We start from the raw sequence: 141,833 nt of genomic DNA, 5'->3' as shown, positions 1-141,833 counted from the left end.
CGTAGCGGTGACACTGCCTCAAATCGCCGCCTTTCCACGTCTGCTGCCCCGGCTGTTATGCTAACACCCGACGCCTCTAAGCTAGGTTGCCTCGTTGGCTAACAGGAACACTGTGCTTCATGCGACAAGACACAGAAAATACAGCCGACCTGAAAGAGACAAAGGGCTGTCGCTGTCTGACACGGACAGACTGTTGACATGTTCAACTTGGAGCGCTTTCGTTATGACAAGAAGGGAGCGACGACGACAAACAAAGAGCAGGAGAGCGGGTCCAAAAGTCCAGAGTCTGAGAAGGAGAACAAGCCAGGTAACTAACGTTAGCAGATGTTAGCTAGCTTATGGTGCTGTTAGCCAGATGGCAAGTATGCTATCGTTAGCAGTAGTTAAGTAACATGGTTATTATCATCATGCGGGCTTTTGCTGCAGGTTAGACGGACTATTTTCCACAGTAATAGTATGGTACATTTCTATGGAGCCGAAACTGTCATAGTTTCTGATGTGCAACTGCAACATCTTTATCATTGCAGTGAGATTATGTGCATGTGTTGCAGTTACAGTGCGTTTCTAAAATTAAAAAAGATACTGTCTCTGTATATCACAATATTATGATGAGATTTCAGATGTCAGTATGTCATTCTCACGTCACTCTGCTTGCAACATGGACAGTTGCATTAAAATCGTAAGGAAGTCTTAAGTCTGCAGTATCTTAACATCATGATGAAGATATGTATTCATATGAGAGGGAAGCAGTAGAACATCAGCATGCACCACAAAACCAAAGTCACTTTGCAAATGACTAAGACAGCACACTTTAGTTGCGTCCTCCTTATCTTGCATCTTTTACTGCACCGAATGCATCAGCTAACTTGTTTTTTGCATTTTGCTGTCCAGCTAAGATGAAACCTGTGAAAACCCCATCAAAGTCCCATGCCCGAGGAGTGGTGTTCGAGGAAGTCATCTCAATCGACTTGGAGGAGGATGAGCGACTCCCTGAAGTAAAGTCCAAAACACCACACAGCAGGAAGTCCAAGTAAGTGTAAACCGAAATGACAACATTCTCACATTCATGCTGATTCATATTGCTTTTACAGGCTTGTTGTTTGTCTTCTGTAGGAGTCCCAAAGGGAAGTCATCGAACAATGTGGCATCATATCACACAGATGACGAGGACAATGAATTGGAGGAGAAAATGAACAGAATACTGGAGATATTTCCTCATTTGCCAAGGACAGAGCTGCTTGAGGTGAGCTGAGCAGAGGCTTTGCTACTTCTCAGTATCGAACACATAAGTTTGACTCCAGGGACGTCCCGAGCCAATTTGCACGATCTGTATCTTGTAATTGATGACGTTACAGTACACCAACTGTAGGTTTAATTTGTTGACATGACAACATATTTAATTTGTGTAACAAGCAGCTGGAAACAGTCTATTTAAATGTTTTTTTTTTTCAGTTAAAAGCACCTTGTTATGTTCCATTTCCAGATCATTGGGAGCACAAGCACATTGGACGGGGCTGTAGCTGCATGCCTTTTAAAGTTTGGGGATAAAGAAGGTAATGAATTACTTTCTCACAAACACATGATGACAGTCTGTGCTCAGTTTCACATGAACACCTTTCTGTGAGGTGTTTTAGCATTAAGATGGCTTAGTTTGTAGTTGGAGATTAAATCATCAGCATCCCACACAAAACATAAAATAAGTAAGGGGAAAATTGGTCAATTTACTTTTTAAGAAGTTGTTGCTAAGCCTGATGGATAGATGAATAAAAGTAAGACATAAATACAAATATGGGGAAATGTTGCAGTAAAAACAGACGGTCACACAAACATCACTTGGCTACTTTTGAGAACACAAGCTGTTTTGTCTTCCCAGCTCCACACCAAGGCAGGAAGAGAAAGCAGGATGGATCCAGCAGTTCTCAGGACAGTGGTGACATTCAACCCAGCAAGAAGAGTAAGCCATCAGAAGAACTGGTAAGATTACTAATCATAATTTCATTATTTAAAATAGTTACATCACAGGTACACATAACCTGTCATTTTGATTTAAAGTACAACAAATGCAACTGTATGATACACTGCAGAGAAACAGAACTGTTGATTTGTTGTTCCTTATTTCCAAAAGGTTGTTGGAAAAACGTCTTTTCTGTTTTTTTACACAGACAGATTAACGTTTGCAAATATTGATGAGAGAAATACAAATGATTTCTTAATGAAGGCTGAGTCACGTCAGACAAACAACACATTCCACATAAGGCTTTTAAAATTAATCTTTTGTTGAAGATGATGATGTAAATCTGTCTGACTGTTTTAGCTTTCCCATCACTGTTCATGCAAATCTCTGTTGTTTTTTATTTAATTTAAATGGTAAGGGTTTCCTCTCAGTTTTGTAATCACCTTTCTTGTGTTTAAACCAAAAGACTTCTGATGATGAGGATGATGACGACAAAGAGCCAAACTGGGAGAAGCAGGAAGCCATGGTCAGAAAACTGCAGAAAAAGTTTCCTGATCAGGACAAGGAGGTGAGGACACACAGACACTTGTCCCTGTCCCTGTCCATGAAGTCATATTTAAATACATTTTTCCAATTTGATTCAACCCTCTCAAACTGTTTATTCTCTACATAACATGATAACACCACACTGTGTCTGTGACTAAGCATATGAGTATGTGATGTCACATGATACAGGACAATACAAGTCCAGTTCCCAAATTCCTGCAGCTTAAAAAAAAACTCTGGTACATTCAGCTCTTAATGACGACTCACGCACCACTTAAAGGGATATTTCTTAACTTTTTAAAGTGGGGTTGTGTCAGGTCCGTAGTCAGTGTACGTATTACTTACAGTAGTTGTCAGTCGGCATTTTGGAGAAGCAGACAGGAGGACCAACACAGGAGCTAAGCAATTCACTGCTGTGGATGGGCGTTAGCAGCAAAACATATTTTAGCCACTTGACAAACCTAACTTCCCTAAATTCAACAGAATTGTTTTGGAGCAAAAATCTGTCATGTCCAAGGTAATTTGTTTGTTCAATGATGCCTAAGCAAACAGGAATACTTGTCTATCATCTGTTTTACAGCTACACAATAAGAAAAGAAAAAAGTTGTAGATTTTGCAAGGCTGTTTTGTTGAAATGGTGGATCTCAAGTTTTAGTTCTGACCCTTGCTGATGTCCGTCTTGTAGGAGCTGCGGATGGTGCTGCAGGAACACGACTGGAATGTTGAGGATGCTCTGCAGGTTCTACAGATGTTCTCAGACCCAGGTACCCAGACCCAGGCCTCCTTTTCACTGACCTGCTGTTCTTAACTGATCCTGATACAGATTCAGGCTCAAGCCATTTTTTTCTGTCTCTTGTCAGATAATACCAGTTACAGCTCACCTGATACAGAAGAAAAGAAATCCAGTAAAGAAAAGAGCAAAGACAAGACAAGCAAGAACCACAGGAATCTGAAACACCACAAAGTCAGTAAAAGTAGGAGAGGTCAAAAGGACTCTAAATACCACAGAAATGTTAGTGAATCAGAGGAGGACAGTAAAGATGATACAGATGCTACAAAGGACAGCGAAGAAGAGTCAGACTCAGACAACAGTGATGGCCCTGAAAAAAGGAGTAGCACTTCCACTTTGTCCTCATGGCTCAAGAAATGCTCTGATTTCGTACCTTCATCCTCCTCTGTCAAGAAAACAACTACCTCAGCCCCCCCGAAGCCATCCTCTTCTTCCTCTACTGCCCAGATGTTGTCCAGATTTGCCAGTGGGACCAGTATAGCTAAGAAGCAAGCGGCAGAGAGAAAGAGGAAGGCGCGTGCCTCAAACGAACATGTCAGTTCTGAGGGGGAAAATGACGATGAAGAGGACACTGTTAGCACTGAGTTTGAGGACTCTGACGATGAGCTGGACACTGAAAGTGGCATGACAGACCTGAAGAAGGAAATACTGAAGTTCTTCCAGGATGCATCGATCGACGAGCTGACGCTGATTGCGGGGTGCTCTGTTAAAAAGGCCCAGAAGATTGTGGAACTGAGGCCCTTTGACAGTTGGAAGAGTCTGGTGAGTGTGTGTGGTGTGTTTCTAAACAAATGAGACAAGTAAGTAACCTCAAATAGACATCATGCAGTTGATTCTTTTGTGTAAAATAAAACAGTTTGAACACGTTGGCAGTGGCTAAAGTTGTAAAAACAAAGAGCTACAGTCAGTCATAGTCTGAAATCTTCCTGCCGCACACCTGGAACATGACTTTGTGACCTGTAAAGATGTAGACAGACATTCCTTACAAGCTATTGAAAAGTAGAAGTCTTCACCTCCTGACATTTCAACTCAAGCTGCATTTATCAAACATGCCTTTTCATATTCCAAACATCTGTCAACAGAGAGTAAATATTAGCAGTATAGTAAGTATAATAATTATCTCATGTTGCAACAATAGGATGGTGAAATATTTCATATCTTTGTACACACCATACTCAACGATGAGTTAGTGTTGTTGGCACCTTTTTGTTACGTGAGTTTGGCTTTTTGAGGTGTTTTACAAGATGGTCTTAAAACTACACTGCAGATGTGTTTGCCCTGATCGTAGATATATGAGACTTGACAAGGCAGGATAGTCTGATTTTTAAAGCAGTGTCACCAGTGATTTAAGTCAGTGATACCCAAACATTTGGTCCCTTTTCACTGTCAGGTAATTTATTAAATGCTTACTAAAGCCGCGTTTCCGCCAAACACTTTCGGGGTGTTACCAGAAGGTAATAGCCGCGTCACTGCTCCATCCTACTCTCTCTGTATTTCGTCCTCACCTATAATGTACAACTTGCCGATTGTCCATGAAACAGGGTTGTATGACATTTTTAGAGCAAAAAAAAGATCAGGCCGAAGTGTTTAGAGCAGTGGTTTGGTGATGCTGGAGCCATCAGAACGACGCTCCAGGAGGTATATTTTTTTCCATGAGTGAGGGAATCTTCAAGAGCTTTAAGATCCAGTCATCACTGTACAGTCCACTGTACGCATTGTTGAGTAAGAGTTTTGATCCTGTATTAAACCAATCAATGGACTGCAGTGTTTCTAGCTCCACCTTGTAGGGTCAGACCAGTGTGCTAGGTACCTCAACAGAGGAGTGACAAAAAACAGGACAAAATGTAACGTTTCTATTGGTACCATCCAACTTATGACAATGAAAATCGATCTAACAAACTGAATTGAACTGAGCCAGACTGCTTGGTGGAAACAAGGCCCAATAGACTGTGTAATAGTAGTCAATAGGTACTTTTCTAGATGCTCAATACATTGTGTGAATTGTTACAGAATGTTCTGTCCTCTTCAGGTTGACGTCTTCCACAAGGACAATGGACTGTCGGAGAACTTACTGCTGGGCTGCAGAGTCGTCCTCAAAGAGCGGAACATTGTCCTGGGGCTGATGTCCAAATGTGAGACCATTGCATCAAAAATGGTCAAACAGGTTACTCAGCTGACGGACAGGGGCACAGGAGCCACTAAACAGCCCACCCTGCTTAACAGTCAGTAAGTAAAACGCACATTAACACATACTGTAACTAATGGATAGTCCACGAAATGGTTAAACTAGTAAGTCATAAAAAATGAGGACCAGTAATGTATTCAGCCGGCCCGGCCCACGCCATTGTAAGCATTTATACTTGTGCGGTGGTGTGTCTGTGTCACTCTGCAGTTACACCTCCAAAACACTAGCCAGCAGCTGGGTTTCTGTGAAGTGCTGTAAAATTTAGTTGATTCAAAACACACATTAAACATGGCTTAACAGCAACAATTTCAAACACAACAACACAAATCAGCTTCACTATAACTCGCAGCATTCACAGACAAAGTACTTGTCTTTTGCTGGACACATTTTCCCCACAAATACAACATGCTAATGTTTTAAGCATGAGCCTATGGCATTTTACATTGTATAGATTAGCCTAGAGGCTAGCTGACTTTTCCTCTACTCATATAAAGCTGGGGACAACAGCAACATTTAGCAAAGATAATGATACAAAATTCTGCTCCATTACAACTCACAGGGTTCACTGACAAAACAACTGTCTTAAACTAATCACGTTTTCTAAACAAATATTACATGCTTACATTAATAGCACAAGCCTATGGCATTTTACATTGGATAGGTTAGCCTAGCGACAAGCGGAGATTTTTCCTACTCATATGAAGCCAGGATTAATCACACATGAGACTTAAAATACTGTTTTGTGGAGGCTTTATTGTCTTCACAGTTTATTGTTTCTTAGCTGTGAAATTTAAGTAAATAAAAGCCTTGTTTCCACTGAAGGAAATGGTTTCAGCTTACAAAAATAGACAGGAGGACTGCGTCGCTCACTGTGATGTGGAGTTACATTTCTTGGGAGGTGCATGTCAGGCTACGGCGTGGGCTCTGCGTGAATGTAGAGCCTACGCCGTAGGTACGCTGTCAATTCGACGCAGAAGTATAAATCCCACAGTACTCGGCAGCATTCTTGGGTTAAGTAGAAGCTCCCCAGTGCTTGCGTTGAGTGCCAGTTTGCTACTGTACTCATAAACATATATGGTCAGATATAGACATGGTTAAAGGATGCGTTGTTTTTGAATGATAGATAGTTTGCTCAGTTGCAAAACCTGGTTACACAATTAGGAGGTAGCTGCCTTGTTCTGGGCAAACATCTGCCTTTCTGAAGGATTACCTATTGGCCACCTCTTTGTGTTGGTGGGCCTCTCTGAACCACACGAAGAATCCAATCAGCTGTTGAATACCACTGTTAACAGTAACTGAGGCCCATTCAGGTGACAAAATGGTTGCATGATTAAAAATGATATATTTCTGTGTAAAACTATATTTTACAGCAGATCACAAAGTATTCTGTCGGGGGAAGCTATGCTTCAAATATGTGTTTTTTCTTTGTGTGCATTTTTATTTATTTATTTATTTATGGAGGGTCAAGACATAACCCAGTTACAGTTTATCTGATGTTACAACAGTTAAAGTTGTGCTGTTTTGTTTTTATAAGTGATGCATCTGTGTCTTTCTAAAAATGGAGGTCCAGTTCTCGTTCTTAGTCTGTTACTTGTTGTTTTTCAGGTTCCAGTTGAAACCCTACCAGGTGATTGGTCTAAAGTGGCTGCTGCTTCTGCATGAGCACAAACTGAGTGCTATCCTCGCTGATGAAATGGTAAGGCAACCAGCCGAGGGCCTGTGTGAAGTGATAAGGTGCACTACCAACATTTGTGAGGTGTTGATGAAGCCTAAAGTCAAAAACAAAGGAAGTGTAAACATTTAATAAGCTGAGCAGGACAGTGGGTGCTTGCAGCAACTCGATGAGTTACCCTACTGTGCCACTATCAAAGGGTGCTTTGTGCGGATATGTAGCCATCCTGCAGGTGGATAAACATTAAAGTACAGTAAAGAAAAAACAGAACAAGCTGCAGAGAATTAAATTTGTTGATTCAGCCCGAAGATGGTGAGAGAAGTGAGACCTGTGATTTGTATGGTTTAGTAAAGCTGCAGTGCTGTTGAAGTCTGTCAGTATTCTTGCAGTTTATACTGGTAGCATGGGGTCAGAAACACAGATGTTCAAATATCTTTTTTGTGTCTTTCCACCTGGTTCTTTCTTCATCTCTTTGTCTTTGATATCTGACTGACTCTGCACCTCTTCATCACTCATCCTTTTTCACTCTCAGGGTTTGGGGAAAACAATCCAGGCTATTGCATTTCTGGCCCAGCTATATCAGAATGGAATAGAGGGTCCTCACCTCATCATTGTGCCAGCCTCTACATTGGGTAAAGATCTCCAAAAATCACATACTTTGCTACCAAGCTTTATGTCATGTAATTTAACAGACATCTAAATAATCATTGTTAGCACGACAACATGTTTTTAAGGTCATGGTTACATATAGCATTACATTTCGCTGTATTAAATTCTGTATTTTCTCCGACTTTAAAAGAAACGGTCATTCATTTGTTATTTATGCTGATTTCATTCTCTGTGTTGTAGATAACTGGGTCAGAGAGCTGAAGCTTTGGTGTCCAAGCCTCAAAGTGCTCGTCTACTGCGGTACGGCTCTTCTTTCATCTTTTCACATTGAAACAGGGTTTCAATGGGGGAGTGTGACCCACCAGTTGAGAACCACTGCCCTATGGGATAAGGCAATGAGTTCTCTCCTTTGCATTTTGTCCTTGACAACATGCTGCACCTCTACCCATGACAGATGCGTCTTATCCAGGAGACACACCAGCTAGCAGAGCCATTTCTAGCTTTTGGGGGCCCAATGCCTCTTGGCCAAATCTGCTTCATATTCTGTTTGCACATAAGACCAAATGCTACTTTTTATACATAAAAAACAATTTTAATTCAGCGAAAGATATGTGCTACCTGTTCTAAAAACGTTACTCATGTAGTCTTCTTTATGTGAACCCTGCAATTGATCTGGGAACCTTAACTGTTCAGTGGGTGTTCAGTGTACACATAGACAGCTGAAGAGGACTCACTATAATGTTTGTGCAGAACAATGTTTGAGCTAAAGTTCAGACCAACAGCAGCACAATAACAAACCCAGCAAGAGGCTGCGTTGGTATTGGGTGCAGGTAGAACATCAAACATTAACCAGAAAGTCCAGCTGAAGAATACGTATATAAACCCTCAAACACCGCAGTGCAGTTTCTGTTTCTTTGAGGCAAGGCATTCCTCTCTGAAAAGTTATGGTTTTTTTCTCTGTATCAGGTATACTGCCTGGTGTTCATGGCTGGAACTCTCTGACACTATAAATCCTCTTTTAACTGTAATGAGAGAGCATGTGTATCTGATGCTGTGCTGCTGCCTTTACTCTATACATGACCATAGTCTGCGTCTTTACACAGTTTTGAGCAGTGTATACCCATATGTTCCATACAGGATCTGTGGAGGACCGCCGCTACCTCAGACACGACCTCCTCAATGAAGATGTTGAGTGCAACGTCATTGTGACCACGTGAGCAAACGCACGCACACCTTCCATTACATGTTACCTCAGGGCCATGAAGAGCCTGAAGCAACTTGTAAACGAGTACTTTTGTTTTATTCTGTTTTGCTTGTTTATGTTACAGGTATAACATGGCCATAGGTAATGACAGCGACCGTGGCCTTTTCCGTAAGCTGCCTCTGAAGTATGCAGTGTTTGACGAAGGTCACATGCTGAAGAACATGAACTCTCTGCGCTACCGCCACCTTATGGCTATAAACGTTAGTTCACTGAGTGAAATTTTTTTTATGTACTTTCTACCACCGCCACCACCTGCCTATGTCTGTCCATGTCTGTCATCAGAATTATTTGTATTTCTGTCCAAAGATATTGAACCCAACAGTGAAGGATGTTTCTTTCTGTGTCTCTCGTATTCCCTGTAGGCAGAGCATCGCTTGCTGCTGACAGGAACGCCTTTACAGAACAACCTCTTAGAGCTGATGTCTCTCCTGAACTTCATCATGCCTTCTATGTTCTCTAGCTCCCATTCACAGCTCTCCAAAATGTTTTCTATGGTAAATAATGTGTTAGATGTCCATGCTATTTGAAGCTGGATGTCACCATATAACACACTGAGAGATGGTCATAAGTGATGATTGTCAGTGTTAACTTCTGTATTAGTTTTTCGATTGTTGTTGTATTTTTAGGAAGGTCCTGCATAGCATACCTTTAACATTGTATGTTATTTGCCAGAAATCCCATGAGGAGCAGAGCCGCTTCGAGAGGGATCGTATTTCTCAGGCCAAACTCATCATGAAACCTTTTATCCTGCGAAGAGTCAAGAACGAGGTGAGTTGATGGAGTTAATGTGACAGATTTGCAATGTTTAAATATAGTGTAAGTAGAGATTGTTTTCTGTTTGGAAATCTAGCATCAAAATAATTTTCTCAGTCTCCTAGTTTGGATTATTTAACAATTAGTTTTGCTCCAACAACCTAAAAAAAGAATCAGGAAAAAATTCATTTGGGACTTTTAAATGGTTCACCTGCATCCAACTACGTTAAAACTTTGATAGTAAAGAATCAAATTAACATTTTGATTTATTCTTTTAATTAGAGAAGAACCAGGAATCTCCATTTGACACACAAACTTATTTATGTTATTTATTTCAGTATTCTGCTATAGCACACTTGCAGCATCACACAGATTTTCTCGGCCATTACCATAAATGAAGGGCACAATGAAAGTAACCATAGTTCAAACCCTGTGTTTGGATCGTCAGTAACTAGAGGTTGTGTCATTTTTCCAGGTCCTCAAGCAGCTGCCAGCCAAGGAGGAGAAGGTTGAGTTCTGTCCAATGAGTGAGAAACAGCAGGTTCTTTACCAGACTCTGTTTAAAAAACTCAAGGCCTCCATCAATGGCGAGAGTAAGCCTGATTCACTGCTCCCTGGTTTATATCTTGATATTATTTTGTGCAATTAACAGAAATAAATGTGTTGTTAACAAGTTCCCCCTGTGCATTTTCTCTGCAGAGCGTGAGTTGTGTAATGTGATGATGCAGCTGAGGAAGATGGCCAACCATCCTATGCTTCATAGACAGTACTACACCACAGAAAAGCTCAAAGCCATGAGCAAACTCATGCTCAAGGTCAGTCCTACTCTCGTTTGGTCTTTTGTTTTTGCATGTAAAGTCTTTTGCCAAGAATCTTGTCTGACTTGTACTAACAGGCTTAGCTGACTGGTGACACCAGGTATTTAAATGACTGTCATTTTAAAGAAGCTGTATGAAACATTCAGCACATTCAACCCGAGGCAGACTGATGTCAAAAAGCCTGATGGGTCGATCTGGGTCTGTGCTGAAAAGGTGTGCTGATTGGACAGGTTGGGTAGCACTTGGGCTATGGAAAAAAATCTCTACAAAATATTGAAAGTGCAGGCAGGGAGAAAAGGAAAGGGAGCAGCTAGGCTCCATGCCAAGCTCTCTGTCCTTCCTCCCTGCTGCTACGGGGAGCTTCTCTAGCAGGGAAAAACAGTGTGGAGAGTCAGAGATCCACCAAGCTGGTCGATTTTCACTGCACATGGCTTGTGCCGCCACATGGCCAGTGTGTCCCCAGCATAAGAAGCTGACAAGTCCTTGGTTGGGCACAGTATTTTTTGTGGTAATCTGGGATGGGGCGAGTTCGGGCTTCAGCTCAAATGGGCCGGTTTGGGTTGTAATTTTTTTGGCCTGTTGAGAACTCAATATAGCAGCTAACAGCTATGTGCTATGTGAAGATATATGTGAATATATAGTGGAGTAATGGTGCCCTGAGCAGAGAATGACGTCACACTCTGTGTGTGTGTGTTGTAATCAGAGTTTCTCTGTACTTTTTTGTGGTAGATGTTACGGCTGCATGTGCATGTTGGTGCATGAGCCCCTTGTATATCCCATTGGTCAGCTAATAGCAGCTGCTCTGTACTGCACTCCTACGCAGTTACTGTTGAGAATACTGTCCTGAGTCTCGGTGGTTGAGAGCCATGTGCAGGCAATTCTGGCTCAGACTCTGAATCAAAGATGCTCTGAATGTTGCATACAGCTCTTTCAAAGTATTTGAAAGTGGTGAACTGTATTTTCAGAACATGTCAAATAACATAAATCAACATGGAATTTATTCCACCACACTCCCACCACAGGAGCCAACCCACTTTGACGCAGATGCTGCTCTGATCCAGGAGGACATGGAAGTGATGTCAGACTTTGAGCTGCATCGTCTGTGCCAGCAATACTCCTCCATCAGCTCCTACCAGCTTGAAAACAATGTCCTGCTTGACTCTGGGAAATTCCACCACCTCACAGAGCTGATGGCCTCACTTAAAAACAAGGTAAATACACCAAACATATCTGTGGTACACGCAAGAAGAGCACAGGCTAGATGTACTAAGGAGTTCAACTTTTCTTCCATCCTACAGGGAGACCGAGTGGTATTATTCAGTCAGTTCACCATGATGCTGGACATTGTGGAGGTGCTGCTGAAACATCTTAAGCATCGTTACGTCAGACTGGATGGATCCACCCCCATAGCAGAAAGGTCAGTATTGTGCAGTACATTGAAGACACATCAGTTGTAGCCAACCAAGCAGGATCATGAAGCAAAATCTTATTAATTCAAATTCTATTTAGTCATCCAAGCTGCAAACAGCATTGTTGCTCTAACTACACTGCATCCTTTGCACATAAGTAGGTTGTGCTCAGCTTATTCTTTGAGTCTAGCACATCTATTATTCTATGTGTTAAGTCGAGGTGAAAGATTATTTCAAATGTAGGAAAACAAAAGCACCGTTTTCAACTTCCTCAACATAATTTGTGCCACATCTAATGGCTAAAATGATTTCTTTTTCTTGCAGGATTGTGTTGATCGATGAGTTCAACACAGATCCTGACATATTTGTGTTCCTGTTGTCAACACGTGCTGGCGGCCTGGGCATCAACCTCACCTCAGCCAATGTTGTCATCCTACACGACATCGACTGCAATCCTTACAACGACAAGCAGGCAGAAGACAGGTGTCACCGCGTCGGCCAGACCAAGTAAGATGAAATCCAAAAATGATCATATATGGGATGAATTTTACCCGATTAGGTCTCGTAATTGGAAATGTGAGCAACTGGACAGAAAATACTTGCGCTGTATGTATCAGATTCTGATGGATGTCTCAGAATAATGCTGCAGGTATTCACTGCAATTACAGGACCTCGTCAGGTAAAAATGTTCCCTTTCAGAACAAGGCTTAATGTATTGATTTCCTGTTGTGACTGTGTCAGGACTGTAAAGGTGATTAAGCTGATCAGTAAGGACAGCATAGAGGACTGCATGCTGCAGCTGAGCCAGAAGAAACTAAAGCTGGAGCAGGACATGACGGCTGTTGACGGTAAGGATACCTACACACACATACATACTCTTTCTTGACTGCATGCGCATAATCTCTGAAATAAATACATTGAATTGATTTGAATGTTACTATGCAATCTAAATAATCAAACCAGCGCTACAACAGTGGTGATTTGATTAAACAAATCAATAATAACAAAGATTCAGTATGGAGGTCAAGCAGAGCTGTGTCCAGTTCTGTTTGTGATAGTCCACTGTGTCTAATGCCAATGAAGAGAATTCCCATGAACGTCCTAAACCCTGCAGAGATGACCTTAAATATTTGTTTTTGAAAGCTAAATAATATATCTAGGTCAAAAGTATAGAAAAAATCCAACAATCACACTAGTTGACTCATCAGTAAGACCTGATGAAAGTCCCAGGAATCGTCCTGTGTAAATGCAGTTTGAACAAAGTTGTAACATTCCTGGGTTAAATGCATAAGAACAACACAAACCAGTTTAAGAAAAGCAAGAGAGGAGAAGCCAATCTTCTTCCTTTCAAGACAGACATGCACTGGATGTTGTGTATACAAAAGTAACTATAGTAGAATTACAATATGGAGAAACAACTCAGAATATTTGGTAAGGAAAGTACAGTTATGTATGAGGAATAAGGATCAGAGGAGATGTAAAGCAACTTCCAGCTGCCAGACACTGGTGTAGAACTTCACGAAGTATATCTGCTGTTTAACGCCAGGTTCACACTGGATGTGGAAGCGCCCCGATATGTATTTTGTCTCGTGGGCTTACGCCTAGAAGTACATTTCTCCGTGCTGGTCCGCAAGTGATTCTGCTCCTCTGTTCTTTTCTAGTGACATGTAGAACATTGTCAGCTTGTGTGTGCGCATCTCTTTCGCTCTCTGTTTAGACACAGCTGTCAAATATGTAGAATAACCAAGCATGGCATGTATTTTTTATACAGTTAATAAGAATCAGATCATTTATATCATATAGAATTTATCCTTTATAGTTTTTCTAATAGATTATCAGTGTATTCTTGCCAGATTTGCCCACGGCTCATTAAAAAAATAGACTAGACGCCAAAACTATTACTGCAGATTGCGAGCTGGCTGCAGAGCTCACTGCTGCGGCGCATCCAGTGTAAACAGCCACATTGGTTAACATGGGCATCAAAAGGTAATTGGCAGAGCTCCACGGAAAATCAGATCGCTTCCCAGTGCTTCCATGTCCAGTGTGTGAACCAGGCGTAAAGCCAGTGACCATTTGTATGTCTGCAAACTCAGTTAGCCATATTTCCGGGCACACAGTGTTTGACCAGTTGATTTGCATTTACCCAACCTTCCTCTTATTTTTTGCAAATGAAAAGAAAAATAAAGCATCATGTGTTCTTTAGGTGATGATGGGACCATTCCTGAAGATATGGCAACTTTGCTCAAAGCCTCACTGGGACTGTGATGCGCAAACACACAAAACTGTAGAGTGTACAAACACATTTTTTGATGGCATTCCTGTGACTCTGGGCAGACTTGAGTGTTCCGACTGAACACACACACTTCTGTGTCTATACTGGAAAACTACTGAGAACCATATGCTGCCAAGTTCTGTTATTGAGATCTGATTTACTCCGTAGTGTGGCAGCTGTGCCTAAAACACTATTTTTTTCATGCATACAGTTACAGTTTTTGCTCCTACTTTGACATGAGATCAATATATAAAGGAAGAACAAAAATGTTGCCTTTAGAATTGTATGCACGCCACACGTTACACACACGTTAAAACTTGAAAGAAAGTGGTGTTTAGAAGTTCAGACCAAACTGTCAGTGATGCAGCATGTGTTGAGACTGCACCATGGCACTTGTTTAAATAAAAGTATCATTGAAGTTCCCATAACTCTGCAGTCTTATATTCACATTCAGATAAAGACATGCAGGAAAGGAAAATGATGCTTACTGGCAGTCTGTGGTGTATGAACTATTCCAAGGTCTTTCTGTGTGAAGAGATGGAGGATGGTAGATTTTTATAACCATCCTTCCTACCTGACACTGTTGCATCTTGCCTAATGTACTTGCTCTTACTTGCCAGGTCTTTAAAAAAAAAAAAAGAAACTTAACATCAAAGCGTTTTTGCTGCTTTATTTTACAGCAACATTTAACAGCAGCCGATATGACAACTATACAGAACATGTTGCTGCTCCTCTGATACCAGAACTAATCAAACATTTTGACAGTTTTGGTTGCCTCACGAAATCAGCCAAGTATCTGGAAAATTGTATCTCTGTAGGTGTTATGTGTTGAGTTTCATCCAAATGATTTAATTTTAAAGGTCTAGTGTGCAGGATTTAGCGGCATCTATTGGAAGAAATGGTGTGTAATATGTTTTTATTAGTTAATAGTCACCAGAAAATACGTATAGTTGTGTTTTCATTGCCTTGTAATGAGCGGTTTATATCTAGATACAGAAAGGGTTCTCCTCCATGGAGTCCGCCATGTTGTTCTACAGTAGCCCAGAATGTAGAAACCAAACACTGGTTCCAACTGGGGCATTGATGTTTTCATGTTTTCACATCAGCCACCGTAGTTGCTCACGCAGAAGAGAAGTTTCAGTTCTGCAACCTCACCTCTCGATGCTTCTAAATCTGACACACTGGACCTTTTAGTCATCTTTTTGGCGAAGGCTGATACATGGTATTGTGGGTGTAGTCAATAAGTTTCGTACACAAATATCCCAGTTTTTCTAGTGTGTAAATCTAGAAAAACTACAGCAAAAATAAAAAAAACAATGTCTTTAGTAAGAACAGTGCTTGAATTGGTTTCCTCACTGTTTCTACTCCTTTCAATATCTCGAGCTGAGCGACACAGAAGATGGTGATTTAATGAAGCAGCTGCAGCATTTATGTACTGTATAAGTGGCTAATGTGTTGTAAGTGTACGTGTAAAAGCTTTTACTATACTTTGTATGTTTTTAAGGTTCCTGTATGAACTGAATAATAAAAGTTGGAATAAATGTTTGTGTGATCATGCCTACAGCGATTTAGCAGGAGGAGCTGCCGGTAAGGAAATTATCTCTCAGTCTTTCATATTATATGAATTATTGTAATATTATGCTGCAAGTGGTTTGGCAAGAGTTGAAATATGTGCACCTTTGTAATGCCAGGTTGGGCAACAACAGGGTCTGTGATATACATTTGGAATAGGTTTATTAATGAAGTCCATATAAGATATATCTAATGAAGACTGCCCCTTTTGAGTTTCATTATTTATCAGCAGTCTACTGAGACTAATCAAATTGGCTAATTTTAAAGAGATCTAAATAATGTATGTATGTGAAGGATTTTTAAAAAACCTGTGAATATCACTGGTTCCACTAAAGCTTCACGGTGGGTGATGAGGCCTTCCTGATTTTAAGGGGTGTGAGAAAACTTTTTAAATAAATACACAGATTTTCATTCGTTTCTGTGACAGAAACTAAATGAAATTGTTATTTTTAAAGCTAAGATTATTCTTCAGGATAAAGATTTGCACCCTGGTGGGTATTAAAGATGTTTTCTATTTCATTCTTAACTTTAAAAAAAGCTGACAGGACAAGGGCACAGTGAGACAGAACCTTCCCTGTCAGCTTAACATCCTCGTCCTGCATTAGAAAAGTATGCAGTTAAAACAGCAAGAATTGATCGAACAATGGTCAAGCCTTGGGAAGAAGAAAACACTGAATTTGTCAAAAAAATGATCCTATAAATGATTGTTAAAAATAAAGAATAAATAAATGATACAGAGAATTGAATAAAAAGTTCCTAAAAACAACAGGTAAACTTATCTCTGATATAACACTGTCTGGAAATAATCTGTTTCAAATCTCATTTTACAGAAACCTGCAGTTATTGCACTCTCTGCTTGTGTTAATTGTACAGTTTATCAGTTGTTCTATGCCATTATTGTTATGCACTGAATATAATATGAAGTATTCATGAGATATGTCACATAGTCAGGGGTTGTGAATTTACTCAATGATAGAAAAGACTTCCCTGAAGAAAAAAGGTGGGGAACCATTGGACCAGATGTTGTTGAATTAAACCTAATCCAGTTATTCTGAAAGGAGCCATGAGTTGCTTGCATCTTGCATAGTTTACTTTTTAGTGTATTATTTTATCGTATCGATGTGCCGTAAAAGCCCAGGCTGTTATTTGCTTAAATCACTGAAATCAACACGCCTTTATTTGGGACTGTCATACAAAACTATTGCTCAGCAAAGATCACGAAATACAAATTGTTTATTTAAACCAGTATGAATATTACTTGTATAAAAACTAGGCTTTAGAATATATATCAATTATGAATCATTCATTTGATCTAGCTCCGACTGACAGCACATCAGAGAGAGTGAGTTACGGCACTTGAGGATTATGGCACCTGGCGTACCAACACAACCCCACTTTATCCTGTTAAAACAATACTCACAACTTTGATTATTTTTTATTAAAAGCCCTTTTGATATTTTTGTTCTGAGGACCCTGACGCACTACAGAAATATGAATAACTTAGTGGGTATTGGAGGAATGGACACATGATTTAAGGTAGCCAACAACCTGGTTTTATACATCTTAAGAACTGCTTAAAAAAATTAAACTGCTTATCAACCAGACCAGGCCTCTAATTGAGATGGGCCTTCATTTGACACAAATTTTTAGCCACACTGGGTTAGTAAAAGGGACAAGTCGTTTAATTGGGGCTAGGCTTTTGATTGAAGTTTTACAGTACGACACTATCAGACTTAAGACAAGGTAATACACAAATGAAAATGTTCGAAATCAAAATTACTTTATTTCGTGCACTGGATGCACAAGGACTTTAATTTTGGTTTGTTAATACTGATATATTACAAGATATTTACATAGCAAACACTTGAACAACTATTGAGTTTACTAGTTATAGGAAATGACAGTTGACTAGCTCTTACTGAAAAACTAATACTTAAAAGTTTAATATTATGTATAAAGTAAGTACTGAAATCTACATCAAATCATTGTAATCTAATAATCTACTCTGCGTTGGGGGAGTATCGTCCACACCTATAGCCTGTGAGGTGAGCATCACATTTGACTGTGTAGGTGAAATAGAGAACTCCTTTGCTCAGCTGACAGCTCAGAGCACGAGATCCTCGCTCAGGGAAGACAACACATATACCCGCCATGTCATTATAAAGCACATCTCTATCCCAGACTTCAAACCTCAAAGCCCGACCTAGTTCCACCGATCCAAAGTCATAGGACACATTCCACACTGGGTCATTGTTGTCCATCACCGTCTCCGTCTCTTCGTACATACCGTTGTAGAAGATCTTCACATAGGCGTCGGTTTTCGTGAAGGTGTCTGCCCTCAAACCTGCAGCCCTGTGGATCTCTAGTCTGAGAGTTCCTCTGCCAGCCCGCAGAGGACAGCAGTTATGGTCCAGGTTGGGTGTGGGGGAGCAGTTCTTGAAACCAGCCTGCTCCGCCTGCAGCTGGTTATCTTTAATATACTCTGAGATAGTGCTTCTCAGATTAGCACTGATCTGTGTGTCGTCCACCAGTTGATGCAGAGGGAAGATGGCATAAGAAACCACATCAGGGTTGTCGTGGAGGCTGTTCATCCAGCTCTGGTATGCTTCAGACGGGTCCTCCTGGTAGAGGATGTCAGGGAAGTACCTCTCTCCTCCAGTAACCTCAATCTTATGTGTCATAAAGCCTTGGTAGAAGCCCATGCTCATGTTACCCTTCAGGAGGTTGTCACACTTGTTGGACAAGGATGCATTGCCAGGGAGGAAACCAAGAGCCATTCGGAGCTCAAAGTTCAGGCAGTTTTTGATGTCGGACTCTGAGAAACCCTTCAGTGTGGCCAGGCAGGTCCTGAAGGCAGTGATTCGCCTCACCTTACCACCAAGCTGGACCTATAGGAGACAGAACAAATAATGAAATGAAGGCTATGTCATTACCTTCAGCATGATCTTGCACTGAGTAAGAAACTCATATCAAGAAGACCTTCTACAGCATACATGTCAACCACCTGACCTGGTGTATGTAGTGTGTTCCGTAGGTGTCTATCAGCCGTCTGTATAAGGCTTTGTTCTGGCTCGTATTTAAGTTCTGTGGCAGTCTCATCAGATGTTTGGTGAACTCTGTGCTCAGCGGGGGATGATCAGCCAGCCTGTAGCTGAAAAAACAAAAGGCATGCAGAGTTTGACCATAACATGGCAACATAATGCTCACTCTTATGTTAAAAAAAATAAACAAGAAAAAGTAAACAGTCGCGCTTCGGACATTTTTCTCAAATCATCCTCTTTTGAAAGCCCACTTTTCACACAAGCTAAGAAACATTTGCAGGGTATCATCTCGGTTATCTTTCAAATTTTAACCTATTTTGAGATGTGACCAATACGTGCTTTACCTTCTTTACATGGAGGAGATGTCAAGAACAAACTATGAGCTAGTACCTGGAGTTAGAAATTATGCTGCATTCAGATGGAATCAGGCAGATGGTAGATGGCAGACAACACCCAACAACACCTTTTGTACAGTTCGGCACAATCGTAGGACGATAAAACTAGTCATGCATGGCGATATGTTGCGTTGTTGATGCTGTATTGTTTATAAAGAATGGAATGAAATATTTTGTGTCTCTTATTTTATGTAATTTATCCGGTAATGTCCAGTATTTGTCAAGGTCGTTTTCTCCTTGTGTGACAGCTACATAACATTCGGTTGTAAATTCCATCATGGAGGACGACATAAGCCAAAATGTTTTAACTTTGAATGGAAATGCAATCTACTGTTATCGTTACCGGTATTTTCTGCTACCTAATTTTACGTCCTTCTCTTGTCCACCAAAATGATAGCTGGTTAGCCATCTACTGTCTCCTTGATTCCATGTAAGCAATTACTATTCATCTCGCAACTGGCATCTGTCAAGCCACCATTGAATTTTAGCCCTCTTTTTAAATAATATACAGTTGCAGTTTTGTTATGCCACCTAAAATGGCCACAATAATATCCAGTATGTAGATGTAATGGAGCCAGAATTCCTCATTTGCTCAACTTTGCCTATACTGTATGTGATGATGCTTCATTGCAAGCCATGTACCTCATCGTGACAACATATTTTTGTTGTCGAATCCTCGTTGTACCTAAGTATAATGGCAATAAAAGATCAATAAAAGATTTGTTCAGTCTGATTAATTTAATCATCCCAGTAATCATACATCAATCAGCAAATCAGCAAAGCACCATTTTTACCAGCCCTACTCCTTACCTGTAGTAGGTGCAACTGATCTCATGGATGGCAAAAGTGGCCTTGTCCACGCTGTGCTGCGAACGAGCAAACTTTGCCAGGTCTGAGCGGCTTCCTCCCAGCAGTGCCTTGCCAATATTATCTAAACTCAAGCCCACACCCCAGTTGTTGTTAACCAGAGAGTTGGAGCTACGCAGCAGGGAGTCCACAGAGTGGTGGAGGGCACTGGAAAGCTGCTTACTGCAGCGGCTGAAGGGACGCCAGTCGAGCACTGCAGCTGGGAGCCTCTGAATCTGAGGAGGAGAGGAAAGGCAGGATGTTGAGAGGGATGCAGGTGGAGGAAGAAAATAGTTAAAGGAAGTGTGGAATAGTAGAGTGAGGAAAAACACAAGGCAGAAGGAGCAGAAAGTTGTGGTTTGGCTGGAATTAGGTAAAGGGAATTTAGGCTGTTTGAAGACACCATGAAAAAGAGTGAGGTAGACAGTTTTCACCTGTCCTCCTTGGAAGCGGTTTGGACAGAGTGTACAGGTGTTGTTGTCAGCCAGATGAGCTTTGACATTGATGACGTATGCCCCCGTTCGACGCATCCGCACCACATCAAAACCCTCCCCTGCCAGGTTGTGGCCCGGGACAAAGGGGGCTTTCTCACACTCTGACCCTGAGCCAGTCCGGCAGCCCTGGACCCTACAGACCTCCAACATGACTGCCAAAGCTAATGTAAACAGAACGATGTTGCTCCATTGGTTTCCTCCAGATGGCATGGTTACCTAAACAAAACAACAAACGGGGGGTGAGAATGTAGTCACTGAAGTCCATATTTTAAAGATTACTTCTTTGCAATGAAATACTCCCTTTAACATGAAACAAGTGTCTGACATGAAGCTCATAGAAGGTAGTTGCGTTATTTGCCTTATGGTATAATGAATTTTGACAGGTTTATTAGTGAGCAGACTGCAGAGTGGTTGCTGGTACCCAACTAAAAATTAAAGATGAATTATGTTACACAGTAAATACAGATGAGCTTATAATCCTCTCTGCTTTTAAACTGGAGTAATCCTACTGCAGATGTTGTCCAACTCTAAAAACGTGCACAACAGAAACCCACAACAACATGAACATGCACTGACCTTGGATTGTATTCAATGTATCGTTCTTTAGATTGTGTCCTCGTCAGTTGTCCGGCTGTAGCGTTCTCAGCCTACAGAAATTCCTGTTCAGATTTTACCAGCCAAGAAAAACACATTTGTTGTGCCTCACCCTTTTTACAAACCCCATCGATGGCGTTGTTTACCGTAAAAGATGAACTGCAAACTGACTAAACTCCTGATCCTGTTGGAAATGAAATCACGGTTGGCAGAGCTTTAGCCGGTCTAAAAGCCTGCTGGGCGCACTCTTTTGTCTGTCCTCCACCCTATGAAAAAAGACCAAGGAGGGAGTTTCCCTGCTTCAGGGCTGTGTATCTGTCTCTCTTCCTCTCCCGCTCTCTTCCCTGAGGCTTTAACAATTTCCTCAGCATGACTGGGTTTGTTTTTATGTTCATGACCCAGCTCTATGAATCCCTCACAGCTGTGTATGTGTGTGTGCATGTGCATGTGTGGGGGAGGGAGATTCTTGTATAGTCACGAGAGAAAAGATGCACGTTGGTATGAGCAGTCTTTACGGGAAATGGCTCCGTGTATATGTATGTATGTGCATGTGAGTGTACAGTGCATGTGTGTCTGTTGCAGTGACCGCGTGTGTTTTTGTGTATATAATGGCTGAGCCGGCCTGTCTGTGTACTGATAACCTTACCAACACCATGAGGTCAGCTTTGCCTTTGTCTATTTATGGATGTGGGTGGATGTTGGTGGTTTTCTCAGTTAGGTCAGGGAAGATAAAAGTGTCTCTGTGTGCAAGAGGTTTCCTTCAACGGTATTATTTAGACAACCAGTATGTGCTTTGGTGCCACGTTTACAGACCTACAGACTCTAACTGTGGCTTTTGCATTTTGTACCAGCCTCAACACTATATGGTGTAAATATAATTTCTGTCTCAAAAATAGAACTCCAGTTGTTAAAGGGGCAGTTCATCCCACAATCAAAAACACTTAATTTTCCTCTTAACTGTAGTGCTGTTTATCACTTTAGACTGTTTTATTGTGAGTTGCTGAGTGTTGGAGATATCTGCCTTTTGAGAGGTTAATTTAATGCCATCATAATCAAACTAGATGGCGCCAAAGTAAGCATGCATCTACTGCTAGCTCTCCTAGCATCACTGAGCAAACTAATGTTACAGCACAGCTGAGAGCACCATCAATGTTTACATCTCATGCTGTCAGGAGCATGAGCCTTTCATCCATGAGTAGATGCACTCTTCCTTCTGTGCTGTGATACAGTTGGCGGGTGTAGTTCAAGAGAAAGAAAATAGTTCCTACATGAAAAAGCTCACAACAAGGTCTGTGGATTATCATGAGTAACCAGGTCATGAACTCTGGTATGAGACTTTTTTTTCTTAATGTATTGGGTTTTTACAAATATTTTATTTGTATATTTTCAGATTTTAACACAAACAGCACAAATACAAGTCACCCACCCTCACCCTTGAATAAGAACAATACAAAAAGAAATGAAGACCAAAAAATACGCTGCTATAGGCAGAATGACCAGCAAGAAGTTCAGCACCTACTACAGAATGGGTGTCTGTACATCTGCACATAGGATGACTACACACATGTTGTTTGTCCAACCCATTATGAACAAGTATCTATACTTACGTAATCTGAGTTATTGTATTACATTTATTTTGAGAGGTTGGTTTTGTATTTCACTGTTTGAACTTGACTGTTAGGGTCATTGTGGGGATAGTCATTGTTGTGGGATTGATGTATCATTACTATTATTATAGGGTGATTTTGGTTCCTACCTGTGGGGTGTGTCTGGAGGGACGTTAATGTTTTGGGAACGGAAGTTCTCCAGTGTGCCATGTAAACAACGGATGTGCTGAATGTATGCTACTGCTGTTGCCATTTTGGCCGGAATAAAAGAAAAGAAATTAAAGACAACTGTAGCCGATTATTACCCACAGCTCGTGAGACTGTATTAAAGTAGAGTAGAGTAGAGTATTAAATCTTCAGGTTACACTTATATGCAAACAATTAAGGCCATTCTAGATAAAGAGGACATCAATGGTTGCCATGTTTTATCAAAGATTACAGAGCTGAAGGAGGTGCTGTTTCCAACTCTCTTCATGTGTAAGAAGTTGGTGATTTCTGCCAACCAGGTTTTAAAAGAAGTCACATCCCCAGTTTTCCAAAGAATCAAAATATTCCTTTTTGCCACCACCTTGCCATGTTATCTAGTTCCATTACATTCAAGAAAAGGCAGACATCTCTATGACCAATATCTTCAGTGCTTGCAAACTCATACCAAACCAATCTAGACTGATAAACAGCACTACAAGTAGGAGGAACAACATGTATTTTTTAATTGGTGTGAATTCTCCCTTTAAGCGTGCAAGATTAAAAAAAGACGCATACTCATAAGGCAGACCTGTTACAGGACTAATTACTTGAAGTGACCACTGACTGAGGTATTTTCAGAGAATTTAGGGTGTTTTTCATACATCATATATTTTTATATAAATAGCAACAAACAAAGCACAAACCATATAAACACGAAGACATGGATTCATTGAGTTGTTTTACATGACTTTAATAAGTGCAGTGCAGAAGAGTTTAATAGACATACATTTATAAATCATTTTAATTTCATTAACATTAAAAGTAAAGGACAAAAACCGATTAATGGTACGTTCAAAAAAGTCATACAAAGCATTCATGTTCTTAAATGGGATAGAAAATGATTTATACACATGGCATTGTGCATTCTGGCCTCATGAGGGCAGTGTTGGCTCACTGTGGCCTTCTCCTTTGTACCATCTGGTGAATTTGAAGGCAGATTGTTATCTCTTAGATTTAACGTAAAATGATAAATTTTACAATGTTTACTTATTTTAAGAAACATCTTAAAGTTCACAACATACTGTAAGGAAAATGGGTAGACCTAGATGTATTGCTAAAGCTATTACACTCATCAATAGCAGGTGATGGAATGTGACTGTGTGAGTTACTTATTGGTTTCATAAGCACACATAGACAAGGATGATTCACACTAGGAGTGTTTAAACATGAAAATATTCCAATCATGTAAAATGTTGGCAGTGACTGCTGATTTGGCATTGAACAAGGAAGTTAAACACAAAATCTGTCACACCAGACACCGTCTCTGCGTGCCAAGCCTCTAAACCTCACCTTGCTGTGTCTCCCTCTCTCCTTTATCACACTCAACCTCTTCACGTATTTCTTCATAGCCTCTCACTGTCCTAAATCCAGACAGCCTCCTCCTTCTCCTCACCACAATTACTGCCACTATGACCAGTACCATCATACCCATTACCCCAAAGGCTACCCCTGCCTTTTCACCACCTGTCATCTGATTCAACTCTGGGTTAGTCCTACGTATGATCTTGTTGATGTCCTCTGGTTTTGCCAGTTTCCACGCCTTGGTCTGCCCCACTCTGACCCAGTTCTTGTCTCCCTCAGTCATGACCATAACCGTGTTAGTGGCCTGCATACTGACAAGTGGAGGTTTAGTGAAAGGAGGCAGATGGATCGGAAGCAGTTGTCCACCTGTGAACAGTCCTGACTGGACACAGTAAAGAATTTCACAGCCGTCGCTCACTGTAGCGAGGTGCTGACTGAACATAGGAGGACAGCGACGTTGATTCCCTGCCAGCGGGTTGTTTGACTGACAACTGAAGAGACCTCCGAATGGTACTGAGAATCTGGAGCCAGTTTCATAGTCGTTGCTCACGCAGATCACTTGGCCATCTGAGAGAAATTTTACTGGAATGAAGTTTGGGGGGCAGCTTTTGGCGTTGGTGAGGGGGTTCGGGAGAGAGGGGCTGTATATGCCTCCAAACAGAAACCCTGAGTTTTCTGGGGCCTCTCCATTTAGAGAGCACCAGTAAGTGTCGATGCGAGCAGAGCGAACGTAGTACCAGTCCCAACAGAGGTCCTCAAAAATGCAATAGTGCTGAGTGTAACCCTGCTGTCTCACTTCTGATCTGAGTAAAGTGGCCGAATAAGGCGAACGACAGGAGAAGTCGCCTGTGTCAGGGTTTTTCTGGGCCAGAGCATCACATAGTGGACCTGCATCTGAGGTGAGAGGAGTACACACTTGATAGACACCACCAAAACTGAGGTTTGTAGCAGGGCCCTCGCAGGAGGAATCATCAATGTTGGCCTGGAAGTTAAAGTTCTTGGAGCTGACGTCGACACATCCAGGCCGCGTGTTGATCCTGTAGTATCGCTCTATGGCCTGACTCACTGCAACAGCCACTTTGCCAACTGTAGGCTGCGGCAAATCAGGGAAGGTGTTTGTGTTTATAAAGTAGTGGAGGGGAAATCCAGACCGATCAATAGCAATCAGGTTGTTCCTGGTACTTTCCTGCCACTTCTGCAGAGTGATGCCAGGATAGAAAGGTATGCCTCCATGGCTCTGGGTAATAGAGTATGTAATATTGGACTGATACGCTTTGAGTGATGAGCTCTGTTGGGTGTTTTCACTGCTTATGTCAAACTTGAGTTTGTCAAAAAAGCTTAAGCCTGCCTCAGCTTTGACGGAGGAACTTTCTGACGAACTATCCGACACATATGACGAATGGAGGTAGTCTTCCTGCACCAAAGAAGCCCCAGCATCAACACTAGTGATAACATGGGTTCCGTAGTCCAGCACCATCTTCTCTGAGAGATAGTCTGCGTTCCTTGTTTGGTTGTTTTCAATCGCATCAGCAATCTCTTTGGCTTGTTGAGCAAAGCGTGTGTCCAGAGTGAAGTCTGGATAAGCCTTCACTGTGTAGATGAAGTTACGAACCTTTGAGGAAAAAGAGTACATGTCATTATGTTGTAAGGGTTTTTTTCACCTCATTTTTGTTCTATTCATTTTGTTTATTTGCTTTTAACAGTGATGTCTGTAATACCTGTCCAGCAACTACAGTTAAAAAATAGCCTTCCATCTCACACTGACACATTTAGAGACACGTTTAATGAGCACTAGTATGTACAATTTCTAAGTAATCCATGTTAGAGAACTTTTTTCATATATTAACGAAATATTTGCAAAATTATTTTAGCTCTTGATCCATAATTGTTGCCACAATTATTTTTGTTTTATTTTATTTATCCAAACTGGAAAAAAGAAACTCACTTGCACTCTGGTTGTGGTTGAAGAGTCTTTGACCTGATGGGTTTTCATCCTCTTGTTCTCTGTAGAGAATTTTGCATTCAGCTTTGAAAGGAATGATACCTCTACATTTATGGAGTGAGATGTAGAGCTTGTCTGCTCCAGCCAGGAGCTGATTATCTCTGAGCTTGTCTCCACGCCTGTCTCCTTGTGCGGGATGACAAACACCTCATCTGGGATCAGGTAGAATCCGTCCTCGGTGGTCTGGCACTGGAAGTAGCTGAGGTTCATGACCCGACCCATGTCCATGTTCCGGAGGTTGTCCCAGCCTCCGCCCGGCAGCACCTCCAGTGCTGTGATGGAGAGGTCGGTGGAGGCGCGACATTGTCTGAGCCAGTTTGTGGGGTGTCTGATGGGAAAAGAAGAGCAGATATGAAGGAGAGCAAGAGCCAGGAGGGTCAGTGCTGCCTTCATGATGACTGAGGCAGACGGGGGTTAGAAGACTGAATATAAAGTTTACTTCAAGTTCCTCCTTCTCTTATGTAGGTTATCATATGACAAACATATGACGGTGTGGTAGGAACTTGTGGGTGAGGATAAGGTTTTACTTTTCTTTTCAGGTCTGCATTTTTATTTCATCCAAAATAAATATATTCAGGATACTTAGTATCAGAGAAAAAGTTTAGTCGACCAAAAAGATTTTAACCTGAATACTCTTCCAAAGTTCTGACAAAGATTCTTTCTGTATCACAAAAAAATTACTTCAAAGTCTCATGCAACCAATTTAAAGCCAATACTATGAAACCTGCAACAGGAGATGTTTTGGTAAGAGACATAAATCTATGTTTTATAGTCAGCTCCATATGTATTGAGGACAATGATACAATTTATTGTTACTTTGGCCATGTAAACTGCCACAATGGACTTGTAATAAAGCAATTAGTATGTGCTTTCTCTGACTTTCAACTTTATTTAAGGCTAGACTGTAAAATTGGGTGAACCGTGCAGGAATTCCAACCATTGAGTGCTTTGAGTGGTCAGAAGACTAGAAGGGTGCTATGCAAGTGGAGGTCCATTTACTATTTTTATACATAGACCCCACATGTCAGGGTACCCAGAGTAATTGGACAAATTGACATTAACATCGCATTAAACGTATGTAACTTTTTACATGTATCAATTGTTTTTTTATTTCCAATGGGTGAACCCATGGCAGCGTAATCTTAAAATCTGAAACTTTCTGGACTTTCTCAGTTGCCTATAACAGACTATGGAGTCATTTCTATGTAAAGGGCTCAGGGTGATTTTGCAACAAAATCCAAAGTAGAGATACAAAATATTGGATTATTTGTCAATACCCAATATGCCAATATGTAACAACTAATTTGACCAATACAGATATCATTATATCCACTTTTTCCCTACCTACCCTTATCTTATTATGCATGTATACCCCTATCATGACGGTCCACCACCTGGTGGAGACATGAAATGCAGTACTTTTCAATGCATGTGATATTCATTTATTGTGCAGATTAAGAAAAACCATGTTGGCTGATTCTAATAGTTCATTTTAAAGCCAGTTTTGGCCGATATCAATGACGTGCCAATATTATCATGCATTCCTAATCCAAAGGATACTTAACATGCATTCTCGAGTGCTTTACTCCTCAACAGCCCTGCTAAAGCAACAGATTACAAATGAAAATGCCACACTTGGCAGCTAGACTCAAATCTAGCACTTTTATCTGCTGATTTAATCATAAGGTAATGGTGGAATAACATACACCTGTCCAAGGAACATCTGAACAGCCAATTGTCCAAATAATTTTTTGTCTCTTAAAAGGGTGGACGACAAATAAAACTGTAATTCCTTTGCTGTTCATAGATGTAAATACCTTTTAAGTCCAAGCTGAAATCTGCCCTTGAAGCACATACTGATCGTTGCATTTCAGATCTATTGTGGAGATGTACTCAGCCAAAAAACAAACATTGTTTCACTGTCCAAATACATTTGACAACTGACTGTATGCAGTCCCAGTGATTTATGTTAAAAAGTGCTTTGGTTGAGAAATACTGTTTCAAAGTTTATCTACTTTTAAGATAAAAGTCAAATTGTTTACTGACTTCCTCTTGTCAAAAGGAAGAGAAAACAATTCTGATAAGATCCACAAAAAAGGGAAGTGACTGTGTTTTCACATGTTTGAGAACTGTCACGAGTGTATGCCACTGGGTATGTCTGAGGAAGTAACTGACCGGGTCAGCACCTGACATCAACTCCTAACAATCGAGCTTAAACTAATGTTTTGAAAAAGATGGAATATAAGTAAAAACAAAACTAAAAACTTTATTTTAAAAAGTAATCTTTCAAGTGACTGAATTACTAGTCTAATAATACATAAATACCAGTGTGGAGTATGTCAGAGATTATGTTTTTTGAATACAGTAAAATATATTTAACTGCATTTCTTGTTTCATGCTCTATTAGTAATTAGTTCCCGAGTGCTTTACCCCTCAACAGCCCAGTTTAAGCAACAGATTACAAATGAAAATGCCACACTTAACATCAAATCTAGCACTTTAATCAGCTGATTTAAAAATGGAGTAATGGTGGAGGAATATAAAGTTGTCCTATGAACAGCTGAACAGCCAATTGTCCAAATACTTTTGGTCTCTACAAAGAATGGACTACAAATATAAATGTCTGCAATTCCATCGCCGTTCATAGATGTAAATGCCCTTAAACTGAAGCTTAAATCTGCACTCGAATCACACACTAATTGTTTTATTTCAAATCTATTGTGCAGACGTACAGAGCCAAAAAACATTGTTTCACTGTCCAAATACATATGGCACTGACTGTTTGCAGTTATAGTGATTTATGTGAATAAATGTTAAAAGGTGCACTGCTTTGGCTGAGAAATACTGTTTCAAAGTTAATCTACTTATAAGGTAACGTCAAATTGTTTACTGACTTCCTTTTATCAAGAGGGACAGAAAACAATTCTGATAAGCAGATCTACAAAAAAAGGGAAGCAGCGGTGTGTTCACAAGTTTGGGAACTGTCACGAGTGTATGCCACTGGGTATGTCTAGGGAAGTTTCTGACCGGGTCAGCACCTGACACTAACTCCTAACAATCAAGCTTAAGCTAATGTTTAGAAAATGATAGAAGATAAATAAAAACAAAACAGAAAAGTTTATTTTAAAAAGTAATCTTTCAAGTGACTGAATTACTGGTCTAATACACATAGATACCAGTGTGGAGATTATGTTTCTGAATACAGTAAAATATATATTTAACTGCATGACTTGTTTCGTGCTCTGCTATTTATTTAATATAAATTACTTTTTTTAAAACATACTGCACTACTCATGTTAGACCACTGCTTTGTTTTGTGCATTAAAAAGGATCATAATGAAACATGACCTGAGGTGAACCTTTGTTTCTAGACTGCAGCTACCTGATTCCAGCCAGTAGGGGGCAACACAAAACCATAAATACAATATAAATATGAACACATAGTCATTGTATTGTTTTATGCCACTTTAATTAGTAGTTAGGTGCAGTGCAGAAGAGCTGCATGATACAAAAAATTACAAAACTTAATAAATCTTCCTAAAAGCTTCACAAAACGTTCATCAATTATCTGTAAAAACAATCATAAACAACATATTTTATGAACGATACAATGTACAAAGTTATGCAAATCATACAAGTTCTTAAATGGAGTATAAAATGTTTATATACATGATTTAATGCATCTTGGACTCATGAGGGCAGCATTGGTTCACTGTGGCCTTTGGAAGTACCTCTGCTTTGTGCTATGTGGTTATCTCAAAGACAGATTGCTCTGGAGTCACATTTCTTAGATTTGACATAATATGAGCAGGTTTTAATGTGCAAAATACAAAGCAACATCACTAAGTGCAAATGCTATCAGGAAAAATTACTACCAATAAACGGATTGTTGAAGCTATAGCATTTATCATCCATAGCAGCTGTTAAAATGTGGCTATGTAAATTATTATTTGGTTACAAAGACACCTCAAAACAATAATTACTGATGCAAAGTCCAACTGATTCAAACTCCGAGCCCTTAAAAGTGAAAAATTCCCACTCCTGTAAGTTGTGTCACAGTGATTTCTGATGTGATAATGAACAAGGAAGTTAAAAACAAAATCTGTCACACCAGATTAACCTGTCTCTGCGTGCCAAGCCTCTAAGCCTCACCTTGATGTGTCTCCCTCTCTCCTTCACCATGCTCAACCTCCTCACGTATTTCTTCATAGCCTCTCACTGTCCTAAACCCAGACAGCCTCCTCCTTCTCCTCACCACAATTACTGCCACTATGACCAGTACCATCATACCCATTACCCCAAAGGCTACCCCTGCCTTTTCACCACCTGTCATCTGATTCAATTCTGGGTTAATCTTCCGTACCATCGCCTCAATTTCCTCTGGTTTTGCCAGTTTCCACGCCTTGGTCCGCCCCACTCTGACCCAGTTCTTGTCTCCCTCAGTCATGACCATAACCGTGTTTGTGGCCTGCATGCTGACAAGTGGGGGTTTAGTGAAAGGAGGCAGACGGACTGGAAGCAGTTGCCCACCTGTGAACAGTCCTGACTGGACACAGTAAAGAACTTCACAGCCGTCGCTCACTGTAGCGAGGTGCTGACTGAACTTGGGAGGGCAGCGACGTTGATTCCCTGCCAGCGGGTTGTTTGACTGACAACTGAAGAGACCTCCGAATGGTACTGAAAATCTGGTGCCAGTTTCATAGTCGTTGCTCACGCAGATCACTTGGCCATCTGAGAGAAACTTTTCTGGGATGAAGTTTGGGGGGCAGCTTTTGGTGTTGGTGAGGGGGTTCAGGAGAGAGGGGCTGTATATGCCTCCAAACAGAAACCCTGAGTTTTCTGGGGCCTCTCCACTGACAGAGCACCAGTAAGTGTCGATGCGAGCAGAGCGAACATGGTAGTTGTCCTGGCACACTTGACGATGGCAATGTGATAGCCCCAAAAACCCACAACGATATCTTTCGTCATGACAATCATAGGAAGTGTAACCCTGCTGTCTTGCTTCTGATCTGAGTAAAGTGGCCGAGTAAGGTGAACGACAGGAGAAGTCGCCTGTGTCAGGGTTTTTCTGGGCCAGGGCATCACATAGTGGACCTGCATCTGAGCTGAGAGGAGTACATACTTGGTAGACACCACCAAAACTGAGGTTTGTAGCAGGGCCCTCGCAGGAGGAATCATCAATGTTGGCCTGGAAGTTAAAGTTCTTGGAGTTGACGTCGACACATCCAGGCCGCGTGTTGATCCTGTAGTATCGCTCTATGGCCTGACTCAATGCAACAGCCACTTTGCCAACTGTAGGCTGCGGCAAATCAGGGAAAGTGTTGGTGTTTATAAAGTAGTGGAGGGGAAATCCAGACCGATCAATAGCAACCAGGTTGTTCCTGGTACTTTCTTGCCACTTCTGCAGAGTGATGCCAGGATAGAAAGGTATGCCTCCATGGCTCTGGGTAATAGAGTATGTAATATTGGTCTGATACGCTTTGAGTGATGAGCTCTGTTGGGTGTTTTGACTGCTTATGTCAAACTTGAGTTTGTCAAAAAAGTTTAAGCCTGCCTGAGCTGAGACAGTTGAACTCTCTAACACATTGTCAGACACATATGACGAACGGAGATAGTCTTCCTGCACCAAAGAAGCCCCAGCATCAACACTAGTGATAACATGGGTTCCGTAGTCCAGCACCATCTTCTCTGAGAGATAGTCTGCGTTCCTTGTTTGGTTGTTTTCAATTGCATCAGCGATCTCTTTGGCTTGTTGAGCAAAGCGTGTGTCCAGAGTGAAGTCTGGATAAGCCTTCACTGTGTAGATGAAGTTACGAACCTTTGAGGAAAAAGAGCACATGTCATTATGTTATAAGTTGTTTTTGTTTCAGTTCATTAGTAGTTAAGGTGACATCTGTAACATCTGTTCATCTGTTCAAGCTCCGTAGAACAGACTGGCTTCCTATAATTGCACTCAGTCATCAAAACTTGGAGAGTTCCTTATCTACATTTTTTGTTGTTGTAAATTGCTCTAAAATAGCCAGTGTAGCTGTTAAGTTTCTAAAAATTTCCAATGGGGGGAATTTATGAGTAATCCATGGTGAAGTAGTACTTTCTTTTATACATAAACAAAAAAATTGGAAGATCATTTTAGCTCTTGATCCATAATTGCTGCCACAACTACTATCATCTTTTTATTTTATTCACCCAAACTATGGAAAAAAACTCACTTGCACTCTGGTTGTGGTTGAAGAGTCTTTGACCTGATGGGTTTTCATCCTCTTGTTCTCTGTAGAGAATTTTCCATTCAGCAATGACAGGAAAGATATGTCTGCATTTATGCTGTTAGATGTAGAGCTTTTCTGCTCCATCCAGGAGCTGATTATCTCTGAGTTCGTCTCCACGCCCGTCTCCTTGTTGGGGATGACAAACACCTCATCTGGGATCAGGTAGAGTCCGTCCTCGCTGGTCTGGCACTGGAAGTAGCTGAGGTTCATGACCCGACCCATGTCCATGTTCCGGAGGTTGTCCCAGCCTCCGCCCGGCAGCACCTCCAGCGCTGTGATGGAGAGGTTGGTGGAGGCGCGACATTGTCTGAGCCAGTTGGTGGGGCGGCTGATGGGAACAGGGGAGCAGACATGAAGGAGGGAGAGAGTCAGGAGGGTCAGTGCTGCCTTCATGATGACTGAGGCAGACAGGGCTAATACAGCTGCACATAAGGGTCAAAACAAGTTCCTCCTCCTCTTACGCAGTTTATCATGACAAACAGGAAAATCTTGTTTTAGAATAGGTGGGGGAAGATGAGGTTTTACTTTCACTTCCATGTCTGTATTTTATTAACCTCAAAGTATATATGCACTTCAGACTACTTATTAAGAGAAAAAAAGGAACTCAGTTGGCCAAAAATGAGAAGCCCTGACTTTAAGACCCTTTTTAACCTGACTGCGCCTCCTAAGTTATACCTAAGCTTATTTTCTATATCAGAAAAATTACTTCACAGTACAATCTAACAACATTTACAGGCAACATCATAAAACATATAATAAAAGCCATTAAAACTGTGTTTTATACACTGCAATAATTATGATTCATGTTGTCTAAACTTTCAAGTGATTTAAAGATGTGACTTGTCAGTCAGCGTATTCCTGGCATGACCAAAGCTGAGTGCACTGAAATAAACTCTAACATGAGGGTAATAAGCAGAAGTTATGAAAACCTGCCTTAATATGCACAGTTGTAATTATATGAGACCACCGTGCAGCCTGAGGACAAACACCTCAGCCATGATTTGTCAAAAAAACAAAAGACACATATGTCGGCAGTTTTTTTAAACTATACATCAACATGTCATTTACATATTTTGGTTAATTCATTTTACCCCTCCTAACACACTAACTGCTAAAAATCTGAAAGCAATGGGACTGGGAAAGGAAAAAAAAGAGCTAAAGTGCACACGAGAGTGTGTTTGAGTTTAAGGGGAAATTAAACTTAAGTTCAACAGAAACCACGCAGACCAGAGCTTAATGGTACACTGCTTTGAATGTGTGTTCTGGTGATATGATCCTTCTACTTTTAAGGTAATGGCACAAGACTTCCTCTTGTCAAAGGGAACAGAAAGCATATAAGAAACAAGATATAAGTTAAAGGAAGTGGCTTTGTTTCCACAATATATGCGAACTGTCACATGAGCGGGTGTCACTGGGAATGTCCGGAAAATTTCTGACTATGAGTCACCTCCCAACATCAACACCAAACAGTCAAGCCTGAGCTTGAATGTTTGACAAGCTACAAAAACAAAAATACGCATGTAGGACAGAACTGAACTGGACTCAGAATTAGAATAAATACAATTTAAATGTAGAACAATACAAGGAGCATAGTATAATGTTTTGACTTGTACCAAGTTTCTCAGTGTTTATTTAGGGTTAATATGTAACATGGCATAAATAAATGACTTTCAAACTTATCTGGCTGCCTGCCTCCCACACTCCACCTCTGGAAAGTATGTTCAGACTAAAACAACCACAGGTGATAAGACTCAAAAATTTGCTGTATCATGTAACAAGTGCACCTTTGTTTAAAAACAGATTCTCAGCTGTTTTTCATCTTTCAAGTGACTGATATATAAGAGGTCCTGTTTTTTAAAACAGCAAAATACATTTAAGTGTATTATTCTTTTTCACTGCATAGTAGGGGAGAGTGGGGTTGGTTGGGACAGAGGGACAGTTGGGTCCAACAAACCACGACTTTCATCCGAGAAAGCGGTGTTTGTGTCCCGTAAGATTATAAAGCCAAACCCTGTTCTTTTTTCCTAAACTTAACCACATGCATTAGTTGTTGAAGGAAAAATTAACGTCAATTTGAGGTGTAGTGCATTTATTTTGAAAGAGACTGTATGTAAACGATAAATTTCCTGTGAAAATGGAAGTGTATCTTGAAATAAGACAATGCATGTAACAGGCAGAACTTGACATGATGTCCCAGAACATCTACAGTCAACGCACCCAGGGTACCTTACACATCGTTTGTGGACGTGGAAACCAAACGTCAATATGTGACGAGGTCGGAGGGAGAATGCGATGTCATTTTCTTTTCTTTTTTTCACTTTTTTGCATTTCGAAGCAGTGCTCAGTGTACGCTCAACTGATACAAAAACAAACAGCAGACAAAGACTAGACAATGCACCTCACACAACAAAGGGGAAAAGAGTCATACAACAGAAATGTCATATTGGCATAACAATATTCCAGACTAGCTTAACCGCAACAAGTACAAGTTGAGAAAACAAACACACACACACACACACACACACACACACACACACAAATGCATTCTTGCAGAGATAAGAACAGAAACCAGACACTGTTCTAAGTTAGACCACATATCTTTTCTCACCACCCCTCAGCTTCAATAATTTTTTTCTATCTCAATGACCTTCGTTATTTGTATAATATCCTTCCAAAATAACTGGTGTTTAAGGAAGCCCTTAAATCTATAGATCAGGGGTGTCAAACTCATTTTAGTTCAGGGGCCACATACAGCCTAATTTGATCTCAAGTGGGCCCAACCAGTGAAACCACTGCATGATAATCATATAAATATTAAACCCTTCAAATGTTTCTGTCAATCTGAAAACGTTCATCCATTTACCAAACAAAGAAAGAAAATTATGTGTAATAATTTTTCCGCTTTCAGTCAGTCTGCTACTCACTTTCATTACTTGTTACTTTTGTTTTTCATGATTTCCCACGAAAGTGGAAGGTGTTGTAGAAGCAGGTTAAGTCGTCCCCTGCCTCACAATCTGAAGTTTTGTCAGTGTCAGCATAGTTCCAGTCCAGAAGTCTGATCCAGATTCTTTTGTACTGAAGCTGCTGGTTGACAATATTTTGCACAATGTTCAATATCATTAAATGTGACCACAGAGAGTTTTTATTGTCATATCAGGGAGCTGTGTTCTGGTCTGGGTGAAAAGCCTCTAAGGCAGTATTTTACATGAGGAGATCCAGCTCCATATTTAAACTCATTTTTGAGCACATTGTTTGAACCTAACCCCAAAATGCAGATTCAATATGACAATATCAAAAAGGCAGACTGTTGACTCTGGTTCTGAATCACATAACAGGCATTCATCTGATTCTCTAATACCACATATATTTGGCATTTGTCTAGTAGCCAGAAAGGTATAAATTATTTTCAATTGAAAACACCTTGTGAATGAGTCAACAGTGTTTACCAAAAAAAAACAAAAAACAGTTTCCATAGTATAGGGAAGTATAAAGTATCAATTATAAACGTTTTTGTTTATCTTCCTGTTTTGCAACCGTCTGTGATTTTTTTATGGCCGGCTGACAAACTAACAGTTTGTAATTTTCATCATTATTTATTTCTCTTCAAGTGCATTCTACAGGCAGGAACCAGTTGATTAAAGGATTGGAGAGAACAGATAGTGCCATAATTTCAGTGAACTGGTTATAACTCACAAGTTGTCCTCCTTCATTGACAAAGTCATTTATATACAGAACACCCTGCAAAGACTCTTCCAAAAACTGGTTTCCCTTCAGTCACAATATTGGAATTAATAATAATAATGCTATTGATAATAATAATAATAATAATAATAATAATAATAATAATAATAATTCATTTTATTATAAGTGCCTTTCAAAGGACACCTTACAAGCCACAATAAAATAAATAAATAAAAACAAGCAGCAATGTATCCATGGATCAAAAGTTAAGAAAATTACTAGACAAAAAAAAATTGTAATTATAAATATAAGGTGTAAAATCATCATTATTAAAGCTTTCTAACCTTATAACCATATGACAAAATTAAACCATGTAACCTGCTGCAAAACTTAGTCTCTGCTGTCAAGAGGATTAAACTGAAAGCATAACCAACTCTGTTTTACTTCCTACAAAAACATTGGACCCATATGACAAGGTTGAATTTGCAAAACAGCGGATGAGTATTTTCCAATAACTTGAATAAAACCCAGTCCTTATGCAAGTACATTTTTTGAGCAAAAGCAGCTTTTAAAGTGAGGCCTAATGCCTCAGGATTTAGTAGGTTTTAGTAGATACTGCTTTTTCAATTACTTCTCTTCATGCTGACATTTTTCATTTGATCTTATATTAGAATGTTAAACAGACAAAGTAAATATTTGCTAGTTTACATGGAAATTTGTCCTATTAACTTACTAAATTACAGTTATCTCTCTTGATTACATATTAAAGATTCTGTATATCACGTTTTTTGTTGGAAAAGTAAAATTTGTGTTGAGAACATTTTATGAAAATGATCCATGGTTGCCAAATTATACTTGTTACAGTAAAATATGTCCATATTGAAAAATGACGTGAGTTGAACCTCTCTGGCCAACAGACCCTCCTCACTGTGGCTGCCTCTCTGAATGTATTATTACTGAATCCGACCAGTAGGTGGCAACACGAAACCATACAACTGATGCACTTTACAGCTGTGTGAGTCCCTACATCCTATAGGAAATGCATCCACTTGACGGGCTCAACACCTCACTGCTTCTGCATGTATCAAAAGACTTTACTGGTGTGTGAATGCAGATCATAGCTTCTGCCTTTTTTATTTAGGCTATGTGAATCATTGGAGTTCACCTGTGCTAATTGTCATGGCAAATTAATTCAAAGTAGTCTCTTCTTCGTATGCCGCCAAAATGTCATTATTTTGGATGAGGATGGTTTCCCTAGTCTCATCGCGTCACCCGCGCTGAAACCCCGCCATGTGTTTTGTCTCCTGAAGATAAGAGGAGCACCAACGAACACAGCTGGTCACGCCCGTAAAGCCTAATTTTTGTCAGTGATGATTAGCTGCGAGTGTCACCAGCTGCTGTGTTGCGTCCAGCCTGGCCCCTCACTGTTGTCTGCTGATACCAATCACCGCTTCAAATTGGCGCAAACAATGCAAACAGAAACATCATACATTGTAGTGCAGGGTTTCCAATCAAGGTTACTTTTTTTTCATCAAACTCTGAAAACCGTCTGTTCGCGACAAAAGTTGGCGGAATCAGACGGTGTTTCTTCTTCATTTGGGCCTAATTACAGACGTATAAACACGTTTTATTCAAGGTCATTTGTCACAATAGCCGTTGACACATATTTTAACAGTATTAGTGTTAGAATATGTGGGAATGAGCAGTGCTGGACGCGTTGGTCCCCGTGCGTAACGGTGCGTAAAAGCGCCTCTCCAAAACATTCCCCGCGCTCTTCTGCGCGACTGTAAGTCAATGACTGTGCGAAATCATCCACCTGCTCACTCTGTCACTGCTCCCTACTCAGTAGTAAGCAGTTCATTCAGATTTCCGACACTTAATACTATTAATCATCTTGAGACTTTACTGACAGCTATAGAGGCGCATAGTAATAGTAGTTTCTCACATTGCGCTGTGAGTTTGTCAGCACAAAGTCTTGTAAATGCCATGGACACTGACCCACAGCTTACTTATTTTTCTGCATGAGATATTGGAGTCGGTGGTGCTGACTGACAAGATATTCAGAACTAAATAATGCAACTAGGCACATATGTAAACATTGACTGAAAGGTGATGTAGGCTATACCTGAACTTTTTTCTCAGTTTCATAATGATCAAAGTTCCTGCACAAAGACAGAATATATAAAATGTTCTAGGCTATAAACAGTTTGTCACAGTTAATATCATTTGTTCAAAACTGGGATAAAATCACACGACACACTCTATAAATTAAAATAGGTTTATTATTTTCTACAACTGCTATAACATTCTTTACAAACCACAGCATATGGTGACAAAAACAGCAGGTTCAGTGTTTTCTATTATAGAAAAACTGTAAAATCGCCAAAGCAAGCTCAAGTTCTTGGAATGAATGCAGCATTTTGGTCCACACATAAATTCAGCGCCACCAGAAAGGCGTTTGGTCGCATTCACTGTCCATTAAGAGAGAGTTCACTTCTTGGCAGCAGCCCGTTTGGCAGCCTTAGGTTTGGCGGCAGCCTTGGGTTTGGCAGCCTTAGGCTTGGCAGCAGCCTTGGGCTTGGCAGCCTTGGCGGCCTTGGGTTTGACCTTCTTAGGACTCTTTGCCTTCTTGGACACAGCGGCCTTCTTTTTCTTAGGTGCCTTCTTGGATTTCTTCTTGGGGCTGGCCTTCTTGACCTTCTTGGTCTTCTTGGGCTTTTTGGCTTTTTTTGGCTTCTTCTTGGTCACCTTCTTCTTGCGAGGTTTGGGGGGGTTCTTGTTCAGCTTGAAGGAGCCCTTGTTTCGGACCAGGGTTTTGCTGGCCACCAAGCGTTTGATGGCGATGAGGAGTCTGGTTTTGTTCTTTTCCACGTCATATCCCCCGGCCTTCAAAGCCTTCTTCAGGCCTGGCAGGGACAGACCGCCACGTCCTGCAGAGGCCGCTGCCTTCAGTATCAGGTCTGACACTGTAGGACTAGCCTTCTTCTGAGACACCTTGGCTTTCTTCTTTGGAGATTTGGCCGGAACCGGAGCCTGGGCTACCACAACGGGCACACCAGGTGCAGCAGAAGCCATTGTTATAGCACTAATGCCAGCTGTGAGTGAGATCCACAACGAGAGAAGGACAGAGTGATATCTCTGCTGGCCCCTTGACAGGTTCACGCCTCATAAAGACCCCATGAGAACCGTGTAGAGTGAGCCTCTCCACCACCGCGCGCCTCTTCTGTCTCTCAAACTTGATAAAGTTTGTGTTTTCTCCAGCTGGATTATCCAATAAAATCCCTGCGTAAAATGTTGGATATCCATATGAAAACCACACCATAAGATCCAATGTCATCTTAAATTTCTTTCTATATATTTTTTATTCAGCAATTTAATATAAACATATCAACATTTGCTGTGTAATTACAAGATGACGGCTGTGAAGTGAAATTTGAGACGCGTATTTTGGGCATTTTAACAAGATTACACCCACTTAACAATCAAGTACAGACTTTTCCAAATGAATACGCTTACATAGTGGTGTGTCTGACATACTGGCTCCAAAACTTGGTTTCATTTCAGCCGTTTTTGTTAATTAACTTCATTTAAAGAAGAGCAAAGAAACACAGTTGCCTTGCAGACCCATCATGTAGTGGTCTCAACATAGATAAGAATTCCCGAGACGCAGAGGCGGGACAGCTTTCATAATAATGTGGGGTAAGAGAAGTTAAAGAACAGAAAGTATAAGTTTTGATATCATATGTTATATAGTAAAAAATAAATGTAAGCTACTGTAAGTCTCCTTTATGGAGGGCGATGGACCTCAGCCAAAATAAGAGTTATCAGTCTGTAAAGAGGAGCGGCACAAAAACGACTTTAAGATTAATTTCCCGGGTCTTTTTCTGACCTTTCTTATCTGTATGAGACCAGTGCGGGATGAATTCACATTAGTGTGTCTGCATTTATATTTAAAAAAAAAAAACAGTTTTTGTTTTTTTAAAAGTGCAGTCCATGGTTTGACAACCTCTTATTAATAACTGTATCTAGATTATGATGTCATTTTAAAAAAAATCGCGCACTGTCAACTACTTAGAGATAGATTCATTTAAGCAAATAATCAATAAATCAATCAATCAAAGAAAGGATATTATTATTGCTTTTTTTGCAGTCAAACATGTTTTGCTATTAGTAGTTTGTTACCACTTGTATTATTTTATGTATTGTTCTTTATCTTTCTGTACTTTCGAATTCTTCTTCTCCCTGCACTGTATTTATTCAAATTAATTTTTCTTGCCTTTTTGTGTTTTAATTGTGCAAAAATAATAATAAAATATGATAAACTATAATCAGTGGCATCAGTCTGTATATTCATCGGACTCCCTTTATTCAGTCTGTAGAGGTGTTAGTAAATTAACAGCACATAGGATGAAGATAAGATCAACCTTAATTGATATGAAATCCATAAACTATGATTTAATTTATTTTATTTCTATTTTTTTGTGAGGGTTTTTTTTTTCTTTTTTTTGTCACATTTGTGCACAATCAATAATTATGTTTTTTACCCAATTACAAATAGTTTTACATAATTATGTGAATTATATAACAAGATTCAAGAGTTTGAGTTGTTGATGATTAAACCAATTTTTGTGATTTCTTACATTATTATTTGTCTGATGTGTGTGCAAACATTATCAATGAGAACATCTCTTTAACAACAGTAAAAAACACTGAATTTCTTTTTGTCTTTGTCCCCAAAATTCATGAAATGCACCTTTAAATCACTTTGAGTTGGAAAATAAACTTGAAATCTTGAACTTAAAACGCAACCCGGCACCTGGGCTACACCCTGACATTATTTGTTTTAAACTTTTCTATTCAAACCATAAAGGTTTTATTTTTGTCTCTTTTGTGCCCTCTATTATGTTTTTTAATGTGAGATAAAGTATGTTTGTGTGAGAGAGGGAGAGGGAGGGAGGAGATTGGCAGATGTACTCCTGCCTTCTGTGGTGCAGTGATAGCGCCTCCTCCTGTTACACACAAATACACAAACACACACACAGTACATAACAGAGTGAGTAGAATAAGCTTCAGTAAAAAATTCTGTTCTGTTTTTAAACAGACTGTCGATGGCAAGGCAGTTACCTACATATTAAACTGTCCACTGGAGGTCATAGATGTGTGTGTTTTCTGTGTAGATGAGGAGTGTGTACCTTTTAAATCCACTCAAACACTGGCCTGACATGTCACATCAGATAAAGTTGTCTGAATCTCAATGGGGAACTTGGACAGAGAGTTAGAGGAACTCCCTTAGACACATGTCTTTATCACTATGCAGCTTGGGTCAGATTTTGTTGTCCCCATAACTACACTGAACAAAAATATAAACGCAACACTTTTGTTTTTGCTCCCATTTTTCATGAGCTGAACTCAAAGATCTAAAACATTTTCTATACACACAAAAGACCATTTCCCTCAAATATTGTTCACAAATCTGTCTAAATCTGTGTTAGTGAGCACTTCTCCTTTGCCGAGATAATCCATCCCATCTCACAGGTGTGGCATATCAAGATGCTGATTAGACAGCATGATTATTGCACAGGTGTGCCTTAGGCTGGCCACAATAAAAGGCCACTCTAAAATGTTCAGTTTTATCACATAGCACAATGCCACAGATGTCGCAAGTTTTGAGTGAGCGTGCAATTGGCATGCTGGCTGCAGGAATGTCCACCAGAGCTGTTGCCCGTGAATTGAATGTTCATTTCTCTACCATTAGCCGTCTCCAAAGGCGTTTCAGACAATTTGGCAGTACATCCAACCAGCCTCACAACCGCAGACCACGTGTAACCACACCAGCCCAGGACCTCCACATCCAGCATGTTCACCTCCAAGATCATCTGAGACCAGCCACCCGGACAGCTGCTGCAACAATCGGTTTGCATAACCAAAGAATTTCTGCACAAACTGTCAGAAACCGTCTCAGGGAAGCTCATCTGCATGCTCATCGTCCTCATCGGGGTCTTGACCTGACTGCAGTTTGTCAATGTTGTGGATCGAGTGGCCCATGGTGGCGGTGGGGTTATGGTATGGGCAGGCGTATGTTATGGACAACGAACACAGGTGCATTTTATTTATGGCATTTTGAATATACAGAGATACCGTGACGAGATCCTGAGGCCCATTGTTGTGCCATTCATCCACGACCATCACCTCATGTTGCAGCATGATAATGCACGGCCCCATGTTGCAAGGGTCTGTACACAATTCCTGGAAGCTGAAAAAATCCCAGTTCTTGCATGGCCAGCATACTCACCGGACATGTCACCCACTGAGCATGTTTGGGATGCTCTGGATCGGCGTATACGACAGTGTGTTCCAGTTCCTGCCAATATCCAGCAACTTCGCACAGCCATTGAAGAGGAGTGGACCAACATTCCCCAGGCCACAATCAACAACCTGATCAACTCTATGCAAAGGAGATGTGTTGCACTGCGTGAGGCAAATGGTGGTCACACCAGATACTGACTGGTTTTCTGACCCCCCCAGACCCCCCCAATAAAGCAAAACTGCACATTTCAGAGTGGTCTTTTATTGTGGCCAGCCTAAGGCACACCTGTGCAATAATCATGCTGTCTAATCAGTATCTTGATATGCCAAACAATATTTGTGAGAAATGGTCTTTTATGTGTATAGAAAATGTTTTAGATCTTTGAGTTCAGCTCATGAAAAATGGGAGCACAAACAAAAGTGTTGCGTTTATATTTTTGTTCAGTTTAAGTAATCACTTTTACTTCCTTGAGCAAAGAGTCACTGAAATTGTTTCAAATGTGTCTTTATCCATGTCATGGTCAGAATAGCTGCTGTGTTGTGCTCCCTCCAACCTCCTCAGTAAGGAACTTGGGTTAAATGTGGTGTTGGTGGATTAAATCACAAGTATCAACCAGTGTCTGTGAAAGAACTTTGACATTCACTTCAGCAGTTAAAAGGCCTCCAACCTCTCTACAAGTAGTGTTAATGAAACCATTGTTTACTTACATGAAATGTCAACGGTGATTTATTTGATTTATTCTCACAGTCATCTCTTATGTGTCATACCAGACCTTTGCTTTTAACTGCTGGGGGAGGGGGGTGTATTGTCATCCAGTGACCTTTAAGAATGAATCCACAGATTCATGATCGCCTCACAATTCCTGTGAAATGTAAATCATGTGGTTGATAAGACAAAGATTGTGGTACGATTGTTGTGTCATGAATAACTTCCGAAAAAATACAATTTAAAAGCTGAATGAGGGTGCATTTGTAGTTTTATTTTCAAAAACTAACAAAAAACTTGTATTTTATAAACAAAGCAAATCCGATGGCATATTAAATCAAGATAAAAATGTATTCATGGCTCAGAATTAAAGGTCCAGTGTGTGGGATTTAGGGAGATATATTGGCAGAAATGGATTATATTATGATAGGTACATTTTCTTTAGTGTATAATCACCTGAAAAAAGAATCATTGCCATAGAATGAGCCATTTATAAATACATAGGGAGCAGGTCCTCATCCGTGGAGATCGCCAGGTAGCACTGCCATGTTTCTAAGGTGGCCCAGAACAGAAAAGAAATGGGGCTGGATTGGACACACCTTGAGGTAACCTCCCTCCAACACGACCAGACCGTCCTTATCCTGGAACCCACAGGGGAAAAGAAAGCCAGGAAAACCAAAGAACACCTGGAGAAGGTCTGTCGAGGCAGAACTCAAGGAATCAAGAACATCCTGGAAGGAAGGGGAGAAGATTGCCCAACACCGAACCAGCTGGAGGAAGTTCATGAACGACCTATGCTCCCCACGGAGCAAAAGAGTTTATGTCAAGCCAGAACGGAAAAACAACAGTGGCTTTCAAAGGGCCATTAGTGTTTTCACGTTTTCACATCGGCTACTGTGGTTAGCAGCCCCTGTGCAGCAAGCACAGTCAGAAAAACACTGAATTTGTGATGTAAAACTGCTTTACTCAGGGTATTCATTGGTTTAAATCAGCGGGTTCATTTCTTTTAGAGAGGAGGAGACCTCTGCGGATAATTCGGCTCACGGAAAAAACCTCGTGAACGTCTGGATCTTAAGTTATCAGAGAAAAAAAGCAAGCAAACCTTAACATATGTCTGCAATGAGCTGAACAGCATCGGGAAAATTTGTTAAGTTAAATTCCTTTCTCTGTATTTGTTTCTGGTTTAAATCACCTGGCTCATTTATTTTGGAGAGGGATGTTACGTTCAATAACTTGCAGACTGCATTTTCAGCTAAGCGTCAACTTTACTGTGCTTTAACACACCTCTTGACTTCTTCCACCACACATTATTTCCGGCAGTTGTTGTAAAAATGTGCCCACTGCTGGCTCATACACATGACAACAACAAGTAGTACGTGCACTTGAACTTGCAACCTAACTAGGTAATCTGAGTAGACTGACAGTTACCAGTATAGTCTTGTGGATTATTCTGCCACATGACAGACTTCGCTCTGAACACCAGTTTAGAAAGTCTTTGAGGTAAGTTAACGTGACCCTGACCTGGACCTGGGCAGGCTTCTGGTTCAGCCAGGGGGTCTTCTTGCTTAGGTGGGTCCCCAGCTGGAGCCCGCAGCTGCTCAGCAGGGAAGTCGAGGTCCCCAACCACAGAGCCTGAGTCCTCGTCAGCTCCTGGGTCTGTGATGGGGGGTGGTCCCACCTTTGGAAGTCGGCTTGCACGCCAACGTGATCCATCAGACAGGCGGAAGGTGGCGGGCACCAGCTGGTCGGAGACCTAATCAGCATCTGTAGCTTCAAACTGCTTTAATCTGTATTTTTTCTGGTTAAAATCACCTGCTTAATTTGTTTTGGAGAGGGATAGACCTCTGAGGATAATTCATCTGCTGGTAAAAACCTCCTGAACAATGAAAACTAAAGGAACTCTAACTGGGAGAAGTTTCAGCTGGTTGCAATCTGCAGTCTCCACCACTAGGTGCCACTAAATCCCACATACTGCTCCTTTAATAAATCATGATAAAAGTGTGTCCATAGCTTAGTATTAAAATGTTTTGCCAGCATGTTGTCAAAGTGATAAAACCAGTTTCATGTCTGTTGTTGAATCATTTATGTCTGTGGGATTTCCCCCCCTCTTCCTCCTCTGTGGGAGTGGTGTGTGATGTGATGCAGCCTCCCAGCAGAGGGGTGGAGGAGCTGAGAGGCTGTAGGACCTGCTCTGCTACATCGCTCTCCTCCCCAAATCATGTGACCATGTGATCACACTCACTGCAGCCAGAACTTGTGACCAAAACAGGAGAAGCAGCTCGGTGAGGTCTGCCAGCCATAAACTGCGCTTCAACGACTCCACGGTCCTTCTCCAGTGTCCTCATCTCCGCCAGACAACATGGACTGCGGGATTTTCACGTCTAAGAGCGTCCTCCTCTTCCTCAGCTTGATATTTTGGGTAAGGGCGCGGTGTTGTTTTCACCTGCAGAGATTTGAATTGAGGCTGTATAGGGATTGAAACATGTTTGGTTAATTGTTACAGCACCGCTTTGCGTTTTTGTGTCAATCCTAGTTATGTGTTGTTATTCCGTGCGCTCTTGCGCGCTTTAATCTTTACATCCCTCAAATCACAGTGAGGACTTGATAAACACCCTGGTAGCCTGCCCTAGTTTCAGGCCATCACTATACTTCCTCATTTTACTGCATCCTAAAATAGTTTAACTCTGCAAAGGTCATTTATTTAAAAGTCAAATAATTTCTGGAAAGCAGTGAGTAACAGTTCCCAGTAATGTGACTCTTGGGGTCAGGGGACACTGAATGAGCTGTAATGGTGTCAACCAACCAGCCTGAACTCTGACTCCTTATCAGAGTTTAACCAGAGTAAATATTTAGCCTTGTATCAAAGTGAACTTTGGCTGTGTTGCCTCATATTAACAAAGTCACCATGTCTGTCCATAGCTGTCAGCTCTCCTCTGTGTCCATCACAGGAAATGGATTTTGAGGAGAAACTTTATCGGCTGTTTGTGGCTGATGTGTAATTTGATTACTGTGAGAGAGAGAGCTGGCCTGTGGGTGTTTGTATTTGCAACACAGTCATGGTTTGTTTCTTTAATTCCAGTGTCTACATCCACTTTTCACTTCCTTGTTCTTTCTATTCTAAAGCTTTTTCCTGTTTGTTGTTTCACACTTGTGGTTTTCTTCTTTCTAACATGTACATGAGTCTGATTTGTAATGTGTGTGTGGTCATCGAGTATGTTCCTCCATCCATCCCAGAATCAGTTTTTCTTGTTTTTGTCACCAGCTAGGCATTGCACACAATACACTTGACGAAATCAACAAACATTAAATTTGATGGGGCGTCGGTGGCTTGGTGGTAGAGCAGGCGCCCCATGTACAAGGCTGTTACCGCAGCGGCTGGGGTTCGAGTCCAGCCTGTGGCCCTTTGCTGCATCTCATCCCCTCTCTCTCTCTCTCTCTCTCCCCCCTTCACACTTACCTGTCCTGTCCATTAAAGGCAAAATAATATCTTTAAAAAAAAAAAAGCATTAAATTTGATCACCTCTCATATATTAACACGTATCTTAAAACATCACACATCTGGATTTGTGCTGTTTTCTCAAACAGCTGCAGCTTAGTCATGCATATGAACGGATTATGAGACACAGGGCCCACGACTCTCCTACACAGGAATGGAAACACACACACATACACACACACACACACACACACACATTGTCTCTTCATATTGTGGTTTTTCTGTCTCTGTAGTCATTTTGTTTCTCTTCTCTGCTTGCTTTACCCCTTTTTGTTGTTACTTTGTGTCTCTTTGTGGTAATTTTGTGTTTTTGTTTTGTTTTTTGTTTGTTTGTTTGGGGGGTTTAGATAGTTTTTTTGTATTTTGTGTTCATTTTCTGTCTCTGTAGTTATTTTGTTTCTCTTTGAGGTCATTTGTGTATTTTTGGGTTATTTTGTGTCTCTTTGTAGTTGTTTGCCCCTCAGTAGTTGTTTTGTGTCTCTTTGAAGTCATTTAGTATTTTTTTTGTGACTTTGTAGGCTTTTTTTGTTTGTTTGTTTTTCCTCCATGTGGTCATTTTGTGTCTCTTTGAGGTAACTGTGTTTTGTTTTTGTAGATGGTTTTGTGTCTTTTGAGGCCATTTTCTGTCTCTTTGTAGTTATTTTGTGTCTCTTTGTAGTTATTGTTTTGTGTCCTTTTTTTTGTTTTTTTTTGTTACTTTTTCTTGTCATTTTCTGTCTCGTTGGTGTCATTTCATTTCTCTTTCTGGTTTTCCCATTTTTGTTGTTATTTTGTGGCTTTGAGGTCTTTTTTATGTCTTTTTTGGTTATTTTGTGTTTCTTAATAGGTTTTTTGTGTGTATTTGTAGTTATTTTGTTTCTCTTTTTGATTGTTTTCCCCCTTCTACTTGTTGTTTTGTGTCTTTTTCGGACAATTGTGTGTTTGGTTTTGGTTTTGTCAATTGTTTTGTGGTCATTTTCTGTTTCTTTGTAGTTATTTTGTGTCTCTTTGGGGTCTTCTGGTGTCTTTTTTATTTGTTTTTGTGTTTCTTTATAGTTATTTCTCTTTGCAGTTATTTTTCTCTTAGTAGTTGTTTAGTGTCTCTTTGGGGTAATTTTGTAGGGGATTTTCTTACATAGTTTTGTGACTTTTTGGTCATTTTCTGTCTCGTTGTAGTTGTTTTGTGTCTCTTTGAGGTAATTGGGTGTTTGGTTTTGTAGATAGTTTTGCGTCTTTTGCGGTCACATTCTGCTTATTTGTAGTTTGTAGGTCAGTTTGTGTCTCTTGTGGTGGTTTTGCCCCTTTTATAGTAATTTTGTGTCCCTGCAGATCCCTTGCATCTCTTAGTCGTCTTTTCATGGCTCCTTTTGGCTGTTACATCTCAATTTTGAATGCTGGGGGGGGGACTCTTTGAGCCCCTGGGCCTGTGCCCGGTAGGCTCCTTCAGTAATCCATCCATGTGGTTATGTACTCTGTCAAGCCTGCTAAACTAAACAAGCCAAGTCCATTTAGTAGAATATAACAGTGAGCATCCAGCTTTGATTCATCCTCTGATTCATCAGGCCTAGACTCAAAGTGTGAGCTAGATTTCCTGTATTCTCTACAACCAGTAAGGAATGTTCCTAAGAATTTTGCCTACCCTTTGTTTGGTCGTCCCTTTGCATCTTTTTTTTCAGCATCAGCTTCCACTTAATTTCCTGATAAATCAAGTGTCTCAAAGATATCAGTGAACAGTGCTGATTTTCACTGTGATAAAACACATTTTGAGCAAGATCACGTAACAGTAACCTGGGTACAGAGATGTTGAGAATTATTTGAAGAAAATCAAACAAATGATCAAATTACCTGAGGATTATCTCTTCATATCCCACTGGTTGGAACTGTCTTGTCCAAATCATATAATGCAATTAACCACTGTACCCATGGAAAGTTTATTTGACGTTTTATGAAGATCCCACAATCTCAATACAATCCAGTAGAGTAATAAAAAAGCTTTATTTTTTATCAAAGTGGGTGATTGAAGGAGGAAATCACAAGTTTAAACGTGTTCTGAATCTTTCCAAGCTCATGAGCAGAAATATCGTCGCTGGCTTGGAAAACTTACATCATGTCTGACCATTGAAACCTCTCTAGGATACAGTGCTCGTACATTTCTCATGCAGGACCCTGCTAAAATCATCCCCACAGACCAAGAGACATCGCCTCAGAGGTTTCTCACATTCCAGGGAGGTGGCACCGTGCATGAGTGCTATACGTTGTGTAAGCCTCTTTGTGCTGCTTCTTAGGCACAAGATCAGAATTTCTGGAAAGATTAGGGGTGAGCGGTGGAGGGGGGGGGCATGTAGAGTAACTACCCCAGAGGGATCCCGTGACTATGGAGTGATTAAGAGAAGTGAGTCATGAGGCTGAAGTGGAGGATGAATGATTGTTTAGCCGTATGAACAAAGACAAGCACACACAATCTATGATTCACACCGTTACAGGGGAAGTGATACAGAAAATGATGCTGATCTGCAGAGGGGATTTCGAGAGGTTGTGGTGTCGTCTTTTTGCCACAAATTTTCCATCTATCGTGCAAAGGGAGATTTAATTGACACAATATTATTGTAGTCTGGCTGCGTATAAAGGCAGAATTTACACAAACAGCTATATTTGGGTGTAATCTCATTTGTAGGCTAGACTCTGAAGTGTTATTTATGAAGCCTTCCTCACTCAGTAATTGATTTATTGCCCTTTTTCCCTACAATTGGGCTTGTTTTATCACAGACTGGAGTTTGAATCAAGCCAGAAACAGTTTCAAAGGGCAAATGGAAGCCAAGAATGCTGATGATGGGATAAATACTGTAGAGACTTTGTTTTTAAAAAGCTGTTCTTGAAGTTTCTGTAGTTTTGACCATCAAGACCAGTGGTTCTCAACCACAGGTCCTTGAGGGAATTCCAGGGGGTCCCCAGAAAAATGAGGAATAGTTTATTTTCACTACATAGGGGAGTCCAATGTGAGTAAGAGTCATAGGAGTAACTAAACTAATCATAGGTTTTACTTCCTCCACAGTCTCATCTGTCATTGACAAGTAAAGAATCCTGCTCTTACTCATATCTGACAACCAAAATCTTTTAGATGGAGGTCCCTTGAAGCAAAATCTTTATACGTACAGTACAGGCCAAAAGTGTGGACACACCTTCTCATTGAATGCATTTTCTTTATTTTCATGACTATTTACAGTGTAGATTCTCACTAAAGGCATCAAAACTATGAATGAACACATGTGGAGTTATGTACTTAACAAAAAAAGGTGAAATAACTGAAAACATGTTTTATATTCTAGTTTCTTCAAAATAGCCACCCTTTGCTCTGATTACTGCTTTGCACACTCTTGGCATTCTCTCCATGAGCTTCAAGAGGTAGTCACCTGAAATGGTTTTCCAACAGTCTTGAAGGAGTTCCCAGAGGTGTTTAGCACTTGTTGGCCCCTTTGCCTTCACTCTGCGGTCCAGCTCATCCCAAACCATCTCGATTGGGTTCAGGTCCGGTGACTGTGGAGGCCAGGTCATCTGCCGCAGCACTCCATCACTCTCCTTCTTGGTCAAATAGCCCTTACACAGCCTGGAGGTGTGTTTGGGGTCATTGTCCTGTTGAAAAATAAATGATCGTCCAACTAAACGCAAACTGGATGGGATGGCATGTCGCTGCAGGATGCTGTGGTAGCCATGCTGGTTCAGTGTGCCTTCAATTTTGAATAAATCCCCAACAGTGTCACCAGCAAAACACCCCCACACCATCACACCTCCTCCTCCATGCTTCACAGTGGGAACCAGGCATGTGGAATCCATCCGTTCACCTTTTCTGCGTCTCACAAAGACACGGCGGTTGGAACCAAAGATCTCAAATTTGGACTCATCAGACCAAAGCACAGATTTCCACTGGTCTAATGTCCATTCCTTGTGTTTCTTGGCCCAAACAAATCTCTTCTGCTTGTTGCCTCTCCTTAGCAGTGGTTTCCTAGCAGCTATTTGACCATGAAGGCCTGATTGGCGCAGTCTCCTCTTAACAGTTGTTCTAGAGATGGGTCTGCTGCTAGAACTCTGTGTGGCATTCATCTGGTCTCTGATCTGAGCTGCTGTTAACTTGCGATTTCTGAGGCTGGTGACTCGGATGAACTTATCCTCAGAAGCAGAGGTGACTCTTGGTCTTCCTTTCCTGGGTCGGTCCTCATGTGTGCCAGTTTCGTTGTAGCACTTGATGGTTTTTGCGACTCCACTTGGGGACACATTTAAAGTTTTTGCAATTTTCCGGACTGACTGACCTTCATTTCTTAAAGTAATGATGGCCACTCGTTTTTCTTTAGTTAGCTGATTGGTTCTTGCCATAATATGAATTTTAACAGTTGTCCAATAGGGCTGTCGGCTGTGTATTAACCTGACTTCTGCACAACACAACTGATGGTCCCAACCCCATTGATAAAGCAAGAAATTCCACTAATTAACCCCGATAAGGCACACCTGTGAAGTGGAAACCATTTCAGGTGACTACCTCTTGAAGCTCATGGAGAGAATGCCAAGAGTGTGCAAAGCAGTAATCAGAGCAAAGGGTGGCTATTTTGAAGAAACTAGAATATAAAACATGTTTTCAGTTATTTCACCTTTTTTTGTTAAGTACATAACTCCACATGTGTTCATTCATAGTTTTGATGCCTTCAGTGAGAATCTACAATGTAAATAGTCATAAAAATAAAGAAAACGCATTGAATGAGAAGGTGTGTCCAAACTTTTGGCCTGTACTGTATATATTTAGGGGTTCCTCTACACAATCAATTTCAAGAACCACTGTTCTAGACTTATGGGTTTTTAGACTAGAATCATAAAGGTATACGATGCAGGATTGTCGGTTATGGTTAGTCAGCACGCTCACCAGCAAAAGTAAAAGTAAAAGCCAACTCCAGTTTCACTCATTTGGCATTCCCCCTTGCTGTATTTGCATTTTTTCCGTGCTGTGTCTCTTTGATGCCTGTTGCTGATGGTTCGGCACCTGGTCGCTACCTTTTCATAAAGCCCCAACCTCACCTAAGAGCTGTGGAGGTACACGCACATAAATGTCCCAGGCACAGAAAAACCCTCAGTGTCTGCAGAAAGATATGCCACCACTCACTTCTAGTGGGTCATAAGTGATGTTTGAGAGGGATTACCTCTGTATGAGTCTATACACTGTTTCATAGGAAAATCTTGCTTAGTATATTTTTAAACAGAATAAAAAATGAAGTGAGAAATTCTTTTTAAAACAGTCGCTGTGATTCCAGTGTGTACTGTGTGTGCACAAAATCGTGCTATATACATGCAGTCTTGTGATTAGTGAGATCATTGCTCAAGCTTGTGGAAAATTCATGACAACGGTGTGACTTAATGCCTAATTCACATCTGACAGATCATCAGTGACCTTCACAGCCTTTGTTCGTCACATAAGATCACAGCGGATAGTAAAGGGAAAACTAATTTCTTTGTGCTGAACAAGCAACTGTTCAAAGTTACGGTATACTTACACCTCAGCCAAGGAAGTTATGTGTTCTGTTAGGTTTGTCTGTCAACCTGAGTACAGAAAAGCTTCTGGCCCGATTTTCATGAAACTTGGTGCAAGGACAAAGCGTGGGTCAAGAAAGAACCCATTTAAGTTTGGAGCAGATCCAAAGCCCAGGGTGGATCATGAATCATTTTTCACTTTCATTAACACTGTAAGATCGGGCACTTGGCCTTGGCTGAGGTCTGCGCTCTCTGAGTACCCTGTCAGTGCTTACAGTTTTTAACAAACTTTGTTATGTTGACAGAACAAGACCTAACTAGAGATGCACCGATCCAGCTTTTTCAGTTTCGATATCGATCCCGATGCTGTGGCTTTGAGTATCAGCCGATACCCGATACCGATCAGATACCATGGTTGACCTAAAAAGCTAAATACCTTTACACGTAGAACAGAAAAGACTAGAGGCATCAGGCATTGATGGCTACACAGTTCTTTTCTAAGATAAAATGAAACAAGATGAAACAGATTAATGCAATGATGAACTACTAACATTTGTGCAACAGCAGTTGAAATAATGTGAAATGCCTCCACACAGCAGATTCTCTCCTTCGCTCCATGACGTATGACGTAGCTTGTGTTGCAATAGATTTAAAGTGAAAGGATCGCCTCAGGTATAGGTGGCATTTTCCGATACCCAATCCATCTGTTTTGGTGATATCGGGGCGATATTCGATCCAGATATCGGATCGGTGCATCCCTAGACCTAACTTACCTACTCAAATCTTGATGAATGAAGATTTAAAAACAGCCCCTTTGCTCTCAGTTTTTGGTTGTTTACTTTACAGAATATGAACATGAAAGTCCCTTTAATTGTATCAGTGTGTGTTTGTTTTTGCAGTACCTTGCTTTGTTAACTATAAAGTGAAGTATGTGGAGGTTGGATATTCCCAGAATAATGTCAAATATCTTTCACTCTCTGCTCTCAACTCTTTAATGCTTATATATGAACTAATATAAGTATTCTGATCTGTATGTGGACATTTTAAATGTTAATTTCTTACAGTAGCTATATTGCTCACATGTTTTCTCCTCCCTGCAGGCTGCAGGAGCGGCATTGGCCTATGTCGGTGCCTACGTGATCAAGAGCTATAACAACTTTGACAGTTTCATCCAGGACAAGTACACGTTGATCCCAGCAGCTATCATCATCGGCGTCAGTGTTTTGATGTTCATTTTCGGTCTGATTGGATGCTGCGCCACAATCCGGGAGTCCAAAGTCGGCCTTAGCTTTGTAAGTGTGTGTCATCCTCTGTGTTTGACACCTGTTTGTTGTCAGACTCGACAGATGCTCAGCTGTGGAGTCTGAAGCTGAAAATGAGACAGCATTTAAGTGTTAGTTATCATTGTTACTGTTTCATTTTTGATTCACCTGAGCTTTTGTTTATCTTTTGACTCGTTTTCTTTCTCTCCAGTTCTTCGTGATCATCATGGTGATCTTTGCAGCTGAAGTGGCAGCTTTGGTATTTAGCTTCATCTACCAAGGCAAGGTGAGTCGCAGGTAGTTGTTTCTCTGTCATGCAATGTTTGCTGTTGACACAACTATATTCAGAATTTAATCTCCATTTTAAATCTGCTGTGACACATTACTATACTCTGTGAGCTCTTAGGTAAAGTACACTGCTTCCAACATTGATTTTCTTTTTGTCCAGATAAATAAAGACCTGGAGCGCTCTATGAACGAAGTCTTCATGAAGTACGACGGACAGGGCGCTGAGACCGCAGCTGTGGACTACCTGCAGACTCAGGTTGGTGTTATATTCTACTGTGTATAAATAGCTTTGTTTTCACAGTTGTACTTTCCCTCTCTTTCAACCTCTTCTGCTTTACTTGCACACTCGCTCCTGTGCTTGCTTTCATTTCCTTCTCTTGTTCTTTCAATTTGCGACTCAGCCTGTGTCTCTCTCAAGTGAAACTGCATCTTAAAACAGCAAGAGATGAAACACTGTATACTGTTCATTTTGTTGGTGGTGTGTTTCTGTTATTGCTTTGAAAAACTGCACAGATGCAGACGATATCAGGGTGTCTGCAGCTCCTTAAAAAGTCTTAAATTGCCTTAAATTCAGATTCGATGGGTCTTAAATATTTTCGGTCACATTACCACGAAAATGTCTCCAGCCTGACAGACCCAATGACTGTTCATGGGACTTTTTACATTTAACACATTAAACGTAAGTTCACCGTATTGTTGTCATTTTTAAAGTTTTTTTATATATATTTCCATTGCAGGTTTTGTCTTAAATTTCATATAAGGTTTTAAAAAGGTCTTAAAATGTCTTAAACTTGGTTTTAACTGTAGGCACCCAGAATATACAGACAATATTGTGTATCACTGTCAGAATATGTAGTCAAAAGCTTCACGGTGGATTGTTAATGCCGACCTGCCCCAGAGTTGCGGTATTTGTATCACAGCTAAAATTAATGATGAAATAAAAGTCCAATGTGATTTTTTCATATTGCCTCATGGACGTTTGGGGCGTGACGACCTTCCTCAGCATGTGTCCAGGCAACGTCCCAAACAATAAACACAGTGTGCTTTAATTATAGGTAACCACAACCAACACAACAAGTACATCCCAGCAGAGGGAGACACAACTGTTCATTGCACAGCATCTCATAGTATATGAAATACCAAGGAAACAGTACAAATATGTTCACTTCATAAGGAACTAGTAAATTAATTTGCCTCATTCTGGAGGGTATCGAGCAAAATGTGGTTAACGTGATTAGGGTTAGGCACAAAAAACACTCAGTTATGGTCAGGAAAACGTGTTTTGGCTTAAAATACTCGGCTAGACATGTCCCGAGCTAGTGCTTTTCTTGGTCTCAAAAAGTGGTCTGCTGCTGTCTGCTGCTCAACAACCGTCTCGCCGAGGTGTCAAACCATTCACCACCCCCTCCTCCTTCTGATGAGACACTCACCCGATAGAAATCTGAACTACGTCACTATGTAAATGTTGAAGCATACAAATGAAGCAATGACATTTTTTTTCTGGTGGCTAGGGTGATAATACAGACAAGTAAATATAACATCCATAAGCGACTGCTGCACCAAATTCACACCTCTGAGTTTGGTAAAAGTTGTTCTGAGAGATGCAGGAAATGGCTGACAAACAGTGTGCAAGTCAGCTTCACACACGCCTAAATAAGCTCTGCATTATAACTCTCTCAGTGTGAAAGGATAATGATAAAATGTCTCTCTTTCCTTTTTCTCTTTTTTCCTGATAAATATGTATTTTGTGCTGCTCTTGAGTTCAGTATTAACTCCAGTCTGTTCCGTCTTTGTCTCTGTGCAGTTGCAGTGCTGCGGTGTGACAAATTACACCAGCTGGTCCAACACTACCTGGTTTAGCAACAACAACAACACAGTGCCTCATTCCTGCTGTAAGAACAGTACAGGCACACAGTGCACCGGCAGACTCGACCAATCAGACCTGCTCAACGTACAGGTACACCACACACAACGTCGCTCTATATACCTGCATGGTTACATGTGTTTATATTGTCATTGTGCTTGGGATTGTGAGCTGTTTATTTGGCGTTATTTTACAGATGCTTTAAAGTGCTTCATTGAATGATTTTTATGCTTTTATGACTCAAAATATAAAGTCTGCAAAATCATATTATCTCCCCTTCTGAGGCAGTAGAGCAGCAGCTACTTTTCTGCTTATACATTACAGGCACTCACTGTAGTTATGAATGTATTTCAGGGCTGTGAAGTGAAGCTGGATCGCCTCCTACAGGATGTTTTGGGTTATGCCATGCTGGTCATTCTGGGCTTTGCCATTATCAAGGTAAAGACGATCACATGCAGTTCAGCAGCTGCTGATGAGTGTTGCTGTATATCCCACCCTCTGTTATCACAATCTAAAGGCAGGGTGTCTACAGGTCCTTTAAAGGTCTTTAAAGTCCTTAAAAAAGGTCTTAAAGTCATTAAACAGTCTTACATTTGAAGTTGTGAGGTTTTAACTACTATCTAATTTAATTTATCCATTTTTAATTTCTTTTTGAGAAAATGAGTGAAGACTTTCTATGTGAAAGCCCACATTTCTAATGTTACACATCTTTAAAATGCTATACTTTTACTTCATACTTGCACTTACCTGTTGGCAAAATATTCCTACACAACATCTTCCTCTGTACAAGACCACATATATACTTCTTGCCTGCAATGCTTAAACAAGTAAAACATGATTTGTCCAAAAATCTGTCCTAAATTTGGTTAAAAGGTGTCTTGTACAGGTCTAAAAAGCATTCAGTTTAACTGTCTTATACCTGAAGACACCCTGAAACAGCCGCACATCAGTCAGGGCAACATAGGGTGTCTTTTTAAAGGAATAGTAAGCTTCATATTATATGGGTACAGATGCAAAAATAACCTGTCAGGTATAGCAGTCAAAGTACTTTCGCTTGTCCCATCACATAATACATTTTTCAGAGCTCATGTCTGATAACCTTTATCTCCCCTGTTGCAGTTCTTTGGGATGCTGAGCGTATGTGTGATCACCTGTAAAGCCGGCAGCAGGAGGAGTGGCTACCAGCCTCTGTACGCCTGAGCCACTTCCTGCAACAACCGACCACCTCCTCATTTTGCTTGACTAGGTTTGCTGTCCACTCACTCAACAGTGTACCGAAGCATCCGGGCCGACCAGTGTACAAATCCTAAACTCTATTTAAACAACATATGCACAGGTGGCAGACCTTGTCTCTGCGATACCAGAGCATTCCTCCACGTATTAAATCAACACAGATGTTTCTCTGACTTGTTAATAATTTGCTGAATGTGGCTTTCAGGTTTGAGTTGTTGTCTAAGTTTCCATCTTTGCAGATTTTTATTATATAGTTTTCCACATGGCCGAGGTGTATGTACTGTCTCAGCCCAGCTACTGTGTTATTCTTTGGAATGATAGTGACGGACTTAAGATTATATTTTAAGGTTTTTGTGATTGTGAATGAAAGAACAGTGGTTTAATGCCTTATTTAGGGGTACACTATTTATAACCAACTGAACATGGTATACACACACACACACACACACACACACACACACACACATATATATATATATATATATATATATATATATGAATAATTTTATGGTCAGTTAACTGTATGGAATTAAGTGACAGTTCTTCATAGCTTGACTTTGGTTGTGTTTATTATGTTTCTAAATTAAAAAAAAATGAAAAATTCACAATAATTTGGAGTTTGGTGCAGTTATATCACATTATTGTATTTCCTGTTTTTTTGTGTGTGTGTGTGTGTTTTTATGCCTCTGCGCTGGAGACACGGAGGCATTATGTTTTCACGTTGTCCTTATGTCCATCCTGCACTCATGAATACAATATCTCAAGAACGCCTTGAAGGAATTTCCTTAAATTTGGCACAAACATCCACCTGGATTCAGGAATGAACATGTTTTTGGCCATAACTCAAGAATTCATATGTTAAATATAATTAAACATCACAGAAATGTCTACTAGGATATATTTATATTCCAAAGGTCAAAGATCAACTTCATTGTAACATCATAATGTTTTTGCAAAAACACTTTTGGGGCCATTAATCTATGTCATAACTCAGGAACAGATGGGGCCACGTTTGGTCAGATACTGACTTGGTGACACTAATCTTGGGTGTCCACCTTTAAACTGTGTTCATGGTATAGTTCTTCTCTGTATGAGGCATCCATGTTTGAGAATGTGCAGCATCTTTTGCAGCAGCATCCATTTTTGAATCATTGTCGACAGCCATGACTTTATATAAGTCTGGACAGACATGGAAGTAAACTGCAACTCGACTTATTGTCGGAGCCATACAATCAGTAACTCTAGCTTAATATTTTTGATTTACACATTAAATTGTTACAGATGAGACATACTGACAGGTGCACACACACTACTTTGCAATATTATGAACAAAGTAAAATAAAGATAAGGGTAAAACAACAAACAGTTGCAGAGTGTCTATTCAGAGCATCACATTAAACGTGTCCCGTGGTGGTTATCTCTCTTCTCTCACATCCTGACACTGCTGATAAAGAGGCCCTTGAGTGCCGCACGTACAGAAGATGGGAGTGTTCATCTTACATCAGCCTTGTCGGTGTTAAATAAGACAAATGAGAATATCATGTCCAGGTTCATCATAGTCATCAATCTTCACAGAGCGCAGAATAAAGGATGGGCCACCTGTTGATGAGGCCGCAGATACGAAAAATGATCCATAAGTTTAATTAGAAATAAAGTATCACTTTTTAATTGATGACACACTGAAGACAAACTAAGTGTCTCCCCCTTTGCCCATCCCAATCCTTGTAATCACAAAAAATCTGTCAGCATAAACTGCAAAACTTTCTATGTATATCAGGTGTGTTTTTGTATGTGTAGCTGCAGTAGCAAAGAAAATCCTGCAGGTGGTGTTAATGATCCTGCTCTGAGTTAGACGTACAAACCAGCAGTTGTAGTGGTGAAAAGGCCTAAAAACAATGTATGTGTTCTCACTACAGAGGTGGTAAGAGGTAAATGAGTTGTTATATATGTATATTAATGGATGAAAGCAGGATTTCTGTTTTCAAACAATGGAATAAATCTGATTTTCAGATGGTTTAAAGCTTGACGAGACACATAACAGTGATCTACTTCATATTGGCAAAACTTAATGACACTTGTTTCCTGTATTGGAGTTTCATTGAATTGATCTACATGTGATTAACATCCCTCTGTTGTATTAACGACCTCCACTGATGTAAACGACCCTTCTGTCCTGTCTCAGTCTGTGTCCCTCTCATATCTCCCCACTGCATATCTTATTCACCGCATATCCGCGCCGCTCAGGGCTGTGTTGACATTTAGACAGGCCGGTCCTTTCTCAGAGGGAACTGTTGGCACACACACACACACGGATAGATAACCTTGTCAGCTCCCTCCTTCCTTAAGCTGTCTGTTACTCCTGTCTGTTTATCTCTGTGTGTCTGTTTCTCAGCTCACCTTTTCTCTCTTGTCATGCATCTTTATTTACCAGTTTCCTTTTTTTATTTTACATTTGAGGCGCATTTGCATCTCTATCTCCCACCAAGACCACCCATCTGTTTTTGTTCTGTGCTCTTGTGTTTTTTAAAGAACTTCCCTGGCTCTGCAGTATCTCAAGTGTTAACCCTCGGTATCAGCAGGTGCAACGAGGAAGATTGTGCTGGTTCTCAGTAACGCCGCGTGCTACTGTGTATAGTACAAATCACTCTGAACAGAGCAGCTGTCTTTTGAAGTATCAGTAAATAATGCAAGAACAGACGCCACAAAGATCTGTATTGATTATTAGAGTCTGTTGTCACTGGAGGTTTGCTCTATATGGGCCAGTGTGGGAAGTGCTTTCTTGGTTTTGACAAAGAAAGATGAAGCATCCCATCACAAACACATCATTGAGCTTTGTGTAAAGTGAAACAATGAGATGGTTTTGTGTGTTTTTGCTGTTTTGTTAATCGTTTTTTGCTCCAGATTTTACATTTGCTTTTTAAATTTCTCTCCACTTGTATTAGTTTTGTCCTTTCGAGGTGTAGATCTGGGTGGTCATGGATGTTGGGATGTAGAATAATGTCATGTTTTGATGTCTTTCTTGGTTTGTTGTGTAACTGGAAAGCTATAAATAAGAAAAAAAAAGTGGTTAGCATTGTCACCTCACAGCAAGAGGGTTCCTGGTTTGAACCAAGGGTAGAGAGTTCAAACCCTGGGGTGGGGAAGCCCTTCTGTGTGGAGTCTGCATGTTCTTCCTGTGTCAGCGTGGGTTTTCTCTGGGTACTCCAGCTTCCTCCCACAGTCCAAAGACATGCAGGTTAATTGGTGACTCTTAATTGCCCCATAGGTGTGAACGTGAGTGTGAATGGTTGTCTGTCTCTATGTGTCAGCCCTGTGATAGTCTGGTGACCTGTCCAGGGTGTACCCTGCCTCTCGCCCAATGTCAGCTGGGATAGGCTCCAGCCCCCCGCGACCCCCAACAGGATAAGCAGTTACGGAAAATGAGTGAATGACCTCAATAAATTAGCAGGACTCACAAGTCGCTCGAATGGGTCAAGCCCCTGAAACGCTGTGCTGTTTTGGGAGCCTAATGAACCTAATGAATCCTGATGACATCATCAACAGGACCGTTACTTGTGACGAGTCAGTCTTGGAACCGGAATCGGTCTTACGACAATTTAGCGCTGGGGAAAACAGCCAGTAGTTCAGGGTTCCAGTGTGCGATATTTTTTTTCCTACTATGGTGAAATTATGGCCTGCCCTCCTCTCCCCTTCTCTGCCTCTGATTGGCTTACACCTCTTCCTAACTGGACATAATGCCAACAAGCAAACATTAGATGGTGTTATGTTTCCCAGTGAAGATGTCCTAACCTGCTCCATACTTCACCGAACAGGCTAAGCAACATTCGCTTGGTTGCAAAACCACTCGCTCTGGCTCCATTTTGGTGAAGATTTGCACACCTCCAGTCTGTTATAAAGCAACAGCTAGTCACTCCCTTAATATTGAACCAAAGCCCCCTCAGTTGTGATTGGTCGATACTACTTGGACTACAAACGTAAACGAGAATGTTTCCAATACCAAAATCCCATCGTGTTGCTGACAAATTCTGCATTCATGTACAGATATATGTCCATAGAGATTAGTGATGAGTAAACTGAGCTGAATATATGTAAAGTGGAGTGCACCTTTAAACACTGGCTTTGTATCATGAGCTTTGAATCCCCTGTTTTTAAGCAACCACTGCATTCAGCCGTCACTGTCTGTCACCTTAAATATAAAATCAAAGGTGTTGAATTCACCAGGGTAACAGCTGCTTGTGCGTATGCCATTGTAGCATTTGCTATTCCCTCATGAGTCATCTCTGCACACCTACAGATGTGCCCTTGTCTGTCTGTCTGTCTGTCTGTCGCTCTCCTCTTTGGGCCATCACAGCTCTGGAAAAAAACAGTCATCCCACATCGTGCTAGCGGGCTGAGCCAGATGTTGTCACATGGAAATTTCAGCCTGACCTCTAATTTATTTATTTCCTTTCCTACTTAGACAGGGATCTGTTGGAGGGAGGTAATCTGAGGAGCACACACGCACACACACACACACGCACACACACACACACACACACACAATGCTGCTGCTCACTCTGTGCTGCTGAGGGCAGATCAACAGAAGGGCAAACAGGCCGTTTCTGTGCGTCTGCGTCCAGTGAATTCCTTCATGACTCGCATAACATTTCTAATACTACAAGTATTTTCTGGATTTGGTTTGTTCTGCCAGATTTCACATCAAACAAGTAGCAGAGAGCCCTGCGTACCACACAAACAGTTTGCTTTGAACTGTATCGCATGGTGGATAATAGGGAATGTCTGTTTTATAGATATGATACGAAAAAGCAGGGACTTTTTTTTCTACTTTTTATGAAACAATATCAAACAGGAAACCAGTGTGGTGTCAAGGTTTTAAATGGATTTCTTCCTTTTAGCTTTCTTTTCAGGGCTGAACCATAAATAATAACCACACATTGTCAAGATCAGGAGCAGGTGCTGCTGAAAGTGTGTGTGTATGAGTGTGTGTGTGTGTCTGTAAATAGCCACCCACCAGCGACACTGTGATGTCTCCATTTGTCAGATGCTATCAGTGTTAATTAGAGAGGGCGGAAACACAGCACAGACACAGAAAACAGAGAATCAAATGAGCAGCAGCAGCAGCAGTATCATAATATTCCCCATAACATCTATAGTTTTATAATCTTATGAGGCTCACGTAGCCTGACTGCTTTTTTTCCCGTCTTGTCTTTCTGTGCTTGTATTTTCCTCCTTTTTTCACTGTTTCTTGAGAGCAGTTATTTAGAAGATGCCAGTGATTGTATCTATTTTTTGGCTAACCTCCAGTAGCTAATGACTTCCCCTCTACCTCCAGCTACTAATGCATTCGCAGTACTTATAAAGGAATCTGTGTTATTCATAAAAGAACCCATGTTATGCCTCCCCTGGAAATAGTTTCAGGGAATTTAAATCACAGACGTCAGGAAGGGTACAAGAATGATAATAGGAGGTTGTTTTTGTTACTTGTTGTCAATAACAGCTGTTTGTGATGTTTCAGAGGCTGTGTGAGTGCAGTAAAATATTACAGTGAAATACATGTGAGATATTCTGATGTGAGCTGGTGATTTTGATGTAAATAACCACGTTGGATGCTCAGAACACGAAGCACTTTTGAAAGGGAATGAAAAGATTTTATCTCTTATTGCAAATCGACTCACTACATTTTCTGACAGCCTCCCTGTCACCGCATAAAAGTATCTAAAGAAAGAGACTTCGCTCTGACGCAACAGCAACAAAGGTATTTGGCAATTTCCTCTTCACTTCATTCCACTTGTAACCCCGTCTCATCTCGCCGACACACAGGAGAGGGAGCAGATACACACCTGGGTGATGTAAAGTCTCTTTGAATCCAAGGAGCTTCACTTCAGGTGCACCATACAGGGCAAACAGGGCTTTTACACAGTTATTATTTGGGAAGGGATGAACGATTCTGTGTCACTTTCATTTCTGTAACAGCACCAGCTTTCTGATTACAGCCTCCGCTCTGTGATCACAAAGGAATCACTGACCCATCATCTAATGGCTCGCATTTAGCAAATTATTCATCAGATACCTGCATCAGACACATTTAACTAAAAGTCTCCAATGAAATTTAGTAAAAAGACTGTGAGGTCTCCGAAGTCACGACTGTCAAGGTCACAGGATTAGATCTCCCCTAGATGTCTCCTACTCTGTTTTGATTTTCACCTACGTGAGTCATCTAATGAAGTGGAAATGGTACACAAAATCCAGAACCATCCTTGTAACGCTTCTCTGCTCTTCTCATTGACAGAGCCATAAGATCAGAGTGTCGCTTTACACTGGTTCATTATATTAGGGTGACATGTGGGTCTCTTAACTCTAGCCTCTCTATTAATCCTGTAGCCAGGGGCGGAGGAGAGGAGGTGGCTTCTGAGGCTTTAGCCTCATTGTTTTCTCAAAACACATTCTCACTCCGACCTCATCACATATTAAGGTTTGATCATGGACCGTCCACTTCCACGTACGACATGTAAGGTACCCTGGGTGCGTTGGTTGTTGATGTTCTGGGACGCCGTGTCAAGTTCTGCCTGTTACACGCATTGCCTTCTTTCAAAATACACTTCTGTTTTCACAGGAAATTTACCATTTACGTTAGTAAGGAGGCAAGGGTGTGGCTGCCTAGAAGGTGCTTGTGATTGGGAAATGCAAGTAGATTTAGGGGGAAAGCATGTTGTTCCCCAGGAAATAGTTTGTACCAAGCAGAGGCCTGACATAGTGTTGCGGTCAGTGAGTCAAGGAATATAGTTTATTTCATTGAGCTGACAGTTCCTTGGGAAGACTCAGTGGAAGAAGCCTATGAAAGAAAAAAGCTTAGATATGCAGACTTAGGAGCAGAAGCTGAGCAGCGAGGATGGAAAACTAGGATTTGTCCAGTGGAAGTGGGGTGTAGGGGATTCATAGCAAGATCAGCTGTCTCGCTCCTGAAGGAACTCGGAGTGCGGGGACAGAGTTTGAGGAAGACAGTGAAGGAAATGTCAGATGAAGCAGTTAGATGTAGCCAATGGATCTGGAAGCGAAGAAATAATGTCAGCTAGGGGCCAGCAGGAGGAACTGCTAAGCAGGGCACATAACTCCTTGAGATCAGGTGGAGAGATCCAGTTTCTCTCAGGAGAAATCCAGGAAGAGGAAGTATTTAAGTGTGGGAGTGGCCTATTGGAATCCCTTTTGTTTGAGACCATGCTGCAAGGTGAGTGTGTTTGCTGATCCTGTAAGTTTATTTATCTCCTTTAACTTTAGCTTATATTGGAGTTATGATATGTAGCATGTGAAATAGAGTGTGGTGAATGTGCTAGGAAAGGTAGTATCAGCACTGCTTCTACCTGGAGCTCACATGTACGGTGCTGTTTGGGCTGAGAAAGCCATGTGTAAGTAAGGTGAAGGTTATTGGGTTGGTGCAGGGAGGGGAGCAGTGAGACCTGGCATTAGGGGAGTGCCTCTGGGAAACCAGAGATCACTGTCTAGCAACCTGGAGGTGTCGTGGGACCAACTAGACGAAACACTGGTGAAAGGAGGTTCCCACCTGATGACCCCAAAGACCGGGTTACACAGTTTGTTGGTGGGGTCTGTCCTTTGTAATGGCAGCAACAGAAAGTTTGCTGCTGTTACACAGACTGGCTGGATTCAGCTTGCTGCTGCAGCACACTTGCATTTTTCTTCATCGGAAAGAGTAGAGAGAGAGCATTATTTGTTCATGCCCATGTTTCCCAGCTTTCTATCACCCATTCCATGATTAAGAGTCATGTTTTTTTAGCTTAAATATGTGTCTGCACTGCATATGTGTGTCCATAACTTTTGTTTGTGTCCTGTCACATTTTCCCCTGACGCTGCCGAGTGCCATTAAACGATAACAGCCACCGGCTGCGTATCATGTCGCCTTAAAGGATGGCTTTTTCCTCAGTGTCTGACACCGCAAGTCACTGCCCAAGCGCCGGATTTTGACGACTTTGGAGTGAGACTTGTGTCTCAAAAGCCTCAATCGATTCCCTGAAGAAATCTAATATAATTGAGGAAATGTTCTTCAGTTGGCCTAATATTCAATTCGGAGTATTGTCGACCACATTTACTTGGCGCTGTTGGGGATCCTTGCTTAGTAGCTCAGATTATTGTGGCACAGACTCAGATGTAGCAGATTTGTCAGCTAAGCATTCATGCTGTGATTTCTGCTCCAACATAGTGTAACAAAAATAGGTTTCAAGATCAGTTATGTTGTTTATGCCAAATTCCTACCCTACCTATGTTATGTAACCTAAAATTAGTAACATCAGATCATTTGTGTTTCTTTTTAGGTGGCAGGAGTGAAAATCATCCTCAACACTTGTTGTGTTTTGGTTCCAGAATGATGAAGACAGTTGGAGAACAAACTTGGCAACTATGGTGTTTTTCCCAAATGATGATGTACAGATTTTTAGGCATTCTATTATCTCAACTGGCTTGAAAAACCTGTGCATATAGCTACTGTAAATGGGGAAAAAAGACTCCCCCCCCCCCATCCCCAGGTTTGGGCTGATCCCTGAATGTTTGCAAGGTCTGGCTCCACCCCTGCCTGGAGAACCTCTGCATAATCATTATTACAGCCTCCATGACCTGCCTTCTGTTTCTCTCACTGCACTGACTGTCATAACCACTCTCCACTCACCACAGGCTATGGGAATTTGTAAGTCAACAGATACAATACGCCCATATGAAATCCGCAAACACTGGAGAAACTTTTGTTTTTGTTGTGCTCCTGTTGTGCTCTCTCCATCTTCAGGAGGACCACCAGCCCACACAGTGCACAAGGTTACACAGTTTTCTGGGGTTGTCAGAAGTTGTTTGTGGAAAAGTAAGAAATCATAAACTGAATCGAAAGACTTCATCACAAAACTACTCTCATACGCTAATATGGAATATGACAAACCAGTTGTATATCAGATTGTAGCAGTGGATTTTATTTGGCTGAACTGACTTGGTTAGGGATTCTGCAGTTATCTCATGACACCTTTAAACTGGGGTTTTGGCCAGTAAAGTGTAAAATGGTTTAATTTCAACACGACTAAAAATAATTACAGATAACACACAAAATTGCTGTTTTTAATTTCTTTCTTTTTTCTTTTTATGTTAATGAAAAAGTGGCATATGTTACAATATAAACTGTAATTTCCAGTTAAATCAGCCTCCTGTTTTTGAGCACAAGCACATCATCTCAACCTTTAACAGGTTTATATATCTCACTTACACACCCCCGGTGCCGCCTCGGTTGAAAACGCTGCGCTACTAAAGTACCCTCTTGAGTGGCGAAAATGAGAGGATGTGCCCTATCAGCTGCCCTCTTGAATGATAAAAACGAGCAGATGTGCCCTTTTGGTTGCCCTCTTGATTAACAAAAAATGAGCGGATGTGCCCTTTTGGCTGCCCTCTTGAGTGGTGAAAACGAGAGGATGGTCCCTTTTGGCTGCCCTCTTGAGTGATCAAAACAAGACGATGTGCCCTATTGGATGAAAACGAGCGGATGTGCCCTTTTGGCTGCCCTCTTGTCCCCATGTCATGCAGTAGGTGCCCTTTTTTCCTTTTCGCCCCTGCCCTTCAAACATCCTGAGTCCGTCTCTGCAAACGATCATCTCTAGCTTTCTAGATGAATCTCAAAGGCACAGATTCTGCACATGTCAGGATAGTTGATGATCAGGCTATAATAATCCAGATAGAAGAAGATGGAGGATGGATTGGGCTGTCCTCAAATAGAGTTAGATTGAGTTTTTTCCCCATTTAACCTTATTCTTTGATATGTAGGTTTGGAGAGCAGTGAGTCCAGCATCCTGCAATACCGACCCACATTTGAAACCGGGTAAGGAGGATAAGCATGTTTTTGAGTACATGTCTACCTTTACCAAGGTTATACGTTCCGTGTTTACTCCTTCTATGACTGTATCTCCCAACGATGTAGATTTTCTTTAATCATTTTTTTTTGTACTTGAAGAAACTACTTTTTGTCAGTGGGGATCCTTGACATGCGATGGCATCCTTGCAGCTGTGAAAATATTCATTCACTGTGAACAAAGGATCAAACTCCCTCTATGACTGTATCTCCCTACAATGTAGATTTTCTTTTGTATTTGAAGAAACTATTATTTTTCAGTGGGGGTCCTTGACAGGAGGCGGCTGGATGGGGCTATCCTCATAGAGTTAGACTGACCTTTTATGTAGGTTTGGAGAGCAGTGAGTCCAGCATCCTGCAAAATCGACCTATGTTTGAAACAGGTTAAGGAGGGTAAGGGTGTTTTTAAATACAGGCATGTCATCTCTACCTTTATCAAGCTTACACATTTCATTTTTACTCCCTCCTTAATTTAAACACCCTACAATGTAGATTTCCCTCAACAGATCTCTTGTAGTGGAAGACCCTATCTTGTTATTTGGGGTCCTTGACATGGGATGGCATCCTTGGGGCTGTAAAAACATGCATTCACTGTGAACAAAGGATCATCTCTAGCTTTCTCTCTAGATGAATCTCAAATCCAGCACATGTCAGGATGGCAGATGATCGGGCTATAATAATCCAGAAGAAGCTGGAGGCTGGATTGGGCTGAGTTAGATTGACTTTTTTCCATTTAACTTTCATGTATTCTTTTATATGTAGGTTTGGAGAGCAGTGAGTCCAGCATCCTGCAAAACCGACCCACGTTTGAAATCGGGTAAGCAGGGTAAGGGTGCTGCTGGGAGTCCTCGATCGAGAGAGACAGGGGTAGAGAGATACTTCATCATCCATGGTGCAGTGTGTGTGTGTGTGTGTGTGTGTGAGTGTGAGTGTGTGTGAAGCCACTCAGGGTCTGCGAGATGTATCTGAATCGGGGTGATCCCTCCTCTTCTCCCTCTCTCACATCACTCCTCTGACAGAGAGCGGACAGTCGTCCACAATAACCGGCTCTATAGCAGCCTCTGGCTTATCTCATCTCCGCGGATCGCCCCCGGTGCCGACCCGTACCGGCTGCTTCCCCCCGCTGTATCATCTAAATCACACACACACAGAAGCAAAAGAAAAAGAGAGAATGAGAGATGCGGTCGTGTTTCACTTTCTTTGCTTCCAAGGAGCCGTATCTCTCACATCTTTCCCCCGGATCTTTGTTTCTGGACGGCAGGCTGCGGCTGCGTAATGCTCCGGTGAGTACTGATGGTTGCTGCTGTTATCTTTTCTTTCTTCTTCCTCTTGTTATTGCACACCGAGCAGATAGTGGCAGAGATAAAGATAACGTGGAGCTAGTTAGGGGAGAAAGGGAAGCACGGGCCTGATTGTCGTTAATACTTTCTTTTCATTTCTTTCTTTTTTTTTTTTTTGTTGGAAATAAATGGGGCTTTATGTTTTATGAGATGCACTTCAACCTCAGTGTTTTTGTTCTGTCAGAGGGGCGTTACTGGAGTGTATGGAGACACACAAAGACAGCCGCATGAAGCCAGTGTGCAGAGAGGATGCAGCGTTTCCCATCTTAACTAAAACTGCCTTACTGCCTTATGGGAAGTAAATAATATAATAAAAAGAGAGAGAGAGAGAAGCAGCTGCACAAAGAGCACAACCCTTCTCTGCTCCCATCTCCATCATATTGCCTCTGTGTGGAGTGTTCTTCTGCCTTAACCTATATTAAAGGGCGTTTTAAGCAAGTGTGATATCTTGTTCTAAAAATGTTGACAATAGGATTCATAATTCAAATTTAATCTATTTTACTGCACTGCATCAACACACTGCAGTTTATTCTCATTCATGACATGTACTCTGGCTGCACAGCCCTGAAGAAATATGAAGAATAAACGATCAGAGAGAACACCAAGCGCCATCTCCAGTGGTTATGCATTATATATAAAGTTAGCCCAGTGCTGCACCTCCCACCCAGCAACACTGTCAATGCTCCCCCCCCCTCTCTCTCAGTCTCTCTGTTCTCCCCTTACACTCTCCCAGCCTCTGACAGTCAGCCCGACCGAGGCTCACATGAACACTGACTGTAAGTATTTTGAAAGCTGATAAAGAGCAAGTTATTGAGTGCACATCACCACCCATTCTGGGGAGAGAAAGGGGAGCTAATGCTCGAGCCTGCCCCGAGGCCTTTGACAGCAAAGAGATTTGTTTTATGGATTGATGGATTGTTTGAGTTCTTGCAGCCCAGGGATCTAGGGGTGCGATAAAGTCAATGCTTTTGTTTTCTACCACTACATGACCTTTCAAGGGGGTGGAAATAGAACTGAAATGTCAGGTAGACACTTTTAATCAGGCAAAGTTATGCTGTGTGATGCAATCAGAGCCCAGAACTAGGAAAGTCCTTTTCATTTAAAACAATGCCACCATGATAATTCCACCCTGTCTTTGTCTCTCTGCTCTGAAATGTCAGCAGCATCATGTTGCAGATATTGAAGCAACACTGAATTGAGGTGATTATCTTCTGTAAGCACATTAAGTTGCTGGTGTAGATTAGCTCACACTGCCATGCAGGGTTATGCAATGGCAACTTCTGCGACACTAACACACTGGCTCTGTTGCTGTATAACTTTCATCTCTGTCTTCTGTTTTGTTCACCCCATTTCCTCTTTTCTTCCCCAGCAGCAGTGGAGGCAGCAGATGCGTTGAGCAACCCAGCTCATAGATGTATCTCTCCACGGTGACCACGGCCTGATGCTGAAATCCCTACATTCATGAGAAGGCAACAGGAAGCAGATTACTGAGGGATTAAACGCATGCACACTTATGCACATGCACACACAGAGAGAACCACAGTTCCGGGATTTGTCCGCTGTCCAACTGTGGATGTCTCACTGAATGAACTTGTCTGACTGACTGACTCTGGTACAATGGAAGAAGAGGAGGAGCTGATAGAGACTCATTGAATTTAACTTACGTAACCCCACCTCCTTTCCCCTGCCTCACCATCGAAAGGCTTTGACTGGTCGATAAGGATTACAGATTTATTACAAAGACAGTGGAGACAGAGAGGAGTGCAGAGCCAGGCGTCCGCCTGCTGCTGTCCCATGATGCATCTACACATGTAAGAGCAGGATCAGCCACACAGAGGGCTGTTTCTATGGATACCCCTGCCCTGGGTAGTATTAATAAGACTCACTGATATCCTGACTATCTGCGCGTGAACAAAATACAGTGAGAGATTAGAAGTGCATCGCTGTGGCAGACTAAAGCATCAAATAGCGTCTTTGGAGCAGAGAGAGACATCATCAAAAGCAGAAAAATGTTGAAGGAGAATATGTTATTTTTAAACATGTAGGCTCGACTGTAGACGCTTTACACTCCTTGTCCTAAACACCTCAAAGGGTTTTTTTAAATGTGATACCTCAGCAGGTTCAGTAAAAGGATGATTTAATAAGAATCTGCCCACACAGGACCAGAAGAGGAGGTGAACATGATGCACAAAGACACTTCTTAGGCCTGAAGGAAATATCTTCTCCTCTAACCCGCTCATGATTCTGACCACAGCTCAAAATTCTGGATAAAATACTGGAACTTTTGTGGGCTCCTAAAACTGCCACCACCTTTCACCAAACTAGCTGTGTGACTGAATTTTGGTCTTGTCTACATGAGAACAAACATCTACATGCACCAGCTACCTAGACAAAAATCAGGTCTTTATTTAAGGTTCTGGACTCACCAGCAAAATGTGACATCATGTGTACAAGACAATAGCAAAGCACTTTTAGTCAAGCTTGAGGTACCTGGAATCATCTGTCATCTCTCCCTAACACATCCACACTGAGCTATCATGGCCCGACAAGACATCCCCCTCTTCCTTCACGGCTTCGACCTGGGCGGCCACTTTGTTGACCTCCGACCTCTCGGCACAGGTGTTACAGGCCTGGTTCTCTCAGCTGTGGACCAGCGCAAAGGACAACGTGTGGCAATCAAGAAGCTGGTGATGCGTGATGCCGTGACGGTGAAGCACGCTCTGCGAGAGGTCAGAATCACTCACCGGCTGCACCATGAGAATGTAGTGAGGGTTCATGAGGTGTTGGCGCCGTACGGACGACCGCTGCCCAGAGACCCGGCCCAGCTGAGCGCCCTGTACATCGTTCAGGAGTGCATGGAGACGGATCTGGCTCGGCTGCTGGAGCAAGGACCGCTATCCACAGGTATGGGAAATGAAATGGAAATAGAACAAAGTATATTCTTTGAATTTGGACAGTTAAAGTCACATATTTTACGACAGTGTGGTTCTTCATGTTGAACACTGCTGTTGTGTTGCTGCACTGCTGGCTTTGTTTACACTGTGATTTAGGGGATTTAGTGGCAGCCCTTTGGAGACACTCTTTTACTGAGAGAGTACTTTATCCACAAATCACATATTTGAAAATTACTTTACACAATCATTTATATTGTCTGTTTCCTCTTCATAAACATGCTCTGGAAGTACTGGAGTGATACCACCCAGATATTTTTTAACTTTGCCCAACTAACTTTTTTATAGCTTTGCCCATATCCACAAGCTACACATTAGAAGATCAGAATTTCTCCAGAATGTGCTCATTCATTGAGTCATTTTTTCACGTTGTGGTTTAAATTATCTCACTTTTGACAGGTTCGAATCAGGGCGATGGTATGGAGAAAATTAAATATTCAATTCAATTCAATTCAATAGAATTTTATTTATCCCAAAGGGAATCATTGTACCAGAGAGTGCTTCAAATTACAGTAACACTAAGTGCAGTAACCACAATTTCAATGATTCATGGGTTCCCCGAGTCAGGGTCACTCACTGGGCCCAGCTTTATAACAGTAGTTTTAAATATCAGGCAAAATATACAACTACACAAGATGGAAGCATTTTCCAGGAGCAAAAGCAAAAACCAGTGCCTGATAGAGTAACAGTAGGAGCATGATAAGTACAAGAGTTACTAAACATGAACTAAAATGGTGGAAAAAAACAGACTGTGCCTGATTATCAATGTTATATTGGGTCTGATATACAACAAGGAGTAATATTGCACATGACTGAGAAAATGATATTGCACTACATTGACAAATGATCATGATTTTGAAGAATAATACTGCACATGATTTTGTCAAAAATATTGCACAAAATATAAGTCATGTGCATCACGTTATTTTTGACCAGATACCTTGACAGTGGTATTGCAATGACACTGTGGGGTTGATCCCGATTTTATATATTAGTTTTGCAGTACATTTTGTACAATTTATTTATTTATCACAGTTTGCAAAAAAACAAAAACTGACCCATTATAAATGATTAACTTAAAAAAAAAATAGCTTAAACCAATTTCCTGTCCAATGTACAGTTAGCAATTGAAAGTTAGTTTTGAGTTTGCATGTTACTGTTAAATGCCAGTTTTATGTTTTAAGTTTTTCAATTCACTTTCAACAAACAAACCTTAAAATACATTTAAAGGTCCAGTGTGTGGGATTCAGTGGCATCTAAAGGTGAGGTTGCACACTGCAAACAGCTGAATCCTGTCCTATGTGCCAAGCATATAGGAGAAGAACTGCAGTGGCTAATGCAAAAACAGGAATGACTCCATATAGAACCAGTGTTTGGTTTGTCTCTTCTGGGCTACTGTAGAGACAACATGGTTGGACTCCATGGTCGAGGACCTGCTATGTATGCAGCTATAAACGGTTCATTCTGAGGTAATGAAAACACAATGATTCTTGATTTCAGGTGATTATAAACTAATAAAAAAGTAGTTAGTAATATTATATTCCATTTCTGTTGATATGTCCCCCTGAATCCTGCACACTGGACCTGTGAAATACATGCACACATAGTATAAATATGCAGTATATATTAGTTGCATTTGCACCATACTTGTTATTTGGGTTGGGTGATATGGAAAAATAGATATGTAAATAGATATTTACACAGTGAGATTTTTTTATTAATAATAATCAGTAATTTGGTTAAGTGGCAAATAATGGAACAGAACAGTCTGGTAAGTTCAGAAAATGACGCCACTTTACTGTAATGCAGCCTTTAAAACCAGGAAAAGACAACACTAACAATATTATGGTATCCAAAGACATCTAGTCTCATATCACGATTGGTATAATCTCGATACATTGCCCAGCCCTAAATTCAAATGTGGATTAACCTATCCTTACTAGCTTTACTCAGAGATACACAACTTAACATGTTCAGTGCATTAGTAGAAACCATTCTTATGTTTATTACATGAAAGAGAATAGCAGTGGTGTGGTGTATCCTGATATGTGACTTTACCCTTGAACAGGTCATGCTACTCTGCTGTTCTACCAGCTGCTGAGGGGACTGAAGTTCATCCATTCAGCCAACGTCCTGCACAGAGATCTGAAGCCTGCCAACATATTCATCAACACTGACCAACTGCTGCTCAAGATAGGAGACTTCGGGCTGGCCAGGATAGTCGACCCTCATTATTCTCACAAGGTAAGGAAGGAAGGAAACCCACCATGCACAAACACGTATACTGCAAGGACGTCTGTGATCATTGGCTTGGTTAGATGTATATACAAGCAGTTGGATGTCTTATCTGAAGACTTTGATGACTAAATGTCATATAAGCTGGAAGTTTGTAATAACCACTAACACTTGTACAAACATTTCCAGCCCTAACCCAATTACTCATCTTTTTTGGGGCATGTAAATGTAGCAAATGTGCCAAGTGTTCTTTTGACCAGAGGCCAATGAATGCTTGTGATCATTATTCTCTTTGGGCTCGTGCTCTCTTAACAAGTTTTAGATTCGTTTTAAAAACCCATAATCTTCAGAGGACAAGCCAGCGTGAGAGTTTAGATCTCCGTCCACATTATATTGGCTGTGTTCTTCTCTCTGGGTGCTTTTTTGATACTCGTTCTACAAAAAAATGAATCATACAACTGGTTTAAATATTCAAGCCAGGAAAGTTGATGAAGTTGGGAGGATTTTTCACTCTCTGCGTTGCAGTCTGACGCAGTGTGGGCTGTTCTTGTGCTGATGGATGAATCTAGGGAGAGTATTGTAATATTAAACATTATCTCTGCTCCCTCTTATTGAGGTAGGGCTGTTATCGAGGAAGAGATAGCAACTCCTCAAGCCCTGGCCCTGTGTGGTTATCAGGAAGCTGTGCACAAATTCCCTGTGTAGCAATGGATAGGATGGGATCCAGTTGCAAAAGAATCTTCCTATAGGAAATCAAACACAGAATAATTAATGTCTGTCAGTGTGGCGTCTCAGGTGATATCATTAATTTGATTCTGACAAAGATGCAGATTTTAGAAAATACAGCCCGAACTTCAAAATGTCTTACTTGAAACTGAAACATGTTTGTAGCTGCTACGCCTCATTGAGGATTATACGTGTTGCGATTGCAGTACAGTCAAGCCGTCTTTTCTTCCATGACAGACATCTCCGATTACACACCCCCAAGTCTGATGCTGCCGACCTGTCTTTCACACAAGGCCTCCTCTCAAGCCCAAACCCTGCTATTAACGTCTTCTTCTTGGTATCAAGTTTTGGGCTAATCAAACCCTGTGATTAGTCTGTCCATTGTAGATAAAGGCTTCTGAGAGATTAATGTGACAATTTACTGCTCCATTGTGCTGCTTCATTATGCACGGAGATCCCACAGCAAAACTGTAACACTAGCAGGGCAGGATGTGTGTGTGCCTGTGTGTGTGTGTGTGTGTGTGTGTTTGTATGTTTGTGTGTTTTTTCGGTCTGTGCATGCGGAGAGGAGCTCTTGTGAAAGGCGATCTTTGTCAGCTCAGAACACGGGACTGGGGATCAGCTGGGTGCAGACACAGGGGGTGCGTTTGGAGGGGAGGAGGTGGAGGAGGGAGGGGAAGGGGTTGGCGAGGGGGGAGGCAGAGAACAGATGAGGAACAAGGGTGAGAAGTATTGAGTCACAGAAGGTGGAAAGTACAAAGAAGGAGGGCAAAGAAGAGAAACAAGTAAAGGGGGTGCAAAAGAGAGATCAAACAGAGAGGAGAAGTGAGAGATGAAGGTAGTTTGGGTCGTGCAGGACAGCAAAAACAAGGTTTACCTCCTTCTCACTGTGTGTGTGTGTGTGTGTGTGTTTGGGCGCATATTTGCTCTCACACTGTGTACCTACAGACAGAGAGAGAACACAATGTTCAGGCTTGAACTACTCTGTACTGTCACAAGGTAGGATAGATAGATAGATTAGATAGATAGATAGATAGATAGATAGATAGATAGATAGATAGATAGATGGTTGTGATTGTTGTGAAACCAAACATCTCATGCTGATGTCATCTTGGCATAGAATGACGACATTTAGTCATAAGGTATGGACAAGCAGTGACCTCCAGAGGGATGACGCCAACACAGAGGTGCCAAAAACTGCAGTTCCTCTAATGACCACTTGAGGCTGGCTCCAAAGGCCAATCAATCCCCATAGACACCCATGTTAAAATGCCCAACTTTACAGCAGAAATAAACCTGTTTACAGCCTGGTACAAAAACGGTTTTAGTCTCTAAAGCTAATTTCCCTTTTTGTGACAACTGTACAAGGGGTGCATTTTTATGTAACTCACCTGTTTGCATTTTATTAAGGCCCAATGTTACGCATAATTAAGACAGTGTCCTCAGCTTCTCAGTCAAATCCACCCCTGGCTCCTTCACAGCACCAGCCTCTCACCTAAATATGGTCACCTCTGGAAAGAAAGAGACGACTAGTTGCTCTGTATACACAAATGTAGATCAAAATCTTGTGTCGGGCACTTGTGGAGAACAGGAAACAACAGGATCGACAGAAAGGCAATCCAGGCACTCTGAAAAAATACAGAAAAACGAGGGGAATATTAAAAAGCCCTGATTGTAGTGGCTAAATCATTAAAAGAGCCAACATGTTTCGACAGCTGCAGGTCTTTGTCAGGACTTTCAAAAGTAGTGATTTTTCATGACCCATATAATGGCATGACAGGTGAAACAAATAGACAATAATGAAAAAATAAGTAAATAAAAAACAGTGACAGAGTGACAATTTGAATATATACACACATATCTTAACCCATAGGCTGTGAGAAAAATGTCGAAGCTTGTAGAGAACAATGGCAAATTACAAAAACATGTGAAGTCTATAACCTCATTGAGACCAGGATACTTAAAGCATCCAGTTGATGGATCCAAAAAGCTTCCCTTGGATTAAGTTTCTGTATTCCGTCACTCGTCCTGACCAATGGTCACTTGTGGCTCTAAAAAATCCAAGATGGCGACCGAAATGCCGAACCCCAGGTGTCAAAACCAGAGTCTACAGACTAATGGGTGACGTCATGGTAGCTACGTCCGTTATTTTTACGGTCCATGGGTATGGAGGACAAATACCAACATCTGAAAATTGTCATAAAGTTAACATTGCCACAGCATGAAATTCTATCATCCTAAGGCATTTAAAGAATCGTAGACCTGATTTGCCTTCCAACCAAAATGAAGCTAGACTGTACTATGCAAGATTTGACTGAAAAACAATGTATAGACTCACAAGAAGTAATCCTTCTCAATCATCACTTATGAGCCACTAGAAGCCATCCATCTATCCATCCATCCATCCATCCATCCATTTTCATCCACCTATCCATGGGCCGGGTCGCGGGGGCAGCAGGCCAAGCAAAGCATCCCAGACGTCCCTCTACCCAGCAATGCTTTCCAGGGACCCCAAGGTGTTTCCAGGCCAGATGAGATATGTAATCCCTCCAGCGTGTTCTGGGTCTGCCCCGGGGCCTCCTACCAGTTGGACGTGCTTGAAACACCTCCAGTGGGAGGCGCCCAGGAAGCATCCTGATCAGATGCCCAAACCACCTCAACTGACCTCTTTCGATGTGAAGGAGCAGTGGCTCTACTCCGAGCTCCGTATGTCTGAGCTCTTTACCCTATCTCTAAGGCTGAGCCCAGCCAACCCACGGAGGAAACTCATTCTGGCCGCTTGTTTCTGCAGTCTCATTCTTTCAGTCACTACCCAGAGCTCATGACGATAGGTGAGGGTTGGGAGCTAGAAGCACTAGAAGCCTTGTGGTGTATTTTACTGCAAAGACTCTGTCCTCTGACTGTATTTTCTTACTTAGTCCCTTTTTTTCTGTGCTTCTGATGTTTATGGATTTACCTCTACCTTTATGAAAAGGTAACGACTACGTGCCAGATCATAAGCAGCAGGCATCCAAGAGACACAGCACCGAAAAATAAAATATAGTGAGTCTGATACTGGTTGAGATAGATAGATAGATAGATAGATAAATAGATAGATAGATCAAAGTAGTAAATCCTATGGTATAATGTGTCATGTGTCATATTTAATCTATAAACACATGCATAATTCATGCAATGCCATCACTGATTCTTTTTAGAATTGATGCCACAACAAGTGCTCTATTTCAGCTCATACAGAGAGCATTTCCCCCGTCTGCTGCTGCAGTATCAGCCTCTTCTCTTTGCAGTCGTTAGCCTCAATGCTTTGATAACAGGAATGCATTAATAACCAATAAGAGCGCTGGCTGCACATTACCCTCTAATTTTATATTGAGTGCTGACACGGTTTGAATTGCTCTGAGGTGGATATTGGGAGTTAGTTAGGAGTCTGCAGCTGGTGTCTCCGTTAGCCGGCAGAACATCAGTTTGTCATTGTTCATTAGCATTAAGATTGTATTACCAGAGTTGTGTGTGTGTGTGTGTGTGTGTGTGTGTGTGTGTGTGTGTGTGTGTGCATGACGATGTGTGTGTAAGATGATGCTTGGCTATTTGCGATGCAGTGTTGACACCAAAGCAGATGCCTGCAGTGAATGTGCTAGCATCCTCGCTCATATTTAATAATACAGAGCCAAAGTGCTGCTTTTTCAGACATTTTTTGCGGTAATGGACGTGGGCAGTGTTGACTTCAGCTGTGACGTGAAATTCACAAGTAGTATTAACTTTCATATCGAGCCGTGAAACAAGACTGGTGGCTTTGTTTTTGTTTTTTATGACTCATTTTTCACTTTCAAATATCACACTTGTCTTTTTTTTCCTGGGTTCTCACCAATGAATGACCTCTTTTCACTGCACTGTAATGGCTCCAAAGAAATCCCTACCTCCTTTTTATTGCTTCTACAGTATCTTACATGGTCCGCGTGTTATCACAGAGGTTGTGTCAGCACGCTGTGACTCTGCGGTGCATCGAAATGAGGCTGTTTGACGAGCTGTCTAGATGTGCGCCTCCGACTACACAGACAAACATTTACTCAGGCGAAAAGAGATGACAGAAAGGTTGAGGGGAGAGAGAGGGGGAACAGTGGCCGAGGAAACATTATTTGTGATGTTGTTTACTGTCAGCACCAGTATGAACTTGGAGTGTGTATGTGTGAATGTCACCTGCTGATGCAGGGCTGGATCTGCCCAGAAATAATTCATGACCTGGATGAAGGAGACAGAAGTAGAGGAAAGGGGAATAAGGAGGGAGTGTTGGAAAAGGAAGAGAAAAGAAGGGAAGGAGTAGAGGGGTAAAAATAAGCAGAGCGGATCTGTAACTGACAAGAGGAGACGGAGGGATGAAACAGGCAAGAAAGGAGGTGAAGCAAGGAGGGCAGTGAAAAGGGAGAGATGGGGTGAAGTGTGAAGAAAAGAGGAAGGGTAAGGGAGGCAAACGTAGCTGCTGATGGTGATGTAGAGAAGCGCTGAGGTGAGTTGAGATTAAGGGAACGGGTGGAGAGGAAAGTGGGAGGTGATGACAGCGGGGGAGAAGGCTGAGAGTAAAGGAAGGGAGTGAAGGAAGCCAACAAATATTTTATAATGGTTAATAGCTGAACATGGCAGACAGATTTCTTCGATGTTCTTTCCGTGCCAGTGTGTGTGACATGCATAATCGACTATCTTGGCTGACTGTGGAGACTTGGTTTGGTGATAAACTAGTATCCTCCTGAGACTCTGTGTCCTCATATGTGGACATCACATTTTGGTTTACTTGACCTTATACTTCAATCTGCTTAACTTAGACCTGTTGTCCTTGTTCATGGACACTTTTTTTGTGCCATCTAGTGGTAGTAAGAGCGCAGTACACTAATCCATGTAAAAACAAGATGGCAGCCATCTCTGCCAAGTCAGTCTGCAGCTGACCCTGACACAAAAGTGGACCAGGTCCAAAACTTGATCACATTTTATGGTTGAAACTTGTTTATTTATGATAAATAATGTTTGTAGTTTGATATGGCAACAAATTTGACCAATTTCAGCAACAGTAACAAGCTAAGCAACTGTTAATTAGGAAGTAGGCTACTTGTTGGCGACTATTGTGTTTGGACTATTGTTGTCTCATTTGAGGATCTTGGGACTTTACAAGCTCCGTTTCCCCTGAGGGAAATGGTGTCAGTAAATGTCAACTATAAAATGCGTGTCAGTCTGCAGCCGATCCCGGCACAAAAGTGAACAAAGTCCAAAACCGGGGGAAATTTTATGGTTCAAACTTGTTTATTTATGATTAATACTGTTTGTAGTTTGACATGGCAACAAAATTGACCAATTTTAGCAACTGTAACAAGCCAAGATGCTGTTAATTAGGAAGTATTCGTTTAAGGACGCTGGGACTTAATTATTGTTGACGATGTTAAGGTTTTATATTTATCGGGTCCTACTGATCCCAAATAGCCCCAGGAAGACTAGTGACCACTTTTCTGGAAGCTAATGGGGAGCCATATAAAGAATTAAGAATAAAGAATAGCTGTGATACGTTGTTAAAATACAGTTTAAATATAGCTACAATATGAAATCTGAGGCAACATCTGTGCATCGTTTTGTGAGACTGTTCAAAGCAGTTTCCAAAGCCACTCTATGATTATCATCAAATGATATTCCAATATAAAAATGAATACTTTTGACACAAAACCTGACCACTCCTTCAAAGACAGTCCATCAAATGCTTTTGCAAGGCAAGGCATCTTTTTTTGTAAAGCACAGTTCATACACAAGGGCAATTCAAGGTGCTTTACAGTGCTAAATGATTTCCTTTTTTTTTTTAATCATCTTAAAAAAAGCAAAAGTGCAGACAAGAGGTGCAAAGATAAAACTTTTATTTAAAATGATTTAAAACTGAGAAGCAAAGATGAACTTCAGGCACTCATGTGTGGAGCAGCAATTAAGTGAAGAAGCCTTTATTTCAAAACATGGCTGCTCATATTAAAACACGGACCGGTTTCGACCCAAAAGTCTTTGTCAGGGTGTAAAAGGGTGGACAGGACTCAAGTAAACATTTTATAAGCTTGGTAGGGGGTGTCACCCAATCATCACCCAATAAGTGAGCACAAGTGACGGCAGTGGGTTACAATGAGAAGCCATTTTGAAAGTGACACGCCTTTACAAGGAAAAAAAATCCCTGTACTAACATAAAAAAATCAATAACTAAATTTGAAATATATGCATGTTAAAAATAAATAGAAAGAAAGAAAGTTACTAAAACAAACATCAAAAATACATACATAAAAAAGGGGAAGGAAAGATTACTTAATTTTTATCTGTACAGAAAACATAAAAAAAGGTTATGATAAAGACGATCCTTGAGAACACTACTATCTCGTTCTTCAAAGTGTGATTTGAAATTGAGTTTTAAATAAGGTTGCGGTCATTTCTATCAGAAGGTAGAAACGAGAGCTCAGATGTAGAGACTGATCAGCAAAGACGGTCAGACTGATAGAAGACAAGGTGAGAGTATGTTTGTTAGATCATGACTGAGCACTCAGCATCAGTTTCTGCTCTGTCATCTGCTGACACATGGGAAGCGATGAGTGAGGTCACTGAGGGGAAGGGGAGGCAGTGAGTAAGGTGCAGTGAGGACAGACGTAGGCATGGAGAGAGGGAGTAGAGAGCATAAAAGGGTTCACATGATGCAAGGGTGAAGAGGAAACTGAGAGGAGAGCAAAGTAGAGGAATAGTAAGGCTGAAGTAGAGCTGGAGTCACTTCCAAATTCATAACGTCTTATTCATTTAATAGATTGAATTCTAGAAGTAACTCCTAAGAAGGCTGACCCAAAAAACTCACAGAGCCGTTTTGACATTTAAAATAAATTCTATCTGTAAGGACACATTGCTGGAAGGGATGTATAAGAGTGAACATCGGTGTGGGAGGTCCACGGCGAATAAAGGCTCTGAGTCATGCCCTGAACCTGCTGATCGAGACAAAACTTACCATCTTCAAATATGAGGAGCACATTTCGGCTGTCAAGTACAATATAAAACCATTCTGGGCCAGACCTAAAATGTAATCATCAGAGGGGCTGTGTCCTGCTTAGAGGGATGTTATGCTGGTCTTACAGGTGGCCGCAGATAATTTCACTGGTGTGAAAAAAAAGGAGCTCACAGAGCAATTTCTGACATCCATTTTAAGTCTGAAAACTCATCTGGGGCAGGATGAATCCCATGCTGTTGTTACAGCGTGAGGCAAGATAGAGTGATTCTGCAAGAAGTTCCAGATAAAGAGGGAGATAGGGTAATGGTGGGATGGAAAGTGGAAAGGGCTGATGGGAAGGAGACGATAGGAGAAGGACCCCTGCCTGATTTTAGGGCCCCTTTTCCCAACCATGCAAATTAGCCACAGTTTTTTGGGGACAAAAGTGAAATGAAAAACAGTATGCCTGCAAGAAAAACTGAACTCTATATGTCCACACTCTCCTTATTATGTCTGTCATCATGTCGCAATTTGCAACATGTCAGAGCCTCGAAATAAAATCAGCCAGCAGCTGCCAAGAAACATAAAAATGTGTGAGAATGTGTAAACCTAATTATAAGCATATTTTGCTGTGCAGTCTATAGTATCCTAATGTCATTAGTGTGAGAGCCGAGGCGGTAAGATTTGGCTCAGGAGAGACGCGCAGCCAGGGAAAGAATAGAAATATAATGTGGTAAGTGCAGGGATTTGGAGATTTTGTAAGGTTGGAGAGCGGAGGAATTACAGCAAGTGAGAAGGGGAGTGAAATATAAGAGAATTAATGATAGCAATAGGCAAAAGCGTCTCATTATACTGTAGATAAATCTGGTTTGCATGTAAATACGCTTGCCTGCGCCTCATCTCCATGCGCGTCGTCATCAGTGTTATTCACAAGGTGAACATTTACCAAAGGAAAAAGCAGAAGGGAGCCTTGTCGGAGCAACCCTAATGAGAGGACGTGTGTTGTTGAACAGCAGAGCATCAAAGGCTTGATGAAACTCAGTAACTGCAGGTAGAGAAATTCAGGGGAATGTATCCGACTGCAGAATGTATCCAGGAGCAAGTTTCCATCCTCGTGTAGCTGATGCAAAATGATCAAGTCTTTGTGGGTGTAAATAAAAATATCCCTTGTGAGCTCAGATGTCTGACTTCACCATGCTTCCACTCCAACAACATAACTACCAGCAAACTGCCAGCGAGATTGTGATTAATATGTGCAACTTAAACGCCTCATACATATGCAAATGCATGCAGATTTACAAGTACACAACTGGTAACAAGCCAATCTGTTACATACTCACCACTAATATAACTACAGTATCATTCTATTGCTCTGTGTTTTAACTCTCTTTCTCTTTCTCCTATTTTTCTCTCTCTCACGCCTGCTTCTCTAGGGCTATCTGTCCGAGGGTCTGGTAACTAAGTGGTACTGTTCCCCCCGTCTGCTCCTGTCCCCCAACAACTACACCAAGGCCATCGACATGTGGGCCGCTGGCTGCATACTGGCTGAGATGCTAACTGGACGCATGCTGTTTGCAGGTACCTCTGCTGTTTGGTAATGCAGTGTCTGCTAAAACACTAATGACCTTGATGCCCTGTGGGAACATAATGATATTGCAGATCATTAACTGGATGGCATGATGAAATACGATAATGGCATTAATATTCAGCAGAAGCATCTCATTACTTAAAGTCCTATAAGATCTTTACAGGAAATGTGTTTCTAGGAACTGGCAGTTTTTACAGTTTATTTGAAATAGAGCTACAGGACATGAAAAAAAAGTATCACATAGCAGTTATTTTGAGTCACGATTTGAGTGGGAAAGGTAATTTTTGTATTTCATTTACACCAAAGTATAAAAAATGAAGGTGATGATGATGTGATTTCTGCCGTACAAGCATGTTCCCTTAAGCCTGCAGTATGATCTGTAGGCTGGGCACCTTTATAACACCACAGTGCTTCATTTATTATGGTATGTTGTGACACATTTTACCTTTAGCAAAAGTATTTTGGATATTGCATTTGGCCATATTGCGATTTTAATAGTAGTTCAATTAACTGTGCAGCCCTAATTTAAATTGTAAAAAAATAAACTTTATTTGCACAGCTTTTATTGTTATATAAGAAAGACAGACATGCACAGTTTTTAAGGGTGAACTTTGCATGTGCATATGCATTTGTAGCATCAATATTTGCAGTATTTGTATGCACAGTATGAGAAAGTAACACTGGACCATCTTAGCAACTGTAGCCTACATAAAGCGGGATTCATACTTGTGCTTTTACAGTCTATGCTACACACATGGCCTTGAAAGCATTTATACTTGTGCAGTGGTATGTCTGTGTCACTCTGCAGTCGGCGGCAGGGTTTCTGTGAAGTGCTGTAAAGTTTAGTTGATTCAAAACACACCTAAACACACATTAAACATGGCTTAATAGAGACAGTTTCAAACACAAATGCACAAATCAGCTTCACTATAACTCGCAGCATTCACAGACAAACACTTGTCTTTATCTGGACACATTTTCCCCTCAAATACAACATGCTAATGCTTTTAGCACAAGCCTATGGCATTTTACATTGTATAAATTAGCATAGCAGCTAGAGGACTTTTCCTCTACTCATATGAAGCCAGGAATAACAGCAACATTTAACAAAGGTAACGTTGCAACGTTGTTTGGCTCCATTACAACTCACAAGGTTCACTGACAAAACAACTGTCTTATACTAAACACGTTTTTGAAACAAATATAACATGCTAACATTATTAGCACAAGTCTATGGCATTCTACATTGTATAAACTAGCCTGGCAATGAGCATAGATTTCCTCTGCTCATATGAAGCCAGGATAAATCACAGACAAGTCTTACAATGGTATTTTGTGGAGGCTTTATTGTCTATCTGTGAAAGTAAAGTAAATAAAAGCTTCGCTTCTACTGACGAAAAAGTTTCAGCTTACAAAATAGAAAGGAGGTCTGTGTTGCCATGAAGTATAGTTACATTTATGGGGAGGTGCACGTCAGGCATAGGTTACGGCGTAGGTGCGGCTTCAGTTGGACACAGAAGTAACTTAAGACAGAACATTGAAAACAGGCTGCTCAGAGTGGCTAAGTAAATACAGTATCAGGTGAATTAGTTGTAATCAAAAACATCTTTTGTGTCCTTTGTTAACTTATGTAAAGTTTGTCCGAGCATAGATGCTAAAAAGCACCCTCATAACTACATTACAAGGTGGCATCAAGCTGAGGAGAGTTTTTCTGTCCAGAATGTCCTCCACCAAAGATACTTTATTCTCCTTCTGCCAGCTACTTCTTTGCCTGACCAGAATAACAATGACAGAGAAATTCTCGCTGTTTGAAGCAGATGTAGTTCCTCCTGACAGGCTGATTTGACCTCCACCAGCCCTCTATACCACAGGAGAGATGGTGCCACAAACTCAATAACGTCATCTGTGCCCTGGTGTTCCTCTCTGCTCGAGTTTCACACATAGACTGTTAGAGATGCTTGCCTTGCTTTCCTCTCAAACACCAGAGTTTACGCAGCACAGCATTATTTTTGTTTACCATAGGGGAAGCAATGCACTCTCTCAAATACACCACCACTGCTTGCTTATTTCTTAGAGTGGTGACTGTGTTGATATAGCACCACCTGCTGGTGCTTGATGGAAACATTTAAAGGGCAAATCCACACTGTAAGAGGGAAAGTACTGCTGCTTTGTTTTGGTTTGAGCTGAAAAGTTACGGCATGTTGCATTGTGGTAACACCACAACGACCTCAAAAGATGTGTCCTTGTTACGCCCTGTCTAGCGGTGACAGACATAACATGAACTAAGTCCCGATCTTCCCCAAATCCCATGTAGCCACAAGATAACTAGTTGAATGTGCAAACAATTTGACTTACTTGCAATTATATATGAACATACTGGTATTTTAATCAGACTTCAGGGTGGACCAGGGCCAACAAAACAAAATATCTTCAACTTATGGAGCAGTCATATCTAACCGAGAGAAACTAAAAGAAACCAAAACACAGGAGACCCCAAAGTGGTTATACTCCAGCAGAACAACACCTTTAGTGTGGCACCTAGGCTACAAACAATCTGTGTACATGTGCTGCTGTGGAGAGGAGGAGGAGGAGGAAGATGCGCCTCCACTGCTGCAGAGCCAACACCATCTTGGCTCTTCATAGGGAGCTGTCATCAGTGCGCACCATTCACCTGCTAGGACCACCGACTAATGATCTGCTCAGCCTGGCACACCTATTTGCAAACACAGAGACACTTGCACATGCTCACTATCCCAGAATGATAAACAAGAATGCAAAACACGACCACGGTAAAAAAAAAAAAATGTAGAAGCACAATTTTAAAAGAATTGAGCGTCATGGCATCTCCTCCCCCAAAGTTGTGTACGACCTCCCACAAACTCAGTGAAATGTTGTAGGTTGTAGAGGTTTTTCATTAGGTTTGGGTCATAGTTGGGGTTAAGAACCTGAAGTGCTGTCCAACAGGTTGTACTGCAGAAACAAAACCCCCTGGTGCATAAAGTGCTGTATTTACTGTGGCCTTGCAGTTAGTGTGCGACCAGGAGAACAAAATGTCTGAATTTGAACCTTTACTATTCTACCAATACTTGATTCAGGATGGATTTACTCTCATTTTTATGTGATTTCAATCAATTAAATTAAAATTGAAGCGGCTATTATAATACATGGGTGTTCAAGTGGTGATTTCCAGACATAGTTTTTCATTCAAAACCATTTTATAGTTGGCTACAGAATGTTCCATCCTATCTGCTGAATTCTTATTGAACGTCCTCGCCATACCATTTCTGTAACTCGACAGCTCACACCTCCTAGGTATTCCCGTTTGACTCTAATTGGCCACCCTTTTCCGCTTATGTAACTGATCCTGTCTCCTCTCTGCTTGTCTCTGATTGGCCGGTTCCCTCTCCCAGGGGCTCATGAGCTGGAGCAGATGCAGCTGATTCTCGACACAGTGCCGGTACTGAGGGAGGAGGACAGGCAGGACCTGCTACAGGTGATGCCTCAGTGGCTGCTGCTTGTCATACGTCTGCAAAGTGATTGTTTAAATATGGAACAGGACGTCATGCTATGTTTGCAGCTTTAGACTAGAAAAGATTCAGTCTACAGACAAGATAAATGTGTACACAACTCTTTCCTTCAACGGCTCTCGCTCTGTTTTCTCGCTTTCAGCAAGTCAAGGCCTTGAAATGTACAGAAAGAAATAACCACAGCAAAGTTATGCACATATTTTAAAGCCCACTGTCGTCCTTTCCCAGGTGATGCCTTCATATGTCAGTCATGGATGGAGAGTCAAGAAACCCTTCTCTGAATTGCTGCCTGAAGTGGATGCTCAGGGTGAGCCGAGGGGATTGAGAAGTGGTAAGAAGAGGAAGGTCAAGCAGTATGAAATAGAATGGGAGCAAATAAGAGTAATGGAAGATATGAGGAGTAGAAAACACACAGACGACAGCAGCTTCTCTGAGCTGTGAAGGATGAAGAGATGATGGTGGTCTAACAAATATAATTTTGTCCTGAGAGAGGAAAATTAGTGCTAATATTGTTTCAAGGCGAGCACACCTCATGGACACTACAGCTTATTTCTCCTCCTCTTCCTCCCTCACTGATTCCCTTTTCCTTTCCTCTCAGCTGTGGATTTCCTTGAGCATATCTTGACCTTTAACCCGATGGATCGGCTGACGGCTGAAGCAGCGCTGTCGCACCCCTTCCTCCAGCAGTACTCCTGTCCTGAGGATGAGCCCACCTCGTTGCACCCCTTCCGCATCGAAGACGAACTGGAGGACAACCTTGTTACCGAGCAGAGCCTCAGCAACAGCAACAGTCAGGCCTCCAGCATCCACTGGGAGAGGTGTGTGGGTTTGTGTTTTAAACACTGGTGGGAGAGTTTAGGTCATTTTTTTCATTATTTATTTTACAGTTTTAATCAGATTTTTTTATTGTGTCAGTCTGCCATTGCTACAAGAGTTTGTTTAATTAACAGACCTCCGTATCGTAATGAGATCATCAGCAGACAAAGAGTCTGGTCTGTTTTGTTGATTTATCATTAAATGTACTTGAGACCGCTTGTTTCTTAAAGCAAAACTCTCTGGTTACTAAAGACAAATACTCAGCTAACCTACCAACACTAACATAATTTTGACAGTCTAAAATCTATTTAACCTTCAATTTAACACTGAAGGCTGACTGCTCATGCATTTTGCATGACTACACGCTGGACTTCCAAAATATTTCAATCACTTTACTGTGTAATTTAATGCAGCAACCATTTGGCTACAAGCCTGACTTGGATTTTAATTAGTTCTGAATCTTAGTTCTATGGCAATTTCATGGTTTGACCAAATTTGTTGGAACAGAAAAGTCTGGCAAAGCATAACGAGGCACAAGAAACCTAATGTTCCTACAGTAAGTTTAGCAGACTGAATATACTGCACAGCAAAGTTGTTATAAGACTAATATGAACGCTTTATTTCTGCCCTCCTGCAGGTACGAGACCAGTTTATCAACAGATGTGTCCTGGCAGCAGTCAGGAGGGGGGTGTCGCTGCGTGCCTCCTGGCCACATGACGTCTGACATGGGAGACACCACAGAGGAAGAGGAGGTGCAGAGAGACCCCCGGGCCAGTTCCACCTCACTGTTAGAGGAGGCGCAGGTTGGATGTGCTTTGTCATTTTCCACCATACTCACTGATTTGTTCTTGAGTATATTGTAATTTAGTGAAATAAAATTGTTGTGCATGTTAGTCTTACCTTAAAACCTCTTATTTGCTTCACCACCTGCTATTTGGCAAAATGAAGACTTCATCAATAGAAAATTGTTTCTGATGGAAGAAGCTTCCTTGCATATTTCTTGCAACAGTCAGTCTGGTAGTACACTGTAAATGCACTGTGTCTTTAAAAGGAACAGTGTGTAAGAGTGAGGATTAGGGGGATTTAGTGGCATCTACATGTGAGGATTATAGATTGTAACCAGCTGAAACTTCTCCAGGTTAGATATTCCTTCAGTGTTCATTATTAAGGAGGTTTTTATCTGGAGCCGAATTATCCACAGCGGTCTTATCCTCTCCAAAAAGAACAGACGAAGGGATTAACTCCAGTAAAAACACCAAATAAATCAGTTTCATGTCACAAATCAGTGTTTCTGCTACACTGTTTGGCATCTCAGAGACGTGTGGTCACCTATTGTCTCTGATAACTTATTTTGTGCTCACCTCATTTCTGATCCAGACGTCCAGGAGGTTTTTACCTAAAGCCGAATTATCCACAGAGGTCTCTTCTACTCCAAAACAAATCAACTGGTGATTTAAACCAGTAGAAACACCAAATGTTTCTAAACATTACAAATCAGTGTTTCTCCTACACTGTTTGGCATGACGGAGTCAGGCCATTAGCTTAGCACCTGCTAATATGTGCTCATCTTTTTTTTCTAATAACTTAAGTTTTAGATGTTCAAGAGGTTTTTACTGGGAGCTGAATTATCTGCAGAGGTCTCTTCCCCTCTATAACAACCACACCTGGTGTTTTAAGCCAGTAAAAACACTGAATAAAGTAGTTTCCAATGCCCTCATCATGGAGGCTGCTAACTGCCTATCTAGAGCCAGTGTTTGGTTTGTCCCACTGTAGAAACATGGCAATGCAACATGGTGTTTTTTTGTAGATGAGGACCTGCTCCCTATGTAGATATAAACTCCTCATTCTATGACAAAACCCCCCCACAATAATTCTTATTTTCAAGTGATTATGCACCAGAAAAAACATACTTATTTTATTATATTCCATGTTCTGCCAGTATATCTGCTTAAATCCTACACACAGGACCTTCAAAGGTTGCCAGTATTGTCTTGTCTTAATCTGTACGTGGTTACATTTTATTGCTGCTTCAATTTAACACGTGAATCATACTTAGTCATAAACTATAATGAGTCAAAGCACTTCAACACATAATATAACCGGCATCCTCACTGTACTTTCTTTCTTATTTATCACCTTCTCCTTCCCCACCTGCTCCTCCTCATGATATTTAGGTCGACCCACGCAAGTATTCCCACAGCAGCTCAGCAGAACGCTTCCTGGAGAACTCCCACTCCTCTCTGGAACGAGCCTGTGGTTTGGGGTACGGGGAACTGGACTGTGGCCACTCCTGTGACTACAAAGTGGGATCCCCTTCATATCTCGATAAAATTGCCTGGAGGGAGGGCAAGCCTCAACACTACTCAGAGCCTAAGCTGATCCTGGATCTTTCTCACTGGAAGCGCAACACCACCAGCCTCCCTGTGCCTGCTGAGCCTATTGGGGGCAGCGTGGAGGACTTAGGGGAGATGAAAGAGGAGGAGGCGGAAGAGGAAGAAGAGGAGGAGACGGGAGATTTATTCCAAGAGATCTCTCGCTGGGTAGAGAGCACCCAGTCTCGCTTGCACTCACCCAGTCCCAGTTCTTCTTTGGAGCAACGTTCACCCTCCTGCTACATCTCCTCTCCCCCTCTCCCACTCTCCCCGACTGACCTTCCGACTCCAGTCTTCCACTACACGGAAGTTGTGCAGCACCCATCAGCTGAATTCAATGAAGACAGACTGAGCCCGCTTCAGCCTGTCACATCTTCTTCTAATTCCCTTCCCTCACTCCTCCCCTCATCTCCCACCTCTCCACTTCCTGTTGAGTCACCTCAAACAGCGTCTCCCCCCATCTCGCCACTTTTTCCTCCCACAGAATCTCAACCTCTTTCCTCTACATCCTCCATTTCTCAGCCGGTAAAAGATGAACCTATGGAGTCACTTCCTGTCAAGCAAAAGGAGCGGCTGTTCGACCTGGACGTGTTCATATCCCGAGCACTGAAACTGTGCAGGCAGAATAAGGAGAAAGCAGATGGGAAGAAGGGAAAAGACGGAGGATGGAGGGAAGAAAGCAAACAGCAGAACATTACCCGTAAGGTTCCTAGGCTTCCAGAGCATAGGACTCCACCACCACCACAGACTCCAAACTCTTGATGTTGAATTTCAACTTCAGGTTCACCACAGTATAACACCATAATGGGTAGCACTTCCAAATGCTCATACTGCTTTACGTAGTGAGGGGTGAAGATGCTGCTTAAACATTAGACCTTAGTGTTAGCGGCCTTTTCCCTACTATTGCAATGACACGCTACATGCTGTGACTAAAACCCTCACTTAAACAAGCAATCCTGCAGCTTTGTCAAGAGGTGCTCTCAGGCAATAAGAGGTCGACAAGCATTTGGGTTCGGATATGAATAACCATGCTTAGCATTGCAAAATCAAGGGTTTGTTCTACATGAGAATACTTAGAAATAATTCAGCTAATTGATGATCATGGGGTTTGTGATGCGCTGTCCTTTGTCGAGTTAAAGATGGGTCGAAACTTGACTTGATAGCAACTTATTCTGCGACACAAACATCCGCAAATAACATGAGTTACCCAGACTATTGTGCACTGGTTAACAGTAACCTACTGGAGAGGGATCACTTGTATTGATTCCTTGCTGTGTGTCAGTAAATCTTTTGAAAAGTCAGACAGTCTTCCAGAGGTGATGTTCACCGAATAACGATAACGACACGGGAAATGCTTTTTCCAAGCTTCTCTGAATGTATTAACTGAAAAATAATCAGTCAAATTATGCTACATGGTGAAACGTAGGGATTTTATTTGTCGCTGTTCTAACACTCCGTCACTGCTACATGCCTTGTAAACTTGTATAAATCTGTTGTCATATTTAATTCTACGGTATAATTCTGACGACTGTTGTTAATGATGTTCTCGTGTCTGACGTATTCTTTGCTGAATGCTAGAGCACAGTTTTCTGTTTATTTGGTGTGAGTTGTATTTTGTTTAAATGTGGAATGCTCTATCGTAATAATTTATGCTCTGGTTCAGTCGTGAATAGTTTCATATTCTGTCTGCCTGATGCACCAAACAAGGTCATCTTCTGCTGTACACTCACTGAAAAGATACTGTCTTTATCTGTACATGACAGCCAGATATCTGTCACCATTTTGCTCACTGAAATGTTAGCCACAGAAAGCTATATTGCAAACAACAGTAGCTTATATTTTGGAGAATGTAGATCCTTTACAACCTTTATAGGAAATTATTTGTACTTAAAAACTCCTCAATGCTGCCCAGTAGCCATATTGATATATGGAACAGAAGATAACCAAAACGTATATTTTGAAATACTTTTCTATTCAGCGCGTCACAGTAGACCCTCAGAATGTTCTTTATTCTGGCATCTGATGTCTCCCCTCCAAGGTAACCAAATCAGGTAAAAGATACAGGAAGATGTAAGTTCTGAAGGTTGTTGGCTTGTGCCTCATACTTTGTTAATCATGTACATCTGACATTCACTTTACTCACCAAACTGAGAAGCTCATAGTGAGCACTGGCGCTCCTGCAAATTTTTCATAGGGGTCGCCAGAGGGGGCCATTGAAAATCCAACCAAAAGTCATAACTGAATATCAGGAATTCCATTATGCTGTTTTAGTAGTCTACAGGCTGGTTGAAAACTATGTCAATATGGAGAGTTAAGGAATAGCATGCTAATGCACTTTGGTTTCTAGTTTGACAGTTAATATTACTAATTATCTGATGTTTCATTGTTCATTCATTTCCTGTAACCGCCGATCCTGTTAGGGCTTGTCAGGGGGCTGGAACCTATCCCAGCTGACATTGGGTGAAAGGTAGGGTACACCCTGGACAGGTCACCAGACTATCACAGGGTTAACACATAGAAACAGACAACCATTCACGCTTACATTCACACCTACAGCCAATTTAGAGTCACCAGTTAACCTGACGTGCATGTCTTTGGATTGTGGGAGGAAGCTGGAGAACCCGGGAAAACCCATGCTGACAGGGAGAACATGCAAACTCCACACAGAAGGGCTCCCCCACCCCGAACCCTCTTGGTGTAAGGCAACTATCCTGTTTTGATTTGTTATGAATCTGTACATGTGTTAGGGGATTCATTGTTGGCTATCCTTTTATTTAAAAAGACAAATATACAGATTTATTTTAAGGAGTACATTGATTGTAAGGAGCAAAACATTACCGGAGAAAAGTCCTCTCAAGTTTACTTATGGGTACCCATAGAATATCTTTTTTCATTCAGATATCTTCAAGTGAGAGTTCAACCCCTTTGAAAATGGTCATGCCAGTTTTTCCCCTTGTCAAAATTTTGGCCAAATTTGGAGGGTTATTTAGCCCCCTTCCCGACAAGCTATGCCGGCACAGGTGGTACCAATTGATGCCTTGTTGTCTAGTTTGGCAAGATACCATTACCTTTGTAATAGCTTGAAAAATGAGGGCGCCACAGCCTCTTAAAGATAGTTTGGTCAGGAACACTTTAGTCAAACAAAACTTTATTTTCATTTGCAGTATTATATTTGATGGTATGGCTCTGTCTGGGAGAGCGCACCTCCCTGCCCTTCCATGCGCCTACATGGAAACTCTAAGGCAGTGAGAGCAAACCTTCCTGCCCTTCCATGCGCCTACATGGAAAGCCTAAGGCAGGGAGAGCAGCAGCAAAGACCCCCTGGGAACAGAACAGGGCAGCATCAATGACAAACAGAAGTGATATTGGTAAATCAGACACAGCATGAAAAGGAGGAGCTGGGGTGGAGGCAGGTTGCAAAGCAGCTTGCAGAGGAAGCAGCAACAGTAGGCAGGCCAGAACAGTTTAAATAGCGCATCCTGAATGAGATCCGCCAATTGGTTGCATAGAAAGGAATCATGTGATCTATCAGCTGACTCCCTTTCATCAATCGGCTGCTCCATCAGTTGATTGGGCTGTTTGAGATCAGCTGATGTAGCTTAGATGTGAGCTGAGCTTGACATGTGTCCTGCCTGAACTAACGCTATGCTCAATTAATGTTGGTCTCTAATCATTTTTGCAAGTGGGGCTAGTGGGGGCGCAGCAACTTTACCAGCCCCCTGCCCCCTGTTCCCCCCTTGGGGATGTCACTGATCTTTTTTTTTTTCAATCAAAAAAAAAAAAAAAAAAAAGGATATAGAAATAGCATTAAAATTATTCTGCTGTGCTAGTGCCATAAAAGAAATGTGCTTAAATCCATGTCATTCTGTAACATGGAAACATGGAAGAAATGGGCTTTCACCATCCCTGGTTTCACTGTTTAACATATAGTGCTCAGTTTGGCTGTACTACATGTGTACAGTCTACGTGCTGTACATACCACAAGGGTCCGGCTATTAGTATGCCAGAGGCACAACACTGAGATGCATAAACACACTGCCAGCAGCACAGCTACAGTACAACACCACAGAAGGTACAACACCACAGAAGGTACAACACCACAGAATCTGTTTGGTGTTTTTTTTCAGTCAAGCATCTGATACCTATTCTGACGACACTGACCTCCAGTCAGTGTCGTCAGAAAGCCTTTCATACAGCAATGCAGCAGCTGTGTCCCTTTATCTGCTGTTGTCAGCTGTTAACTGTTAAAGCTCATGTGAAGTAGGTCTAAAAGTGAGCAGATCATCACTTGCACAACATCGTATGAGCCATATGTGAGAGTTGCTGGCAGTACAACCAACCACTCAGCAAAGCCAGGTGTATTATTTCATATTCAAAGTAGACATGAAGCACATTTAGAGTCACTAGCACATTTAGAAACGCAGTTTCTCCTCTGTGAAAACTGAAACTCTGTCACACTGTTGATTTTTATCAGTAACATAGCTCTAAGGTTTTAACCCTGCTTGAGCTGGACTGCTGGACTAACTGACAGAAGTGTTCAAGTAAAGAAAAAGTTTGATCCAGAGCCATTTATCTCTTTGTAGAAATAGATAGAAGCTATGCTGCAGTCAAACTAATGAAAATGAGTCTAGTTTTTACCTACACAGGTCTACTGATCACATTTTGCATTATACAGTTTCCTCTGCAGGTAACCTAAGCCAGCAATAACATCACTGACAAATAACACTAACATACTGTAACACACGTGGTTACTGAGCCGAAGTTAAATCTTTAAAGTGCGTGAAGAAATGTAGAAAATGTGCCTCAGTACACCTCGATGCTTCCAGCTTGCTGAATGTAACATATCCTCTCCCTTCTGCATGGCTTTCACAACTACTCAAAAATAGCTTTGTTGTTTTTACTGTCACTTTTTCAGACGGTCATATTTCTGTGGGCTTTTATTTCTTTTGTACTCGCTTTGAGAGAGACCTCAGCTTTTCATTGGAGAAGAGCTGTGAGGTTTTTAAATGCTCAATATTGATTGATAGTTTCTCTTTTTGCAGTTTCTGTTTTTGCTGAAAAATTAATAAAACTACTTAAACTATTGTTTCATCGTGTATTTTCTTCTGTTGTTGTTGTGTAATGCCAGTTGAGAATATTAAGAGTATTTTGTATTTGATTGATATTTATTTTTGTAGGGGTAAGTAGACCATTTGTGACATTCTTCTTTAGGGGTGCATTAAAACAAACAAACAAACAAAAAAATGATCCATTGTGATATTTGAAGTTAGGTGACTGATTCAAAGCAGATGTATAAGGCCCTCTACTGTTAAACAAGTAATATTAGCATCTTGGTGTTCTCTTTTGTGGTGCACTGCTTATTTTGCACAAACAAAGTAACACAAAGGCACAACATAAATATGGGTTTTTGAGGATAAAAAAGCCCAAAAGGATTTACAGTCTGTCTCATTTGATGATGTGAGATGCTGAAAAATTACATCTCAACCATAAAAAATACAGCTGATTAAATTGTTGCTTCTCTCAGGACCATGATTTAAAAATTAACGAAACATCAGACAAGGATTAAAAATTCAACAAAACAATGTTAATAATTATTAAACATAAAAAACTTTTAGGTACTGTTTGTTACTTATTAGGGGGGAGGGGCGGTGGAGTAAGAGGGAGGCATATCAAATAATTTTTTAAGCACTGGGGAAGGACTTATGTTTTTTATTTTGGCTTAAGGGAAGGGAATACAAATTTAAATGGCTGTATTTTGCATTTATTTTACTGCCCATTTTTGAAGGAAATGTGGGCTTGTTTGGAAGGCATGTTTTCTTTAAAGATTTTTCAACATATATATCACAGTCAGAGACTGTAAAAACAGAAATTATTATTGGATTATCAAATTTCCAACGGTCCTTAGACACATCATGTGTGACAAAAGCTTCCTCAGATTAGTTAGTTAGTTAGCCTTTTGCTTTCTATAGATGGTCAAGTTTGATCATCTTCTCCGCGCTCCGCCAGGGCCATAGGGCTGATCCAAGGACCTCACTAAACCATCCAATCGGTAGTAGCGACTGGCGGTGTGTACAAAGGGCAGGGACTTGAAATCAATATGTTTATGACCTACGCTTCCTGGGAATTCCTCGTTCATGGGAAATAATTGCAGTCCCCAGTCCCTATCAGGATAAGGGTTCAGCGGGTTACCCACTACCTTTAAATAGTGATTTCATCAAAATTATTTCATTTTATGTCTCCTTTAAAATTTGGCCAAAAACAAACTATACTAACTAATCAGCATGCACAATAAAAGTGACAAACCTGAGGCCTTTTTTCTGTTGTAACAGATTACTTTGTCTTTACAATGTATTTCTGTATATTTATAGAGTTGTGTGTATTTATAGAGTTGCCATAGGGCTGTTGTAGGTGGACTTCCGCCATTAGGTGTGGCTGTGCTGCTCTGAATAAAGAGAGAAGCAGTGGCTGCTGAACACCTTATCTCGACTCCTGTCCGTTTATTGCTTTATTAGCTGCTCTCATTTAGGCAAACCCAGGACGCTTGGTTACACTGTCTTTAACTTTTCACTTTCAAACATCAAAGGGTAACTTTTAAAAACCTAATAATCAATTTATAAAGCAGAAGAAGGAGGAAAAAAACGAGGTCACACAACAGCTATACCTCTCTTCTGACAAGTTCAGAACAGTCCCTACATGAGATCTGTCTTTTACAGTAATTACGACTGATGGGATTCCCTCAAAAAAAAATCTTGCGCGTGTTGCATTCTTTATGGTAACCAAGAAGGAAATCCCAACATGTGATTGGCTGAGCGGCCAAGTTCTTCCACACTGCGTGAGAGTCTCCTCACAGCCGCTCTGCCGCATCTGTGCCCACACTTAAAGGACAAGCCAGGCGGTCAGACACCGGCACATACACCGCGAAATACAGGAGAAATATGCTTTATAAACAGTAACCTGTCCAACGGAAATAACCTCAGTATTATAATACGTCAGAGCAGGTAAGCCGAGTCGCTATTGCCTTAAAATGGAAAGTGCGTGTGGGTCACCTAACTTCCCATATCTGAGCCAAGAAGTGAGCGGGGGTCTGAATGAATGACAGCACGTAAACCACCAGGCTATCTGTATCGTGTTGGAGTAACGTTAACGTTACTGTTTCCGTTTTATAAACATTGCTATTGTGGGATGTTTTGTCGCTGAACCGTTTGCTGTCGCAGGTGCTCAAATACCGAGACAGTTTGGTCCGTTATAGTATGGAGCTAGCTTCTTAGCTTGTAGCACTTGTTAGCTGCATTTGGTCAGTTGCTGAGATTGCTAAGCTAACATCAGGTTAGCTTTGCTGCATAGCAACCTGCAGTTCCAGGTTTCCTGACATGTCCATCTGATGTGTCTGTGTAAACGTTGCTGGTTGTTACATGCGCACACTTTTCCTACACTTCCGACTCCAAACAAGATGAAGATGGAGGCAGAAACATCTAGGGGTAAATGTCACTGTCATTTTATTAGGTGTGCAAAACTGATAAGACTACAAGTTTTACTGCTCCTACTGTGGTTATTGCTACATTTACATAATATGTTAGCATGCAGCACATCAGTATTTTAACCAACTGAATGCCAGGTTTCACATATCTAACATAGCTATAGATGGGCTTTGATATGAATATGGACACTGTTAGTAATTGAGAAACAAGGTGGACAAGTCTCTGTCAGACAGAGAGAGGATACCTGTCAGCAAAGACACACCCAGCTGTGCAACAACTGGGATTAATGTCTGTTTGTCTAATTGAGGAAACTTGATACTCTGTTTACCATAGACCAGTGTTATACTGCAAAATTTGATGATGTGTTAAAGAAGCCTAATCCTCACACCATTGCTCAGTGGACACAAAAAAGTCAAACACAATGGAGTGTATTACTGCCCATCTACAACTAAAATGGCTATTTTTTAAAGGAGGTGTACATCAGTTATTAACTAGCTCAGTCAGGAATTGTGTACTTAATTATTTATTTCAAGTGAAGCCTAATCTCTAGGTGGTTTTGTTTTATAATATGAATTGCCTGTTAATGTGTTCAAATGGCAATTAAGCTAGAAGTTCGTTAAAAGGACTAGATGTTGCAATCCCTCTTGTAGCACCACTTCTAATTCATGGAAGGTTCTTGAAAGATGGCTGCTATGAGGCTTTACCACCAGGACACATTGTCAGTTGTGTACCTCAGCATCAACGGGTGTTTCGGCCATTTAACACAAGACACCCTCCACTGAGGCAGGCCCACCACAGGTTGATCAAGCCTGGGTGTGTGTCCCAGGGTTAGCTGTTTGCCTTAGCGGCCCAGATGGTGTCGTTTCTCTTCAACCACAACCAATGACTCGTCCTCTCAGCGGTGTTGGCCAGCTCTTTAATGGCCTGTCTGTGAGCCTGTCCCCTGACTCCAACCTCCCTAAGGAGCTTTGCTGTTGTACTGGCTACGAAGCCCCTACACCCCACCTCCACCAGGCGCACCTTTACTTTCCAGCCTCTGTCCTCTGCCTCAGCTGCTAAGATGGAGTACCGCAGCTTCTTGCGCTCATACGCTTCTTCCATGGCATCCTCCCAGGGGACTGTCAGTTCAATGATGTAAACAAGCTGGGAGGAATTAGACCAAAGGACAAGGTCTGGTCGCAGAGTGGTCGTCGCGATCTCCGGTGGGAAAATGAGTCTCTGATCCAAGTCGACTCTAAACTGCCAGTCCCTGGCTGCATTCAGTGGGCCCAGATCAGGGGTTGAGGGGTGGGTCCTCAGCTTGACAAGAATTATACTCTGATCCTGGTAAAAATTAGCCTCTAAGACCACAGAAAGTTGAAAGTATGTGGTTGTGCTTGTTAGACTAACAGATGATGCGTTGTGTATATACCAGAGTGCTGTCTCCTCGTTGTTAACTAATTTCCTGTATGAAACCCTTTGTTATTAAATTATGCCTGCTTCAGTCAATACAGACATTGTTTGCACACATTATTTCCATATTAAGAAGACCTCCAGACACAGTAATGCAAGACTTAATAGTCTGGCTAGATTGTGTCCTGCTGGCTTGAAGTGAAAATTTACTAGTCATACTGGATGTGACACATTAAATGTCTGATTTCAGCTGACGTTGAATTGTACAACTCTAAGTGGTGACCATGAAGCCTACAGTTTATCCACACAGGCGAGGTACTTGTGAGTACTTAGATTAGTCAATTTCCTGCCTTGGCTAGATGCTTTATCGTGTGGAGATATCAGCACAAGCTAAGAATAACCAGTTCACTATATATTGATTGAGATAATAGAAATGTAATTACATAATTCTAGATAGGTTGGTTCAATGCTTTTATTAGCTATGCAAACATTTGCAGTTACAAACAGTCCAGACCAGTTCCTGGCTGTGGACAGTGTCCAAGGAGTGTATTCACACTAGTTGTTCCAACACTGATACAAAGCTGGCTCGTTACTGTTTCTGTGGCAGAGTTTTTGTGACTTGGCAGACACGAAAAGTATCAAACAAGCAGCTCCCACGCTGATTAAGTCACCTCTTGAGGTGTTCAAGCTTTATGTGTTTTTTTTATGTGGGAAAGATAACTGAGATGAAGACACTAGGAATTATTCTTGTTCAGTGTACAACACAAAGACTGGACTTCTCTGAGGCTGCATGGAGGCTGAACATCTAATCAACAGAGAATCAAAATCTCTCATGATTGTTGGTGCTGCTTATTTTGGCCCTGGCTTTGATGCCGCTTTCTAGGCAGTGTTTCCTGGAAGTGTTGTAAGCCAAGGCTTGGCCAGCTGGCTGTGCTCGTAATTTCTTCCATCAGATATTGTGGTCAAAGCAAGGGGCACATGATCAGATCACAGTGCTGCCTCTGATTCTGTTCTTTCTCAAGCACGGCCTAATGGAAAATCGCACCCATTACGAGACATTTTTAAGGTCAGTGGTAATTTGTAAACTGCCTTGCTTGCTTCAGTACAGTGTGATCAAGCACAGGGGTTGGCATAAAAGATAACTGTTGCAGGCACTGTTTGATGTTGCACATGAGTAGCATCCTGTTTGAACACTTTGGTGTTTTTATCTTATCTCCATTTGTATGATCTTGTGGTTTTGTGTGGGTGATTATTACCATGATAACATGGGTGAATAATCAGGAGTAGTGTGGTGAGACAGCACAGATGAGCGCTGTTTGTCACATTAACTGGCCTTTGGTGTGTTCTTGTGCCACCTGAGCTCAGCTGCATGTTGTTCTAGGCCATAATCGGTGAAGGTAGCCCAGATTTCAAGCCATTTTTTTCAGTCTAAAGGTTTTCAGCAGTATTTTATTACAGGAAAGATAGTCTTCTCTGAAAATTAGGCAGTCTATGGAGTAGACAGACAGAAATACTTCTGAAATTGGTGCTATATGACCAGAGAAAACAAAGGAAAAGGGCTGTGGCATTGCTGTTGCTCCAGAGGTAGAAAATTTACAGCTGTCAGAAAGCACTGCATCACACCGGATCAATAAACGCTCCCGCTGGTGATGTAATGCAATCTTGGCCGTTTTGACACAGGAAACAGAATGGCATCCAGGGGGTTACATATGATCTTGAATTGCAACTAAACAGTTAGCTAAAATATGTTTCTGAGAACAGCTTAAGCAAGAAACAGGCAATGCAGTTACAGAATCTTGGTCCATGTTTTTTCAGTGCTGCCTAGTTTTCCTGTTTGATCTCAGTATTGTCAGTCTCCATTCTGACAATACAGAAAACAGCAGGGCGACTGCTTCCTGTTTGCAAACTCTCATATTACACCAAAACAGTGCACTAAAATATGTTTCTGAAGACATTTTAGGCAAGAAATAGGCAATCAAGTGACAGAATCTTGGTTTATATTTGATCAGCGCTGCCTAGTTTTACAGTTTGGTGTGTGTTTGTGAGCAATAGAGAGGGGCAGGTCTCTCTCTCGATCCGTTTCTGTACTCTGTGTCTGTGGTGGTGGGCATATAACTCTAGAGCTTAGAAAATTTAAGATGAGAGATGAACAGGAAGATCTGGCAGCTGATAAAATAAAGGGAAGTTTACCATAGATAATTTACACACACAGCTTTCATCGTGATGATACAAAGTTGGTTGAAAATTGGCAAAGCATCCCTTTAATTAGAATAAAGTCTTTTTTTAAAAGCTGACTTAATGTCCTCATGTATCTTGTATTTCAAAGCATAACTTTGTTTAGCGATCTGCTTGTCTGGGTCACCAAACTACAAGGAACTAAAATAGAAACTGCATGTGATAATGATAACGTTGCTGTTCCCTACATAACTTGCTTAGAAGGTCAGTTTCACTTCCTCTGGGTCAGGTCTTGACATTAAGGGAAGGCCAAAGGGAATTTGGGCTGGATAATGAAATGAATTCAAACCAGAGCCAGAGTAGAAATGAGTGTGTAACGGTTTGATTGAGAAATTATTCTGGCTACATTTCCTTTGTGGTCTGGTTTGCTCTCTTAAAGGTCTTTCAGTACATTGGCTCTGCACGTTTGATGGGAAGGCAGCATTTACTTCCTGGTTACATAGAGCAGGGATGACCTTTTGCTGAAATAATTATCATGAATGGGAAAGCTGCTTTTACTTGTCTATAGCTTACAAAGGTATAACAGAGTAGCTTTCACTGACTTCTTTCTGTACCCACCACAACACAGGACAACACAATATCGCGGCCAATCACAGGTCACATGCATGACATAGCTCTCACAATGATGATACTATTCAAGGCCTTTAACAGCAGCTGGCACTGTGTAGGGGCCCTCGAGTAAAGAAAGTATGCAGTGGAGGTTGTTGGTGTGGCATCATTTTAGGATATTCTGCCATCAGGTACAGTTTTGTATATTTATTTATGAGCTTTTTTAAATCTCCTTCACTCCCAAAATAGGATAAATCAGTTATTCCTTCAGGTATGCTCTGTAGATATCACATATGACTTGTGTGAGTGTTATTCGGAGTCTTGTCTCCAACATGTGATGCACGTTATCTGCCTTTATTCCCATCTTTCTGATCTGTTACCACATCACCACGATTTACTTGTTCTTCATTTGGAGCTCACTGTGGAGGATTATGACAATCTTTCAAAGCTTTGTTTCTCAGATGCACTAAATCACATCAGTCCACATCCAGATTAATGACTTGCCGTTGTAGTCAGCAGTTGTAATCCTTGAGTGTGGGATTGTCCACACACACCAAGTGCATTCGAAGGCTTCTGTGATTAAGTGTGTGTGTGTGTCAGCAGGTCAACAGTCTTTGCTGCTGATAGCTTAATGTCACACCAAGGTGTGATAAGGGTCTAATGATGTCATGTTCAAAGGTTGTGGCAGAGGTTCACGTCCTGACTGTCAGAAACAAGAATGGCTCAACCTTTAAGTGATAAATATGAACCTGTTGACACTGAAGAATTGTTTCACATGTGTTTGCACCATAAACATTCAAAATTATGCATGAATTTTTCCAGTTTATTCAATGTTCCAAAACAGCTATGGCCAAATTTTTAATCAATTGTAAATCTCCCAAGCAGGAAGATGAAGATGGAAATAGATGTTGCAGCAAAGCAGTAGGTTATTTGTTAACTTTGTTTCTCTTTCCTGCCTCACCAGCTTTCCACCAGTGGACCTTCCAGACCAGTGACTGTTAGCCATGTTGTCCAGGTTGAGGACGACCTGGTCCTTGAGGCCGTGCGCCTCTGTTTGCAGATGGGCACACACCAAAGAGAAGGGCAAACCTCTGATGCTCAACCCTCGCACCAACAAAGTGAGTGGATCGCTGAAATCATGTCCATGTGTCAGCGTTTAAAAAGACATAGTGGCTAAACAGATGGCAGCTTTATTAACACGTCTCGCTGCATGTCAGCTCATTTGTCCTGGATTTGTGCCAAATATGCCACGTTATAAAGTAGGCTAATTGGCTTTGAGTGTGGAAAATAATTGCAGTGCATGACAGAATATCATGATATTCTTTGGTTACGATAAATAAATGAATACCAAGAAATGTACTCTACGTAAATCATAACAGGAACACAATATAAAATGATGTCTATTTAAAAACTGTCTGCTTTTCCTTTTCCTCATACCCCTTGAGGCCCCATATTCAGGTCTCTTTTTTATCCTTCCAATCCTCCGACACACACACGTCAATATCTCTGTAAAGCCTGGATAAGAACAGCAGAGATCTGCGTTGTAGTGTGAAGGTCAGGATTCCACTTGAAGGTTCTGACATGGTTGACAGACCATGTCTTTTATGGGACTACTATTTCTATACCATTAATGAACACAAAGCACAGTTACACAGAACAGTGTGAACTGTTGGTAGTCCAGAGCTGCATCAGTTAATCTTATCCCTAAACCAGTGATTGCTTCTACTGAAAAACTAGAAAAAAAAACTCGGCTATTGGCTGCTGTTAATTTTCCCCTGCTGGTTAATATGGTCTACCTTGGATGGGATGGTTTGCAGGTATTTAGGAATTTAATTTATCATGTAGTTTTAATCCAGGGGTGGGGGTGGGGGGGCTAGAACCTATCCCAGCTGACATTGGGCGAGAGGCGGGGTACATCCTGGACAGGTCACCAGACTATTGCCGGGCTAACACATAGAGCCATTCACACCTACGGACAATTTACCAATCACCAATAGTCCTAGTCACCAATTAACCTATCCCCAACCTGCATGTCTTTGGACTGTGCCCAGACTGTTCTGGGCAGGAGTGCCCAGAACATGCAAACTTTGCACAGAAGGGCTCCCTCCTGGGATCGTACCAGGAACCCTCTTGCTGTGAGGCGACAGTGCTAACCACCAAACCATTGTGCCACCCGTGAATAAAAATGAAAACATATATTCCTGTTTTTTATAGCTTCCTAACCAATGACATAGTTTTTGACATAAACATGATTTATTTGGTGGTGGATGGTGCAGTGGTTAGCATTGTTGCCTCACAGCAAGAGGGTCCCTTGTTCGAACCCTTGGGTGGGGGAGCCCTTCTGTGCAGAGTTTGCAAGTTCTCCCCATGTCAGCATGGGTTTTCTCTGGGTACTCCGGCTTCCTCCCACAGTCCAAAGACATGCAGGTTAATTGGTGACTCTAAATTGTCCGTAGGTGTGAATGTGAGCGTGAATGGTTGTCTGTCTCTATGTGTCAGCGCTGTGATGTCTGGTGTCCTGTCCAGGGTGTACCCTGCCTCTTGCCCAATGTCAGCTGGGATAGGCTCCAGCCCCCGCGACCCCCAACAGGATAAGCAGTTATGGAAAATGAATGAATGAATAACAAATTCTAACATAATCTGCACACTAAAGCTCAGATGACATCACTGGCATTTTGTGTGCATCAAGAGGATTTGTAATTGAACAGTAGCTGGTCAGAAAGCTGAAAAGCATCGGTTGAATTTCTCGAGTCTGTTGGACTTGATGTTGGGTGTGGTGAGAAATGTCTGTTTATTTCATTCTGCTCTTCATTTTTCTTTTCACTGCCTTTTACATTATGTGTTATTCAGTAAGGGCTTTAAGCCGCCTTTTGTTTATCAGGTGCTATACAAATAAACTTGCCTTGCCTTGTTTTGCACGTGAAAGCACACCCAACAGTGGTGTCACCTCTGCATTCCTGATGCAAGGTGGGGACTTCGGGTGACAACACAAAACAAAAAAACACAATATTTCATCTGGTGTTAGTTGCTCTGTGTATTTAATACCCAGTACAGATTGGTATCACTTTGTCTGGTGTCTTGCATTCAACAATGTTTGGCTTCTAGGAGTCTCTTCTCAGGTTTTTCCGACTTCTGAAGGCTACGAATGGCATTTGAAACACGAGGCTGTAGCTGGTTGAGGCGATAGAATCTAACTCTGTGCAGGTTACGCTAAACTTAGCCTGGACCACACACGTGCTAAATATAGACTTTCCAGCAGACATAAACTGATCACAGGCTCGCTGGCTGACAGTCCTGGGTATACTGTACACACAGCAGCTACACATCACATTGAACTTCTGGCCCAATTCTTCATTGTGTTTATTTCATCTATGTGAGTCTAATTTAAAAACTCATTCACTGATCAAAACCAACTCAAGTGTGAAAAAGCTTTGAGGAGAAGGCCACAGGCTTCTTAATACTCTCCTGCTGTGTGTGAGCAGTGTTGCTGTCTGGTCGTGATCTCTACTGGATGAAAGTTGAACTCTTCCTCAAGCATTAAAAGTCACTGCGTTCATTGTGTATGAATCAAGCATGCCGGTTACTCATAGGAAGTCTGCATTTGCCAGAGCAGATTTGATTTACATCAGACTGAATCGTCATGACTCATCACATTTCAACAGTAAAGGTCATTGGGTTGCAGAAAAAAAATGTTGATTACATTACACTGTTAGCAAGATTAAATCAAATGATTAAAATATGTTTTGTAAGACGATGCTACATGTGCTTAAAGGACTGTGATCCCCCATTCCTCTACCCCACTTGATGTTTTAGTTATATAATACAAATTTTCAACATGTAGACGAGGAGAAGATTCCTGTAGGTAAAATTTGTAAGCAGGATAGATGATGATTTGAAGGATTTTCATAAACACTTAAACAATTAAAAAACTTAAACCAAATCCTGTCCAATGTACAATTAGCAATTTTGAGATAAAGTTTTGAAAAGGCGTGTAACTTTTCAAAACCATGTCAATTTTATGTGATTTTGTTTCAATTCACTTTTAACAGACAATCATAGGATATGCAGATAACTATATTTAAGAAATGCATATACCAACAGTACAAACACGGATACATATGCAGTATTTGTTTTTTATCTTAGTGTTTTTAAACCCTTGTTGTCATACTGGTATACCACACACCGTGTTCTGAGAGAAACAGCATATTGTTCCTCTCCATTACATGTACAAGTTGCAAGATTAACAATAAAGTTGACTTTAAATTTGAAATATCAGCTTTTCAGGAAATAAATTACTTTACATTTTATAGATTAGGCAACTTTTTTCAGCCCTGTTTGTAATCTTCAGTGCATTCAAAATACACACTGAACAGCAGAGACGTTTAAATGTTCAATTCTCGGAAGAAAGCGAAAAAGTAGTTATCAGAGGTTTGCAGCATGTTGCGTTATGTTGAGAGGAACCGAGTGGTATAGCTGAGTGAAGTGAAACGCACCATCAGCATGACTCAGCATTTTGCCAGGGGAGCCCCCGGCATTCATCACTCTCACAGAGTAATGAGCCCCTTCCCCAGCCCCAGACGTTATGGCTTCAGTGTGCTGTGCCCGTATTTCATTCAGAGACGGGCTAATAAACCTACATACACACACGCACACTTATGTACACAGTACACTCCAGAATGTGAAAACACTTTGTACCCCTCCTCCCCCATCCTCCCTTCTATACATGGGGTGTTTCTGCCAAGAGTCCTCCCTATTGGTTTCTTCGACGCTACTCCCCTCTCTTACCTCTTTTCCTTCCTTTCCCCATCTGCAAAATTGCTTTCATGTGTCTCCCCCCTTTCACTTAGAGTCAAAAGGTCAGCCTGGTCTAAGGGTTCATAGATAGTGCAGTGCGCCCTCTGGTGACAGAACTGCATCATAGTACGTGAACATTTCCTGCTGCAAGGGTTCTGAAAATTGGTTCAGTGATTATTTTTTTATTGGTATGAGAGATGATTAACTGATTTTAGATGTGTAACTTAAAGTTGAAACTGTTAGTGTGAAAACAACAACCAGACAGACCCTCTTTACATATTTGCACAACCACAGCACACTATTTTAAAACAATGGCACCTGTAGAACTCAAAAGTTAACCTGTCTTAAAGGTATTTTTTTAACAATAAATAGTTGACACAGCGTAGATGCCTACATTCTTTCTGTCTCACCACTCACTCCTCTCTCTTCCTGTGTGTTTCTCCGCAGGGCATGGCCTTCACTCTGCAGGAGCGACAGATTTTAGGGTTACATGGTCTGTTGCCTCCTAAAGTGGAGACTCAGGACATTCAGGCCATGCGCTTTCAGAATAATCTCAAGAAGATGACTGATCCCCTGGAGAAGTAAGGACATATTTTGCTTAAAAAGCAGTCATAGTCACAGTATGATCTTCTCTGTTCTCTCTTCCCTAATTTTCCTCCTTTTCCATACAGGTACATCTACCTGATGGGCATCCAGGAAAGGAATGAGAGGCTTTTTTACAGGTTGTTGATGGACGACATCGAGGAGCTGATGCCCATTGTTTATACTCCCACTGTAGGCCTGGCCTGCACACAGTATGGACACATCTTTAGAAGACCTAAGTAAGCATGTAGTAAAGCAGGAATTAATATTTAAAACAGAGAAGAAACTTAGGTCTGATGTGTACAAAATTTGGCCTCCTATTCAGGAATTCCATTAAAGTGATAACTGGAAATATTTAAAGGATTTTTTCTGGATAAACTATAGGCTTTGGCTGGCGCTGTTGACATTTTCTTACAGTGGTGATTGGGTGTTAAATTTGTGTCAATAACCTTGACTAAAATAATGTTAAGAATGTTATTGTGGTGGAGATATGCTTTATCTCTCTATTTTGTTGTGGAGAGAATCTTATCATGTTCGTTTCAAGGGTAACGTTGGTATTTCTCAACGTAGACCCTACTTTTCCATGTTTCTGTGTCTGTTATATCATCATAGAATGGAAGTGAATATATATCTTTATTGTCCAACATAGGTGGAACTTTGTCTTCTGCTCTCCAAACATAAAAGACAACATTATATAAAGCAGACAAATATTCAGTAAGACAGGCATGTAAAGTGTTTACAGAACACTTAAACACATTAAATCAGCTCATTGTCTGTCTGTGGTTTAAAACTCGTCACTCAGTCACTTTGCTGAGTTAAGGATACTGATGGCACTTTGGATGAAGGACTTCTTGAATACATTTTTAGGTGCTAGAGACTCTAAAGTGCCTCCCGGAGCTCAAGTGCTCAAACTGGCTAAAGAGAAAATGGGAGCTATCTGCCAAGATACTCCTCGCTTTCCTCCACGTCCTCTCTGTAAAGAGCTTGGGTCAAGGGCTTTTGTGGCTTGCCAACTATTTTACTTGCCATACAATCCTTGAGAGTTTATTCTTGGATGTACAGTTAAGGTGACTGAACCATACAGGAAGATGAAAAGTTAAAACACTCTCAACCCTAGTTTTGTACAATTATTCTAAACTCTGCTGACTAACACCAAGGCCACTGAGTAAAACACGTTCTCAAAAACTATCTTGGTTCCATTATTTTAACAATCACCATCTCTGGTTTGGGTTAAATAAACCTTTAATTGACGTACATGCTAAAATTACTGTTTATATAAATGGAGTCTGGTAACTTTGGGCACTTTTATGGTTAAACTAAAAGGTTCTTACTCTTTAACAGAAAGGACTGTCTCTGTATGGTCCTTTCCATAAAACAATTTGAGCCCAGCAGTGGCAAAAACAAGCACTTTTAGTGGCCTTAAACTGACTGAGTGGTTACAGCTTCTCAACGCTGGACCAATTTTCAAAACCGTTGTTCCCATCAGTCACTCATACACAAAAACGTGCGAAAATAGGGTCCAGGTAGAAAAATACTCAACTTACCCTTCAAGCACTCAACTGTCATCTTGTTTCTCCCACCAGGGGCTTGTTCATCTCCATCTTGGACAGAGGACACATCCGCTCCATCCTGGATAACTGGCCAGAAACTAATGTTGCAGTAAGTACCTGAACACCTCTTCAAATAATATCAGTGTAATAGAGTCTACGAGGGCAGTTCATCCCTCTCCACACCACAACCTAAGGATTGTTAGATATCAACTGTGACATCCTGGCTGTATAACTATGAATGGATTAGAGCTATAAATATCACAGTAAGTCAAAGGAGGTCTTGTTAATTGATCCATTACTGTCCACATTTTCTTTATTTGCCTGGCCAAGGTCCAGTTAAGTGTTGGTCAGAGTTGTGGGCCTGCGAAGTGTTAATCTGCGATTTTGCTGACTTATGTATTCCTCTTCCACCTCCTCTCTTTCTCTTCCTGTAGGCCGTAGTAGTGACTGACGGAGAGCGTATTTTAGGCTTAGGAGACCTGGGTGTTTATGGAATGGGCATCCCTGTCGGAAAGCTTTGCCTGTACACTGCCTGCGCCGGTATTAGACCTGAGAAATGTCTGCCTGTGGCGATAGATGTCGGCACGAACAATGAGGTAGGAAGGTTACGTGTGTGTTATTTTGTCTACTGTATGCGTGCACATCCGACATCCTTCATATGTTTGTCCTTCCTTGCCCTCCAATCAGACTCTCCTCAAGGATCCGATGTACATGGGCCTGTACCAGAAGCGAGATCGCTCTCAAGCCTACGATGATCTGATTGATGAGTTCATGGAAGCTGTGGTGGACAAATACGGGCAGGACACGCTAATCCAGTTTGAGGACTTTGGAAATCACAACGCCTTCCGCTTCCTCAGGAAGTACAGGGAGAAGTACTGCACCTTCAACGATGATATCCAAGGTTCTTATATAACCCTCCACACAACACATAGAAGTAGTAATCATAATGCCATTACGTTTACCTATTCAGTTAAAGTCATCAGTTTAATTAGGTTTAGTACAGTTTGGTTGGTGTTTTTTTGGATCAGTTTTCTACCCTCCAGCCAAACTGTTGGTTTCTTTCCATTTTAGCATTTAAAAAACGCAGAAACCTGCAATTTGCTTCAGTGAAATAATCCATTACAAGGAACACATATGACCTTTAAGTCACATTACAGCTGCAAGGTGCTGCAAACAGGGAATCTGTGGTGAGTTCAAGGAACCACTGACAGCTTAGAAATAGGTGCTAAACACAAAGCATTAAAGAGCTATGCTGTCTGAAAATCAAATCAAGAAGGCTGAACAACAAGCACAAGAAACTTTAAAAAATCATGAAGTGAACCCCTCTACCTTAAGACAAATAGTGATTAATCATTACTCTTAAAGGCACAAACTTCCTTGTTTACTGTTGTGTTCTTCTGCATGTTTCCAGGCACTGCGTCTGTGGCCCTTGCTGGTCTGTTAGCAGCTCAGAGAGCCATTGGCAAACCCATCACTGAACACCGGGTGCTTTTCCTGGGAGCTGGAGAGGTAAGACAGTATTTATCAATTGATCAGTTTGAGTTATCTTGGTTTTACTTTGTTTATTTTGCCTCTTTCTCTTTTTCTGTGTGCAATTTGTAATGTCAAAGTCCCCAATATCAAGTAATTTGTAAAGGCCATACTGCCCCCTGCTGGCCAGAGCTGGTAATACAGTACAAAAAAAAAAGTCCAACATTGCTTAAGAACTTAAAATAATCAAAACCGTGCCCAACATTGACCAGAATCTTTCTGGTGGGGGGAAGTGGATTTGCTTAGTTATTCTCTTAATAGAAAATAAGGTTTAAAGTTGGATTAAACACACACTGTCTAAGTGCTTTGAATGTTTAACTTGATGCGGTTATTTCCTCCATAGGCTGCCCTCGGTATTGCCAATCTGATTGTCATGGCAATGATGGAGAGTGGGATGACCCAAGCTGAGGCCAGAGAAAAGATCTGGATGTATGATAAATTTGGCTTACTTGTAAAGGTCAGTGTGTGTGTGTGTGTGTGTGTGTGTGTGACACAGACATCAAAAACCAGAACATACATTAAATGTCTGTGTAGCTTCCTGTCTGGCCCACTGTTGATACACTGCATCATTGGTGAGGAGAGGTTTTACTATATTTATACTGATTTACTGTTGCCACCAATGTGCTTTCTGTGACTCCAGGACAGACCGCAGGAAATAGACAGTAACCAGGAGGCATTTGTTCATGACAGTCCGGGGGATGTACAGAGCTTCCTAGATGCAGTCAACACCATCAAACCCACAGCTATCATTGGTAAGGACCTCTTCTTTTTCTGTGTTTGTGTAACTGTAAAGCCTCACAGTATAGTTTGGACTGTGCATTTTTAAGTTAGAGCCATTAATCGAAAACACAGAATCTGAATAAAATAATTAATACGGTCTTGTTTGTAATGCCGTTGACTTATTTAATTTTATCCGAGCAGGAGCTGGATCAGGTCAATTGAATATCTACGCTTTATATTTAGGCCATTTATTATTTATCTGCTCATTAAATCATCCTGTCAGGGCTCAGTGTGCTGTGATTGTGGACTCTGCTTGTGCGATAATGATAGATCTCTTTCTCTCTCTTTCTTCCAGGTGTGTCAGGAGCTGGACGTCTGTTCACCCACGATGTCATCAAGGCCATGGGAACCCTAAACGAACGACCAATCATCTTCGCCCTTAGTAACCCGACCACGAAAGCAGAGTGTACAGCAGAGGATGCCTACACACTCACCGATGTACGCAGTTATTTATTTAGTTTTTACAGAAGGCCATTGCAGACCAAGTCCTAATCCTTCATCTAAAAAAATGCATATTAAAAATACGGATTTAGTGTGCAAAGGCCTTCAATCTGAAATTAGACATTAGAGGTATACTATGCAGGACTTTCCTAAAAAGCAGTATAGAGTCATACAGATGTAATCCCTCCTAATCATCTCTTATGACCCACTATAAGTGTGTGTATTATTCTGCAGATGTTCCTAGGCGCAATGCTCAGGTGAGGTCAGGACTTAATGAAAAGATAGCAAGCAGGTGCCAGTCCCTAAGCAATAGGCATTCAAGAGGTCAAAGCTCCATCGAGTGAATCTGAGATTGGCTTTACCTTTCGCTGGCAATACTGTTTACAAACACTAACCAACAATTCCTGCTTAGAGTTCCTGTGCTGTCAAATCACTCTTCCTGTTATTGTCCTTTTCTTTCCATCATCGCTCTTTTACGCTTCGTTTCTTTGTCCCACAGGGTAGATGTCTTTTTGCCAGTGGCAGTCCATTCGGTCCTGTGACTCTGAAAGATGGCCGCGTCATCATTCCTGGACAGGGGAACAACGCTTACATCTTTCCAGGTTACAGAAAAAAGAAAATGAATATTCATAATTCATACTTCATATTAATAACTACTACTCATATTTGTATAGATTTCCTGGACATAAATAATGAGTATTTGCACAATATTTGCACCGTTTAGAATAATCATTGGATGTCTATTTAAAACATGCTGTATGTGCATTGCAGGCGTGGCCTTGGCTGTGATCCTGAGTGGAGTGAGACACATCAGTGACACAGTGTTCTTAGAGGCTGCTAAGGTCTGAATCATCACATATTTCACAATTTTTTATAAGTCCATCTCTTCTTTGAACTTTAAACTAAAGTTCATCTTTACCTTTCCCCCGCCCTGTCCTGTGCTTTCTTGCTGACTTTGTCATATATGCATACGCTTAATATGGTTGTAGAAACTCTCTTTAACTCTTTGATGTCTCCTGTTTCCTCTCTGTCTAGACTAGCACCTAACAGAGGAGGAGTTTTTAAAAGGCTGATCCTGCTTTGCTCTTTTTCATCTGTGTTCTTCCCTCTTTTGCTGGCCTGCATTTGACTTGATAGCATTGATCAATGCTAATGACAGTAATCGCAAAATGATTTATTGCTTTCACCATCTGTACAACATTAAAAAGTTTTGCATGAAGTTGGAACGTGCAGGTCGGTAATATGAGTAGTAGTTTAGTCATTTCTGTCCCTTGACATAACACTTCTTATATTGTCTTATTCAAACACACATATTATATTTATGACTTCACACTTGTGTTGCTGGCAAATAATAGTAGTAGTTTTTATATCTCTGTGTTCTTGGACACCAGAAATTCATCTTCAGCCTAAAAGTATTTTTATACTCCTTCCAGACACTTGCAGAGCAGCTGACAGATAAAGAGCTGGAAGACGGCAGACTCTATCCTCCTCTCTCCAACATCAGAGAGGTCTCCGTCCAGATGGCTGTCAAGGCAAGTCTCCTGAAAATGACAGTTCTATTGCTAACAAAACTAAAGCCCCCAAACTAGTTTGTATGAACATTTCGGCTATTGATAAACCTGTTAGTGTCAGTCCAAACCTTAAAGGGATAGTTCAGACTGTACGTAACTGACCAAATGTTGCGGGAACCACAATGAAATATGAGTGTGAAGCAATGATGTGTCATCAAAATGTCAGCCTCTCCCCCACCCATTCTCCACAGCAGTACATTGCTTAACTTCTGTTTTTGGTACTCCTGTCTGCTTCTCCAAACTGGGGCCGACATCTGTTTTATACAACAGATAGTCATACAACCCCACTTCAAAAGATCTGAACTATCCCTAAATTTAGCCTCTTCTGTCATCAGCTGATTTTTATTTATGACCCTGTTCCACCAAAACCTGACAAGTAACATTAGGTTGCTGTTTAGTTTAGTTTAGTTTAGTTTAGTTTAGTTGTTTTAGTTTAGTTTAGTTTAGTTAAGTTTAATTTTTTTAGTTATTTTAGTTCAGTTTAGTTTAGTTGTTTTAGTTGTTGTAGTTTAGTTGTTTTAGTTTAGTTTAGCTTAGTCTAGTTTTGTTTAGTTAAGTTGTTTTAGTTCAGCTTAGTTTAGTTCAGTTTAGTTTAATTTAGTTGTTTTAGTTGTTGTAGTTTAGTTGAGCTTAGTTTAGTTTAGCTTAGTTACGTTGTTTTAGTTAAGCTTAGCTTAGTTTAGTTTAGCTTAATTGAGTGTAGATTGGTTTAGTTACGTTTAGTTCTTTTAGTTGAGTTGTCTAAGTTAAGTTTAGTTTAGTTGTTTTAGTTTAATTTAGTTTAGTTTAGTGTAGCTGTTTAGTTTAGTTTAGTTTAGTTTAGTTTAATTAAGAAGGGACAGTGCAAATTAATAAATACACATGGTACAAAAATGCCAGAATTAGCCAAGGGCTATAGTCTTTTGGCCAAGATGTTACACGAAGCTACCTTAAAAAACAACAAAGCACAAAGAAACAAAACAAAAAACAAACAGCCAATCACTTGGTAATATGGCTTTACCACATTTCCTATTATAATACTGGGCATGTAACCTGAGAGCTTTGGCATACTGGCTCCAAACCTACACCAATCATGGTACCCCAGCCTGGGTGCAGATGGAGGCAGATGCCTGTGCACCAACATCCCAGCTGGCCTCGTTGTACTCTGTAGTGCCTATCAAGCCACACTACACTTACGTTGCACCTTTACAACATTTTGGCTAGCAGGTTGGTTCGCTCTGTGCCCTGATTGCGGCAAATTATCAGGCCAAAATCAGTGTTTAAGTCAATCCTACAGAACCCCTGGTTTTCTATGAGCCTCTCAATATTCATCAATGCTAATCTTTCCCTGTCTTGCTGTAGGTGGTGGAGTATGTCTATGCTAAAGGCATGGCGTTTCGCTACCCTGAGCCTGTGGACAAGGAGGGCTTTGTACGCGCTACTGTGTGGGACACCAGCTACGACTCCTTCATGCCAGATACCTACGACTGGCCAGGTGTCAGCTTCAGCCCCAAGACTAAATAGAAGTAGACCACACCCTCTCAGTGCTCTTTGTTTTCCACTTAACTCACAGATCACAGGTATTTTGAGACGATCATAATTATGTTAGTGCAAACATTAGCTTATGAAAACAGGCAGCAGAGGTCTCTTACTGCTGCTACATACGTTTGCACAAACCCAGTCATATTGGATCTGTGAAAAGGCAGATTGGAAAGTGGCATTTGAATGATAACAGCCATTTTCACAGTTCTTTATCACCTCTGCATCACATGTAAACCTGCGCAGCACCTGGAGGGCCACCTGGTGGTGGGAAAAGGCAGTGTGGAAATCTGGTTTCATTGTTGAAACCTTGAGATATATTTTAATTATTATCGATTATATTATATCTATCATTATCTATCATCAAGGTTGCATCAGTAAATTTAAGCACTCTATAAATTAGACTATGGTGAATAGTAAACCCAACACTGAACACTGTGCCTCTGCTCGAGGTTGAGACTGGTTTTTACAAGATACTGTACTAGAAATGACTCTATGATGTCAACCTTTTGTTAGGAAATGCAGCATACTATTATCTTTTTGCAACCTGTTTTAAAAGGTAGTCACTCCTCATTTATTGTAACAGTTGTTTGTTGTGTACACTCCTGATGCAGAGGTTAGTCTTTAGTTAGCACTTAATATTATTCTGACTGTATGTAGCTACATAGAGATTACAGAACATAACGCACATTCATTAACATGAAGTACGGACATTGCCTTTTCTCACATCAGGTGGGCCTCTGGTGGCTTCACTGATCTAACCAATGCCTGGTGTAAGACATAAGGTTTAAGAACCTTTTTAAACTATGCTTAAATCAGGCCACATTATCAGAGTCCTAGTAGAGCAGAGGGTTAAAGCACTTGTCCTTTGTGAGCAAACTAAGAGACAAAGAGAGGACAGGATGTTACTCGAGAGAAATGGAGAGAATATATAAAGAGAGACCTCAGAAAACAGTGTGATTTTATGAAGGGAAAGTTATATCTAAAAACACAAGAAGTGAACGTCCACTCCAACATTGTATTTGTTCACATGCTTTTGTCACATTGTATTTATTTCTTTGAATTTATTTAATTTTATTAGGGTGTATTAAGATGTTTTGTCCTTTGGCTTTGTGAGAAAACCTGTTATCAACACTCCTTTAATGAGTTGTGGTAAAATTAATCCATCCCTAAAAATGAACCCTTTTGCTTAACTGTGATTTTAAAAAAAAGCTGAATATAAAATGTAACCTAAATATTTAAGAAAACTATGCGCAGTATCAAATGATTATTTTCTATTTGGATTATATTTTGTGTACTGTACATAGGCTTTTGTGGAAACTGAGACTGTCTATGGAAAGAGTGTTTATAAAGTTGTGTCAAGTACATCCACGTGTGTTTCGGCAGGTTGGTGTGTGGGTTTTACTCCTGGGAACAGACTTCCAGGCTACGCTCTTACAGTTCTGGTCTGATATGATCATTAACAATAATTTATAACACAGACACAGTCACGTTGGCTCAGATTAACACAAGCTAGAGAGATGGCAACTCTGCCTTTGGCAAGTTTATATGTACTGCATCTTTCAACAGAGATATTCAAAATGCTGTACATAAGACATTAAAAGCATAAAGAAAAACAAGCCAGTATAAAAAGACACATCAGAAAGATTAGCAGAGTAAAATAAAGTAGAAGATACAAAAGAGACAGATTATAGTGCAGTGCAAAATTTGAATAAATAGTACTTCAGTGCTTCCCAACCTTTTTCCTTAAGGGGCCCTTTTCTATCACTAAGTAAACTGGCAACCCCTGACTAAGTGAGATATTGAACTAATAAATAACCCAAATATTGATGCAATAACTGCAGGAAGTTTATGTAAAACCAGCAATTTGAATGAATTTTAAGATTATTTCCTGTGAATATTGCATCAGAGATGAGTTTCCCAGAATTTTTTAACAATCATAACATACCCTAAAACTTCAATTAAAAGTCTAGTCTCAATTAAACACCCAGTCCCTTTTACTAGCCTGCTGTGGCTACACATTTTGACAAATGTAAGCCTGTCTCAAATAGAGCCCTGGTCTGGTTGCGAAGCAGTTCATTTTTTTAATAGAAGTTCTTCAGATGTATAAAAGCAGGTTGTTGGCGAGCTCAAATTATGTGTCCATTCCTCGATTACCCTGTAAGTTTAGTCCATAAGGGTCCCCAGATCAAAAGAATCAAAAGGGTTTTTCATAGAAATGAACAGAATTACAGGCCTGTTCCAAAAAAGACATCTGTCCCAAATATAGGCCTGTTGATTTCAGTGATTTAAGCAAACAATAGCCCGGGCTATTAATTCAAGTTTTAATGGTACTTACCAGGCTTCTTTTTTGACAAATTCTGTGTTTTCTTCTCCCTGGCGCTTTGCCATGTTCTATTAGCTTTTTGGTTGTTTCAGCTGTGTAGTTTTCTAATACAGGACAAGGCTGTTTAGCAGAGAGTGAAGGCTCTGTGAATATAGCTTGTGTTCAGGTCTTCATCGTGCCCTTATCCTTTATATCTTGAAGAATGATCTTGACTTCAAAAATAATAATTTTATTTAGTTTTACTCACAGATATGAATACTGAGATATAGGCCAACTGTATTATTTTTTAAATATTCTTACACCCCTTAAAATCTTAAAATCAGGAACGCTTCACATGACGCCCTGTGAAGCTTTTGGTGACCTCTCGTGTGGGTTGGGCCCCTAGGTTGGGAACCAGTGTAGTATTTGATGCTGAAGGGTAATGGTGCCTGCAAGATTATTATTGGCAATATATATTTGTTATAAAGAAACTGAGCAATGCCAGGGCATTTATTTGTGGCAGGTTGTTTACATTAACAGGAGGATGCAGTACCTTCCAGTTATACTTTCTGAACACTTTCCATCTGTATGTCAGTTCGAAGCTTATCTTGGTCTCTGTTAGATCTTTATATTTTGCTCTGTGCTCTGACAAACTGCTGCAGTCTATTGTAGCGACTTATCCAAGGATCTTTAATGATATGGTGTAAAATGTGAGACTTAGACCATACACACTGGACACAAACACACACACACACACACACACACACACACACACACACACACACACACACACACACACACACCGTTGCAGCTAAAATGTGTTAAAGTCTGAAAACTGTACAAGTTACATTAAAACTTCCAGTGAGCCTATTTTATTCATAGTATTGCCTTAGTCACATGTCAAGAGCATTGACAGTATCATGTATTAGTTCTCAAGTATGTTAAATATAGGCCACTGTAAATTTTAGTCTCAGGATATTGTATTAGGACCTTCTAACCGCTTACATTGAAGTGCCTGCGCAATGTTAAGTGTCTGTCCACAATCATGTCATGTTCCATGATGCAGACCTCTCAACATGCTGCAGGCAGAGCTGAGAAACAACAGCACTACCAAAATTATACACTGTTTTGGGGTGCCCACAAGCTCACCTGGTAGAGTAGGCACCCCCTTGCCGCAGCGGCCATGGGCTCGATTCCAACCCACAGCCCTTTGCTGCATGTCATCCCCCTTTCATGCTGTAGCTGTCCTATCAAATAAAGGCAAAAAAATAATTGTGTTGAATTCAATGTGCAGCTTCGTCTCTGATAGACTGTGCAGCTTCAGGTTGTGAACAATCAAAGTTTTCTGCTTATACATAATGAAAGTTTTATTTAAAAGGACCTATTTAAATCAATCTCACCTCGGTAAGTGCTGGCTTGTGTGTCTGTCCGGTTGTTGTTACTGACTGTAATTGTCCGGTGTGAGTTTTTACTGTGTTGTGTAAGAAAGTGGTGACTGGCTTGCTCATATGATTCTTTTCATACCCATGAGGAAAATTAAGTCTGTATGTCATTGAAGTGTGCATCCATATAGCGCTGTGTTCTTCCAGTCTGTGTTCCTGAGGTATATTTTTGTTACACAGTATATTGCCTTAGCGTTTGTGCGCAGAGAGAATACCTATGTGCAGAATAAAAACAGTTTTACACTGGCTTCACTGGCTGCTTATTTTAACATTGTAAATGTTTTCTGTGAGTGAGCAACTTCAGGTTTGTTTGCCCTGCTGTTAAAAATGTAGGCACTGTTTAATTTCACTGCAGGAAAGAGGGAAACAGGTCTGAAAATGTAAGTTATTCTTATACAGGGTGTCTACAGGTATCCGACAGTAGAATTTAATGCTTTTTAAGACCTGTTCAAGACACTTTTTAACCAAATTAGGATAGGAAGCCATGTTTTACCTATTTAATAAAATAAAAATAAAATTTACCTATTTAAGCATCTCAGGTTAGCACTGCAGTCAAGTAGTATGTGTGGTCTTGTGCAGAGTTATTATGAAGTTTTTAATATATAAATGTATAGCACATTTGTAACTGAAAAAAAACCTTTCCCAATAACAAGATAATATTTAGAGCAATGTCCACGTTCTTGTTTTCAATACGATTACATGGTTTTTATTTGTGTATTATAGTTATTACCAGTACACTGGAGCCAGTGGTAATAATTATAACGTCTCACTAAACTCCTCATGATGTAACAAATTTCTGTTACCATCTAAAAACTGAGCAACAGCCCAAATATCTTTGGAACTACATTCCTCTATGTACGCAGATTTTCTACTCAGCAATATCCCCCTGAGACCCTGTGTCCTCATATGAGGACACCACATTTTGGGTTTACTGCACCTCATACTTCATTCTTAACTTAGACCTGTTGTCCTCATTCGTGGACACTTTTTTTGTGCCATCTAGACGCAGTAATAGCAAGATGGCAGCCATCTCTGCCAAGTCATTCTGCAGCGGATCCCAACACAAAAGTGGAAAAGTTACAAAACCTGATCACATTTTATGACTTGTTTATTTGTGATAAATAATGTTTGTAGTTTAATATGGTAACAAATTTCACCAATTTTAGCAACTGTAACAAGCTAAGACGCTGTTATTTAGAAAGTACTTGTTTGGGACTTTATTGTCATTTTAGGATCTTGGGACTTTATTATTGTTGACAATATTTAGTTTTTTATACTTATCGTGTACTGAGGTAAGGTATCTTCAAATAAACATACTAACACACTGTATTGTCTGTACTGTATTGTACACACTTATAGTACATCTCAGATTTACGAGCAGCCCGACTTGTCCTGAACGCCGCACCGTCGCTCGTCCTACGTCATCACTAAGTGACTGTTTACAGTGAGCATGGCAGACATGCCGCTTCAGTTCTAGTTGTAGACAGTTGTCACCTGTTGTCCTGTAACTTTTAGGAGTATGGTCATGGATATGACTTTCCTCGGGACGGGCTCGGCCTACCCGTCTCCTCACCGCGGTGCCTCGGCTCTGGTGCTGCGGACACAGGGGGAGTGTTGGCTGTTTGACTGCGGGGAGGGGACCCAGACCCAGCTGATGAGGAGCCAGCTCAGAGCCGGTGAGTCACTGCTGCTCATCTTCCTGCCTCGCCTTTAAATGTTTCTGAGAAACTAAAATAAGTTCCTGAAAACCAGCGGTGAATAACCAAAATGATATATTAATGCTCCTACCTCCCTCACGCCAACTCTCCATGCTGTCATCTTCACTTTGGAGCTGAAGAGGTTTCTCAGTAAAGTTAATTACTCCCTTCCAGAAGTAGAGTACAGTGTTAATCACAGGTCCTCTAAATTTTAGCACAATTATAGGGTGTCCTTAAAAGTACTTGCAGTGGTGCCCCCAGAAATTTTTCATAGGGGTGGCCAGATGGGGGCCACTGAAAATCTTGGGGTGGTACACCAAAACCAAAGCCATTATGAATTTCAGGAATTCAACTAACTTTATGCTGCTGTAGTATAGAAGCTAGTTGAAATTTATATAAATATGGAGAGTTAACGAACTGCATACTGCATTTAATCCACCTCTTACAATCGAATTTACTTTGGACAAACTGCTCCCTGTTCTCTCTATAATCCCGTTACATCACCGGTGATATGTAATGATACGTCATGTTTCCTTCTCAGGTCGAATCACCAAGGTTTTCATCTCCCACTTACATGGAGATCACCTGTTTGGGCTGCCTGGTCTTCTCTGCACTGTGAGCCTCAACACCAACCCTGAGCAGCAGAACATGAACTGTGTGGACATTTATGGGCCCCGGGGCCTCCGGCACTTTCTGAGGGTGACACTTGGCCTCACAGGATCACAGCTGCTCTTCCCTTATGCAGGCAGGTCCAACATGTACCACCTGAGCTCTAATGTGGCCACAGTATTACAGTAAATACAGCACTGGTGATCTGTTTGTTTTAGCACAAACATCCAATATAAACTATGGGTTGCACATAAATTTTTTTTTATGTCAGAATGAGTTTATCCAGAAACATCAAAAGCTGACTTTAGGTAGCAAACATGTGTATAGTACAGAGTATATAGGAAGTTTATCAGGACATTATGAGCTGCAGAGCAAACCTCCCCTGCAGGTTGAGTGTGTATCTTACACTACAGACTGTGATCCATACCACCTCAGCCTAATTTACTGTATTCATTCTCATCTTTGTTGTTTTATTGTACTTATTGCTCATGTACTCTGCTCTCATCTCATCTATATTCTGTATGTTGCTGTAGTGCATGAGCTGGAGCCCACAACTGACCAGAGTCCAGAAGAGGGACAGCTCAGTCTGGAGGTATGTGACTGAGTTTGGTGTTATTCCAGCATGGTGATAAATCAGAGTGTAACTGTGCTTTGAAAACATTTCTTTTTGTGAGGTCAGTAACAGTTTGCATTTTTTTAGTGTGTGTAATTTCAATCTTCTGTGCCCAAATGTTAACAGAGATAGTCTGCTTGACATCCATTCATTTAAACTTCTGTGAAAATATATCCTCAGCCCAAGAGACAGCAGTGACAGTGTTCTCCACCCACACAGGAGCATGCAGTCTTTAACGATGTGTGTTGTGTCTGCAGATCACAACAGAGCACGGTCCTCTGCACCCACAGGAGCAGCCTGGCAGGACGATCCCCCTGGATGTCTCAAGTGACTGTTATCCCCTCTTTGAGGATAAGACGTTTGTGGTGAAGGCCTTCAGGTTGTTTCACCGCATCCCCTCCTTTGGTTTTTGCATTCAGGAGCATGATCGACCTGGAAGACTGAAGACTGAAATCCTGAAGGAACTAGGTAAATGCACTTTGTGTCTCTCTTTATTTCTTTTTCTTTCTTTTCTTGAATTGTATGACTTGTATAAAAATGCACGTGTGCCTGGTTCTGTTTTACATAGTTCAGTCATTGTTCAATCATCGTTTCCACTGCCACAGGTAGCTATGAATAGATGTAGAAACGCCCTGAAACATTTGCATATCAATAGTCATGCCTGCTCCACCGCTCATTAGATCTGTCAGTGACAATAACAGCTGATAGAAGAAGGGCAGTTTCTGACTGTGTTGCATCAGTGACGGTTTTCAACGCCACCAGCAAGGCTGTCATTACGTGTGACTGCTACAAAGAATGTAGCTATTAATAGTGACCACACCACTGATTAATCACATGTACCTGTAAAGTGTACTGTGACTATATTTTTTATAACAGACTATACCATGACTTTTATCTGACATTTTAAGTGGCATACTATCCTATGATGTTTTTATGACATTTTTTTAGATCATACTATACTGTAACGTTTTTATGACATTTTTTAAGGTCATACTATACTATGATGTTTTTATGACATTTTTTTATGTCATATTATACTGTGACATTTTTATGACATTTTTTTAAGGTCATACTATACTATGACGTTTTTATGACTTTTTTAGGTCGTACTATACTGTGATGTTTTTATGACATTTTTTAGGTCGTACTATACTGTGACGTTTTTATGACATTTTTTTAGGTCATACTATACTATGACGTTTTTATGACATTTTTTGGGTCATACTATAATATGACATTTTTATGACATTTTTTTAGCTCATACTATACTATGATGTTTTTATGACATTTTTTTAGGTCATAATATACTGTGTCGTTTTTATGACTTTTTTTTATGTCATACTGTATTGTGATATTTTTATGACATTTTTAATGGCTTACTTTATGACGTGATAATTTTTTTTGTTCAAAATCTTTTTATTCAGTTTTTTCAGACAGCACAGGGTAGTGCAAACAAATCATTTACAACATGGTATCTGCTCGTGGAAGGAAGGATAACCAAGAAAGAAAATAAAACCCCAACAAAATCCCACTAACCCTCCTAGCTCCCAGCCTCCCAACTTCCTGTTGAGGTTGTGGCCAAATAACACTGCTGTTGGTGGATAATCTTGCAAGTATCAAATGGCATATGTACATACACATACCACATTTATACATACAGTACATACACAAATCAGAAAAACAAACACTATTCAACATTTTTTAGGTCATATTATACTATGTCATTTTTGTGAGATTTGTAGGTCATACTATCCTATGGTATACAATACTGTGATGTTTTTGTGACTTTTTTATGTAATACTATAATATGACTATGCCATACTTTACTATGATTGTGAATGGTCTAATTTGATCTCATTTTTGCTGCCTAGGCCTGAAACCAGGGCCGCTTTATGGGAGGCTGAAAGCTGGTGAGCCTGTAACTCTGGAGAGTGGGCGTGTCATTCTACCGAGTGAAGTGCTGGAAGAAGCCATTCCTGGGAGGAAAGTTTGCATTTTAGGAGACTGTAGCTCAGTTCTTGGGGAAGGACCACTGAGGCTGTGCAATGAAGCGGACATTCTAGTTCACGAGGCCACCCTTGGGGACGAGCACCGGGAGAAAGCGGTGGACCATGGACACAGTACACCTGAAATGGCGGCAGCGTTGGCTAGGGCTTGCTGTGCACGGAGGCTGGTGCTGCACCATTTCAGCCAGAGATACAAACCTTGCTCTCTGCAGAAGGAAGGTGACGAGGACGATGTCTCAGAGCTCAAGAGACAGGCAGAAGATGCCCTAAAGGACAGTGGTATAGAAGTGACTCTAGCTGAGGACTTTCTTACTCTACCCATTCCTCTTAGAAGACCAAGGTAATGAATTATTAATTGCTTTTAACCATGTCACATGGCCTTCATCATGTCATAGCTCAAGGGTTATTGAGAAAATTGGAAAGTTTGAACATCTATGTATGATTAAAATTGTAAATTGAAATTTGACCTGAGATTGTTTCTTTTCAACTGCGATTTCCAAAGGCAGTAGTACAAAGTTAACATTTCAAATTGAAAGAAAGCACCAGTAAAACTGAAACCCAACAAGCAATTATTAGGATTGGTAATAGTAAGACCTAAAAAAAGTCATAAAAACGTCATAGTATAGTATGACCAAAAAATGTCATAAAAACGTCATAGTATAATATGACCTTAAAAATGTCATAAAAACAGCATAGTATAGTATGACTTCAAAAATGTCATAAAAACATCAAAGTATAGTATGACCTTAAAAATGTCATAAAAACGTCATAGTATAGTATGACCTAAAAAATGTCATAAAAACGTCATAGTATAGTATGACCTAAAAAATGTCATAAAAACATCAAAGTATAGTATGACCTTAAAAAAAAGTCATAAAAACGTCATAGTATAGTATGACCTAAAAAATGTCATAAAAACGTCAAAGTATAGTATGACCTTAAAAAAAAGTCATAAAAACGTCATAGTATAGTATGACCTAAAAATGTCATAAAAACGTCATCGTATAGTATGACTTAAAAAATGTCATAAAAACATCAAAGTACAGTATGACCTTAAAAATGTCATAAAAACGTCACAGTATAGTATGACCTAAAAAAGTCATAAAAACGTCATAGTATAGTATGACCTTAAAAATGTCATAAAAACATCAAAGTATAGTATGACCTTAAAAATGTCATAAAAACGTCATAGTATAGTATGACCTTAAAAATGTCATAAAAACGTCATAGTATAGTATGACCTAAAAAATGTCATAAAAACGTCAAAGTATAGTATGACCTTAAAAAAAACGTCATAAAAACGTCATAGTATAGTATGTCCTAAAATAGTCATAAAAATGTCATCGTATAGTATGACTTAAAAAATGTCATAAAAACATCAAAGTACAGTATGACCTTAAAAATTTCATAAAAACGTCACAGTATAGTATGACCTAAAAAAGTCATAAAAACGTCATAGTATAGTATGACCTTAAAAATGTCATAAAAACGTCATAGTATAGTATGACCTTAAAAATATCATAAAAACGTCATAGTATAGTATGACCTTAAAAAAATGTCATAAAAACGTCATAGTATAGTGTGTCGTTTCAAAAATCATCAAAAATGTCATAGTATAGTATGTCGTTTTAAAAATTATAACAATGTCATAGTATAGTATGTCGTTCCAAAAATGATAAAAATGTCATAGAATAGTATGTATTTTTAAAATCCTAAAAATGTCATAGTATAGTATGTCGTTCCAAAAATGATAAAAATGTCATAGTATAGTGTGTCTTTTTTAAAATCCTAAAAATGTCATAGTATAGTATGTCGTTTTTAAAATCCTGAAAATGTCATAGTATAGTATGTTGTTTCAAAAATCATAAAAATGTCATAGTATAGTATGTCGTTTTAAAAATGATAAAAATGTCATGGTATAACATGTCGTTTTAAAAATGATAAAAATGACTTAGTATAGTATGTTGTTTGAAAAATGATAAAAATGTCATAGTATAGTATGTCATTTTAAAAATGAGAAAAATGTCATAGTATTTAATTTCAAAAATCATGAAAATGTCATAGTATAGTATGTCGTTTCAAAAATGATAAAAATATAGTATTGTATGTCGTTTCAAAAATCATAAAAATGTCATAGTATAGCATATCGTTTGAAAAATGATAAAACTGTCATAGTATAGCATGTCGTTTCAAAAATGATAAAAATGTCATAGTATAGCATGTCGTTTCAAAAATCATGAAAATGTCATAGTATAGCATGTCGTTTTAAAAAATGATAAAAATGTCAGTGTAGTATATCGTTTTAAAAATGATAAAAATGTCATAGTATAGCATGTCGTTTCAAAGATCATAAAAATGACTTAGTATAGTATGTTGTTTGAAAAATCATAAAAATGTCATAGTATAGTATGTCGTTTCAAAAATGATAAAAATGTCATAGTATAGCATGTCTTCAAAAATCATAAAAACGTCATAGTATAGTATGGCGTTTCAAAAATCATAAAATTGTCATAGCATAACATGTCGTTTCGAAATGCTAAAAATTTAATAGTATAGTATGTTGTTTTAAAAAACATAAAAATGTCAGCATAGTATGTCATTTGAAAAATGATAAAAATGTCCTAGTATAGTATGTTGTTTCAAAAATCATAAAAATGTCATAGTATAGTATGTCGTTTCAAAAATCATAAAATTTTCATGGGATAGCATGTCGTTTCAAAAATCATAAAAATGTCAGTATAGTATGTCGTTTTAAAAATCATAAAAATGTCATAGTATAGCATGTTTTTTTAAATATAAAAATGTCATAGTATATAGTATGTCGTTTCAAAAATCATAAAAATGTCATAGTATAGCATGTCGTTTTAGAAATCATAAAAATGTCATAGTATAGCATGTTGTTTGAAAAATGCTAAAAATGTCATAGTATAGTATGTCGTTTTAAAAATGATAAAAATGTCATAGTATAGCATGTCGTTTCAAAGATCATAAAAATGACAGTATAGTATGTCGTTTGAAAAATCATAAAAATGTCATAGTATAGTATGTCGTTTTAAAAATGACAAAAATGTCATAGTATAGCATGTCGTTTGAAAAATCATAAAAATGTCATAGTATAGCATGTCGTTTTAAAAAATGATAAAAATGTCATAGTATAGTATGTCGTGTCAAAGATCATAAAAATGACTTAGTATAGTATGTCGTTTGAAAATGATAAAACTGTCATAGTATAGCATGTCGTTTCAAAAATCATGAAAATGTCATAGTATAGCATGTCGTTTTAAAAAATGATAAAAATGTCATAGTGTAGTATATCATTTTAAAAATGATAAAAATGTCATAGTATAGCATGTCGTTTCAAAGATCATAAAAATGACTTAGTATAGTATGTTGTTTGAAAAATCATAAAAATGTCATAGTATAGCATGTTGTTTTAAAAATGATAAAAATGTCATAGTATAGTATGTCGTTTCAAAAATGATAAAAATGTCATAGTATAGCATGTCGTTTCAAAAATGACAAAAATGTCATAGTATAGCATGTCGTTTCAAAAATCATAAAAATGTCATAGTATAGCATGTCATTTCAAAGATCAAAAATGTCATAGTATGTCGTTTTAAAAATCATAAAAATGCCATAGCATAGCATGTCGTTTCAAAAATGATGTCATAGTATGTTGTTTTAAAAATGATAAAAATGTCATAGCGTAGCATGTTTTTTTTAGAAATGATAAAAATGTTATAGCATAGCATGTTTTTTTAGAAATGATAAAAATGTCATAGTATAGTATGTTGTTTCAAAAATTATAAAATTGTCATAGTATAGCATGTCATTTTAAAGATCAAAAATGTCATAGTATGTCATTTTAAAAATCATAAAAATGCCATAGCATAGCATGTCGTTTCAAAAATGATGTCATAGTATGTCGTTTTAAAAATCATAAAAATGTCATAGCATAGCATGTTTTTTTAGAAATGATAAAAATGTCATAGTATAGTATGTCGTTTCAAAAATCATAAAATTGTCATAGTATAGAGGAAGAAGGAAGGTGTTTTCTCTCAGTTTGTAATGTTAACTCTGTACTAAAACCACAATCTTTCTGTATCAATATGCAACATTTCAACGATAAAGAACGTGAAATCATGTCTGAACCTTTTCCAGAGCTTTATTTCTGGATCTGTACACAAGGTATTAAAGTACAACAGAAAATACAAAATAATGTTTAACAAAAGAAAAAAAACAACTCAATGTTTATGTACAATTCTTATAAACAATAAAGATAGCTTCTTGAACATTTCTCATAGTGAAGTTTTTGATTGTCTATATTTCTGGATATACATTTTTAAGTTTTGTAGGTTTTTATTCACAAAGGTGTTTTTGTTTTTCATCAAAGGACTTGAGTTTTCTTTTTCAAAACCACAACTGCTATAATTTTTTTTTTCCTTTTTAAACTTCAAAACACAATACAAAATATAAAATAAATTTGTTTAGTGCTTTCTTGCACACACAAGTCTCATACCAGAGATATCAATAAAATATCACATTTTCGAGAGTTCACAGGGTGGTGAAAAACCTACTTCTACTACTTAATGGCCTTTACATTCTGACAGTTTTTCTGAGTCTTTGTACAAACCACAGGTGAAATAAATATCACTGCACTGCTAAAGCTAGAAGAGCTTGGAGGACCTACTGCATTATGCACATTGCATTAAAAGATAAACTAGCTCTCCACATACTTAGAGCAGCAGCCATCCCTTTACCATCGAGACAAATATAGACGACAACATGGAAAAAAAAAGAAAGAAAAAAATTGAAGAAAGAAATATGAGCGTCTTTTACACATGGCTGCAAGTTTTGAAGGCAAAATTGCAACATTGAGTAATATCAATACGTCTTCAGGTAAAGCCGTTGTCAGTGGTACACTTGAGAAATTAGACACAGCTGGCATGCGTGGTTTCAGCCGTGTCCTGGGGATCATGACTTTCCAAAGAGAGAAACAAAATTCAAACACCAAGTCAACTGGTAAAATGCAAAACCCAAAATATCTGTACATATCTACAAATTATTGCCTTTTGACAAGGAATCAAATTAAAACCTTTGTATCAACATAGATTCACAAGTGTAAGAGGTCAGTTAATAGACTTTTTAAAGGCTATTTGCTAATTATTTACATGAAACGCAGAAGTGAATATCTCCTCTGATGCTGGGCTTGGAAAAACTTAATTACTTGATCAAACTTAATAATGGTTTATAAGCATGAATCCTGTCTGTACATACATAACGGTGAATTACTAGATCTATGGACATGACGAACATGATGTACCCCTGAAACAAACTAATTATTCATAGCACAATGCATAGATAAATTAAGTAAACACTACTACTGCATCCAATCAACTGACGATGACCCACTAAACATTTTACAATTCACAATTATAGACTTCAGTCAAGAGACAACAGCTCCATTTCTGCTACGAGACTCCAAGAAACTGTCGACTAGGTCGCACAGGGCATTCTCTCGTCCGTACAGGTTAGGCAGAGGTTGAATACAAAATCTGAGTGGCTTTAAATAAAGATATAATACTGCTAGCAGGTTTACCCAAGCTCACTAAGTGGTCTAAAAATGGCATTACTTGATTTGGGAGCGCATTCTAACATTTGTACTACTAACTAAAGGACACGTAAAGCTAAACCTGCCTCAGAGTCGCATGAGTGAAAGAATTAAAAAAAATCTCACAAAGGTAAAAGTATATGTAATAAATACACACTTGACAGTGCCTGATGATTATCTTTAAAGGACTCGTTACCTAAACAATATCTTTGCATGGCAATATTGCTGTTATGGTTTGTTGGTCTGACTGATTTCCGAGAAAGAAGCAGACAAAATAAAAAACCCTCGATTTCAACTGTAAAACAAAGTGACTCCCATTATGTTCCTCTGCACAGGTATTCTTCAGCTGATTAAAAATGTGATGGAAAAACTTTAATCAAGGGGACTGTAATGTTTGACTACATTGGATAAAGAAAAATAAACTGCAGCAAACACTCACGTTCCAGTTTGGCCATTTTGAACAGTTGAAAACGTAAACCAGCAGACCAACTGCAGACAAGCTTCAGGATAAAATAAGAAAGAAAACCAAACTGGAAGGCCTTAGCAGCTGAAGCCACCACACTTCCTGTTTCTCAAAGCTAATCTCCATGCTAGTGTTGCTCTTCATACAATATCTAGCCAGGTTTATTTGGGGACCAAAGAAAACCATTTGCACCAGCCTGGTCACTAAGAAGTACCTGTAAACCAAACACTAATTTAAAAAAGGAAAAAAAAGTACCACTTCAAACAACAGAAACAAGCAACTAAATACTGACACTAGAGGCAGAAAACTGAGCCAATTTTGGCAGCTGAAAAGAATGGCAGGATAACATACTGTAGCTGTGAAGATGTTGTGTGAAGATGTGAGGGAGGAAGATACACAACTCTCCTACTGCAGCCTCTGGGCCCCACTGTACATGGACGTTACACATCTCAAGACCGCAAAACGAGAATAAAATAAATGGCTATATAAACTCTTGAGAGAAATCAAGATTTTAGTTCTATATGATAGACATCACTGATGTCATATTACACAAAAAAATGAAAACAAAAAAGTATATTCATATACATATATATAGATATATATATATATATATAATAAAATTTAAACAAATCAGATTCTCCAGTGAGGTCAGTCTTATGTACAAGCGGGATAAGGGGTCTCAAAAGGGAAGAACAAGGGATGAAGATGAGGAAGATCACTCTGACTGAAGTGCCGCAGTGTGCTGTGTGTGGTGCCGTGCATGTGCTCCCAGAAACCCGTTGGGCTCACCGCTGCCAGCCAAACTCCCAAAGTCTGTGACAGACACTGCCATTTTGGCGCCGGTGATTCGGTGGTGGTGCGTCGATGTCCGTCGCGCTTCGAAGTCCACTCCAAGGTTACCCACAGACACGTCATTGATAAAGGAGTCAGGCAGGGCCATCTTGAGTCTCTTGGAGGGCCGCTCGCAGTCCTTGTTGACACACACTCCTCCTAGCTGGCCCAGGTCAGAGTGGTAGAAGCCAGCGTCGAGCATGTTGAGGCAGTCGGGATCTGCGCCATTAGAAGGGAACCCAAGGGATTCGTCGTGGTTCAGGGACCCACGATGGAGACTTTCCAATGGTGGAAAACTGTAGGAGTCCATGCAACCAACCTCTGCAGGGTTGCACACTGTGGCTACAGTGTTACTCAAAGCTGCAAAGACAAAGGAAGCTCAATTAACAACTGAAAGCAGTAATAGACTTTGATCAAGAAACATACACACTGGGGGCAAACATTAGCATGACATAATAATAATAAACGAAAAGTCATAGTACAGTATGACCTAAAAAATGTCATACAAACGTCATAGTATAGTATGACCTAAAAAATGTCACACAAACGTCATAGTATAGTATGAGCTAAAAAAAAATGTCAAAAAACGTCATAGTATAGTATGAGCTAAAAAAAAATGTCATAAAAACGTCATAGTATAGTATGAATTAAAAAATGTCATAAAAACGTCATAGTATAGTATGACCTTAAAAATGTCATAAAAACGTCATAGTATAGTATGACCTACAAAATGTCATACAAACGTCATAGTATAGTATGACCTAAAAAATGTCACACAAACGTCATGGTATAGTATGAGCTAAAAAAAATGTCATAAAAACGTCATAGTATAGTATGAATTAAAAAATGTCATACAAACGTCATAGTATAGTATGACCTAAAATATGTCATAAAAACATCATAGTATAGTATGACCTTAAAAATGTCATAAAAACGTCATAGTATAGTATGACCTTAAAAATGTCATACAAACGTCATAGTATAGTATGACCTAAAAAAATGTCACACAAACGTCATAGTATAGTATGAGCTAAAAAAAAATATCATAAAAACGTCATAGTATAGTATGAATTAAAAAATGTCATAAAAACGTCATAGTATAGTATGACCTAAAATATGTCATAAAAACATCATAGTATAGTATGCCATTAAAAATATCAAGACGTCATAGTATAATATTTACTATAGTTTATTAGATCCTTGTCGCACAATGTAGCTTACACTAAACTTGTAAGATTCCTCTTACAGGAAGAAAAATATGAGAAACCTCAGGAAGAGCAACTTGGGAGGGATCCCTCTCCCTGGATGGACGGACATGCATAAATGTTGTGTGTTCAGAATTGATCAACATAATAAAATATATACATAATAATAAAGTCACAGGGTAGTATGCCATAAAAATGTCATTCTCAAGTATGTCACAAAAATTGTCATAGTATACTATGGAGAACTAAACACCATGACTAACCTGTGAGGTCGCTGGCAGTGATGGAGTTCAGCAGGCTGAGCTGTTGGTCTGTGGTGGTCTCCAGCCTTCCTCCTCCACCTGCTCCTGAACACACGGAGGAGGAACTGTCCACTGCCAATCCTTCTGCTTCATCCACCAGCCTGTCCATCAGGTCACTGGATACAGAGTCATGTTTCATTTTAAGATTCTCTTCAAAATTATGTGAACTTTTTTTTTTAATTTCCAGAGTTCACTGTAATAAACATAAGCAAAACACAAAAAGACTGAAAACAGAATCTTGTTTTGCCACTTACGTTACACCAGGATAGCTGCTGTACTTTTTCTTCCCAAAACGATTCTGCTGCACAAAGAAGTCAAAGCGCTCCGACTTCTTCCACATGTAGTAAAACGCCACACATTCAGCTACTGTTCGTGTTGTGACCTGAAAAGGGGCAATGCGGTAATTATAAAGGGATGCTAGCTTTTCACAGCTTTATATGTGTTCCTTTTCATGCTTGTGTAAAAGGGGAATCTCATAAGGTCATGAATAAAGACTCACTTTATGTTTCTGTATGAGGTGAAAATTCTTGTCATACATCTGTAGTGCATGCTCAAAGTTCTTGCATTCCTCTTCTGACCATGGAGGTGATTTTTCTGAAAGAAAAGGAGATATACACTGATACATTTTTGGTGCACAAAACAAAAGTGTAGACCAAGAAAATTCAAAACACAGGACTGAAACTTACATCCCTCTTAAACTGATAGAAAGATTAACACGACACGACAACTGGATATAAATAATGATCAAATATCAGAAATTAAGGTTTACATGCAAAGGTTAAAGATCAGTGACCAAAAAATACAATCCCCTGGATATTGTGGAATGCAATTACATACAGTCTTGTAATAAAAAGTACTTTTGTGATACTGTGTGTGTGTGGGGTTTTTTTGTAGACTGTAAGTGATGTGTTAATTAAACTCATATTCGAGGCAACAATGTTGTGTCATTGGATTGTTTTTTGTTGGTTTTAAAAGATGGTTTCTATACTTTTGCTCCATCCTGAGGAACATTAGGGACATATAATAAACGCCATTCAGTTTGGGCTGAAGGCACTGTATATCCACAGCACAATGGGTGCAGGCATTCACCTCAATGTGGGTTTATTAATACTGTTCGTTCCTGTACAGAATGGATTTTAACTGCCACATAAAATCACCATGAGCATCAGTGCAGCTCATTGCATGCTAATGAGTGAGTTTATGCTTTCTTTTACACTTAAACAAATGGTGCTCCTTTTCAAATAATGAAAATGTTGGGGAATGATTCACCAACAGTTAGGCAGTAATCATTTGTCTGCAGAGGTGAGACAGAGGAACCTTTTACCATGTCAATACAAGTGTCAAATAATAAGCAATGTTAGTCATGAGTTACTGTGGGACTGTTAAGAGAGAGCTTATAGTGGTTCCTAATGGAGTGGGATATTTAAAATGAAGTAAAAACTCTGATGTTACAGTTGGGACGGCGTTCAAATTGCAATGAACCAGTTTTAGATTGATTAAAATAAGGATAGAAATCATTTATTAATCAGAAATGAAAAGATCAGTACATGTACATGGGATTGGCATCAAATTAAGAGCCACATTTGACTAATATTTCTTTTTAAATGTATTTTACTTACATTTAATTATTATTCTATGTTTCTTCAGTGTGTGCTTTAACAAGACTTTTACTTTTATGACAAGTAAAAAAGCTTTTTTTTTTTTAAACTTTAATCCAAAAGGTTATTTGACGTTGCATCTGCTTACTCCTGTCCAACAAAAAAAACCTTGCAAATGAACAGCTGGATGGGCCTAATGTTCACTGTGGACATTCATGATCCAACAGAAGGCAACTATAGATTTTGGAGACTAGAATTATTGCCTCATGACTGGGTGCCTCCACTAATCAGCCAAGTTTATATCCATTTCTGTCCAGACTCGTATGTAGTGAGGACTTCAATGGAATTTAATAAAAAATGTTGGCAAAACATGGATGCTTCCTGTTCATCATGAAGTAAAATATAAATATATAAAATATAATCACTTCGTCCTTTTATCCTATTAGATATTTAGTCACAATTAGCGAATGAATTCTTGAGCTATGGCCATAAAAATGTTTTGTGAGGTCGCAGTGACCTTTGACCACCAAATTCTAATCAGTTCATCTTTGAGTCCAAGTGGACGTTTGTGCTAAATTAAAGAAATTCCCTCAAGGCATTCCTGAGATATCACATTCACAAGACGGACAAACTAATTGGTAACAAAGCAGATTATTACTTCTTGGAGGTCTTTATTCTACTACTTCTACTTTATTCTTTGTCTGCAAAACATTTCAACCAATGCTCACGGGTTGCTAGGAACTATTTAAATGCTATAGCATCCCTGAGTATGTTTTACTCTGTGATTAAAAGATAATCCGGCTGGCGACACAAATCTACAACCAGAATAATAAAGGACAATCTTGGCAGTCTCCTCAATTATATGCTGTGCCAAACCAGAAATCCTAAAAGTTAAGTTAGACAGAAAGAGCAAATTGACTGCAAAGTCTTTCTGACAGTGCTGTGAGCCCACAATATATTATTTGCTACTGATGTACCAATGTCCTTTGCCTAATGTCACAAATCACAGCTTCTGCATGGATGTAGCAAGAAATGGTTTCCTGTTCTTACCTTTCGAGGACTTTACACGGTTGCAGTGTCTCTCTAGTGCTTCGCGAGTGTTATAGTTGCACTTGACAAGCTCATACAAAGCCTATGTGGAAAGAGTGGAGTGGTCAAGGCTGGAATATTGGCCAACGAATCAATGTACCATATAAACAAATTATTTTAAGTATTCCAAGCACAATAGCTTCAGGATGTGACAAATGAAAGACACTGAAAATGTATGTACATTGTTTAAACATGCATACATTACTAATAACATGCTCATCACTGTGTTACAACATGAAAGGATTGATAAATAAAGATGTGACTGACCTGCTCATTGTCTCGAACATGCATCCATGGTTTGTCACATCCTGTCTTTTCATCTGTTGTCCGCGACAACACGTCACACAGGAAGGATCTAACCTTGTTTTCTGGCAAAGTACCTGGGCTCCATAATAACTCGTCTTCATCTTCATAAACTGCATAAGATAGTATGTAAAGGTAAAATTAGTCACCGTCTGCACATTATCTTCATTGTATGGATAGCAACACTGTAAGCTATCACATCAAAGAACACGTCAGGCACACATGCTGAACAGAAAAAAAGCAGCAGTCACCTTTCTCCCCATCTTTGTAGTGACAGAGGCCAGAAGGAACCTCTGCTTGGTACTGTGTTCCCACCATTATTTCCTAGAATAAGATTAAAACCAAAGACAAAACAGATCATGTTTAGCATGTTTAACAAACCTGTGTTGATTCAGCTTAAAACAGGTTAGTTAACTATTTCTATGGCTCTCAATGTGCTCCAAAATGTGTCATTTACCTTTCTGGAGTCTTCTGGGCTTGGGCCATCTTCATCACACTCTGACTCTTTATCACCATCAGAGATAGCATTGGCTGATGATAAAATAAACAACACAAAAAGACATTAACATGCGTTGATTTTCACTGGCATACCCTGTGAGCTAAGGCTTGATGCTTTACCTGCCAAACCTGGTGTCAATTTGGTACTAATAGGAAGGTAGGGGAGATTTCTTTAACCACAAACTGGTGCTCGGAAATGGTAAATATTGCTGAGATAGTTCTAAATGCGAAGTTGATTGAAATATTTAAATGTTTCTTTAATTTAGAAATTTAGGAAAAACTACCTAAGAGTTTATTCTTTATATAATGTCTTATAGAGCTAAAAGAATTAGTCAATTGACAAAAAAAAATCAATAATCATTTAAATAACTGATTATGTTGAAGTCATTTTTCAAAAAAATTCCAGTTATACAAGCTTAAACCAGCTTGATTTCATGCAAACTGGCTGATTCATTATAACACATTATGGCAAATTAAAAAGTAGCCTAAGTTGGCAACCTGTGCTGACAGCATCATGGCGCTGAATCCAACATGTATGCATTAACAATAAGCAATATGACAATGTCAGCACTGTAATATTATGTTTATTAAAGAGACTAAAGGTATCGGCAACAAGAAGATCATCAAATTTCAGGAGATGGAAGGGGCAGAGCAGCAAATGCACGGTTTGTTCACAACAAAGTTCATGTGTTCTGGAGTTACAAGAGGAGACATCGCAAGAAAATTAAAACTGCACCAATATGACAACATTTTGGATTTAAATCTGTCTTAAGAGGTGTCCTGAATAATGCCAGGTGAGGCAGTGTTGCTGTTGTGAACTGAACTTTTGTCAGACCTCTGTTCCTATTTATATCTGTCGCTTGATTTGAGAGTGCCACAATGGATGAGGAACGGATAATTTATTAAATTAGGTTGAGGAATTATCTTTCCTATACCTTTTTATTTTACTGTAAAAACCTAAATAAGGTAGAGGCTGGCTGAAGGGACATCACCAGGGAGCTGAACGTTTTGGATGAGCTAAACGACTGTTGGCTATATTGTCATTTCCAATAAATATCACAATATGACACGTGTGTTTTCGGTTTCAAAAAGTAACGGTACAAAGTAGTAGATAGCGAGTAGGCTACTCACTCATCTTTTAAGTGGTTACGTCTCCAATCTGATCTTAAGCAAACAGCTGATATTTGCGTGGTCTGTTTACATAAAGCAGGCCATTAAACCTTTGCCATTAAAAGAGCCATTTTTGACCAAGAATAATTTGAAAAAATCTGTGGGGAGCCGCAAAACATGTTTGAGCCTTATAATCAAGGTAAATAGCCTATTAAGTCTAAATTAGCGTATACTTATGGTCTAAATAAGCATTTGTTAATATGTTTTACCACAAGGTGGACACTGTGCAGAGCACTATTTATGATTATTTGGTACTTAAATTTTGCAGAGCTGGCAGTGAGAGCAAACAAATCTGCCCACGCACTACTACATTCTCTATTTTAATCGATTTACGTTTTTGGATTTGGCATCCATAACTAAACAGCCACTGCTATCAAGGTTCAGCAACATTTGGATTCATAAAATGAATTTCCATAGAATTCTTTTCTCAAAGGCTCATGGAGCCACTGGACAGGGGCTAAAGAGCCACATGTGGCTCCGGAGCCACAGGTTGCCTACCCCTGATCTAGATGCTAGTTTGCAGCTGGAACACAGTGCGCTATGTTGTACTTTGGAGCAGCAAACCCTGGTAACATTCAGAATACCTGTCTGATCCAGTGTTTTGCTTAAAATCAAAAAAGATTTAATATTTACATTGGCCGATCCCTACAAATATTTACTAGTTGTAGCTTCTGATTTGTAAGGATTTGCTGCTTTTATTTGTCTCTTGTGAAAGCAAACCAGTTATCTCTTTGATTTGGACTATTGATCACACAAACCAAGACATCAGATGATGTCATCATGGGCTTTAGGAAACTGTGAAGGGAAAGGTCACAAAATAGGGTCTACTAAACATTTAATAGACCATGATGGATTAAGAAAATATTAAGAAAACAACTGGCGTAAATTAATTTACTATTGATTAAATATTTCAAATATCTGTTTCAGCCAAAATGTATTGAATTTGGCAGCACGGCATTGTATTGTATAACATGACAAGCTTTAATCGTGCAAAGCTACAGGCAAGATGTGCTTTTAAAGCATGTGCCACTTACATCGAAGTGTTCTTGGGAAGAAATCAGTAGCCTCATGGGAGGTGACTGAAGGGGTCAGATCATCAGCTGAGGACTGGGTCTCCTCCTCATAGTCCCCAGACAGAAGGTCTTTAGCTATTTCCTCCTAGAAAGAAAGAAAGAATAATGTCAGTTGTAAACTGGGGCAGTCCAAGGACGATCAACAAAATATCTTTTTTTTTTTTTTTTAATTTTTAATTTAATTTTATATACTTTATTAATCCCTGAGGGGGAAATTCAATCTTTTCATTCCGCTGTCATATACATATACACACAGGCCCGAAATACACACACATGCACAAACAGAACCTATACATGCATTAAATGGAGAGATGTCAAAGTGAGGGGGCTGCCCATGACAGGCGCCCCAAGTGGTTGGGGGGTTCAGTGCCTTGCTCAAGGGCACCTCAGCAGTGCCCTGGAGGTGAACTGGCACCTCTCCAGCTACCAGTTCACGCTCCATATTTGGTCCGGACGGGGACTTGAACCTGCGACCCTCCGGTTCATATTGAAAATAAATACATTTACATCTAATTATTTTTCCTGTATCTATCTGTTCACTACGTTACAGTAATTATTTACCTTGTCCAGAGTCATATCGGGCAGCTCATCAGTCAGGTCTCCAGATGAGCTGTCTATACTGGAGCCTGCTGAGGCCTCATAGCGATAGATGGCCAACAGCTCTTCCAAAGGCATGTTCCCCTCCTGTTAAAAAACACAAGAGGTGATGCAAAATTAGCAACTCATGATCTACGTTATCAAGCATTTTCAATGTATTACTCAAATGGCATTAAAAGGTTTTTGACTGAAAAACAATTCACATTCCACTGAATAGGTGATTTACATCTTTGTTTGTTCTTTGATTGTAACAGCCAACTTAAGTTTATAGCCAATTACTTAGTAAATGACTTAAGCAATAATGCATTTAAATTCAGTGTCACCAAGAGACAATTTACAAATGAGCATAACTGAATGCATGCGTACTAAAAACCAAGTTGACCTTTATTAATTGTGCCATTTGCAGCTCTAAATCAAATCAAAGGTCGCACAAGCAATTTTCACTGCCTTTTAATACCACACGTTTTCCCAGTGACATGACGGGGTCAGTACTTACAGTCCTACTGCAATAAGACGACGCACACTCTGGTTTCCACATTAATAATACATACAAATCTTTAAATTGTAAATGCACTTTCAAATCCCAGAATGTCACATTTTCATGTATATCCTGTGTAACGGCAATTTTTGTGCATTTATTACTTTACCTTTTCAAGGTCTGCAATTTCTGAGCTGAAATTTCTTCCTCCTTCCAGAGATTCTTCCTCCTCCAGGGTCCTCTCGTCATCATACTCATGAACTAACATTTCTGCTGTTGGGTCAAAGTCATGGTCCTCTGACGATAAAGAGCCAACTGAGCAAGAAAAAAAGAAAGAAAAAAATCTTAACACAAATAAGATTTTTACACTGAAAATTGAAGATACACACTTGTTAAGATAATTTTCTACAGTTATCATGTTGCAAAAAAGCAAAAAAAAAAAAGTCCATTTCCAAGCCATTAGCTCTGACAGAAAATATAATAACATGTAATTTAGTCTTGACATCTGTGTTATGCAAAATAGTGGCATTAAAATAAAGACACACTTAATTAAGTACATGATAATCTACAGCAGAGGTTTTCTTACCTGGACTTGAACTCCCTAGGGAAGCCTGCAAAACATAAAGCCAGAGCATAAATGACTTGAAACAGGTTTAATTTTTATGCCAACACTTTAAACTCAAACATGAAATCAAGCGGAATAAGAGAAACATGCCTTTTATGACCTGTATTATCACCACCGTAAATACTTTGGCAAGAAAGCTGCATTTGCCGCTAACGTTACCTGGAATAGGTGGCTAATGTAACGTTAGCCGCGGTGAACGCTAAACACTGAGCACAACTGAGAGCAAAATGAACCTTTAAACACCGGAATTGAAATGATCCCTTTCGTGAGTGTCGTCGAAGTAAAAACAGAGGAATATCTGGAGAGGACAGTACGATTTACGCAGTGTCGGCTTCTGTAACAGTTAGCTAGCCAGCAAGCTAACCCCACAGCTTCTGTTAACGTTATGCATCGAAAAATGTAAACACTAATTTCGTTTGCTCGGCACTGCAATCGACAGAGATGGATTATATTAACAGTATATGTGCCGGTAATTTAGCCTAAACAGAGGAAATACATTTCCATTCATAACAAAAGCGATATAAGCTGTTATTTCCTTTAACCAGCAAGCTAACGTAAATTTACGTATCAATTTACACAGCCGCTACACCAAAGCAGCTGAGCGAGCGAGGCGCAGCGGCCTTGTAGTGAAGGATCAGTCCAGACATTCAAGCATATTTTAGACGAATTAACACCTCAATTATGACACGAAACACGCTACACGGCAGGAAAAAACTACCCTTTTCTCAATCGATAGCGTAGAAATGAAAAATACAGGACACAAATTTTAAAAATATCGATTTAAGATCGATTGCTTCTCCCCTGTTTTCCCTCTTACCTCCGCCATATTGGTACCTTTAGCTAATGGGCTCGTTCTAGCGCAGTACCCGGATCAGCGCTCTGAGCCAATCAGAGATCCAGGTGACCGTTCTAGTCGTGACGCCGTTCAAACCAACCACTGATCAGACTAACGGCAATCATTTATACACGGTAAATCTACTGTACGAAAATACACGAAAAATAAATGTAGAAATAAAATCGGCAGTACATTAACAACACGATTCAGTAACATGGCGCTGAGCCTGTTATTAACTCACACAATGACATTTTACTATAACATTGCTGGAATGTTCTCGGTACATCCCAGCTGATTTACTGCCCGGCTCTGTACTGTTTATCACAGTTATGGCAATTAATAAGCTTTGTTTTATGGCATTTTGTCAGTACATGTTCAAATAAGAGCATATAATTGTGGTCATAATGCTTTGAAATGGGAATAGTTATGTTTTCAGTTGTGGCTTAGGATAATTTGAGCACTATGTTGTCTACATTTTTTTTATTAGGCCTAGTTATCATTTTCACATATACAATAGCCTATACTACTTTAATAATAGCTTACTAATACACTCAACTATAATGTCACTGGAGTGTCTTTAAAGAAATGTAATAGGGTAAAATTGGCAAATCACATAGATAGTGGGGGCAAATGTCACCAAAAACTCCTCTTTTTTTATTTGTTATTTCGTTGATGTTTCAAGATTCAAGATTCAAGAGGTTAACTGTCATATACACAGCAAACGTAAACATGGTTACAGGCAATGACATTCTTACTTTGAGAGTTGCCCTGACACCACTAAAATTCATTCATCCAAAAAAGAAAACAAAGAGATCTTTCACAATTGCGTCCATGAAACTACACACAGCCTATCACTTTTTCACTGACAGTCTAACACTTGTTCTAACACTATGGCCCAAGGTTTTCTCATATTGTCGTAACTGCTGTTTTTCTGTTGTAATTTCCACCCACCAATATCACCAGTGACTCCTCATGTAGAAAAAACCATGAACTCTCCCTTTAAGACAATGTTTGGATACCAAATGATGATTTTGATGAAATACCAAGCCATTATGTACAGAAATAAATTTGAAATGTAGATATTTTGAGTACAGGCCAGCAGAGGGCAAAAGTACCCTTTAAAAGTTTGACTACTCTACACCACTGAGATCAACTCCATCATTCTGTCCTCCTCTCTCCCTTTCTGGTTTGGATGACTTCATCACATTTGATCATACAGTAACATGTAAAACATATTAACCCTTCAGGAAGGCACGGGTAAAGGTTGAAAGGCAGACACCTGTGGAAAACTTTACCCAATTTCCTGTTGTTTGGTCATGTACAGCAGGGTCTTTAAGTAGTTCCACAGTGTTATATTGTGCACAGCAGTAGGTAGATAGACTTAAAGGTTGCAACCAGTTCAAGGTGAGTTGTACACCAGCTGTTGCTGCTGTCAGGGAATCTGCAGATGTTTGTGCACCGGGCGCTGGTGATAAACTGCTTCCTGGCTCATCTTGAGCCAGAATGGGATGAGGGCGGCCTTCCTGCACCTTCCTGCAAACTTCGTAATGTGTTTTTGCTATCAACTGATTCCATCTTCTTGAACTTGTGCCATCGGTTAAGGTTTATGTGTGACAGGCTACTCTGGTTTGTCTTTAAAATGGTCGTACATATGAAGCTACATGTTCTGTTTGTCCAGTGTGGGCATTCAGCTAACATGCCGAAAATACGGTGAGACCTGGGGCTAGAAGAGGAATGTTGGTGTCGCATATATGGGACCTTGCAATATTCACATTAGAGGAAGGAGAAGGTCTGACGGCCTGATTGTGCTTGTGACGGCTGCCAGCATTGTCTTGGATGCCACAATAGTAATGATGATTTCAGTTTCTTTTGTTTTGTTTGATTAAAAACCTCATCCTCATGCGTATAAATTCACATTAAAAGAAAAAACAGCACCAATGCATACATATTACAAGTTGTGATGAATCTATGGGCTCCTTTGCATAAACACATCTCTATCCTATGACGTAGACGAGACAGAATATATAACCATCAGCCCTGCTGACTCATGGGTTGCAAGAGGTGGGTGTTAGTTTTCAGCTAAACTATAACAAAGTCTCACAGGCTGTTGTTGTTGTTTACATATGGGTCCCATTTAATCGTCACCGGGATCACTTTTTTTTTTTAAACTTATTGCAGTAAGTAAACACTTCTGTGTTTGGAAAACAGAATCCCCCGTAAGGCGTAGGAAGGGCAGCGTGGGCTACAATTGGAGGGCTCTGCAAACAAATGAGTCACTGTGTTCAAACAGTTCAGAGGCAAATCCCTGCACAGGCCACATCTGTCAGCTTCTTACCTGAGCTAAGCTGGACCATAATAAGGACCATAGGTTAAACCAGATAAAGTCAAACCACATTTCACACATGTACTGTATTACGTTTAATGGCTGCCCTAATTAAAGTATTGGTTCTTCTTCTTCCAGTACCCTTTTACTGTTTGTGTTTCCCTGGGCTTAGGTGGCCAAATTTGCAGCCATTATAAACCGCCTCTTATCATTCTTTCCTGTGCGGCTGAGTTACGTTTACCGTAGTCATCTGAAAGCACATTTGAAGCCTACTTTTACAGAACAATGTAGTCAGGAAGACGTGGGCCCTCACTTAATGAGTGAAACCGTCAGGTCAACATGTTATCCTCTGAC

The 141,833-nt window shown here is 40.3% G+C and overlaps 10 protein-coding genes across 15 annotated transcripts in view; 5 read left to right on the top strand and 5 right to left on the bottom strand.

Annotated features, from left to right (window-relative positions):
- Nucleotides 1–14,915, top strand: part of smarcad1a (SNF2 related chromatin remodeling ATPase with DExD box 1a) — a 15,059-nt gene extending 144 nt beyond the window's left edge. Inside the window, exons 1-23 of the mRNA XM_033620146.2 lie at nt 1–307; nt 892–1,030; nt 1,114–1,243; nt 1,484–1,553; nt 1,874–1,974; nt 2,421–2,522; nt 3,186–3,264; nt 3,361–4,052; nt 5,320–5,516; nt 7,081–7,171; nt 7,680–7,779; nt 7,997–8,056; nt 8,894–8,969; nt 9,085–9,220; nt 9,383–9,514; nt 9,693–9,788; nt 10,249–10,366; nt 10,473–10,588; nt 11,614–11,802; nt 11,890–12,008; nt 12,325–12,507; nt 12,742–12,848; nt 14,204–14,915. The exon at nt 1–307 is cut by the window's left edge and continues 144 nt beyond it. Of these exons, the coding sequence (XP_033476037.1) occupies nt 199–307; nt 892–1,030; nt 1,114–1,243; nt 1,484–1,553; nt 1,874–1,974; nt 2,421–2,522; nt 3,186–3,264; nt 3,361–4,052; nt 5,320–5,516; nt 7,081–7,171; nt 7,680–7,779; nt 7,997–8,056; nt 8,894–8,969; nt 9,085–9,220; nt 9,383–9,514; nt 9,693–9,788; nt 10,249–10,366; nt 10,473–10,588; nt 11,614–11,802; nt 11,890–12,008; nt 12,325–12,507; nt 12,742–12,848; nt 14,204–14,265 (3,204 nt within the window). The 5' untranslated portion in view covers nt 1–198 and the 3' untranslated portion in view covers nt 14,266–14,915. The remainder of the gene's footprint in view (nt 308–891; nt 1,031–1,113; nt 1,244–1,483; nt 1,554–1,873; nt 1,975–2,420; nt 2,523–3,185; nt 3,265–3,360; nt 4,053–5,319; nt 5,517–7,080; nt 7,172–7,679; nt 7,780–7,996; nt 8,057–8,893; nt 8,970–9,084; nt 9,221–9,382; nt 9,515–9,692; nt 9,789–10,248; nt 10,367–10,472; nt 10,589–11,613; nt 11,803–11,889; nt 12,009–12,324; nt 12,508–12,741; nt 12,849–14,203) is intronic.
- A 2,692-nt stretch (nt 14,916–17,607) lies between these two features.
- prf1.5 (perforin 1.5) lies at nt 17,608–21,494 on the bottom strand. 3 transcript variants are annotated; one of them, XM_078170659.1, is made up of 6 exons: nt 21,361–21,475; nt 21,197–21,267; nt 20,561–20,836; nt 20,091–20,362; nt 18,854–18,995; nt 17,608–18,732 (listed from the first exon to the last, which is right to left on the bottom strand). In XM_078170659.1, the coding sequence occupies exons 3-6, from the start codon at nt 20,828–20,830 to the stop codon at nt 17,845–17,847; spliced, it is 1,572 nt and encodes a 523-aa protein (XP_078026785.1). In that variant the 5' UTR covers nt 20,831–20,836; nt 21,197–21,267; nt 21,361–21,475; the 3' UTR covers nt 17,608–17,844. The 3 variants fall into 3 exon arrangements, with proteins under 3 accessions (XP_078026785.1, XP_078026786.1, XP_033474855.1); XM_078170660.1 differs by lacking the exon at nt 21,197–21,267 and having other exon boundaries at nt 21,361–21,494; XM_033618964.2 differs by lacking the exon at nt 21,361–21,475 and having other exon boundaries at nt 21,197–21,335.
- A 2,248-nt stretch (nt 21,495–23,742) lies between these two features.
- On the bottom strand, nt 23,743–26,800 carry LOC117252300 (macrophage-expressed gene 1 protein-like). The gene is made up of 2 exons (XM_033619080.2): nt 26,315–26,800; nt 23,743–25,981 (listed from the first exon to the last, which is right to left on the bottom strand). The coding sequence occupies exons 1-2, from the start codon at nt 26,762–26,764 to the stop codon at nt 24,347–24,349; spliced, it is 2,085 nt and encodes a 694-aa protein (XP_033474971.2). The 5' UTR covers nt 26,765–26,800; the 3' UTR covers nt 23,743–24,346.
- Nucleotides 26,801–29,824: 3,024 nt separating this feature from the next.
- Nucleotides 29,825–33,098, bottom strand: LOC117252096 (macrophage-expressed gene 1 protein-like). Its single transcript, XM_033618778.2, has 2 exons — nt 32,581–33,098; nt 29,825–32,189 (listed from the first exon to the last, which is right to left on the bottom strand). The coding sequence occupies exons 1-2, from the start codon at nt 33,028–33,030 to the stop codon at nt 30,513–30,515; spliced, it is 2,127 nt and encodes a 708-aa protein (XP_033474669.2). The 5' UTR covers nt 33,031–33,098; the 3' UTR covers nt 29,825–30,512.
- A 5,484-nt stretch (nt 33,099–38,582) lies between these two features.
- LOC117252309 (histone H1.4-like) lies at nt 38,583–39,475 on the bottom strand. The gene has a single exon (XM_033619095.2). It carries the CDS (start codon nt 39,391–39,393, stop codon nt 38,809–38,811), a length of 585 nt encoding a protein of 194 aa, XP_033474986.2. The 5' UTR covers nt 39,394–39,475; the 3' UTR covers nt 38,583–38,808.
- Nucleotides 39,476–45,529: 6,054 nt separating this feature from the next.
- tspan36 (tetraspanin 36) lies at nt 45,530–57,574 on the top strand. Its single transcript, XM_033618793.2, has 7 exons — nt 45,530–45,749; nt 53,417–53,608; nt 53,790–53,864; nt 54,027–54,122; nt 55,671–55,823; nt 56,085–56,168; nt 56,850–57,574. Exons 1-7 carry the CDS (start codon nt 45,690–45,692, stop codon nt 56,928–56,930), a joined length of 741 nt encoding a protein of 246 aa, XP_033474684.1. The 5' UTR covers nt 45,530–45,689; the 3' UTR covers nt 56,931–57,574.
- A 10,212-nt stretch (nt 57,575–67,786) lies between these two features.
- Nucleotides 67,787–91,045, top strand: mapk4 (mitogen-activated protein kinase 4). Of its 3 annotated transcripts, none has more exons than XM_078170657.1 (9): nt 67,787–68,135; nt 69,565–71,096; nt 73,212–73,387; nt 82,517–82,661; nt 86,082–86,164; nt 86,427–86,505; nt 86,797–87,016; nt 87,652–87,817; nt 89,189–91,045. In XM_078170657.1, exons 2-9 carry the CDS (start codon nt 70,730–70,732, stop codon nt 90,146–90,148), a joined length of 2,196 nt encoding a protein of 731 aa, XP_078026783.1. In that variant the 5' UTR covers nt 67,787–68,135; nt 69,565–70,729; the 3' UTR covers nt 90,149–91,045. The 3 variants fall into 3 exon arrangements, with proteins under 3 accessions (XP_078026783.1, XP_033474328.1, XP_033474329.1); XM_033618437.2 differs by having other exon boundaries at nt 86,427–86,529; XM_033618438.2 differs by having other exon boundaries at nt 69,562–71,096; nt 86,427–86,529.
- A 5,163-nt stretch (nt 91,046–96,208) lies between these two features.
- me2 (malic enzyme 2, NAD(+)-dependent, mitochondrial) lies at nt 96,209–117,801 on the top strand. 2 transcript variants are annotated; one of them, XM_033620254.2, is made up of 15 exons: nt 96,209–96,384; nt 102,005–102,158; nt 106,282–106,415; nt 106,506–106,655; nt 108,000–108,075; nt 108,401–108,562; nt 108,654–108,867; nt 109,378–109,475; nt 109,840–109,953; nt 110,137–110,248; nt 110,572–110,714; nt 111,217–111,319; nt 111,489–111,559; nt 112,151–112,249; nt 113,630–117,801. In XM_033620254.2, the coding sequence occupies exons 2-15, from the start codon at nt 102,045–102,047 to the stop codon at nt 113,789–113,791; spliced, it is 1,752 nt and encodes a 583-aa protein (XP_033476145.2). In that variant the 5' UTR covers nt 96,209–96,384; nt 102,005–102,044; the 3' UTR covers nt 113,792–117,801. The 2 variants fall into 2 exon arrangements, with proteins under 2 accessions (XP_033476145.2, XP_033476146.2); XM_033620255.2 differs by lacking the exon at nt 96,209–96,384 and adding an exon at nt 96,630–96,864.
- A 1,184-nt stretch (nt 117,802–118,985) lies between these two features.
- On the top strand, nt 118,986–122,944 carry elac1 (elaC ribonuclease Z 1). The gene is made up of 5 exons (XM_033620313.2): nt 118,986–119,229; nt 119,792–119,995; nt 120,393–120,451; nt 120,730–120,940; nt 122,344–122,944. The coding sequence occupies exons 1-5, from the start codon at nt 119,073–119,075 to the stop codon at nt 122,820–122,822; spliced, it is 1,110 nt and encodes a 369-aa protein (XP_033476204.2). The 5' UTR covers nt 118,986–119,072; the 3' UTR covers nt 122,823–122,944.
- A 3,681-nt stretch (nt 122,945–126,625) lies between these two features.
- Nucleotides 126,626–139,164, bottom strand: mier3b (mesoderm induction early response 1, family member 3 b). Its single transcript, XM_033620155.2, has 13 exons — nt 139,139–139,164; nt 138,283–138,307; nt 137,866–138,011; nt 137,183–137,305; nt 136,583–136,706; nt 134,338–134,411; nt 134,132–134,204; nt 133,845–133,993; nt 133,539–133,620; nt 131,390–131,484; nt 131,145–131,272; nt 130,852–131,006; nt 126,626–129,743 (listed from the first exon to the last, which is right to left on the bottom strand). The coding sequence occupies exons 1-13, from the start codon at nt 139,145–139,147 to the stop codon at nt 129,268–129,270; spliced, it is 1,659 nt and encodes a 552-aa protein (XP_033476046.1). The 5' UTR covers nt 139,148–139,164; the 3' UTR covers nt 126,626–129,267.
- Between the last annotated feature and the right edge of the window lie 2,669 nt (nt 139,165–141,833).

Source organism: Epinephelus lanceolatus, chromosome 9 (assembly GCF_041903045.1).
Source record: "Epinephelus lanceolatus isolate andai-2023 chromosome 9, ASM4190304v1, whole genome shotgun sequence".
Classification (NCBI taxonomy): domain Eukaryota; kingdom Metazoa; phylum Chordata; class Actinopteri; order Perciformes; family Serranidae; genus Epinephelus; species Epinephelus lanceolatus.
Note: the sequence above shows the minus strand (reverse complement) of the source record. Positions and strands in the feature narration are given on the sequence as shown.

Excerpts from the sequence above, each read along its gene's own strand:
- mapk4 (XM_033618437.2), top strand. The coding sequence starts at position 70,730 with ATGGCCCGACAAGACATCCCCCTCTTCCTTCACGGCTTCGACCTGGGC. Across the intron at positions 71,097-73,211 it reads GCAAGGACCGCTATCCACAG|GTCATGCTACTCTGCTGTTC; the intron begins GTATGGGAAATG and ends ACCCTTGAACAG. Across the intron at positions 73,388-82,516 it reads ACCCTCATTATTCTCACAAG|GGCTATCTGTCCGAGGGTCT; the intron begins GTAAGGAAGGAA and ends CTGCTTCTCTAG.
- elac1 (XM_033620313.2), top strand. The coding sequence starts at position 119,073 with ATGGTCATGGATATGACTTTCCTCGGGACGGGCTCGGCCTACCCGTCT. Across the intron at positions 119,996-120,392 it reads GCTGCTCTTCCCTTATGCAG|TGCATGAGCTGGAGCCCACA; the intron begins GCAGGTCCAACA and ends ATGTTGCTGTAG. Across the intron at positions 120,941-122,343 it reads TGAAATCCTGAAGGAACTAG|GCCTGAAACCAGGGCCGCTT; the intron begins GTAAATGCACTT and ends TTTGCTGCCTAG.
- me2 (XM_033620254.2), top strand. The coding sequence starts at position 102,045 with ATGTTGTCCAGGTTGAGGACGACCTGGTCCTTGAGGCCGTGCGCCTCT. Across the intron at positions 109,476-109,839 it reads TTTTCCTGGGAGCTGGAGAG|GCTGCCCTCGGTATTGCCAA; the intron begins GTAAGACAGTAT and ends TTTCCTCCATAG. Across the intron at positions 112,250-113,629 it reads CCGTCCAGATGGCTGTCAAG|GTGGTGGAGTATGTCTATGC; the intron begins GCAAGTCTCCTG and ends GTCTTGCTGTAG.
- tspan36 (XM_033618793.2), top strand. The coding sequence starts at position 45,690 with ATGGACTGCGGGATTTTCACGTCTAAGAGCGTCCTCCTCTTCCTCAGC. Across the intron at positions 53,865-54,026 it reads GCTTCATCTACCAAGGCAAG|ATAAATAAAGACCTGGAGCG; the intron begins GTGAGTCGCAGG and ends CTTTTTGTCCAG. Across the intron at positions 54,123-55,670 it reads TGGACTACCTGCAGACTCAG|TTGCAGTGCTGCGGTGTGAC; the intron begins GTTGGTGTTATA and ends GTCTCTGTGCAG.
- mier3b (XM_033620155.2), bottom strand. Across the intron at positions 131,485-133,538 it reads CCGTGTAAAGTCCTCGAAAG|AAAAATCACCTCCATGGTCA; the intron begins GTAAGAACAGGA and ends CTTTTCTTTCAG. Across the intron at positions 131,273-131,389 it reads ACCTCATACAGAAACATAAA|GTCACAACACGAACAGTAGC; the intron begins GTGAGTCTTTAT and ends GCCCCTTTTCAG.
- prf1.5 (XM_078170660.1), bottom strand. The coding sequence starts at position 20,830 with ATGCCATCTGGAGGAAACCAATGGAGCAACATCGTTCTGTTTACATTA. Across the intron at positions 20,363-20,560 it reads ACCGCTTCCAAGGAGGACAG|ATTCAGAGGCTCCCAGCTGC; the intron begins GTGAAAACTGTC and ends TCTCCTCCTCAG. Across the intron at positions 18,733-18,853 it reads GAACACACTACATACACCAG|GTCCAGCTTGGTGGTAAGGT; the intron begins GTCAGGTGGTTG and ends TGTCTCCTATAG.
- LOC117252309 (XM_033619095.2), bottom strand. The coding sequence starts at position 39,393 with ATGGCTTCTGCTGCACCTGGTGTGCCCGTTGTGGTAGCCCAGGCTCCG.
- LOC117252300 (XM_033619080.2), bottom strand. The coding sequence starts at position 26,764 with ATGAAGGCAGCACTGACCCTCCTGGCTCTTGCTCTCCTTCATATCTGC. Across the intron at positions 25,982-26,314 it reads CAACCACAACCAGAGTGCAA|GTTCGTAACTTCATCTACAC; the intron begins GTGAGTTTCTTT and ends TTTTCCTCAAAG.
- LOC117252096 (XM_033618778.2), bottom strand. The coding sequence starts at position 33,030 with ATGAAGGCAGCACTGACCCTCCTGACTCTCTCCCTCCTTCATGTCTGC. Across the intron at positions 32,190-32,580 it reads CAACCACAACCAGAGTGCAA|GTTCGTAACTTCATCTACAC; the intron begins GTGAGTTTTTTT and ends TTTTCCTCAAAG.